The 144,179-nt window shown below is 34.0% G+C and overlaps 5 protein-coding genes across 9 annotated transcripts; 2 read left to right on the forward strand and 3 right to left on the reverse strand.

The window, feature by feature from the left end:
- Positions 1-29,870: 29,870 nt before the first annotated feature.
- Positions 29,871-34,028, forward strand: LOC127840412 (uncharacterized). The gene is made up of 4 exons (XM_052368826.1): positions 29,871-30,023; positions 31,390-31,605; positions 33,379-33,494; positions 33,935-34,028. The coding sequence occupies exons 1-4, from the start codon at positions 29,886-29,888 to the stop codon at positions 34,026-34,028; spliced, it is 564 nt and encodes a 187-aa protein (XP_052224786.1). The 5' UTR covers positions 29,871-29,885.
- A 4,799-nt stretch (positions 34,029-38,827) lies between these two features.
- On the reverse strand, positions 38,828-45,640 carry LOC127843087 (peptidase inhibitor 15-like). The gene is made up of 9 exons (XM_052372904.1): positions 45,452-45,640; positions 44,904-45,049; positions 44,280-44,346; positions 43,374-43,489; positions 42,767-42,858; positions 42,320-42,445; positions 41,664-41,783; positions 40,047-40,058; positions 38,828-39,080 (listed from the first exon to the last, which is right to left on the reverse strand). The coding sequence occupies exons 1-9, from the start codon at positions 45,587-45,589 to the stop codon at positions 39,046-39,048; spliced, it is 852 nt and encodes a 283-aa protein (XP_052228864.1). The 5' UTR covers positions 45,590-45,640; the 3' UTR covers positions 38,828-39,045.
- Positions 45,641-56,474: 10,834 nt separating this feature from the next.
- LOC127840325 (bifunctional endo-1,4-beta-xylanase XylA-like) lies at positions 56,475-72,259 on the reverse strand. Of its 2 annotated transcripts, none has more exons than XM_052368729.1 (4): positions 72,204-72,259; positions 70,636-71,011; positions 56,888-56,932; positions 56,475-56,537 (listed from the first exon to the last, which is right to left on the reverse strand). In XM_052368729.1, exons 2-4 carry the CDS (start codon positions 71,003-71,005, stop codon positions 56,533-56,535), a joined length of 420 nt encoding a protein of 139 aa, XP_052224689.1. In that variant the 5' UTR covers positions 71,006-71,011; positions 72,204-72,259; the 3' UTR covers positions 56,475-56,532. The 2 variants fall into 2 exon arrangements, with proteins under 2 accessions (XP_052224689.1, XP_052224688.1); XM_052368728.1 differs by lacking the exons at positions 56,475-56,537; positions 56,888-56,932 and adding exons at positions 69,482-69,547; positions 69,903-69,947.
- Positions 72,260-80,405: 8,146 nt separating this feature from the next.
- LOC127840413 (bifunctional endo-1,4-beta-xylanase XylA-like) lies at positions 80,406-94,368 on the reverse strand. Its single transcript, XM_052368827.1, has 9 exons — positions 94,257-94,368; positions 92,837-93,374; positions 92,241-92,285; positions 91,519-91,545; positions 83,181-83,254; positions 81,726-82,191; positions 81,078-81,134; positions 80,858-80,884; positions 80,406-80,515 (listed from the first exon to the last, which is right to left on the reverse strand). The coding sequence occupies exons 2-9, from the start codon at positions 93,366-93,368 to the stop codon at positions 80,511-80,513; spliced, it is 1,233 nt and encodes a 410-aa protein (XP_052224787.1). The 5' UTR covers positions 93,369-93,374; positions 94,257-94,368; the 3' UTR covers positions 80,406-80,510.
- Positions 94,369-105,469: 11,101 nt separating this feature from the next.
- LOC127842981 (bifunctional endo-1,4-beta-xylanase XylA-like) lies at positions 105,470-108,741 on the forward strand. Of its 4 annotated transcripts, none has more exons than XM_052372794.1 (6): positions 105,470-105,672; positions 106,180-106,480; positions 107,490-107,519; positions 108,021-108,071; positions 108,213-108,260; positions 108,629-108,741. In XM_052372794.1, the coding sequence occupies exons 2-6, from the start codon at positions 106,183-106,185 to the stop codon at positions 108,631-108,633; spliced, it is 432 nt and encodes a 143-aa protein (XP_052228754.1). In that variant the 5' UTR covers positions 105,470-105,672; positions 106,180-106,182; the 3' UTR covers positions 108,634-108,741. The 4 variants fall into 4 exon arrangements, with proteins under 4 accessions (XP_052228754.1, XP_052228755.1, XP_052228756.1 ...); XM_052372795.1 differs by having other exon boundaries at positions 108,021-108,065; XM_052372796.1 differs by lacking the exon at positions 107,490-107,519.
- Positions 108,742-144,179: the final 35,438 nt, after the last annotated feature.

A 144,179-nucleotide genomic window follows, 5' to 3' on the forward strand; every position in this document is an offset into this window, starting at 1 on the left:
GTCGAGCTATCTCAATCGGACTGGCTCGTTCTTTTACATAGGTCGCCATTGTGAAGAATTTTTTTATGGTATGATAACTTAGACGAGCTGCTTCGCAGCATCGTCAAAAAATCTGTAGACGGAATTAAAAGGACAGTGTCAATGATACAGAATGAAAATTTAGTTCTTTACAAAGAACGTGCAGATTCTATCAAAAAGTTGTTGTCGCCTTCTAAATTAGTTATATACGGTTTATTTACATATCATGCTTCTGTCACTAAAGCCTTACATGTTTATCCCTTCCACTGTAATATAAAAAAGTATGGTAGGAAGGTCGTACAAATTGCATGTCTTCGATATGTTTACTATTCTCATTTTATACGAATATGAATTGCCGAGCAGAAGTCTCCCAACTCTCTATTTAGCACTTTTTATTGAGTTTATTATTCAACGAAAATTAATTATGTAACAAAGACAATCGGATACTTAATGCTAGAAGTGAATCGGTCGGGTAAAGGGAAACAAACTCTTTTTACGACGTTTTTCCCGGCTAGGTCATCTCCCTTGACATAAAAAACAATTCGTCAAGTTTTGGTATTTATAGGATATATTTTTTAAAGTAAATTATACATTTAATATTACAGTTTTAATGTGAGACCGCATTGGAAAAATAGCTTCGCACCCGAGGCAGTGCATCTCGTTTTATAAGTCTTCACAAAACCAATCCGACTGATATAAATTATCATACCGCCATCATTTTCTATGAGTAGTATGCGGTTTGTAGAAACAAATAGAATATTATATCTGCATAAAGATTATTTTACAAAAAAAATTCATCTATGCATTTATGATTTCAGTTTTTAAAGTTGTATTTGCCCAACCCAATACAGGTAACTTTAATATATTTCATATACTTTGCAGCAGCTATATGTTTTGTGGAAACACACATTTACCACTATAAGGTAATAAGTACTTTTAATTGAATTATATAAATACTTACAAGGCGTTATTGCAATTTAATTATCTACTATTTTTGTTTTAATTATGTTGTTTGATTGTATCATTTTAAATAACATTATAGGAGTGAACCCGATGTACATACCAAAATGATGTAACTGTTTGTGTTTATTACAAAACAAAGTGGTAATTTGATCTCTGACTTTTGACTTATAATGGAAACTTATTATATTGTGTTTTGTATGGTCACTCCCGCTGAACTACGTTACAATGAGAGGTGCGCCTGAACGACAACACGATACGGCGTCATAACTACAACGGTTACGGCGTCTTGACGTGTCACTTCTTTATATTGACATTTATAGGCATACACACGCGTTGACAAGGTAAAGTCTTTGTTTAAACTTACACGTAAAAAGGGATATGGCATTTATTTCCATTTAGTAATGTTTCTTAACTCGCTACCTAAGCTATCGAGGCATTTTCTAGCGTGAAATCATAATAAAAGAAAGAAGTTAAAGTTCAAAACATAGAAACTCCAATTAATTCGTTGTTTCAGGCTTTCAGTATCTGTCACGATAATTATTTTCAATGATTTGTATCAAGTTCACTCTTTTACAAACATGTGATGCCCATTAGTATACTATTATTGGTGATTTCAATCAGATTTTGCAAAATAGTTGTAGCATGTCAACTCCGTGTACATGTTACGGTATCTTCTCTTACGACTAAGGCATGTTACGGTGTCTTCTTTACAGCGTTACAGCGCCTGCAGGAAGGCACAATTACAAGCATAGAGATTTCCTTCCTCGATTCAAGCATTTTGGACGAGAGCATTGAGGTCGTGATTGACTTCAACAGCAACGAAGTGCTTACATCGACGCCTATTGTAAAAAAACAGAAGGTAGATCTGTTCGCATGCCCCAGTTGTGCGTATACTACAAACTCTAGGGGCAATCTTTACCGCCATAAGCGTTCCGTCCACCAGAAGAAGAAGGAAGAGTGTCCCACGTGTGGTAAAACTTACGCCTCAGCATACGATCTACGGACTCATGTTAGAGTTGTTCACGGAGAAAACCCATTTTTGTGTGAATCGTGTTGCCAGAGGTTTAATAATCGCGCTGCTTTAAAGAGACATCGTGATGTGAAACATGCCGATGTATGCAAGTTCAATTGTGCAACATGTGGAAAGAAATACTACGAAAGGGAAGCGTACATTGGGCATATGAATAAACACATAGGTTCGAAACCGTATTCATGTAAATGTGGGACATCATTTGGCTACAAGTCGTGCTTAAGGCGACACATGCAGACTTGCCAACAGCAGAGTACCAAAAAGGAACACAAATGCGACACATGTGGGGTAGTACTTAATTCAAGGACTGTACTGCTGGATCATGTACAAGGGAAACACGGAGACAAACTGTATACATGCCCGTGCGGAAAATCGTTCTCGTGGAGGCCTTCCCTGGCACGCCATAAAAAGGCTTGTAAATCCGCCTAAGTAACTATAGGCAAGTGCACTTTCAAGTTTGACCTGTGGTCCTTTAATACTTAAGAGCACTTTCACTGACACTGTTTAAAATGTTTACTTCAATGTAACCATTAGGAACCAAGTGTATGTTTTAAGTTTCATTTATGGGGATATTGGTCAATATCGTGTTTGTTTTTAGATAGTTACCACACTGTTTAGTTAACACATTCAGCCCTGAATATTCCAGCAAATAGTCATACGGCATGAATTGACATTAGCTAAATGTTATAATAATTCACGCAATTTAATACATTTTGGTTTGGCACTAGTCAAATGTTTATTCTTTGGTAACGCATCCTGATTTGGATATACTTTATTTGCAAAAGACGTATCAAGCCGTCAAAAGTGCTGATTGGGTTAATTCATTTTGCTTCATTTAAACTAGCGATGTTGAATCAGGTGATTCATGTGTTTCAAATCGTTTTTATTTAAATCAAGTATCATGGTGTTTCCTTTAATGTGTCCTTCTGACTAATAATATATCGCTACTATTTGTCGTGTTCTGAGAAAACTGGACATAATGCTTGTACGTAAATTGTCATCACAGATTAGCCTGTGCAGTCCGCACAGGCTAATCAGGGACGACAATTTCCGCTTTTATGGAATTTTTCGTTTAAATGATGTCTATTCTTAGAGAAAATCCAGTTAAGGCGGAAAGTGTCGTCCCTGATTAGCCTGTGCGGACTGCACCGGCTAATCTGGGACGACACTTTACGCTTATGCATTATGCCCAGTTTTCTCAGAACACGACTCATATTCTCTATATGTATTAATTTCACCACATATTATCATTCAGCTGTCTGGAATGGCACATTTTTAATTGTTTTTTTTAATTTGATGTTTAAGACAGGGTTTACTGTAATCACTAAAAGCTTAGTTTAAAGGAGATGTGTATTAATGCGCTTTTAAATAAAACAGACGCTTATAGTGAATATTGTCATTTATTTTTATTTTGTAACATCCGCATGCTGCTTTAATTCGCCAAGGTACACCCGCATATTACGTTCGAATACCGAGACGCTAAAGGTCGTATCCAATTAAAGTTACATATTACATACATTTATGTGTTAAAAAGTTCCGAGTATGCTAAAATAAACCAAGTAGGATGTGAGTTACTGCAGTGCGAATCAATTTTAGTCGAACATATGTACAAAAATCTCTCAAATGATAAGTTATTTGCATTATTTTAGACACGCGATAGCTTAATGCAACTCAAAAGTAAAACAAAAAGCTCATGTGGGAGCTTTTTCATAATTTCTCCGCTGCATTGATCTGTCATCTGTCTTCATGGTGCATACCACCAATAAGTGCAATCCTAAAGAGGCTATTGATGTACACTCTAAGAGTAAAAAGTGTCTATATATCAACTCTTCAAACATCTAAATTTCTGAATATCAGGTATGACCCGATTACTTCTGACAAACCCGCGTTTATATCATTTGTAACACACTTCAATATGCTTAACTGTATGTACGATGTCTTACAATTTCTTAACGGGACATATCTAAATAATTTTTTTTAAAGATTTGGTTCAATTATTTTTAGATAAAATAATAGTAAAAATATTTAAATAAAGACTGAATTAATCTTAGAATCGCAAATTCATTCATATTTGTTTATGTTTTGTTTTTAAATAAATCAGTACTACAATATTTTACAAGACTTTGAACATTTGTTAATAGCATTAAACTAAATTGAATGTCGATACTATACCGTAACCTTAAAAATGTTGTAGTAAATGCACTGTAACACTCTCTGTAAGACGCCGTAACATTTTAATTCATCAAAATTTCTCTCGTTACACTTACATGCAGTTAATTTTGAGACATATCTTGATAAGATTGATTCAATATTCTTTCTTGCTTACGTGTGTTTGCATTTTCTTCTGTTTAATGTCAGACTTTGAATTATATTCCAATTATTTTATGAGTTGTCTATACAGGTCTTTAAAACTTCCATTTTATCGATAATATAGCAATAAATTACATGGCAAGCTATGAAAGAGATGCACAGTATCCGTATTTAAATAAACATTGGCTTACACATACAAAAACTATTCAAACTTACCGTAATTTACCATTTATTTTAACAAAATCCCGTATCGTCAACAAACTGTGTAAAGAAACCGTAACCGTTGTAGTTATGAGGCCGTATCGCGTTGTCGTACAGACGCACCTCCCATTGTAACGTAGTTCAGCGGGAGTGATGGTGCTGTGTGTTGTTTTTATTTATCATGTCACTTTCGAATATGGGTATGCGTTGTACACATTATCATTAAATCATTAACTTTGTAAGTTGGGTCTCTGTTCTCATATAATTTGAATGGAAACAACTTTCGCACTGTAGATATCTGATCAATTACGATAACAATATGGGAAATAAGAAATCGTATGTTGACATCGGATTGTTATGTACTATAAACAGGGTTTGCTTCATTATACATGGGTTGATCTTCAATATTCTTGGGCGCTAAGTAAATATTGTATCGTTCATGATTTTTTGCTCTGCTTTACTCCGTTAAAAAACATTGCAAAACGACATCATATTTTAAAATAAATACAATAAATGTTTAAAGTTTATATTAGCGTATAATTCATCTTATATCAGTCTGAACACAAACATGAAAACTATGATGTTGTAATAAGCTGCGTAGTGCGAAAATGGGTTTTATGCCACATATTGTCAACATCCTCCTGCCCACCCGCGCAGTTTGGAAAGAAGCTATATGGCAAGCGGTTCGACGCATAATCCAAAGAAACTAGGTTTCTCATGAGAACCTAGGTTCTCAGAATGAGAACCTAGGTTCTCATGAGGACTATGGTTCCCAAATGAAATCGTGGGTTCTCATGAAAACCTAGGTTATCAGAGAGAACGACGCGAAATGCTTGTCGAGAACCTAGGTTCTTGTGAAAACCTTGGATATCAAACGAGAACTTAAGTTCTCAGAATGAGAACCTAGGTTCTCATGAAAACCTAGTTTCTCATAAGAACCTAAGTTCTAAGTGTCTATGAGAACCTAGGTTCTCATGAAAAACGTAGTTTCTCATGAGAACCTAGGTTCTCTAGCGTAAACCAAGGTTTTCAAATGAGAACATAGGTTCTCATGAGAAACCTGGTTTCTTGGGATTTCATAAACCTAGTTTCTCATGAGAACCTAGGGACTCATGAGAAACCTAGTTTCTTGGGATTATGCGTCGAACCGCTTGCCATAATTAACCTCCAGTTGTCTCCCATTGCTTGGTACACGCTGGCAGCATATGTGTAGAATGATAAGAAATCGACTTGAAACAGTGAATGTTACTCCCAAAGAACATTTTTTGAACAATGTTCAGACAATGCTAAGTAATATTCAACAAAACTTGTAGGAAACTTCTTGAGGAATGAAATTAGTAAAGTAATCGGTCGACATTAGTCTGAACACGTAAATAAAAAAATAAACTGTTTTTATTTAATGCTTTCCGGTGGTTTATAGAGAAATATCAGTGATTTAAAACTGATAATTTCACTGTTTCAAACAGTGAAAATTATCAGTGAGAATTATCGATAATTTTCATTGTTTACTGTGAAATGACGTCATTTTTTTGACGAAATGACGTCATCATCCCAGCAAAATTCGTTAGCTGAACTCTTGAACAATGTATATAAACTGTGAAAAATGCATTAAATAAAAAGAAAATTTGTTGGATTCGGTGGATTATCGATTTTAATTCACTCGTGATCAGAGAAAACAAATATTTTCACTCGTGGCTGCGCCACTCGTGAAAATATTATTTTCTATGATCACTCGTGAATTAAAATCGATAATCCACCGGATCCCACAAATATCCTCTATATGAAATACATCTTTAATGGTAAATATTATTTTGAGACTTAAAATTGAAACAAATTCAGATCAATCGTTACATAATTCATTGTTACAGCATTGAATGAGTTTAAGATATTCAGTTCCCTTGTTCCGGCCTCAAACGACTGTATGGTACAGTCTTCTATTTTAAGTATGTTTGTGATATAGTAAGCAATCATTATGGTATAAATAGAAGTTTAATCACTATTGATAATGTGTAATAATATTTTATTCAATCATAAAATATCGGCCCACACTGCAAGAAAAACTTATGCACTAAAGAATTTGCAAACATATTTCAATAACTTAAGATATCTGCAAAAATAAAGTCCTTAACGGCGTGTTTTCATTCTTGTGTCCAGCCCGTGTGCAATCATATGTGAACTCCATTGATCCTGCGCCCTGAATAATATGTGTCCCGTATTCCAAACGAGCAAGTTTACGCCGTCCGACGCGTAATTCTGGAAACCTATGTTCTCATGAGAACCTATTGGATCCGAATGAAAACCACGGATTTAGTATTAAAGACGCGTATTTCTGAAAACCTAGGTTCTCATGAGAACTATGGGTCCCAAATGAAAACCACGGATATGGCAAGCAGTTCGACGCATGATCCCAGAAAACTACGTTTTTCATCAGAACCTAGGTTCTCATTCTGAGAACATAGGTTCTCATCAGAACCTAGGTTTTCAAATGAGAACCTTGGTTTTCATGAGAAACCTAGTTTCTCATGAGAACCTTGGTGCTCATGAAAACCTAGGTTCTCATTTGGAAACTTGGGTTCTTGAAGCCATGTGAAATCTTCAAGCGAGAACCTAGATGCTCACTCTGAGAACCTAGGTACTCATGAGAAACCTAGTTTCTTGGGATTATGCGTCGAACCGCTTGCCATAAAGCTACCCTGTCCGCTTGACCACGATATCGACCTTGACTTCATAGCGGACAGGGTAGATACTGACCAAATAGAATGAATGCGCAGGCTGGTCTGGAGTTATATTAGCCGTATATGAAATTATAACCTTTTTCGCATGATGCAGCTTTAAAAAAGATGACATTCATTTATGTTTTGAGAAGCCCCAAGGGGCAGCCGAGGAAACAAAAAGAAGGCAACTATACCTAATTCCTGCAATATTGCTCTGTTGTTTTGTTTTAATATTGAACTTACCAAATGTTCAATCGCTATATACTTAATATCGGCATGTGTTGGTGAGTCAGACAGTCACTTGTTCGTGAAATCACATACTTTTGATAGAAAAACAAAACAGTTATTACTGATGAGACTAATAATTTCTTACAAACGAATCGTGTTGATAATTAATTCTTAGGAGAGTCACGGAAAACCAATGTTCATGAAGGGGTACCCTTCGTATTCAATTGTATTTGAAACGTTGAAATAAATATTTTAATGCCAGCTGAGTTCGAAAAAAACAAATGACCGACCTGGTGGCGGGGTAGTTAGCCTTACACTGCTTCATTGAAGCATTGTTTACACTATAGAAGTCAACGTTTTTGTCAAATCACGATTTCACTCGTTCAGAACATTTATTCGAATGATATCGTCGAAGTACTTTACAAATACAAAACTGGTCCAGAAGAGCACAGAAATACAGAGCTTTCATTCAGGGCCATATTATTGCTGACAAAGGCCTACTCACATGTTTAGTAGTCCGCTTGCGAACAAGGTTTATAGTTGGGTTCTGAAAATTGGTCTTCAAAAGTACTGCTGTTCACCAAATCACACAAAAATCGAGGATTGAAGGCAAACTGTTATATCTGTCTAGTACTTTCTTTGAGATACAATAGCTATACACTCAATCCGCATCCGCACCGAGACAGAGTTCGCTGAAGAGTATACTTTACATAACTGTTTTGCATCATGAAAATTGTCCACTTTTTGCTTTGTCATAATCGCGTAATTCAGCTCTCCTTAAAGGTCACATGGGTATGTAAGCCGATAGATGCGTTCGCAAAGACTCAGCGGGACCTGAAAATGAATTCAAAATACACACATACACGCGCGAAGCAGAACAGCTGAGGTTATTAATCAGCAACCATAACCATAATAACAGCCGATTTCTTTTCAGATAAACGGTATCAAAACGGAAAAACCCAATACCAATCTACAAAGTGATCAATAGAACCATTTATTCATTATGTAAAGCAAAGACAAAATAGGAAAAGAACAATGTTTGAGTTGCATATGCTTATACATTCCATTTATGTTTTCATTGTGATAAGTAATACGCTGTAAATTGAAACAAGAAATATCTTTAAAAAAGATATACGGCGTAAATAGTTTAATGAATGAGATCAAGGATAGCGAATGTCTTTTTCTGTGCAGTTCTTAGCTGCATCACACGCTGTACGGGATGTTACGGGGAGTTTTCGCGGCTTATTTTACATTATAACATATTGCTGGTCATAAACCTATAGATACAAAACAGAAAACCAAAAGAAGAATGGAAGTGAAATTTAAACATATGAGTCAACCGGCCACACGAGAAGTATCCGTATTTATAGGCGCGTTCTTCGAACAAACCTGTTTTAGTGGTTTGTCGGGCATTGCTATTTGATTCGATTATTAACAGTATCAATTATCATCGTGCTAATGCTTAAAGTGATATTATGGGCATTTTGCACTGTTGAATTGAGCTGAAAAGAATTAACAGGTCAAAATAGTTAGTTAAATTGTGGTTTTTGATTAATTATCTGCAACTCACCTTGCTACCAGTTGTTTATAAAAATATATTTTATATTCGATATTCTTACGTGACCCACCCAGTCCTGTAAGCTGAAATGATCCGTAAAACAATTTCGTGTCTTTGTGTCGTATGAACAAATCTGCACTATAACTAAATTTAGGTCCAACTCGTAAACGCATGATCAGTTGTCAAACGAAAGTACGGTTGATATTCAAATGCATTATTTTTTTCTTTCTGGTATATTGTTTTAGTATGATGATGCTGCATTAATTAATATAAGTGTATATGAAGTAGAAACATCAAAAATAATCAACGGTTGCGATAGACACCTATAAACTGTTACCTGCTCATAATATCACTTTAGAACATTAAGCAATATGGACGAATAATTATTGTTAAATTTATCAACAATAATATTTATCATTGTATTGTTGAAAACACATTAAGAATCTATTATTTACATACCATAATTATATTGCTGAATATCTTCATTTAACATATTTCTGGTCTAAAGAAAATTCCAGGTCACCTAGTTCACGGATAGCGTCTTCATTATATAACGATTATTTTACTGGCCGCCAACTCCGGTGATGACCTGTATATAAACTCTGAATGTCCGCGAATTGACCCGATATACCTCGCGGGTTGAAATGCAATGCTTTAAAGTGAGGCCTCGCTTCCATTGCTCTTTATACTTTTACATGTTAACATGTTGACAGGAATAAGGAAGTAAGTACTAAATATGAGAACATAGCCTTTTAAGTATAAACGCTCTTGCGCTGGTAATACTCTGAAAATAAAAGGTGTACGCACAAACTGTATTGATGTCGAGAATTGAGTGTAAAACTGTTCTATCTATTAAGCCTTTTCATTCGAGATAAAATTGTTTCATACAGTAAAACAGTGTTACAAAGACGCGGATATGTTTCCAATGTCCTGGTGGTATACTCAAATCAGCCAATGGAATAAATGAAGTGTATTCATTCGTACCTAGCCGCGGGAAATTTTATTGGAATTATATTGGACACTTACAAAGGTCAGGCTAAGGTGAAAAGCTGGCTTATGCAGCTTACGCCGAAAAAACATCGTGACAATTGCAAATAATGTATCCATGTTATCTTCAACTCAACAGAAGAAAACAAAAAGGTTTGTTTTGATAATAATTGGTATTATTGAGTGTGATTTATGTTTTACTGATAATTATATGTAATATTAAAACCAGCTTTACAAACTTAATTCGTCTCATTTGTTTTCCAAGTCAGGATACACATCGAGTTATTTTTTAAAGGTATTTCTTGTTTAAATAGGGCTTCATCTTTGTAATCATATGTTGGATTTGTGTGAATCATGTATACAATTATGAGAGATTGTAAATCAGTGTCATTGTCTTCCTTGATGTTTTTGCAAAATCTCAACACTGTATGCAATTAAAAGAACATCAAATTGATGTTTGCATTGTTTGCGTTGCCGTTCGATTGGCGTACGTTAAAAAAGTCGAACTTCATGTCCTTTGACTGTAATATTACATACCATCAAAGAGTGAACAACTGTAGTGCCTTCAGCGCTTTGATTAAGCACTTCTAACTGTGCTGTCTTTTACTTTTTACAACAAAGGAGACTTCTTACGCACTAAAATTTACACCACACATCTGGCGAGAATATTACGTTACGAACAAAACGTTCTTAATTAGTTTCTTCAAAATAAGTCACATTATTTCGCATAAGTTTTACTTTTCGGAAACAAGCAGATTTCATTGAAAGTGAGCCTTCTTGGCGGACACAACAAAATCTTGCCATGACCAGTTCTGATGATTCTGATCATTAAACAAGGATATGTGGCATGCAGATGTGAAGGTGAGAGAATGCAGCATCACCACCTGAAGCTGAAAATCATCTTCTAAAATTATCCATAGACAAAAGTCAAAGTGCATATTCATTACAGTAAAATCATATAATTTTTTCAAACAAAATAATGTGCACCGTTGGTCATCAAACTGTATTGTATCAAAAGAGAAATTGAAAACAAGTCTGTATAATGGAGTTTGGATCAGAAAACACGCAAGCTTAAGAGACTCGTGATAGTCCCGCAATCGTTGATGATAGTCCCGCAATCGTTGAACAGAAAAGCGATTTTTTGTTAAAAGTTCGCAGCACGATGCACATGCATGGGAAAATGGTGATATATCTATATTTTTTCATAAAATTCACATTATGATCCCCGAATTAGTGATATCTTTGATACTGAGAAGTATCTTCCGGTTATTTATGCAAAGGAACATAAAACAACTGGAAAAGTTATTGATCTTTTTAAATCATTGGTAAATGCTACTGATGAAACTTTTAGCGCCGTTGACCAATCCACCATTTGCTCAGAAACACGATAAAGAGAGACATTTCAAGTATTGAAGCAGCATATGAACTTACAGGTTAAGTTTTGTTCACCAGTTTAAGCCTGTATTGATCCAGTGTGCTTTAAAAAATAATCAGGCTATAAATGGGCAAAAAGTGCACCCCTGGACACAAATGTGTTACGGTTTGAGAAAGAGAAATATTCATGGTCCGGATTTAAAAGCAGCAAATGCAAGGTTTCTGTGATATCCGGTAACAGTACACTAGCATTATGGCTTATTGAGTGAATAATACTAAATTACCATACTACTTGTGCATTGGCCAGATTGTAGGAAGCTATATGATATCAAATGAACCAACACATCTTGAACCTACGTCATCAACAACTTTGTCAGAAACATGTTCAAACTTAATTAAAGATTATATTGATCGAGCGAAACGATATCAGTCTGATGAGTTGTTCCAGATCAACAATTCAGCCAAAGAAAGCATAATTGCACAGCCAAAAAGCGGTGGAGACTAAAAACCAAATAATTAATATCTGTCCAATTACAACGAATATACTCGTTATGATGGAAGTCAGAACTATGATTTGGAACTTTGTTCAAATAATAGCCATACACTTATTAGAGTGTTTACAACACGAAGACTGGCATAATAACCCCTTTGAAGTATTATCTCATATGAAAATTTAAATAAATGCATATAGTATCATTATGACTACACTTCAAAACTGTAACAACATCTCACCTTTTTCACCTCTCCGGTAAGTGGTCAGTGGAACGGATGGGTCTGACAAGTCGACCATTATTAATTGTCTCGTTAGGCGCTTACACATTTGTTGCAGACTTATGATTCTTTGATTCTTTCCTGGTCATTTCCCCCGACCTGTTACAGTGCCAATGCTATTGGTGGACACAAAATACACAGCGTCTTTTTTAAATACCTACAATAAAAGTTGTCACATGGGATATGTCTACTAATGATGGATCTTTTGGGGAAACATTACATATATATCTTAAAACGTCATTTAGGAGTAATAATAGATGAGAGGTCTATAATTTGATGTACACCATTGAGATGGATATTTTAATTACAAATATAATAAACAAAATTAAGGCTGACTGGTGTGGGCTGCCACCTTTTGTACTTTTTGAAGATGATGCACAATGTACGCATGTTCTTGATGCACCTGTTCATCATTTCAATGGAAAAATGCCAGCAGCCGTGCAAACTGCTTTGATATGGAAACAATTTATTTCATTTAGAAACGACTGTTCGTCAAAATGGGTAACCAAACACTTAAAAGACATCTTTATGCCACTAAGATACCAAAATAAATTAATTGTCACCTCGTTCATTAATGTTTTTAAAAAACAGGTGGTGTCCGTGATTTAAACCTAAGTCACAAAAAGACACCGATCACCGTCCGATCAGCGGCCGACGTATTTTTCCTCTCATCGGGCTGGCAAACGGCCGATGATCGCACGGAAACCGGGCCAATTTTTTAGCATCGGGCGGCGTCCGGATTAATTTTAAGTCTCACTTAAAATTTTACCCGACGTCGGGCCCGGGAAGGAATCGAGTTGAGATCGAAACAAGATCGGACGATTAACGCACGGGTATCGCCCGGCGATCACCCGACATCGGATTCATCGAACGTGTATCGGCAAAAGTAAAGGTATTTCCCAGGGGCATATACATCGGCCGGTGACCGTCTGATTGCCGGAATGCCTCCGCACGATGCCCGACGGACGCCGGACGATGCTCTTTATGATACACGTACAATGAATCCGATGTCGGTTGCACGCCGGGCGATAACCGTTCGTTGATCCTCCGATCTTTTTTCGATTTTATCTCGATTCCTTCCCGGGCTCGATGTCGGGTAAAACAAACTGTGATATAAAAAATTAATCCGGACGCCGCCCGATGCTACAAAATGACCCGATGTGCGTGCGATCATCGGCCGGCGCCAGCCCGATGAGCGGAAAAAATGTCGGCCGCTGAACGGAAGGTGATCGGTGTCTATTTGTGACTGAGGTTTTAAACTTTGTCACTCATCGGACGGCGGACGGCTTTGATGTGTTCAGTCTTCCCGATGCCTGGAGATCGAACAAATCGGCCAGCGACCGGATTATTTGTGACTGAGGCATAACAGCGGTGTATTGTAGACTTGAAAAACATTGATCTCAGTATTTCTGCCACATATTCTTGAGGAGCAAAGTGAAAACAGTTTTAATTTCCAACATAACACTTACTTTTTACATTGTTCATACAATTGCACGCCGCAATGTTTTCCTTCGTGCGGTCAACAACTGAAGCGGTATTTGGATGGGTTCGTAATGTGTTTACTGACATTGAAAACGATGTGGTTTAAGCTGTGGTCGGCGGCCGACCGATGACAGGCCGTTGTCACTTTAAAATTCATAATTGGGGGATTGGGCAACCTTTAATATGTTTTTTTTTTGGACAGCAACTGACAAATTTATTTTTTTTCATTGGAAAAGTGCCATTTACTGGTACTGTGTGATGGAGGAAAAATGTCACTGCAGAAATTACTGCAGAATAACTACTTTAGTTATGGCTAGTTAAACATGATTTTGGCAAGTTAATTTTCCAAGCTGGTAGCCCAACTGGGCTAGTACCTAAACGATTTAACGCCAAGACTGATAATTCCCAATATGAAATTTACACGCCTAGAATTTTCCTAATTTCGGTTTTGCGCTCATTTTTCCCAATTGTGTTGGTACTTTTCCTAATTGCACAAAAATTCATTGATAATCTAATATCAATTCTTAAAGCATCTTTTGTGTGTTTTTTTTTGTTGTATTAAAACTGTAAATGAATCAGATTGATATATAACGAGTGTTTTATTTACACAATAAAAGATTTAACATGATTGAACAGTTCAAAGGATTGTAGTTTATTCTAATCAATCGGCCGCCGCTTGACAAAACGAAATTTGCCAGGAGCCTGCACTGGACCTGTATGATACCCTAGCGATAACTCCATATCAGGCATTTCACTTCTGGACGCCTTTTGTCGCAAGGAAGTTGCCTCCGCGGTCGCCGTTTAAATCAAGCATTGTTTAGGAAGTATGAAATCCGATCCGAGAATGAGCCGACGCTTCCCCACCGACGAATTGTTGAACCCCCTTATCCCGGAACAATTGTGAGATGGCTTATGTCTTGCAGGAAAAGTTTTATTTTGCCCGGGTTCAGTAACAAATGACGATGTCCGATGGAGTTGCTTAGCATAACTGCTGCCTAGCGCTTCTGCTGTTGCTGTTGCTACTGCCTATGCTAATGCTGCTGCTGATGATGGTCATTATCATCATCATATTGGTGGTTATACAGTATTTTGAGTCGCGAATAATACATTTTCTCATAACAATTATTAAATAAAATTATGAAACCATGCGCTTGCGGCTTAGTCTGAGCACATTTAACTTGTATTGCATGTCAACAGGTGAGAATCATTGATGTGAATTACAAATCAACAAAAGTGGTTAACCTCATATCCAACATATGTTTACACGCATAATGTTTATTAATGAGTCCAACATTCCACACGTTCATGTAATAAATGTTTGTTGTCGGTGTTTGTTATATCAGGTCATTTTGCTTGATTGTTTGGCCCTAATTACTCGGTTTACTCGGCTTGCGTGAAGCGTGTTCATTGTAATACAAAAAGTCTTTGAAGTTAGAATGTCGTATTTACATATTCTGGCAGCGGCATTTCTTTCATGTGTTGGCGCCGTACTGAATGCAGGTCAGTAATGTTTTATGTTGCTTTTGTTGCCTTTAATTTAAAGAGCTGTTGCTGAATATTGTATGACACGATATTGCGTGTCAAGCGATGCAAAATGTTGCAATATTTATTTTGTAAATTTGAATATATACGATCTGTATTTCTTTGTAGTATGGTTTTTGTGTTTGAAATATAAAGGTTTATTTATTAATTTATTACGCATTTCAATACATATGTGATAACATTGTGCGTATAATACATTGCATAAATTCCAATTTGTATTGTAAAAGATACGTTTATATTGTTTATTTACTTAAGGGTATTCGAACAATATTTAGATTTGCAGACGCCGTGTTTATGCAGAAAAACTAGTTGTGTGGTCTAATCATTAATATATTTATTTGGTTTGTTTAAATGTTAATAGTTGTCTTGTTTGCATCAAAGGATATTTTTGAAACGAGGTCAATATATTTGTGTAGTTATTGTGATCCTTTGGTGTCACGTAACGTTATCAATTTCGACTACAAGGGATCGCGATATAAGACGGACTGAAATCTCGATGCGAAATAGCGACGAGAAGTCATCCACGACAGTAATATCGCTTTCGAATCGTATTCCATTGCCTACGCATCGTATTTTTGTGTTATCGCCTTTAGCTATCTAACGGTCGAAAAAAAAACCGCATCGTTATTTCTTATAACATCGAACATAAATATATATTTTACATTCGCATCAATCTCTTTGAGCATACACAATTACAAATCATGCGGGAACTAGTGTTTTAGTAATGACTTATTAATCATATACAACTTATTCACGCATAACTGTCAAAACACTTATTAATTACAAAAACATGTCGGTAAAAAACTGATCCATCGTAGATAAGCAATCTCAAACTATGCTAAAGCAAAATCTTGACAACTCGATACTTAACCCATTTATGCCTAATGGACTCTCCCATCCTTCTTAATTGGATCAATTTATTTTCAAAATTAGGGATGTCTGGTATATTTATTTCTATATTTAGAATATTTCTTTCAGAAATTCCTCTAAGCAAACAGCGCAGACCCTGATGAGACGCCGCATCATGCGGCGTCTCATCTGGGCCTACGCTGTTTGTCAAGGCCTTTTTTCTAGACGCTAGGCATAAATGGGTTAATGGGCGCAATCTTGTCATGAGTTACCGCAATAAAGGTTTTATGATTCATGATCTCATAATCTTACATAATTAGTCCTCTTAGATAAGCTGGCCTAACTGGAATTACACCATTGTGACATAAGGTCATAAAGCCCAGCTCACACGACGTGGCTCAAATGATTTAAAGACTATCGGATAACCTATTGAATTTAGCCGACGGTAATAAAATGCAGATAATAGCATGAAGTGTACAATTGCTATCATTGTAATAATGTTTAAATCCGTATAAATCCTAAGTGATCAAATATTGAAAATGTTCAGATAATTTCCAGTATCGTCCTATCGATAGACTAGGTCTTCAATTTGTATTTTATTTTCAACGTTATAGTATATATGCTGTCGACATCATTATACTGAATCATGGGAAGAAAAGGATAGTACACAACGTACAGATAAACAATAATGCTTCATCTGAGTGATCAACTATTGAAAATTATCAGACAATTTACAATTTCACCCAATTGATAGACTAGGTCTGTAATTTGTATTTTATTTGCAACATGTTATTGCATATGATCCTGATCCTTTCCGTGCAATATATAGACTTAGTTCTTTTACTTTTTTTACCACAGACGTCTGGCGTGTGTCGGTCACCAGTTCCATCTACGGTATGCCATGGGAGCCGGAACTATCGGACCCCCGGTCGCGTGCATTCCTCAACCATCAGGCGTCATTTTGCAACAAAGTATGACAAGGTCCATGCCTCTCCGTAATGTATCAGCCGATTTAGAAAACATCTATACAATGTTTGTACGAGGCATTCTATACATAGATGGTGACGTCACTACGGTTTGATGGGGCCTGTTTTTGATAATAATTAATTACCATTTTTAACTTCCGTGTTTATTATGGATACCAGCGCCATGCTGGAAATAGTCCGTTTCCCACAATTCTTACCGCGCATTTACACAGGTCAGTAAGACCGGTGTGTACACAATGTTGTACGAGGCATATATGGTCGGCCGACATCTTCAATTTCAGACAGTAAATAAGAACAAATTCACTACATGACAGTCTGCAACGATTCGGACCTGATGAGAAAAATGTGCGCCTGTCATTCCTTTAAGAGGTTTGACGGAGTGTTATATAACATTTTGACATAAACTGCTAATATTATTTCAATGAAGAAAAAGTCGATACAAAATCCTTATTAAATTCCATCAAATCAAAAACCGACACATCGTCTATTAAAAACCGTTACATACTTAATCGACAATTATTTTGTAACCAACTTAACATATTGTGATTGTTTGAGATAGAGTATTTAAATTAGGTTTATGCACTGACGTGTTTTTGTTATAATATTTAATGTAACTTTAGTTCGCTTAGTGTTTAAGTCCATATGCGTTTGCATGATATATAACATGCGAGTTTGCGTAATATTAAGTATGAAAATATGTGTCGCGTTCTTAAACAACTGGGCATAATGCTTGTGCGTAAAGTTTCGTCCCAGATTAGCCTGTGAAATCCACACAGGCTTATCAGGGAAGACGCTTTCCGCTTTTATGGTATTTTTCGTTTAAAGGAAGTCTCTTCCACAGGAAAATCAAGTTAAGGCGGAAAGTGTCGTCCTTGATTAGCCTGTGCGGACTGCACAGGCTAATCTGGGACGACACTTTACGCTCAAGCATTATGCCCAGTTTTCTCAGAACACGACTCATATTTATTGACAAAATATACACAATGTAGATCAAATTAAAATAATATATAATGGTTACATGAGTGATAAACAGCATGCGTGTTAATTTGTCGCTTGAAAATCATATATATATATAAGGATGTATATATCGGTAAAAGTCATATTCTCACTACCAATGGACGATATATGTATGCGTAATGTGTAAATTGATTACACCAGATATAATTTGTCGTCTGATTTAGATGGACCGGATGTTCACCGCGCCGTCTGTGCCTCCAAACATCGCCGGCAGATACAGATTCTGTACCATAGACACATTCCGGTATTTTATAGATGTTACAGTTTTAGTTCTTACGAATTGTTTTCTTTTCACTTTTACATAAAATTACATATTATTGTCATTAATTTCTATTACTAGTGGTAGATCTAATAGAATGTTTGAGTAGAAGTACTAGTCATAATCTAATAATTATCTGCATTGCCATGAAAACATAAATAATGCAGAAGAAGCAATAAAGTCTGTCATAAACTCATCATCATTTTTTAAACATATCATATTCCAAACAATTATCCAATTTACAATGCAGACCGTTTTCGGCTAGTGTGCTGGCGTTTTTATTAATTAATATTTTCTAACCATGACAATAATTATCATATTAATTGCTCTCTTAGAAAACAACTCATTACTTAACACTGACTTAGAGTTTAGCTGACGGCTACTCTGTCATTATTTGTTGGATGACAAGTGTATCGATCAGTGCACTTGTCATCGTAAAACTGTGCTGTACGTAAACATATCAAACACGCATGTTTGTATAGCCTTTTAGCTGGTAATTGTTCTTTGGTTTCAGTCAGAATACATACTTTCATTACACAATTAACTTTATTTATTGGTGTTTTGTTACCTTCGCCAAAGTTAAATATGAAATGCTTCTGTATTTCTTTTCAACATTTGTTAAATGTTTATATATATATATATATATATATATATATATATATATTAAGGTAAAATAAGATAAGCGTCGATAATTATAATCAAAGAATCAAGTCATCGGATCGTCTCTCTTGCTCGTAAATAAATTTATACCGGAGAATGCAAAAAACATGTTATAATGTTAATCTTTCATCCTGAAAATGCTGATTTGAAGTCAGTAAATACTAGTCATTACGTATGTGAATTTTATTTATATTATCATATGAAACGTCCAGTGTTCCATTTATTGGAAAACTAAAAACATAAATTTAATAATTATTTATAAAAAATATATGGATTGTAATTTATCGGAAACATCATTGCGGATGCACGTGATAACCATTTACAGACACGATCCAGAAAACACGCAAAGCCACATCCAATTTACGCATTCCCTGATATTCAGCGGAAAGGACCCACTTCCGAAACAGGAAGTGGATGGCGTGATGACCGCAAACACAGAACTCTACCGCCGCGGTGAAAAACTGTGGAACCTGATTGGCGAAATGTGGCTCATCAACAGGTTAAATTACGCGCAGACGCCCGTGAACCTGGTTGATATGACGATGAGCCTTCCGAAACTAGGTTTTTATAAAATGTTTTATGTCATAACAATGAAGATAATGGTTTGTTGTTGTTGTTGTTGCTGGTAATGATAATAATTGGAGGACACATGATGGTGATGATGATGATGATGATGATGATTAAAATTGCGATCCTCATTATACTGTCAAGTGTTCACAAATGTTGCCCTTCAGTGAAAAAACAATCACTTTAAGTGTATGTTCATTATATTTAAATGACGATATAATTTTCAGAAAACAAGTCTGTGTCCGTGCAGCTGATGGTCCGTCTGGTGGGATTTCCGGCGCTTCCGGGGGTGCAGGACCGAGACTCCTTGACATTTTTGGCCAGTGAGGCAATATTTTGCACATCGGTGAGCTTTTATAATTATGGGGACGTTTTTTGTTGGAAATTTTCTGTCATCTAGAAAGTGGTTCATGTGGTTGCTCGGGGGTAGGTACTTTATATGGCAAACATACCGGTGACATGTTAAAGCGTTCGAGCAGAACACAATCAAAACAACAATATGTGAACAAGAAATGTATATAAAAAAGACTATTGATATTAAAATCAAAAACTCATTTGTTGAAATTACATTGTTGGCTATGAATACAATACACTCGATGCTCAGTTAATTGACTTGTTTATATCGCTGTTATGGAGACTTTTCGGAATCTAAATTTTTACTAATTAAGACAACTTATGGACCAAAAAATACATTTAAACAATCTCAATGCTGTATTATCATGTGTACTTTACTTCAACTGATGCATACCTATGTGCTTCACGCGGATGGCACATGACCAAATTGACTGCAATAAGCTGACAAAACTATACTTGATACATTTATTGGCCTGACACATTTAACAAATAGCATAGTCAACATATAAAAGCGGGATTTAATACAAATATATTTATTGATAATCTGACAAGTGTCCGGTAAATATTTTCTTTTAGTCTTTATAACGCTCAAAATCAACGAAAAAATTTTTTTCGTAAAATAAAGTTAACGCCTAAACATTCAGTGTTCCTTATAGCAAAAGCCACAATTTCCACGCTAAATATGGTATGATTACATAGATTTTTGTAGATACAAAATGCTCGTTTTTATTTATTTGTGAAACAATTAATTCCATTTTAATTTCCCGCGAATATATCTATTCATACGACACACGAACACCATGTTAGTGTTCATGTGTCGTATGAATAGATATCGTTGCGGGAAAACGAACACCATGTTAGTGTTCATGTGTCGTATGAATAGATATAGTTGCGGGAAATTAAAATGGAAAAAACGAGCATTTTTTTATCTACAAACATCTCTTTTACCAGACCACATCTGGCGTTGAAATATCGGCAATTGCCATAAGGAAAACTGTGATTTTTAATTGGATAAGTTTATTTTACGAAATATTGTACGAAATGTTCGTTGATTTTGAGTAGTAATGTTACTTTAACCCATATATGACTAGTGGACTCTTCCATCCTTCTAAATTGGATCAGTCTATTTCCAAAATAAGGGATGGTATATTTATTTCTATATTTAGAATATTTCTTACAGAAATTCCTTCATGCAAACAGCGCAGACCCTGATGAGACGCCGCATCATGCGGCGTCTCATCTGGGTCTACGCTGTTTGCCAAGGCCTTTTTTCTAGACGCTAGGCATAGATGGGTTAATGTTTTCTTAAAACTGGCGAAGTGGATATGGTGTGAGCTAAGAAGTTCGCGGATTCGATCTTTGCTCAAGAATCGTTCTTAAGATCGCTCTATTTTGAGGACACTAAGTACTGGTTCTACCCAAAAAACGTTCGAGATTGTCTTAATAAACATTTCGCTTTCTATACAATCGATCTAAAATCAACTTGCTTATGTTAAAAAGAGGATAATCCTTCTTTTGAAAATTATAAAAATATATTTACATATTAAATACATTTATGATACTGTTACATAAGGTGAAATTCAAATGTGCGTATTTATTTTTTTAAGGCGCCAATCCAGGATGTGTTCCAACGGCTTGGCAACGCCAGTAAAAACACGTGTGGCGTTGATTCCATCAGGTTAACAGTCAATACCATTACAACATTATTTTTTAAGCTAATTAGAGAATTGTATATGTTAAATATTGATTTTTTTTTATATCACAAGATATTGTCAAATGAAAGTATCTGTAAATTTGAACTTCAGTTTTCATTGTCACTTCAAGATATTTTGAAACGTTAGTGCTATGTTTATGCAGCCCTCACGTCACTGATGGAACAACAGAAATGACATTTACTTTGACGTTCCATGACGTAGATACTTCCGTCGGTGATCTCAAACGTCACGTTGTCGGTATCATCTTGGATTCAACCCCGCGCATAGAAAACGAGGCTGGTCCAATATTAAAATTTGGAGCAATGGATGTTGCCGAGAACTCGTTGCGTAGAAACGCCAACGATTCGACGTTGGTTGAAAGTACTGCGAACTCGAAAGTGGTGGTGACAGTGGCAGGTACTTATATACAGCGTACGGATAGTAATCCGGACTTAAAAGGACATATCGGCTTTGAATAAGGAATCTTTTTTTTTCAAAATAAGTTGAACGTTTTTAAAGTATTTATTGAATGGTAGTTTAAATATATTTCTCGTTTTTAACGCAACATAATTAACATATTTTTATAAATATAAAAATTGTAACTTCTATTGCATATTTTTACTGGCGAATTATTCTACGCTTAAATGCGTGTTTGCGAATCACAGTTACCAGTTTATTATTAAACTCAGCACATTAACAATTGCGATATGAGGTATAATAATACAAATACAGATGTACATGGCAGGCTGCGGGTAAACACAAGTGTTATGATTTGTGTCTATCTTTATCATACACATACTTACATACAAAAGCATATGAACATATTAAGATGTATCTAGTGCGATCATACTGCTAACATATAAATATAACAAAACAAGAGCAATAACTTGTTGTGTTCCGGAAGGCTAATTTATTCTGTTAAGGACTGCACTCAAAAACAGCGTGTATGTATTGTTTTCGTTCATTAATTAGGCGTCATACCTTATGCGATTACTGTTCATCTTTATATTTTTGAGCTTTTGAAAAATAAAACAGAGTTATCTACTACCACTAGTACTACTACTACTACTACTACTACTACTACTACTACTACTACTACTACTACTACTACTACTACTACTACTACTACTACTACTACTACTACTACTACTACTACTACTACTACTACTACTACTACTACTACTACAACTACTACTACTACTACTACTACTACTACTACTACTACTACTACTACTACTACTACTACTACAACTACTACTACTACAACTACTACTACTACTACTACTACTACTACTACTACTACTACTACTACAACTACTACTACTACTACTACTACTACTACTACTACTACTACTACTACTACTACTACTACTACTAACTACTACTACTACTACTACTACTACTACTACTACTACTACTACTACTACTACTACTACTACTCCTACTACTACTACTACTACTACTACTACTACTACTACTACTACTACTACTACTACTACTACTCCTACTACTACTACTACTACTACTACTACTTCTACTACTACTACTACTACTACTACTACTACTACTACTTCTACTACTACTACTACTACTACTACTACTACTACTACTACTACTACTTCTACTACTACTACTACTACTACTACTACTACTACTACTACTACTACTACTACTACTACTACTACTACTACTACTACTACTACTACTGCTACTACTACTACTACTACTACTACTACTACTGCTTCTACTACTACTCCTACGACTACTTCTCTTGTATTCTATATTTCATTTTATTTGTTTTCGTACTTCAGAAGATCCCTGTTCCCCGGACAAGCATAAAGTCACACTACCGGATATGAACAATCCCGCGGGGTTCTTTATTTGTTACAAAGGGAGCAGTTTCAAGAGCGCATGTGCACCGCCGGGAACCTTTGACCCTGTCACTCTCGTCTGCGTGTGAAGAAACAAGTGTAATGCTGTCGAAAATATTTTATTAAATGTTAATTATTTATCATGTGTTTTGTCCTTTTTTCATTTATTTGCATAACATTGATTAAATGTCATAAAAAAACATTTATCTATTATAATTATTCTGTAAAGCTTTTAGTGGGGATATATTTCCGTAAAATATATAAGTATGTATCCCCAACAGCGCAACATCAGGCAATATTGAATAGTTCCGAAAATTGCTTATTAAGAATCTTGAAATGCGTCGGATTAACCGACAACAGATTCGTTCAGTAAATGGTTTATTGTTTAAAAGCATGGGTGTAGTTCGTATTAAACTCGGCTGTATCCTCGTTCAAAGTGGATGAGCATCATCACAAGATATTGCACAGCTAGAACATTTCATATCTGTATAATATGCTTCAAGAATAGAAAACAATATACCTTAACTTATACATTATATATGCAATTTATTATGACAACGCTTTGGGCAAAACAATTTTGATTCTCAGTTTTACTTCCGCATGCGGGTAGCCTATCGGGCGCCTAACTGGAAAACCAAACAGTTTTGGTAACATGGAGAATCAAATTATTAAGTGTATAAACTATACCGTTCACTACCACTTTGCCAACAACGCCCATATTTTCCGATAGAACTGATATTCCTAGTTGAATGTACACTCTGGTAGCTTACAAAGTTCCAGTATAAAAGTTTATTCTTCAATCTCCAATATAAGAGTTACTGATCGCAAACTTGATAAGTATCGATTTTAGAAATTAACTCTTTCAAAATCTGTACGTGTATGAACCTTACCTATACAAAAATAAAATGTGTATTTTGAGTTCATCTAGGCTGGAACAGGGACGACACTTTCCACTTAAACTTAATTCTTGCCAAGAAGAGACTTTCTTAAAACGAAAAATATCATAAAAGCGGAAAGGTGTTTGTTTTTGCCTGCCTGGGTTGGTACGATCAGAAATTGATGTGGATGAAACACAAAAAATGTGCATATGAAAGTATTCATACGCTGCTATTCAATTTATGTATACTCGTATGACATGGATGTTTTTATCTTTAACTCAAAATAAATAAAGCATATCATGATGTGGCTTGCAATATGCGTATGTTGTGTGTATTTATTTGTTTCAAGTTATATGCTCATATGAGCCACGTTCTGAGAAAACTGGGCTTAATGCATATGAGTAAAGTGTCGTCCCAAATTAGCCTGTGCGGACTGGAAGACACTTTTCGCCTAAACTTGATTTTCGGTAAGGAGGGATATCCTTGAAACTAAAAATACCATAAAAGCGGAAAGTGTCGTTCCTGATTAGCCTGTGCGGACTGCACAGGCTAATCTGGGACAACACTTTACGCACATGCATTAAGCCCAGTTTTCTCAGAACAAGACACATATCATGTATTATTGTGCGCTGAATTAACTAACTGTGAAACTTCGTAACGCAACTAGATCTATACTTATTTTTTAAAAATCACGTTGAACGTCCTAATATCCTTTATTATACGGTATTCGTCCTGGTCGTTTCATTCGAAGAGCATTTAGTAAACTTTTAAAGTCATATGATGTGTTCTATTGATCTTGAAAGCTCATAGATTATTTTAACAATTAAGTTACTTGCTTGTGATGTTTGTCATTTATACGGGCAAAAGCCCGCGAAGCGGGCGTTGACCGTTCATACATATGGGAATTTAGACATAAAATTACATAGGAATACCACATATGGATACGTCTCAAAAAAATTTGCCACGCGACATATATTTTCGCGATGCTATTTATGACCTTGAACAAATCAAAAACACTTTAACATATGCTAAATCACATGTAAATACATACCTCAGGAAAAGTTATATCAATGACATCATAATTGTGTAGCGAATCGCACTAAATATTCTCGCATTATTTGTTTTTCTTCGCAACCGTTCCAGAATTTAGTCATTACTAAATCATCTCCCCTGAATGCTCTTCTTCAGTGGGTATAAGCCGAAGACTGGTTCACTACATATAGTGACAGTCTTTACCAAACACAATTTAGGTGAACATAACCCGTCTTTAATATATTGCCGAATCTCAGTTTTCTGACAAATTTATTTGCTTTGATCTTTTCGATATCTTATTGCTATTATTATCCTGACAAATCACAAACGCTTGTTAAAAAAATATTTGTTTTAAACATTATAGTTGGCATCTCTATTCTTCCAGTATTCTCGCGGTATTTCAATAACGACACCCTACTGTTTATTTGTCAGAATATGTGACGCATTTTCCATTCGCTCTCAGAAAGCATTCTATACATAGATGGTGACGTCACTTCGTTATTGTCAGTAAGACCGGTGTGTACACAATGTCTCAGAAAGAAGATTTACGTGTGATCATGAGCAATATTCTGGCAAGTTGTCGTTGTTATCCACCAGAAACACATTTATTAACAAAATTTAAAGATATTCCGATCTAACTTTTTAGTCTTTTAGCTTTAATTTTTAACGTATTTACACCTCGTCTGCTCGCACTTTACCAATATCCCGGAAAGGTTACATATCACTATAATAAGTTTAGGCCTAAAACCACAAAATCCGATACCGTTGGATTTTCGTACAACAATCTTACGTAAAAAATCTCCCAGATTCGAAATCAACAAAAAACAAGACATTTATAAATTGTCTGCATTATTGATCAAATTTTAAGATATTTGTTGGTTGTCCGTTTTTAGAAGATGTTCTGTGAAGGCAAGAGCTGGGCATCATACAAGCCATTCTATCCAGCAAAACTGACAGTTTTGGTTTACAGAAATCAACAAAGGAGGGATTCCTGAACTATCAAATTTCCAAGCTATACACACAGTTATTATCTGTGGTGATCTTTATTGGTTCTGTTTGTTTACTTAGATGGAACATGTGTGAACTTATATAGAACTTTGAAAAGTCTATATATGTCTATCTATAAACAAAAATCAGCTATTGTATAATAAGATCAGATGTGCAAACAATGTCAAAGGGTTGTTAAATTAACAATTTGAAGGCAATTATGCTGAAAAAATATGAGAGTTCCCATGCAAATTTTGTCTGTATATCAACAAGTGTCTGCCGATAATTGTCAAACTAGTAATACAAAACTTACCACAAGTATGTAAAAGCACTAAGTACCTGTGATCATTTTTAGTAAGATAGTGTAATTCTAAACAGTAGCAAATAGCTTGTTTAGTAAATGAATAATGCAATTAATATGATTTCCATTCTATTGGGTAATTAATAGGTTGTTACTTGTTAATCCATGATACATGTTTTATGGCTAGTACAAAACCAGCAATGTTAATTTAGTAAAAGGTAATACAAAAACACCACTTTGTAATTTCATATAAGTAAATATTCTTGAAATGTAGGTTGATGACAGTGTATTAGTTTTACTTATTTTGTAACTATTATTTTATGTGCAAATAAATGATGTCAAGTGTTTTGTATCTCCACACAATACCACATACCTTTTTATATATGTACTGTGTTATGTGTTATTTGAATGTTTAAATAAAAAAATATGGATGATATAACATGATGCATTCTAATATTTGCATTCAAATTGTAACTATAGAGCTAAGTGTATGCAGTTTAGACTGTGATTTTAGAATTGCTACAAAATGGCTAGTTTTTTAGTGGCGACAAAATTTAAACTATTCAACAATAGTTTGGGAAAGAAAATTAGAAACCTGCAAGATACCTGTAATTATTAAATATTTTAATTGCGAATCAAGTATGTTGTTATGCTGTTACACATAATTATACATTGATAATAAATAAGAAGACAATTAGTGGTGTTAACATCACATGATTTTGATTATGTTAAATCAGTGTACTGTATGCTAAATGCAACTGCTTTAGCAAGCTGTCAAGTTGAATTGAGACATTTGATGAAACAAACTGTTTCCTGGGTAGGACCAGTACTTAAGTGTCTATATGACATACCATGACGTCAAAAGAGTACAAGACCTGCTAAGTAGAACGAGAAATGTACTTTGACGTACAATTTCCACCGACCCTTGAGTGTTAGCCAATCAGAAGACACCTTACGTCTGTTGCTTTTAGGGATTTTTTAAATTTAACATTATTATTATTATTATTTATACCGAATTATGCGACTATCGACCGCTTACTCATAGATATTGTGCGTATTTATTAAACATTATTATTATTATAATTTATACGAAATTATGCGACTATCGACCGCTAACTCATAGATATTGTGCGTATTTATTGACCTGGCGTGGCGGAATTAACCTCTGACTTATGCTAGTTATGGTTATCACAAAATACGACCAACGGGGAGTTTATAATACATTATTTATCCCATTAATGCTTGGTAACTGGTTACCGTTGGGAATTTCCTACACAGTAATGCGCTGGACGGTCGTGATACTCCGCCCCGCATGATCATTTCATACACACAATATCCTGAATAATTTTAATTTTAAAAGGTAACAATTGAATCTTCTTCAAATTTGTATATAATCTATTTCAATGCATTAAATACTTGAAACTTCTGTGTTGTTTTTTTGCCATTCTGATATTTTGATTCATTTTGTCCTCAACTAAAAAAGAGATTTTAAACATTTATTATGAATAAATCTGAAGGAAAAGCGGCTCAAAAGACTAGTGTTTTGATTGGCTGTTCAGAAAATGTGTACGTAGAACTACAAACATGTATGTCGAAGTACAAATTGTACTTTGACGTACAAATATATACTTCGAAGTGTATTTTAAATTCATGTCGACGTACAATTATTGTACTTCGCCGTACATTTCTCTTTTTAACGTGTAGGTCTTCTTGACTTTCAACCCAAATGGTACGCCAAAGTATGTCTTTAGGGTTATCTAAAGAATGCTCCCACTTAAAGGATCAATACAGAGACCTCCCAGTGACTAAGCCAGTTAGCAGATACCCCATCCACTATACCACAGACACCGAACCAGCTATAAATTCCTGTGGCTAGAAAACAAAAAAAAATATAAGATGCTAGATCTTTAAGCTTGGAACATGTAACTCGTTTTAAGATTGATTTTTTGATGCATTACTCAATTATTGCAACAATTATCATATTTTGAACACAATCATGTCCATATATTTATTAAAAATACATGGTTATCAAAAAAACTTAAAAAGCTTTTGCCCGTAAATTAGGTAGCACCTATAATCATATTATTTTTTTCGCATTCGAAAGCAAAAAATATGCGCGTTCAAGGATTAAACTAAATGTCACGCGAAATGGAATATCATATAATGAATAATTCTGCAGCCTTTAAGAACCAAGAACTTACGTAAGAAATAAATAAAACAACAAAGTAAACCTGCGCTTTATAAAATGTCAAGAAGTTAGCTAAATGTTAATTATAACTTTATACATTGTGATACATTTAGGCCCGAAACTTGAAAGTGGTTTGTGTATTATTGCAAAGATCAACCTTAAGCCGATTTTGGCCAAGCGATGCTGTACACGTTTCATACATATATCAATTGTACGAAATATAAGATACAAGTATTTCAGCATAGTTGAATATTTGTGTGAGCAGGGAAGGCGCATTGAAGTAAGTAGAACTACACTTATTTTAATTTTTAAATAAAATGATTTTTTTTTTCCATTGCAGTTAGATACTTATGTGAATTAAACTAAACTATTTTTTCGTTATTTGTTATAAAATGTCTTAATTAAAAAGGTCTGCAACGTTTATGGAATACTTTTCCCGTATTTGTATTTCCAGCAGTTCTTAGGTTTTTTATTTCCTGCTGCTACATACATGAATCTTGACATTAATTTATAAACTTTCGATGGATGTTCTAATATAGAATTGCAAATACATGAATGTATTATCATCCTACGCATTCGAAATTAGTCAATAACTATGTAAAATCTAAGACATAAAAAGCATGTTGATATTTAATGTTTAACAGGGTAGTATTTTACGTTTACCGCGAAACCTCTGTCAGGCACAAAGTCTTATTTGGCTGGAATCTTGTCAGACAACCCGTAAATCTGTCATTCATGTATGCTTTTAACAAATGAACTTGTCAATTTTTTATAATATAGTGTGTCTGCCAGTGCCATAATGGTTACCAAACACGTTCATTTTTTGTTGTTAGATGTGTCTGACTTTCTGACTGGTTTGGCGAAGAGTATGCCGATAATATTTATTTGAATATCTTTAAAAGTCTTCGCCTGAAGCATTATTGGTAACCTCGAAAGAATCATGACACAGAAAAATGTTAAACACAAGTATTTAATACGTCTATATTATAGATGTAATAATTGAAAACTTCCAGTAGTTAATATACAAATACATATGTACTTTCTTCAGATTATCTTATTAAGAAATGCAATACTCAAGCCTTCTGTTCGTCTGTATGTGCGCGTGCGCACTAGCGAGTGGTTATGCACAGTTCCGCTTCCGGGAATACGTTCTGCAGCGTCACAACGAGTACAGGAAGTCCACGGGATCCAAAAACGATTTGGTATTCTTCTCATAATAACATAATAAGGGCGTTGCTCTGTGAAAAAGGGGTTAAATGCGTGTGCGTAAAGTGTCGTCCCAGATTGGCCGGTGCAGTCCGCACAGGCTAATCAGGGTAAATCTCTCCGCTTGTGTTGTATTAAATATGCGGACTGCACAGGTTTATCAGGGATGACACTCTACGCACATGCAATAAACCCCCTTTCACAAAACATGGCCCAATTATTGTAAAAAAAGGTGTTTGATACTGTAACAAGTGAAGAATCGAATTTGCGATGCGTGGGAATTATACCACAATGTGTTAGACCATTTAGTATATTATAACAAATATCACAAATAAAAGAAGCGTTGTTTGTTTATCGATAACAAACGATATATTTTTTATAATTTTGATTCCGAACTGAATGGAGACATATTTTGTTATTCAAATGAGATCTGTATTTCACTTTTGCTCGGACTTTTAAATTGAAGATTAAAGGATAGTTTAACAACAAAGTTTGTGTTTTTACTTATACAAATAAGCGGGTTCAGGCCAAAATCTTAAGAAAAAATTCTGAATGATGTATCTAGCATCGTAAATTGTAACCGTATGGTGCACACCTGTAGACACTCAAAACCAGTCAATTTAATATTTTAACATGATGAAAAGTGTGTTTCTCTACGAAAACAATTTTAGAAATAAATCAGTTCAACATCGTGTTCATCAAATGCTTGCGAGATAAAATTCTCGGAAAAAATCATCATTTTGTAAATCGGCTCCCCCGATATACTTTGTTTTTATTACTGTTTGAATTATGTTCTCTGCTGCATATGAATCTTTGACGTTAAAGCTATGTAATTCAAATTGAAATTAGACATAGATTTCTACTAGTAAAGTTTCTATAACGCTCAAAATCAACGAAAATTTCGTGAAGTATTTCGTAAAATAAAGTTAACACCTAAACAATCAGTGTTCCTTATAGCAATAGCCACAATTTCAACGCTAGATATGGTATAATTACATAGATTTTTGTAGATATAAAATGCTCGTTTTTATTTATTTGTGACACAATTAATTCCATTTTAATTTCCCGCGAATATCTCTATTCATACGACACACGAACAGCATAGTGTTCATGTGTTTCGTATGAATAGATATCGTTGCGGGAAATTAAAATGGAATTAAATATGCAAAACAATAATAGAAACGAGCAATTTGTATCTACAAAAACATCTATTATATCAGACCACATCTGGCGTTGAAATTTCGTCAATTGCTATAAGGTACACCGATTTTTAATTGGTAAGGTTTATTTTACGAAAATTTGTACGAAAATTTCGTTGAATTGAGTAGTAATGTTACTTTAATAATCCACGGAACGAACTAGATATGGAGCGACCGTATGGCAACTTTTGCAAGCCGCTGGATGTCCTCCTGTAGCTTCGACAACCAACACCCGTCAAGAGGCGTCAACATCGCCTTCTACTCCGACGCCGAGGCAGACGATCAGCGGTACGTGGAGCGCGCCTTCCGGGACTGGACGGAGGAGCGGAACTCGTTCAACTACGGCGATGGGGAGTCCGGAAGTTATTTCGGTCAGAAGGTTGGTTTGGTTAAAAAATCCATTCAATTCTAATTGTGATGAATGCTATATAACCTTATTATGCTTTTATTATTGTTTTACTTGTTGCTTCAATATTATTTCAGTTTAAGTAGATGTGCGTATACACATCGGCGGAAACTAGAATTTCGCAATGACCGTATGGCATGCGTTTCATATTTTGTCCTAATAGATTTATCTACTCCGTAATCTGATAAAGCTCTATAAAACACAAATCTATGGTTGCAAACATAAAATACTCTTTTAAAAATAATTTAAAAATAAACGTCGAAACAACTGTTATTTTTGAATGCAACTAAAATTGGTTGATAACATGGGTCAGCATTCCTTGTGCATGCATATTATATGGGGGGTTTTAAAGACAGGAGGATCCGGATAAACCTATAACCTGATTATGCGCAAATCGCAAATCCGTGTCACAGGACAAATTCGTATGTATCTGTTGTCTATGTGTTGTTAAGCCCGTTTTATTAATTTCACTACATCGACAATAGCCCATCACTGTCCAATACCGGTTTCCTCGTGCACGTTTTGCCACGAATTCGCCAGTTTGAATATGTTACGAACGAGCTAGACGCTGCCATGGTCTTGTGTGATATTCACTGCGTTATAAAATTTTCCAGAGTGACCTGTAACGTTTGTCGCCGAATGTCACAGGGTGAGAAAATTGTGCGGCCAGTCCGGGACTCGAACCCGGAACACATTGCTTTCGCGAGTGCTCTCCCAACTGAGCTTACCGGACCACCACACAACTTCTCCCCTAACGTGACTAAGTTCAGACCGTGACATTCGCATACAAAACAATCGAACGTAAAATTGCGAAATCAAATAAACATATTCCACGTTTCCGAAATTCCTATTCCCTAACAGCATGAACAGCGTCTGCAAGAAATCGATCGGTAGAAAATGTTCTGAAAGGAAGCGGCTTTCTATATTACTATACGATATTTTTTACCGGAATGCTATTTTACTACATGTATACAATATTGTTTACATGTTCACAACCCACCGGTACTCGCACACATACAATGCAGAATCGCCACCGCTAGCTTTACTTACCTACGAATTGTTTATGTAAATAATATTTTGAAAATAGCACGTGTATGCATCTAATAAGTCAAAGATACAATAATGAAATATAAGATTTAAAAAAATGAATTTTATTCGCACTAAAAACTTTCGAATGTAAGAAAATTGTGGAACTGTTTTCACACTCGAAACAGTATTTAGTAAAATTAACTTTCATTCGTACAATCAGATGTTATTTCAAAAAGGAATAATTTATTATCTTGTGATAATGACTTTAAGTGTTGTTTGTTTTTGCGGTTACGGTTTGCGCTACTCGGATGTAGAAATCTGGATAAAGTTACAGCTGGTTTCGAATATGACAATAATATACATACCAATTCACGCTCAAAATTACTGTTATGTTAAAAGAACACTACACTTTTATAATATATGTTTCGTGGTAAATGCATGCATAGCAAACGACTCTTTAGAATTGTGTTCATGAGGATGCGAAAAAGTAGCAAAGGTTAAACAACATTCTTTCTCACTATTTATAAGCTAAAACGTTCGTTATGAGGGGTATAAGGCGCTCATGAAAATATAAGCTTTCCTCTATTCAGAGTTATTAACAACACAACAATATATACATGTATAACGTTAATTCAACATGTTCTCAATGTGTGATATAAAGATTTAGTTCACTGGTTTTCAGTCATCTAATGTAAACATTGTTCTTTCACGTCATAGCTGGGTTGGGGACAGACTCGGCAGATTGGGTGCGCAGTCCGAAGATGCCCTTCTTTCTACGCGTTCGGTCAAGTGTTACGGAACCAGTGGTACGTGAGCTGCTTCTATGATCCAAGGTTAGTGCTATGATGACGTCACCTATAGCATGATGACGTATACTTTCGCTTATGTTTATAATTAAAACATTTATCTTGTTTTGCAATTACTCACGTCCTTTAACACCTTCTTACTGACATGGGGATTTGTTAATCTGTTTTTATGATTCATCGGTGGGTGACACTTAGACGATTGAACATCAATTAGTTCTCAGTAATCTAAGATGCATCGTCTCTTGCACGCATCCACAAATGTCCTCTTGCACGCATCCACAAATGTCCTCTTGCACGCATCCACAAATGTCCTCTTGCAGGCATCCACAAATGTCCTCTTGCACGCATCCACAAATGTCCTTCATATTTAAATCAATCAAAATTATTGAATAACAGGTACATAATAACAAACCCTACCTGCAAACTTTTGTCCCAAAAATCATGTTATTGTTGTTGTTGTTTCCTAGATGGGAAGACAACAGTAACGAAGGAGAGTCAGAAGTAAATGAAACAGAAGTAATCGGTATGGTATTTAGTGTGGAAACACTTATTTTTATATAAAGTACTCATGTTATACGTGTCATTTTAACGTAATACACGTTTCCGTGTGCTTAATATAAACAACAAAAATAGTGTTATACATACATTATGAACAAAATGGCCATTTACAACAACAAAATGCATGTTTTTCGCTGTTCATGTTTTTATTTAAGTATTTTCACACAATGTTGCATACACGTGTGCCTGTACGGTTGCCCTGTTTAATATTTACTTGAATATTTGTTCAGTTACTAGTGAGAACAATCAAGGTTACACACGTGACGAGAAAGAGCTGATTGCACTGCTGCGATCCGAAAATGAGTCTAATAAAGGTAAAATGTCTTCCGGTCAACTATATCAGAGGGGGTAATCACGTGACAAACAAGATGGCGACGTCCATGCCGAGGCAGGTATTTTTCGTCGTTTTATACCCTTTATTACTTGTATTTTTTGTTTCATTCCGCTCACTTTCCAGCCATATTAGAAAGAAAGTTACTGACTTTTATTTCTTAGTAATATTTGCTCTATATCTCGACATTACACGGTGCAAAATTTCTTAGCGGGATGACCTAATTAGGGCTCCACTAAGAAAATTTGCACCGAGTAAAGTCGAGATATATAGCGAATTTAAATACGAAATAAACGCTCATCACCTTTTAACTGATATGGCTGGAAAGTGAGCGTCATTTGGAAAATAAACATAAGTAATAAAGGGTATAAAACGGCGAAAAATAACTGTCTCGGTATGGACGTCGCCATCTTGACTATCACGTGATTACCCCCTCTGTATATGGTATATTAATATTTAGTGAGGATTTTCATTTGAACATAAGATCACTGATGCTTTTTTAGTTGAGTAATCTTTATAGGACCGGCATCAATACAGATTTATTGTCATGTTCCCGATTTGTGCTGCACCTCTCTGTCCGACAGCGTTTCAAAACAAATATATTAACTGCCGAACTATTATTCTAAACTTTAGTTTTGAAATAGTCGATTCAAGAGTTCGTCTCTAGAAATCCAGCTGAAATAAGGGACTGTATGACTGAAGCCTAATAAAAGTAAGCATGCGTGTAATCAGCACTTAATCTCGTTGAATAACATGTACATGGGCAATGTTAATTTAAGCCGTGCTCTGTGAAAAAGGGGTTTAATGCATGTGCGTAAAGTGTCATCCCAGATTAGCCTTTGCCGTCCGCACAGGCTAATCAGGGACGACACTTTCCGTCTAAACTAGATTTTTGCTAAGAAGAGACTTTCTTTGAACAAAAAATATCATAAAAGCGGAAAGTGTCGTCCCTGCGGACTGCACAGGCTAATTTGGGATGACACTACGCACATCCATTAAATCCTCTTTTCACAGAGCACGGCCCATTTAAACATCTTGCCCTCTCTAATCTGGTCATCTGTAAACCAATAGTCTGATCTGAATATCCGCAACGTTTGGAACCCTCGTCTGATCAGAAGATACACACATTGAACGTACATAATAAAAAGCAAGTCCGTACAAATAATTATATTTGAAGTGGTATGTTGTTTTGAAAGAATAATATTACTTTTCAGCCTGGTTTGGACCCTCTGATTATTGTATTTTAAACAAAAAATGTTTTGTTTATTCAATACGAGTCTCTTTTTTTAAACCGAAGCTCTCGTTTTTTCGTGTGACTGAAATGTTAACGACGATACGAAGTAAGCATGGTATTCACTATAGAGACATTCAAAATACGTCTCGTTTTCTTTTTTTAGCCGCATTGTTCGAAATGTCAAATGAACGCACCACAAAGTAAAAACAGTTAATAACATTCTCCGTGCAATCATTACCAAATGAATAGAATGAATGGTTTCCCATCTAGCGGTTCTCAATGAAATGAGTCGTGTTCTGAGAAAACTGGGCATAATGCATGTGCGTAAAGTGTCGTCCCAGATTAGCCTGTGCAGTTCGCACAGGCTAATCAGGGACGACGCTTTTCGCTTTTATGACATTTCTCGTTAAATAAATTCTCTTATTAGCAAAAATCCAATTTAGGCGGAAAGTGTCGTCCCTGATTAGCCCGTGCGGATTTCAAAGGCTAATCTGGGACGACACTTAACGCACATGCATTATGAGCAGTTTTCTACGAATGCGACTCATGTACATTTACATTTTCTTTGTAAGTGTTGATGTCGTCTAAAGAAGTTCATGGCGTTAAGTTAATTCCGTTTTGTTGATAAATTTTCCATATTGTAAAGAGTTAAAACATGACTTGTTTCTGAGATAATTATTGAGATAATTTGAACTGCCCTCGTTGCATTTGTTGATACTTATTTATTGTAGATTGTTATCAATAAAATATGTGATATTTTTAACAAGACTGCACGGATGTCTACCCCGACTGCGGCAGATTTCGAAGCTCGTGCAAGCGCAACACAATGTGGATGCTTGCCAATTGCCGTGACACCTGCGGCTTCTGTGAATAGGAGCGACCACCACGTAGCAACTTCCGGTTTGACGTCGTGAGAGTGCCATCCTGAATAGAGCATGCGTTCATTTTTTTATGTCAAACTCGTGACTAAAATTAAGTTAAAACGGTGGTTTATTCACTAAATAAAGCCTCATAAAGCATATTTTGTTAGTTGGATGTATTCACCTACAAAAGGCATCAATCGTATATCGAACACGTTAACTAGCATCCTAGAAACTTTAATTAAAGTAGTTTATTTACCAGTTTTAAACGAATATTTTCAAAACATACTTTCACCATCTAATTAAGTACACCGACAATACCGGGGTAAACAAGACCTGCTTTCTTAACTCGATTAACATTTTTTGGTGTGTTGGTGTATTTCGTGCAAGCAGTCATTGCATCCTAACGTAATAAACCAGTGGAAACATGCATGGGCATAATCTGTTTTCGTTATCAGTTAAGCCAAATCGATTAGATTCCTTATTTAGCGTAATCGGGCGTGTTTGTAACCGGGCGCTGAATGCAAACATATACCGTTTTGAAAATATAGAAAACATGTTATAAAGTGTATAAATAATATCCTAAACTCCCCATTTGACAAAGCCCATGTTTTCCGACAGTTCACGTATTCGTTATGGATTGCATATCTCTTTTATTGTCTATACGTAATCACTGCAGTTTCTGTTGTGGTATCCTATCCCATCCAGTTGTCGTTCGCTGCTCGCACCAATGAGTTTAGCCGATTTGAATCGAGATTATGCAATTTTGTCAAATATTTATGAATTTATATACAATGTGTAAAAAAAACGTATTATACATATTTTCCAATATAAATTAAAATAAAAGTTAAGAATAACATGTGTCGAAAAATGCAAAATAAGCCAGATATTTAATTCTGACATCGAACATGTCTGTACAGTCGAATTCGCCAGCATGTAAATCATGCATGTACGATGTCAATCTAAATTTAGTTTAACGGTTCATTTAAAATTCCTGCAACGATATATATTCATACGACACACGAACACTAACTCTAATCCTAATAAAAGACGAATGTTTCGGTTATTGTCGGAAAATATGTACGAAATATAGTCGTCACAATCGGCTCGGGACGCTAATTTGTCTTTTCTGCATTTTATGAAATTCGTCTTCAATGTAACAATTTTCTTGCCCATTTTGTGTTATTGTAACATATTTTATCAATATATTTAAATTTAACACGTATAAAAAACGTATAATCTCGCTTTAAAAAAAGAACATGTTTAAGGTTTTATATGAAAGCCGTTCAGCTAGTGCCAAAACCTTCTAGATATTATCATTTTAAATTGGTAGTTTTGTCTTTACTATACATATTTTGAATTACCTGTTTAAGATTAACTTTGAAAATATGTATCCAGTTATTTTAGATTTGTTACAAAATGTGCAATTACGTTTGTGATAATCGCTTAAAGTTGATATCGGATATTGTGTGTGGAAGGGTTCATACGACACACACGCAACTTAAATGGTTTGTTTTGGAAAGCGGTTAAATAGCCCTGGTATAATTCACATAAATTTCAAAATAAAACCCTCTAATCTTCAGACAGACCGATTTCAAGTATCAGTCGTATTGTATCAATATTTCTAAGAAAAGAAACAGTCACAGCATTGGATGCAGATTCCTGCTAACGGATGCAAAATTTCCAGCAGCAGTTTCTGGCGGCAGATACTAACAAGGATGTAGAAAAACAATTTAAGTATCAATTATACAGTTGTCAACCTAATGTTTGTAAAATAGGGTTTTGTGATTGCTTCTAGACTATAACAGAAGCTATGTGCAATAAAACAGGGGCATATTGTAGCCAGAAGTCATTCTTCCAGATATTATTGATATTTATTGAATTTTCCCCGCTTCCATCCATTATGTGCTTTTACAGAAATAGTACATTCACGTAGTAGGGTATGAATGTATGCAGTTTTTATGTCCCCTGCCCACTATAGTGGGGGATATATTGTTTTTGCCCTGTCTGTTGGTGTGTTTGTTTGCCCCAACTTTAACATTTTGCTATAACTTTGGCAATATTGAAGATAGCAACTTCATATTTGGCATACATGTGTACATGTATCTCATGGAGCTGCACATTTTGAGTGGTGAAAGGTCAAGGTCATCCTTCAAGGTCAAATGTCAAATATATAGCTTCAAAGCGGCGCAGAAGAGGACATTGTGTTTCCGACAAACACATATCTTGTTTAAATATGAATATCGAATCGTGTCGAGTAAGAATTATTGCTGAAGTATGTATTTTGCTGAAGCAACCACTTTATATTTGTCGGTATATGATAATTTTTCAATAAACACAAGAAATGCACATGAAATGAAAATCAAATACAGTAAAATTTAAGTCTTTTGGCACAATATGTCGAAAGCAATATTGTCGATGAAGCATTAAAAAGCTTCAACATGAAATGTTCATTAAGGGAATACAAATACGTGATGAAGGATGGTTCACATTCCAGAAATATCTCATGGTCCTGACCACGTGTTCCTTGACATGCGTACTCTATGAGCGTCCCGAGTCACGCTATCTTACCACTAGTCTTCAGTCATGCGGTCGTTAGTAGATGTCACTGTAGTCTTGGAAGTCTTCCCCTGAAACACGTGAACATATGAGTCGCGTTCTGAGAAAACTGGGCATAATGCATGTGCGTAGAGTGTCATCCCTGATTATCCTGTGCAGTCCGCACAGGTTAATCAGGGACGACACTTTCCGCTTGTATGATATTTTCTGTTTAAAAAAAGTATCTTCTTAGCAAAAATCTATTTTAGGCGGAAAGTGTCGTCCTTGATTAGCCTGTGCGGACTGGACAGGCTAATCTGGGACGACACTATTCGCACATGCATTAAACCCCTTTTTCACAGAACACGGCCCATATATGTATGCATGCATTTGAGCCTCAATCGGAGCAAATCTAATTAAATTCATGTGCGTAAAGAGTCGTCCAAGATTAGACTGTGCAGTCCGAACAGACTTGTCAGATACGACACTTTCCGTCTTATCTAAAAGTTCGGTAAGAAGATACTTTCTTTAAAGGAACAATTCCACAAAAGTGGTAGGTGTCGTCCCTGATTAGCCTATGCGGACTACACAAGCTAATTCCATTTTCACAGAGCGAGGCTACTTAGAAATTTGACATGTAATACTAGTATACAGATTCCAATGTCTCCACTAATACCAAAACAAAGAAACTAAATACTTAGGTGTGAAAATTTACACGCTTTTTAACATGTTTGTTTCATCAAAAGTTTCATCACTGCAAAGGTAATAATTTGCGAGTTAAACGCACAAGTCCAAAGGACAGGCAAATCTATACACCAATTCTGTAAGAAGGGTCATATATGCTCGTAGCAATCAGATACAGTGTAACAGCCAACGTATGCAACATTTTACAGAAGTTTTATTTCGAGACAGTGATGCTTCATTTCAAATCCCATCTAAAGCCAACTTGATTATTACATGTACATTAAACACAAAACATTATGTGTTTGCCTGAACTGTATGTGAACTGCATAAGAATATTTAATTCTATTATGTAATCATGTCGTTTAGCTACTCACGTTTGCCGGCATCTGAAATATATAACGAAAATGTTTTTACTTAATAAATAGTCAAAGGCATATCAACATATTAATAAAAAAATACGTTTAATTTGACATCAACCCATCGACATGAACACCGATTCAAATCGAACTGGTTTGGTTTCGTTAGATGCGTTTTACAAAATAAATCCTCATCAGTTGCCTCGCACAATATACAGTTAACTATGTCCAAAGTAAACCAAGTGAAATCAGTGAATCGATCCGTACTGCGACAGGTTGAAACTTAATCATCTAAAAACATTCGATACAATCCAAGTCCTAGAGGTGAGTTTTGATTTCACAGAACGTCAAATCAGCCAGATGATAAACGTATGCCCACACAATGGTATGCATTTAAATTCCTTCCATTAACACGTATCAAACATTAATAAGACTGTAGTTTGTAACAACTATGGTTACAACTTGCACGAAAAACAATCAGGATCCATTTTCTGAAAGCTTAAATGGTCAGATAAGCTTACAGCCTGTTAACTTTAGATATAAATAACAATAATATTACGACAAAGTACGTTATTTAATATTTCATATAGAATCACCATTAAAATAGTACGTGATATTCAAGTTCAAAATTAAAATATGTGATGTTTAATACAAATTAATATTGTTTGTCCTAAGATTATATGATAGCGGAAAATGTATAGGCCGTTGCGGTGTTGAGCAACTGGGCTCTGAACAACAACAACAATTTAAGTGAGCCGCGACATGCGGTAATGGATCGTATGCCATATCCGAACAGTATAGCTCCAGACAAGCTTCGCAATCGCGTAGTCTGACAAGAAACTACGCTGTTCGCTATGAAGTCACGCACGGTTTCGTGGTCTGATTGAAGATAGGGTACTCTTAATTAGAATATGTCGCCGGCCTCGCCAGCAGTAGTGGGTGGAGAATAAATACCAACGGCTGATGCTTATGTGTGTTATTCCCCGAGCAGACAATATACATATAATTGATCTGCAGATATATGTATACACAGCTGCCAAATGTTGAGCACATAGAACTTGCGTCTAGCTATCTGACTGCCGCTGTTTTTTTTAATTGTGGCGCAAATAATTAACAATCACGTGCTCGTGCGCATACACGGTATTCGCATGAACTACAACACTCATGGTGAAACAAAACCAATAAATGTACTACAAATACGATACTTTTACGACTTGACTATGCATAACACAATATAATGGCTTGGTACTTAGAAGGTTTATAACATTGAACTTTAAAAATATATAATTATATTTATTCATCCTATGACAAATATGCGGATGCGCTGGCTAGACTTGAGCTACGCTGTTCGTTTAGTGCATAAACCCTTTTTTGATGACGCGTCTCAAATAACAAAATATTTAGCTCAGGATATATACTAGTAAACGGTGTATTGTGACGACTGATTAATAAGATAAATACGATTTATATGTTTTGGTATCGTATATCTGATACGTTTTGATATATTTGCGATATTCAATAATAGTTGTTAATTTGTTTCTCACGTTATCAAAATATGCGTATAACCTTATCTTGTCATGTGGAATCGTTAAATACCAAACACGTTGTCATACATATGAAAAAATAGTAACTTACCTGTACAAAACCCGCAAGTCTTCATACAGTTGGGCTTCATCCAGGACTTGTTACTTTCACATGTTTTCTTGAACACCTCGCATTTAGGGCTCACATCCTTGCATTCACGCGGAGCGCCACCTTTGCAATTAAAAACTTCTGTTTTATAATACTTTCCTGCACTGTCTGATATTCAATTAATGTATGCGTATGAATAAATAAATGAATACAAGTATTCGTGGCTTTCCTTGTACGACTCGACGCTTGAAATTTTATCATTACTTGCCAATCGTATTTTTAAAAGATTTTAAGCTTGGTTGATCAAAGCTTTATAGAAAGCTCTTTACATCAGGTATTTATTTTGACGTTTTTGTTAAACTGTACACTACACACCCTAGGATAGCGGTTTCGATCTGTGAACAAATGGCAGTACGCATGTGCGTAAAAAGTCTTCAAAGTCCGCATAGAATAAAATTATGGGCAACACTTTTCGCGTAAATGTTGTTTAACGTTTCAATGAAGTCTCTGCTTAGCGACAATCTAGTTTAAGCCGAAAGTGTCGTCCCTGATAAGCATGTGAGAACTTCACAGGCTAATTTGGAACGACACTTTGCGCACATGAATTAAGCCCGGTTTTGGCAGAGCGAGGCTCCAAGTATTAAAGATCACATCCGTACCTTCACAGAGGCCGCAGGCCTGCCTGCAATACTTCACCATGTAGGCCTTGTTGGAGGTGCACGAGCCGCTCGCCTCCCACGAGACGCACTCGGGCTTCTTGTCCTCGCACACTTCCTTGCCCACGCCTGCAAATACGGCGTAATAATGAATATGGCGTAAACTGAGAAGATTGCGTCATATAAGAATAATGCGTAAAATAACAATAATGCGATTTTTTTTATTAAAATAATAATAATGCCTAAAATTCGAATAATGCGTTATATTAAAGCTTGAAATAATGCATACAATAAAGGCGTTAACTGGACTTACAATATTCTGTAAATAACCTGTATGGGTAGTCCATTTTACGTCTCAATTGATAAAATCATATTTGAAGAAAACGGTCATACAAGTTAGTATATTAATAAAAATGTGACGACATGAAAGTGAAAGCTGTTGCAACATACCTGCACATAGTCCATCCTCACATGTCTGGCCCTCAAGGCAGGATGAGCAGGGGGCACCAGTCAGGTACGGGTACTCGGTATTGTCATTTCCTCTACAATCGGACGTCGATAATATACATGAACCCCTTTAAGCCTAGTGGACTCTCCCATCCTTTTAAATTGGATCAATTTATTTCAAAAATTAGGGATGTCTAGTATATTTATTTCTATTTTAGAGTATGTCTTACAGAAATTCCTTTAAGCAAACAGCGCAGACCCTGATGAGACGCCGCATTATGCGGCATCTCATCTGGGTTTACGCTGTTTGACAAGGCCTTTTTTCTATACGCTAGGCATAATTGGGTTAAATTTATACTTAAAATAACATGTTTCGGATTTTTGTGTCTGTTCCCCGTTAAAATCTTTCAGAACAAAACTCAAAATTGCAATAAGTATAGCGTGCGTATTTATAAAAAAGGAATGCTATTATTATAGTAAGCGTTTAATATGTATTTAGCAGCGGTAGATTAACACATGACGTTAACGTGACGAGTAACCGATCGGTTAACTGCGATCGTAGATACAACACACATTACAGAATTTTAGCGTGAACAACTATTATACTCACTTGGGGTCGTACCAGCAACCGAGATACCAGCCGTTCTTAACTGATTTGCCGAACGCGGTCAGTGAGGGACACTTCCTGATGGCACAGCCTACCTCGCGGGTTTGACTCCATACTAGCTGTATACAGCCCCATGCATTATATATATGGTAAATGAAATTCATGAAACGGTGTTAGGTTAGAAACTCTTGTAAACTGCCAAAATTATTTTTACTTAATTCAAGTCAGTAATTGCCTGTAGAATACACAATTAAACATATAGAGCGACATTAAGCATACAATATTAACCTGGGATTATCGCATTGAACGCTGTTTCCATGCACTGTGGGTTTAAACCGGTAATTTGGAAATTAACTGTTTCGTGCTACTTTTTTCTTATTTAATAGTCAGGATATTCACAAATTGAGAAAGGTTTCTAAAACATAATTGAGTAAAAATATACTCTCAAACCGAAGGCAAAATAAAAATAATGAACAGAAACATGAACTAAGACACAACTCTGTCAGTAAAGGTATAATTTTCGATTGATTTTTTTCCGTTAGATTAGCAACAGAAAAGAATAATACATTATTTTAAGGTACACACTTACTTAACGATTAATATGCATCCCATTATAACAAAAACCAAGAAACACCGATCTGGGAGTTCGAATGATTATGAATACAACCTCGAGGTCATTAGTCGTTGGTTTAAATCAATACTCAGACCGAACAAGCATTGCTTGCTAAAAGATGGACAAGGTTATGTTTGCAAGTCATTTAAGAACTTCATTTAACTCTGGTATCATGACTTAAGAAATCATTAGAAAAGGGACTGCGGTTATGCAATGCTATTTGGCAGTTGACAAAGGCAAAATGTGTACTTGGTCAATATAAAAAATATTGCATAAATTTACATGAATATGCGTACCTGAGTATAATGACAGCTCATTCCACACTTCTTGCCTGCGTAGTTGTACGTTTTAATCTCATCGTACCTGAAACACATTACAATACATTTGAAGCCGCGCTCAGTAAAATGGGGGGCAATGCATATTTGTAAAGTGTCGTTCCAAATTAGCCTGTGCAATCCATGCACTCAGGGACGATCCTTTTCGCCTAAACTGAATTTTCTCTAAGGACATAATTCCTTTGAACGAATAAAAAACTGAAAGTGTTCTCCCTGAACAGCTTGAGCGGATTGCACAGGCTTATCTGGGACGACACTTTACGCCCATGCATTAAGTTCCGTTTTCACAGAGAAACGCTATTTTTGAGATGCTTATGCCGATGATCTTCATGACGATGATATTCAGAAATAACAATATTTTAAGCTTTCTTATTCCGTCGTTCATTAAAATTCTCAATATTCACCAAGAATGACACATTCCTGTCGCACATGCTGTCTACATTTGTTGCGTGTTGCCTCATAAACGTGTTCGACTCATATATGCACCACATGCACAGAGATTCTTACGTCATGGGGCGACAAGCATATGTAGCGTAAAACAGGACAAGTAAAAAATGCAAAGGATTTTGAAAAAAAATTACTAACCAGTCCTGCATAGCTTGATTGATGTTTGCGATATCATCGTCTTTCGTGTTGAAAGCGAGGTTCTCACCACGGCCCTTGTTCTGATGCTCGAAGTTGCAACGCGCTATCCAGGCATCGGCCTCCTGGGCCAAAGTATCGCTCCATACCTGACAATGTATTGAAATAGAACGTTCATTTTGATAACGTTTCATTTTTTGCATACACGTGTTTATCATTATCATGTATTTGATATAATTCTCGTCTCCGTACATCTTTCATAACTTCATAAAACTACACATTATACACATTTACATTTATCTATTGTAGCCATTGATCAGTGAACGAAGATATGTGGTAGGCTCGCGTATTGTAAAGATAATTATTTGAACTTTTCAACCACTTCATAAAATGAACCACACAAATATCAACCCTGCATTGTTTAGCTTAATAGTTAAGAGAAAGTCATAGTCATACGGCATTGACCTGGACGATTGGGAGTACAACTTTACAATATGCAGCCCAAGGTACAGTTGACATACAAAAAAAGAAACCTCAACATTGCGATATACCAGTTTATTCATATTAGAGCCCTTCTGCATCTTTCGGAACTCGTTGTGCTTGTTGAGCAGAAGGTCTTTGAACTGATTGGCCGGCTCGCCGAGGACCGCTGCAAGGAGACTCGAACACAGCACCACAGTCAACAACATTGCTCCTCTGCCTAATGCGAATGATGTAGCTAGATTTTGTAAAAGTTTTCGTTGACCTGGAACAAAAGGTTTTGGAGAGGACATGTTTACAAACAATCATCCTTCGCTAATCTCTACTGTTAATTCCCACGGGTATAATGCCTGCGATTAGTAGGTACTCATATAAGAATTTACTATATATCGATCGATAATCTGACGCATGCACTAATCTTTTTTTGCGAAATCATACATCAGATCCCTATTTTAAACTTGCGGACTAAAATTCTGTCCTTAAAGACTATCGCCGCACGAGACTCTTCAGTTAGTTTAGAGACTTTGGATAGTGGACGAAACAGGGGAGCTAGTCGTTTTCTTGACATTTGAGCCGCTATCTGAGAAAATTGTCATCCAAGATTAGCCAATGCAGTCCGATTTCCCCTGTTTTTGATTTTGTTTTGTTTTAAAGACAGATTGTACGATTTGTATATGTGTTAAATTGTAATATATTGATAAAAATACGTTACAATAACACAAAATAGGCAAGAAAAATTATATATTGAAGACGAATTTCATAAAATGCAGCAAATGCGGCGCTCCGAGCCGATTGTGACGAAGATATTTCGTACATATTTTCCTACAATAACCGAAGCATTCGTCTTTCTATTAGGATCGGAGTTAGTGTTCGTGTGTCGTATGAATAGATATCGTTGCAGGAAATTAAAATGATCCGTAAAACTAAATTTAGATAAACATCGTACATGCATGATATACATGCTGGCGAATTCGACTGATCAGACATTTTCGATTTCAGATTTAAATATCTGGCTAATTTCGCATTTTTCGACACATGTTCTTCTTAACTTTTATTTTAATTTATATTGAAATATATGTATAATAATTTTTTATTTACACATTGTATAAAAATTTATAAATATTTGACAAAATCGTGCATACTCTTTTTTAGGAAGTGTGTTATAAATATATATTCAGTGTAGGCGGAAAGTGTTGTCCAACATTGGCTTGTGCGGACTGCACAGACTAATCTGGGACAACAATTTACATGATTGCATTAAGAATAGTTTTCACAGAAAGCGGTCAATTTTATTGACATTATTGTACAGTGCCTAGTACACTGCTCATCGGTTAAATTGAAAATAGTCGGTAACTCTGAGCAGACATGTTATGTTAGATTAAAGGATTGGAGCGCCAGTGCATTACCACCAAAATCACAGCATCTCATTGGTCATTACCGGTACATTGAGAAACAGCTCGTTGTTATTATTAATTTTAACACGGCGAAACACTTACATTTTATTCTGATTAAATAATATTATTGACAGATATTGTGTTTGTAAAAAAGGAAACTGTCTTACGTTATATGATTATGTTAGTTTTATACAGGATCAACTTTTATGATTTGTAAATGTAGCATAATGTTTTTTTAGAGAAACATGCTGTTAAATGCTTGGCATCACACATGTTTTCGATGAATACATTTTAAATATGTACAACAAGATTTAAAATTAACATTACTAGAAAAAACTCATAAACAAATAAAATGCTTATGATTTGAATTAAAAAAACAACAACATCCAATTTCTGTACACAGGACTCTCACAACACTGTTATTACCAAACAAGTGAAAGAAAAACAAGCACGTGAAAAAAAATCACTTACCGGCTGCCTCGATTAAATGCAACGTATAGCCAGGTCTGTAAGAAGTAGCTGTTTTATACTTTGCGACACAGAAAGATATGCCAATGATACCATTTAAAATTCCTAACAGCACGTTCATGGTCTTTGTGTACAAGCCCGAAGCTAATTGTGCCATGTTATTACACCGAAACGAACCCCTAATAATGAGCATTTTTGGTAATTAGTAAGTTAAGTGTCGTTTTGTCAATGCCCTGTACAAAGACCTCAAAACACATAAAAACGTTTTTCCGCTTTGAAAATGATATATTACCATTAGTAGTGTGATTGTTGTTTACCTAGATAAAACGCGTATTATCAAGGGCTTATTATCCGAATTACATAAGTCGTCTAATATGCATGGTAATTATGCTTAGAACTATGATTCGAACCCACGTTAACGTAATTTATACATTAGCCTAATACTTGTATATTTACGATTTAAACATCTACACTATATTACCAACATTAACACTAAATTTTAAACCACCTTATGAATATGAATGATGAATTAAATGTATATCTGACGAACAATCTTTATGTGGAACTAACAATGAAATATTGTGTAATACAATGCAGCTTATACGAACAATTTTACGCCGATACCGACACGTTTAGTCTTTTTTGTTGCAGATTCAAAATTGTGTCAAAGTGTCGTAAGAACCAGTGGTGTCAACGTGTTGTAAGAACCAATCTGCAGAGAATAACGATATTCCCCATGTACGCGAGAAATAGTTTTCACCTGTACAACAGAAAATTATTTGCTATTGAATAAAACTGTGTTTTCGTTTATTTTCTTGTAGCACTTCTTCTGAACTGTTATTATAGTTTGTTGTTTCATATTCATCATCGTTTTATCTGTTTTAGAAGAAAAGTTCTGAGATCTCATATTCGCTACAAATGTGTTATCCCAGTTAAAAATACAAGATAAGTATTGATGCAAAGCATCAAAGGGCATCGGAAATTTCAGTGTAAAAGGCACTCAATGAAGTTACATGGAACGATTTATTTCTACTGTAAATATTAATATATTGGCCGATTATTTTAAACAAAATAGATAAAGATACTGGTATAACCATTATCTATGACTGTGTGTTATAACCCCCAAATAACCATTATCTATGATGTTGTGTTATAACTCCCAAATAACCATTATCTATGATTTTGTGTTGTAACCACAAATATTCCATAGTTCATTTTATTTACATTGGTTTCCTTTTTTTACTGGCATCCGTTAGCAGTTTTCATAAATGGAACAGAACTGTGTAGGTTTTAAAAAATCTGCTTCATCTTGTAAGCATAATTTCATATTTTTCTCAACTTCAAGGGGTTATGATTCTGAACTTATTCTTAAGTTGCTCATTTACGATAGGGGTTGAGTACTCATTGATATGAAAACAATGTAAAAGTTTTAATGTGTTTGCGACCCCCCCACCCTCTTACACATATATTTCATGGGAATAATAAAAGAAAAAAATGGTTACAATATAACAGCATATTTATTTAAACTAAAATGTCTACATTAAAACAAAAAGTTAACATAGAACACAAATAAAATAATTTGATTCTACTGGGGCTCGAACCTTGGACCTCTCACATGTGAAGCCAGCGTGTAACCACTACATTACGGAACCGCTTGAAAAATCACCTTCTAACAAAGATATTAAGGTAGTGGGAGCCTAATGAGTAATTTTCCAGAAACACTCTTCCACATAGTAAATTGTACATCACAAATAATTGCAAAATTTAAAAAACTTTTTACCAGCCGGTTAACTTTTTATACTTGGTTGAATACACCTACCCCTTGACTCGGTTGGGCGTTTTCTATTGGTTTACCCTATATCCAAAATATATAGTTTTTTTTTGTAATGGGATATACATATATTTTGACAATTAAATAAATTGTTTTTTTAGTAGATACAAAATTAATAAGTGTCATTGAAAGAAAATTGTGCCTTTGATGTCCAATAATATATGCACTTATCTGGATATAATGGCAAAAACGACAACAAATGGTTCAGTGACAAGAAACTTTAATTACGTTTTATGTCACTTGTAGCGTGATGAAATGCATATATTGTACAAATTTATTCAACACAACATATTTTCTACACACTGAATGAATTTCAGGAAGTTTTACCGTTCGTATCTCAAGAAATTTGACTTTGAGAATGCTTACCACAATTGATTTTCACGCAATGGATTTAAGTATAAATTTGTATATCACTTCTTTTTTGGGGTTTTCTAGTTGCTTATTAAAAGCTACAGTTATAAACCATGATATGTGAAGAAATTTAGCTTACTTTGAATTAATATTGATATAATAATACATTAACAAGAGCATCGCATAATGGGTGCCACGCTCGGCTGCGAAAGTTTATCAGATTTTTTTTTTACAGGTCACAGTGAACATGACCTTTGACCTAGTGACCCAAAATGGGTGTGGCGTGTAGAACACATCAAGGTGCATGTACATATGAAGATTCAAAGTTGTAGATGGAAGTACTGTGATGTTAGAGGCAAAGTTGAAGTTTTATATTAGAGGTCACAGTGACCTTGACCTTTGACCTTGTGACCAAAAAATGGGTGTGGTGTGTAGAACTCATCAATATGCATGTGCATATGAAGTTTCAAAGTTGTAGGCGGAAGCACTATGATGTTAGAGGCAAAGTTAAAGTTTTATATTAGAGGTCACAGTGACCTTGACCTTTGACCTAGTGACCCGAAAATGGGAGTGGCGTGTAAAACTCATCAAGGTGCATGCACATATGAAGTTTCAAAGTTGTAGGTGGAAGCACTGTGATGTTAGAGGCAAAGTTAAAGTTTTATATTAGAGGTCACAGTGACCTTGACCTTTGACCTAGTGACCCCAAAATAGGTGTGGCATGTAGATCTCATCAATGTGCATGTACATATGAAGTTTCAAAGTTGTAGGTAGAAGCACTATGATGTTAGAGGCAAAGTTAGTTTTATATTAGAGGTCACAGTGACCTTGACCTTTGACTTAGTGACCCCAAAATGGGTGTGGCGTGTAGAACTCATCAAGGTGCATGTACATATGAAGTTTCAAAGTTGAAGGTGGATGCAATGTAATTGTAGAGTCAATGTAAAGGTTTTAACACGACGGCGGACGGCGGACGACGAAAAGGCTATGACAATACATCGGAGTTTTCTCCGAAAATAGCCGAGATAATAGTACAATCTTAAGGTCACCTAAAGTCAAAAGGCAACATATAAATACAGGCGCAATTCACCACAAAATGTCAAAGTTATCCCAATATTACGTAGCATAAAGATGAATAAGTTATCATGTTTCTTTAAACATGTAGCACAATAATAAACAACTTATATTTTAATAAAAACAGCCAGATTAATGACAACTAGATGTACATAATTTAGTATAAGTATAAAGCCATTGCGTGAATTTGACTGGCCGCGTGTCATTTGAAAGTCACATTATCTCGTTCCGTCACTTTTCGTCACTGAAAAACTGACCGATTTTAGGGACCACTTCAGATAAAATATTTTTTGCGTTTGTGACTTTTGGTAGTCCCTCATTGTTTTTAGCAATGAAAGTATCCCTAAAGTCATCCTCTCCGGAACTAGAAAATATGGCTTTCAAATGACACAAGGCCAGTCAATATTCCGCAATGTTTTCAGCTGTTGGTCGCTTTAGAGTTGCTCTATGCAACAGCACGTCTAACAATCTAATGTTCTTTGCCTTTAAGGCTTTTCATGACTTAAACAAACTGAATTATGGATTGCAGTAACAGTAAAGATGTGGGCCCTATTGTCAGTAATTTTACATGTTTTAAGCAAAGATCCCAGTGCTTCAACATCATCAGGAGCACTGTGGGCGTTGCAGGTTGCCTGGAGAACACGTTCACTAGATCTTCCTGTTTGTGTGACTGTCCAGGATACGATTTTTGAAAACCGGCAAAGAGTAAACAAAACTGCTTACACAATTACAAAACGTTTCAAAACAGTGTGTGTTCAGCAATGCACTAATCAAAACCGGAAAATCAAACATGCGCCCATTATGAGCAACAAAAATGGCTCTGGGAAACTTTGCAAGCCACATCATACAATCATGTAGAGAAGTTTTAATTGATACACTATCAACACTTCCACCATTTACACCCATTATGCCATGATCATCAACAGAGATGCCAATCACTTTCTGAGCTTCGGAAGAAATTGGCACTGTTGTCTTCACATATGTCGAGAACTTAAAACCCGTCTTTAAACGCACAGCAGCAATCTGAGTAATATTAGGCATTACTGTACCTCGAACTGAAATGCAAAATTAAATTCACACAATGCTTATTTCATGAATTTTATAATCCCCCTTTAAGTTTCATTCTGACGCCTTATATGATCGCTGGTTATGAGAAAAATCAATTTTCAGCATAACAAGCACATTACATATTGACAAGTCGTTGAACTCAAATTATCGCTTGTAAAAAGAATTCACCATTTATATGAGTAGCTCAGAATTTTAATGTACCTATGATCCTTCATAAGATTTATTACTAAAAGTAATGAATTTATTTGAAAAAATTGTAATATTTGGAATAGCTTTTAATATTTATAATAACAATCACAAAATTTTTAATAATGTGCCTGCCCTGGAGTTCTAACCAAAAATCTTTAAAAAATGTTATTGTACCAAACCATGAACACAGTGCCTTTAATAAAACAATTATTATTAATATGTTTCATGTTCATCTGGAAGAGGAAATAAGAAGACAGTTGATGAGAAAAAATACTAAAATTTAGCACCAGAATAGTCAATAACATTGTATTAAAAGTTAGGTTTTCCACTTACTCCATTTCTTTCTCAAAGCATCAATGGCAGCCTTGTTAGACGACGCAGATGAGATTTTCTTGATGGTCTCCCCAGCACGAGCCTCCATCTTTTTAAGATTTCTATTTGCAATAAGCGTTATGTTTAGAGTGGTTAGGAAGTTATTTACCTTCACCGGCCTGCCCAAACTGACTTTCATTGCTGAAAAGAGAATTGAAAATGATAAGAACATGAAAACGAAATAAGGCCGTTGTTACTTAATAATGACGTCACAATGTATTTTCAAAGAATCCATTCGTATCATCATTACCGGTACATTATTAAATAACATGAATGAGCAATCAATTGGATTTAACAACACAAATGCGAAACTAAATTTGAAAACTGAATATGATAGACACCGGAATGTGCCCTTATATATTACACGATAAACCAATATTCACTGGGAATGACACTTGGAATTTTAAGGGGTCTGAACATGTGTAAGACGTCCAAAGATTAATGGCAATTGTACAATGATTATACATTGATAGAAATGGCAGGTTGAAAAAAGAAGATATGCATACCTGTTCCAAGCTTGGTATTTACGTCAAAGCATGGCATCCCCCTGATCTTGAGATGGTGCTGCTTTCCAAAAGCAACACGGTTGACTTTTCTACAGTCAGGGTTTTCACAAACAACGTACAAATAATCACTGAGGCCATTTTGTAGTTCGCCAACAATGGTATATGTTGTCAAAGGAATGGGGCACATATTACAAAACTGACCGTACTGTAATTTGTTTAGCAAAACCTCCAGCTCAACGAGTTAATCAATCTTTTTCCATCCCCCACCCACTTCTGCTTACTCTTTTCACGCCATTTAGCAAATGCGAATAGCTTTTACGTGAGTCATTTTCACACAAATCGATATCGCAGAGCTCGGTAAATGAATAATTGTTATCGAACACATCGTTGACGATCGGTGTTTGCTTCTTTTTTGATTTTGCAAATCGCTCGCTTTTATTTCGCATTTTCATTTTGCTAAGAAAATGTCAACAACCGTGACGTCATGAACACAAATATTTATGAAACGAATTAATTTAACTTATATTTGTATTGTATGCTATTAAATCTGAAAGAGATAAGCAAATTTAACTCTTAAATAAAAAAAATACAAATTTATTTCGTGTCTTTAGTATAATTTCCGGACTTTACCGTAGATATCGCATATAGCCGAAACGCTGTCCGAATACGGCGATATCGACCGACTATTCCCGATATCACTGGGCACCTACTGCCTTATTAAGTGACTGTAGTGAAACGGTTATCAATAAAACAATAAACCGTGTAATCGCTGTCGTCTTGTAAAATTGAAGAAAATACGCGTTAACCAAAACTCGAACAGCAAAAGTCTGCGCTATTGTTAGAAAAAACACAAAATAAATATATTTTGATTATGTTTTATTTTTATACAAAACCAGAAAAGTTTCGCGTATTTGCCCAGTCCCTGTGATCTTTCCCCTGTGATCAGTTATTAATTAAAACAATTAGCTTTGCATTATTGGCAATAAATCATGTAATAAATGTAATAGGCACAAATGCAGTACTTATTAACACTAATTTTCACAAAAAAATCACCACTATGCAAGATATTCTTAAAACAAAAATATATACATCGATCCGTAAAATAACTTCTCCTACCATAAGCGAAAAAAAAAACGCATTACATACTAGTCTCCGCACTCCAGTGCGACGCCAATAACACTCATTTAAAAACATTGATTGAAGAAAGGATGTATCGTCGTTTTCCGGTCCATAGCGGCCCCCATGTTTCGTTCCGAATAGACTCGATACTGCGTTCGTTATTCTGGGATTTATCGGTATCTACATGTATTATTTAAATATAAATTACAATGAATGTGTAATACAAATCAATAGATAACAACCATGGCAACTGTTTGCATCCATTTTAGTGACATTTTTTTAAATAATGTCGACAAGAACTGTACAATTATCTATTATTATAGAATAGAGAAAACATAAAAACAATTATTAATCTGCTGTATTAAAGCGAGATTATATGATTTTGTCAAATATTTATTCATTTATATAAAATGTTTAAAAAAACTTATTAAACATATATTTCAATATAAATTCAAATCAAAGTTAAGAAGAACATGTGTCGAAAATGCGAAATAAGCCAGATATTTTATATCTCGAAAGTGCCTGTACAGTCGAATTCGCCAGCATGTGAATCATGCATGTACGATGTGACTCTAAATTTAGTTTAACGGTTCATTTTAAAATCCTGGAACGATATCTATTCAAACGGCCCACGAACACTAACTAAAAAGACGAATGCTTCGGTTATTGTAGGAAAACATGATCGAAATATCTTCGTCACAATCGGCTCAGGGCGCTTATTTGTCTTTGCTACATTTTATGAAATTCGTCTTCAATGTATAATTTTTCTTGCCTATTTGGTGTTATTGTAACATATTTTATCAATATATTACAATTTAGCACATATAAAAATCGTATAATCTCGCTTTAACGGTTCATTTTAAATTCCTGCAACAATATCTATTCATACGACACACGAACACTAAATAAAAAGACGAATGCTTCGGTTATTGTAGGAAACTATGCACGAGTATCTTCGTCACAATCGGCTCGGGGCGCTTATTTGTCTTTGCTGCATTTTATGAAATCCGTTTCCAATGTAAAAAATTTCTAGCTCATTTTGTGTTATTGTAACATATTTTATCAATATATTACAATTTAACACAAATAAAAAATCGTATAATCTCGCTTTAAAGAATTTCAGAATAATTTTATTTTACTTTTGTATTTATAATTTTGTGTAAGGTATGCTAATAAAATAGAACATAAAATATCTAATAACATAAGAAATAATATACGTAACAGCTCAAAATGATATACATGTTGTATGTACCAAGAACTTTAACGGAGTGATTATTTTTAAGTATTTGATTCATTTCCAGTTTGTTTAGTCAGATAAGATATAACACATTCCTATCAAGAATGTCGAAAAGATTCCAGTATAATTGGGGAGGCGGAAAACTACAACGGGCGAGGCATGGTCAGGGGTGATAACCCCAAAAAAGGGTTAGGGTAAGGGTTAGGATTAGGGGTCGGGTTAGGGTTAGGGTTGGGTTTAGGCTAACCCAAACCCTAACCCGACCCCTAACATTAACACAAACCCTAACCCTCTAACCCCCCCTTGCGCAATACCATACCATGTCTCGCCCGTTGTAGTTTTCCGCCCCCCATTGTGCATGATTGGCAATATGTTGTTAACACTATTCGATCTGTTTTGAATGCGTTCGCTGATGTCTGCACTGCTGGTAAAGCGCCACTAAATGATGCAAGATACAAACAGTTTTCTTCTGGACCAGGAACGGTTTAAGTGTCACCAGAATGTTACCTTTGAATGGCTGTCAGTCCTCAGAGTCGGGTGAAAGTGTCAAAATGTATATCTTTATTATAGTCCTTTATACTTTTTATTATAAACCTGTATATTTCGAAACAATTTTCAGTAATAAAAATCTCATTTAAACGTCTCTATATATATCCGTATCCATTATTTATGTATCGATATTTTCTTGATCGAAGCTTTGCTTGATCATACTAAGTGCGGGTCATTTGCGAAGTACTAAGTATGACTACGCCTCATAACGGTTTACCTATCAATTTAATGTGAAAAATGTTATTTATTTTAAGACATATCCGGTGGATATATTCCTTAAAATTACGTACGCTTACTCTACAGTTTTGTAGAAAAAATAGAAAACATGTATCGATTGTGCTTCAAATACCAATATACTTCTGTATATTTTCTGGAAAACTGTTTTGAAAACCATGTTATATGTATTGGATGGTAACACAAATGTTTACCATGTCGATTTTTTTTCGCGATGCTTGCCTCCAGTGCGATTTGAACTAACGCCGAAACAGTGTCCCTCATTCATGAAAAATTCTCTTCATTAATGGCTCATTGAGCGATTATACGCATGCGCATTGCGATAGTTCATGTACATTTAATTTATACGTCTGATTTTCCTGCGCCAGCTTAAATATCTCAAGAGACAACTTTTAACTATTATAAGAATAAATATTTTATTTACCGTTTATTATAATGAGACATTTGCGTCAAGCAATCAATTAATACATAATTCGACAATATAATGTTGTTAATGAAAATGCGATACCATATTATTCGGCGATACTAGAGTCGTTCACTGAACCTGATTATGAAACGGAATATTTTCTTATCCAGATTGTTTGAGAAATAATGAAAACACCAACGCAAACTACGACGAAGAGTCAAGAAAGCATGCCACAATATATATTACATTAGTTTATTTTCGAATTAACATAAAAACACTGCTGCAGCAGTAATCGAAGGACGTCAGATCATCGGTCATTGAGGTGTGTGTGGAAGGGGCCCTAGGACTCTAGGTCTACTCTGAAAATTTGATACAAGAAGGAAAAATTAAAAAATGATATCATAACCGAATAAAAAATAAGTCTTAAACACAACGCATGTTTTCAGTTGCAAAATGCAATTAATGTTTAACTATTTTATAATGACTGCTAGCACTAATGCGAGTATTGATGATAAAATATTTGATAAACAGCAAAAAAGTAATTATACACAATAATAAACGATTGAGCTATTACTTTAAAACTAGATAACTATGAATAGTAAAATGAAATAGCTGTGTTCGTAAGCAAAAATGCCTGTTCATCGCACTGAGTTGTTGCAGAAATAAGCGAAGTATGCGTGGTTGCACGCCATTAAATGATTCGACATACTCTTTCCGTTGTAGTAGTAGTTGCGTCCATACCAGTTGTTTTCACCTGGAATGGTAAAACAAAGCTTGGCATACATTTTAAGATGTCCATGCGAGTGGGTATTTTGATTTTTCGCGATTTTCCTCATTTTTTTGTAGTTAAGTGGTATGCATTAACCGTTCAAATGCCGTTACACGCATTGTTGCCAACTTATACGCACGGTTAATTGTTTCAAATATCGGGCTTGTGGATTTAAAATAAAGTTTCAGATCCTGACATCTATAAGCAAACACTTACCAAATTGCAAAAAAAAAACAATACTTATTTGTAAAAATATTTGGTTTGTTCCGTATATTCCGATTAGATAAATTATGAACTATTATAAAATCCATCGCATCACCGGCATGCTTTAACATTTATTGTATTTAAAAACGTTTTTACATAATGTTATTAAACTTTCAAAAACAGAAAAAAACGATGATTAAGCACAAGCCAGTATTCAAGTTTAAACGTTTTAATGATTTTGTTTTTCAAGAATATATACATGATATAAAATGGGTGCATATTTTTACAACTGTACAATAAATAAATTATACAGATATTAAGTTTGGTATATATTTACACGCGTTTATTCAGAATTATAAAAGATGCCTTAAAGATAAAATTGGAAATAGTGATCAATTTTAATCGTTTTATCAATTGCATTTGCATTTTCATGAATGTTATTCAAGTAAAAAGAACGTACACTTGCGCTCTAAGTATATTCTTACCATAGTTTCCGTTCCAGTTATTATTCCAGTTTCCGTACCAGCTATTCCAGTTGTTTCCATTCCAGTTATTCCAGTTGTTTCCATTCCAATTATTCCAGTTCCCCATCCAATTATTCCTGTAGTTTCCATACCAGTTATTCCAGTTGTTTCCGCCCTCGTAATTCCAGTTGTTTCCATACCAGTTGCTCATCCAATTATTTCCGTACCAGCTGTTTCCGTTCCAATTATTCCAGTTGTTGCCCCACCAGTTGCCGTACCCTCCGTTATTCCACTGGTTCCCGTACCAGTAGTCGTTATCGCCTCCGTACCGGAACATGGACCCAGCGGTCGCCATGCCGATCAGGCACATGCAAATCAGCAAACTGTTCATTCTAGTCTGAAGGAAAAAATGAGTAGCGTTCTGAGAAAACTTGGCATAATGCATGTGCGTAAAGTTTCGTCCCAGATTAGTCTGTGCAAACCGCACAGGCTAATCAGGGACGACACATTCCGCCTAAATTGGATTTTTGCTAAGAAGAGACTTCATTAAAACGAAAAATGTTATAAAAGCTGAAAGTGTCGTCCCTGATTAGCCTGTGCGGACTTTACGCACATGCATTATGCCCAAATTTCTCAGAACAAGACTCAAATGCGTTTGTGAATGATTTCCATTTGAATGTTCCTTCCGTTATTAAAGGTAGCGTAACAATTTGTATATTTATTTGAAAATGTGTTTGTTTATTTATACCTTACAGAAATTATGGTCACATCTTTGTCGAAGGAAAATGTTAACACACTTGTTCCGTAAAAGTGTGTCATTTTAAAAATTGTATAGATGTATAATACACTTTTTGGTGACAATTTTTCAGTTACTGAATATACTGTATAATGGAATTCGTGAATATTATTGATGTATGTGCTATCAAAATTGTTTGACATAAATGAAAAAAAGTCATTTCTGTCTTGTTTTATTATTAAATTTGGAATTAACCTAAACTGACCATAAATGAACAAAAAAGTCGACGTTTATAGCGTAAACTTGTATATTTGATACTTAGTAAAATCAACGTATCCATTGTTGTTCTCTATTAAGAATAAACGAATGTATCAATCTAGTATTTTATAATCTTCAGCAATTGACGTTTCGACAGCCGATTGATTGACAGGCTTATTAACCAATCAGATTACAGCATAGATTAGGCCCGTTACTATCCGCCATTTTGTCCGTCAAACTCGCCGTTGTCCGACACATAAGGTTATACGTAATTCTGTGTTTTAAACAAAGAAAATGGTTAAAAGGTGCTGTTATGGCACTTGTAATTCAGACACAAGGTATCCAGAACGGTTAAAAGATGGAATCATGTTTTTTTCCGTTCCCTACACCGGGTACTAATCTTGAAAAATTCAAACGTTGGATTCGTCATTGTGGTCGTCCACACGAACAGCTTAATCTCAACATATTAAGCGATCGCCCGAAAGCAAAACACCTCTACGTTTGTTCTAAGGTCGTTATAATAAGATACTACGCGAAAATAGAAAATGTAAGTTTTGCAACGGACACGTTATAAAAAACGAGTATCACTTTTTACCTGTTTTTCCTCTATATAGAGAAATTAGAAAGGAACATTTAAAACCATTTTTTCAAAGGTGGCCAACGTTAAATAATTTGACATTCTTATGCAGTCGGCTAATAAATAAGACATTATAAACTTTGCTAGATCTATTTTTAATGCTAATGAAATGCGTAATAATAAAGCCAATCAGGTATAATTTTTAATAATATCACATAGAATAAAGCATTTTTATTTCTTTCGGTTTAAGTCTTCCGAATTTAATGTAAGTTAAGAAACTATTTTCAAATGCGCAAGTAATTATCAATAGGGGCCAATAAGTGTAATTTTACACCATATGTGGGCTTTCTACTACCGTAATCCGTTATCAAAACAGATGCCGCAAACCGTGAATGACCCTTTGAAAACCCGGTCTGATTAGCGAGTTTTTTGTACATAAAAATTCTTTCAACTTTTTATATTTTAAATATTGCAGAAGATAGTTTACGAGGAAATAATAATATATAATAATATATTGTGTATGTTACTTTTTTGACGACTTTGACTATGTTTTACGATTATAACAATGCTCATGGGTCATTTTGACCAAACGCATTGTAGATATGTGTTATATCGGATTTCAATAAAAACGTTCTTCGTCTTCTATTATAATAAATTTACTTACCTGTGCCACATTTGCGATGTTGCCATCGGTTGCAAAAATTAACGGCTTTTAATAAAAAAACTGAAACATCTATTACTCAAGGAAAAATATTGTGACTAACGAACAATGCATACTGTATGCGATAATTGGCGATAATTTTGCCGACTTTGATGATAAATTTAACGGCTTTTAAGTAGACTAATAAAAAAGTTTTGACTATTTAATAGATATGATAATTATATTCAGCACCACTATTCAATGATAATAAAAACTATTGTATGGCCTTTCTGGTATACCATGAGGCCTTTTTGGTTCAATTATGCGGCCGATTCGCGTAGCCATTTTTATGACGGACTTCGGCGGAGTGACCCCCCTTGAAATCGGTGGGCGTGGCTTCACTCTCGCTGTCGAAAGGTCAATTATTACTATTAGGAAACTTAGCATTTATGTCACTTTCTAATTGAATATTTTAGATTTTAAATGGTTATTTAGACATCTGTAGAAGAGGACACAATATATGTTATGGCAAAATACATTTACAAAGAAAATTCAGTATTCAGTTGTGCACACTTTGCACTAGTGTATTTACAAATTGCATATTGCATATCGGTTTTAATATATATATATATATATATATATATTATCTTACTCGAGATTTCTGTATACGATCCTAATGCAAAAGACACTATTTAGTATAAACTAACAAGTGGTATGACTTTTGTATCTATTGAGCAGAAAAAAATAACTATTTTGGAAACGGGATGACGTCAAGTCAGTTCATAATGACGTCTTTCAACAACAAAACGTCAAGTGATTTGCCTGACACAGAAACAATAATACATGTAAACGTACAACAAGTTATCGTATACAAGTATAATTGTTGATATAAATGGCAAGCAAGTGTAGCACAAATCATGGAAACTGTCGAAACGAGTGTCTCTTTAATGGTCGAAAGATGTTTCCTACAAAAAACGCAATTGTTTAAGCAGATTGAGGTAACAATGTTATTATTTCAGGTAATAACATAATCTGTTATCACTTACCTTGGACAGGATACACAGGAACACAAAAGTGCTCAACTATTTAGGCTTTGACCGTCTCTGTGCGTTTGTAGCTGCTTATATACCGTTCTGTGCCTTTTGAGATTACTAACTTGGCAATAAAAATGTAAATAAATGTCGCCGTAACATTTGTTTGTATGCTTTTTACATATAACAATAACACATTTGATGGCAACAAAGTTCCTTGGTTAATTAGCGTGTGGTTGTGATTACGATCTGATGTAAGGCTTAAATGACGTTCACTTTTCGGGGTTGGTTTCTTTTATGTCTAATACCCAAGAGCGAAATTGCTTTTGATTTTTTTCTGCGATATAGTACTGCTTTTGTCGACGCTTTTTAAATACTAGAAAAAAGATTAACATTAATACTAAAGAATAGTTAAAAAGACTGTATGCAAATGGCATCAAAAGCAAACAAGAACTTCATCACGATTTAGTTATTTATAAAAGTCTTATTTGTGCAAACAATAAAGCTTACCGCAATAATGATTAAGAAAACTCTCCTTGTTCAAGTAAAAATATGTAGCGAGCTAATACTTCAGAAATGTTATCTATTGTGATGACCAGTTTTAACACAGTGAAATGGGTAAAACGCGTTGTACAGGGGTAGAATACATTGTTAAATACAGTACTACTGTTTTGAGAAATTTATTTTACAGTTATGTTAATATTTAAGTGCATAAAATAATGAGATCCAAAATGCCCTTTTTAAAAATAGAGGCATTATTTGAACAATTTGTGTTAATGACTAAAATGCGATGTTGTTTTTATCATATATTTAATATCTGTGCCTAGAGCTTTGAGAGAAGAAGACGTTTTGGGTTATAAAAGTCTGTATTAAGATCACGACCCCTAAATCGGGGCCAGTTTTAGCACATGGGGATAATTTCAGAAAACATTTTAGAGGACTACTGTATAACGTTTCATACTTGACATTTTCACATGTGGACGATATGGTTTAAGTAGTTATTTTGCTAATGGTGTATTTTGCTAGGCATTATGTTTGAGTTGTCAAACTCGGGCATAACTTTTGTCATTAAAATACAGGGCGACTTTTATCGAGGGACAAGGCTTGCAAATATGAATGTTGTACGCTGAAAAGAGTAAAAGATCACATCGTCACAAGGTTTGTTCGACAGACAGACTACAAGACGTCCATGACGATACCAGTGAAACCCCTTCACTACATACCAGGGATGTAATAAAACTAATTCTCCGTGTAAATAAGAATACATGTAAGAACAAACCGTGTTTTCAAACATTCTTTACTATATTTCTTTACCATCAGATACCTTTTGTTTGTACGTAGAGCAAACATAAACATTAGATTTGTCTTACCTAAATTGTAGCTATATATTGACGTAACAAACACACAAAAAATCGTTGAAAAAAATGCATCGATCAACTACGCAATATATTGCTGATGTTTTGTTCAACGAACCATAACAATGTTTGCTATGTTACTAAATAAAATTCGTACAAACTCGCCCAGAGAGTTGTTTACTTAAATCGGAATTTTGTTTGCTGTGTTCCGACAAATATATGAACGGTTATAATTAAGCAATAAAATAAAAAGAAAAAGCATGAAGACAATTCTTGGACTGGATGTCGGAAAGACGTTTCTAAACAACTTTTATTTGTTTTTGTAGCTTTTTTATTTTTCTCAAGGTGGACATATACACTAAATTATATAAAAATAACTGCTTAAATTGTTTAACTATCAACTAAAAACTAAAATGGTATAATAGTTTACTGCTTTTAACGTAGTTGACTTATTTCCATTTGTATTTATTCATTTAATATATAAACTGTTTCTATACAAAAGAAACGAAAATAGTTCAGTAACAGTGTGAATTATTAGTAATTTAAAAGATACCATGCGTCATCTGTTTTACATGCATTCGCTGAATCCTGTGCTGCTGGTAGAGCTTCATTAAATGCTGCACGAAACAAGGAGTTTGACTCTGGGTCAATATAGGACCGATATCAAATGTTACCAGAATGTTATCTTTGAACAGCTGCCTGTCCTAAGAATCGACTGAATGCTGTCAAAAATATTCATTAACAAAAATTCTTTATACTATTATGTAAACAATTACTACATGTCGAGTTTTAAGTAATATAAACTTTATTCAATGGACTTAATATAACAGTGTCCATTATCAGTATATCAATGTTTTATTGACCAAAGCTACGCTCGTATCGAACCTAATTTTTCTGAATAGAAGATCGTAATACCATGCGGATATTTGTGAATGACGAAGTATGAAAATGCGTTTAAAACAAACGCTTAACCTATAAATTTTAATGAAAAACTGTAATTTACCTTAATGCATATTCGGTGAATATATGAACTAAAATGTGGTACGTTTAATATAAAGTGCCAGATTTTGTCGGACGAAAAGCAAAGTGTATATTCTTTTGGTTCAAACAACCATATGCTTTTTGTACATTTTATTGACTTGTTTGACACCCATCAAGGTGCATGTTGTCAGCCTATGTCACTTCAAAATAGTTTGGTTGCATATTATTGAATCACAAGCAAATGATTACAAACACTACGTCAAGCCTTTTATCGAAAAAAACAACAACAACATGTTGTTGTTGTTTCCTAGATGGTAAGACAACAGTGACGTGGGCGAGTCAGACGTACATGTAAACTAAACCAAAGTCATTGGCATGGTATTGAGTGTAAAAACACTTAGTGTCTCTTAATTTTTTCAAACGATTCTGTGTCCTTAATATAAACAACAAAAGAGAATAGGCATATACTATGTAATAAACGGCCAATTAAAACAAAATGCATTTGTTTGCAGCATTTCATGTTTTTAATTTTACGCTATTAATATTGCTTAAACTTCTGCATTAACGGTTGTCCCGTCTTGATACAAACTTGAATATTGGTTTAGTTGCTAATGAGCACTAAGCTAGATGACAGAAGGGACGGCAACGATTACTTCATCGGTAACGAGAAAGAGATGATTTCTCTACTGCGATCTGGTCACGACTCTAATAACGGTAAAATTTCTTTCGTTTAATTTTATAATACCATCTCCACTGCAAAGGACTTGAATTTGAACATGAGAACACTACGATAACATTTAATTTAAAATAATTGTTATGTTCCGGATGTTTGACGGCCACTTTCTAGCCGACATCTTCTCAAATCAAATATAGATAGATAGATAGATAGATTTATTTCGGTATCATGGTGCAAACACAATTAACAAACATGTTGCATTCATAAAATAATACATAAAAATACAAACATGAGTATTAACCATGTCACGCAACACAGTACCAAGGATAGCATAAAAAAGAGAGCGAACTCTTATTTCCATTGTGGTCCTTGTGGATGGTGGCATGACAAAGAGAGACATAAATTGTTGCTTAATAATATATCACAGATTTAAACTGAGCATTAATAATATTTGAATCGGTGGACATTATTGTAGGAATATCACAGTTAAAAATGAGCACATACAACATGAAGTTAATACATGACTTAATTAATTAAAATATTTATATCAACTAAAAATTTATCATAGATAATTACAACATTAACATCACAAAGTGACTAGTGAAATGTAATTAAAAAGCGGAATGTATTTTTAACAAAATTACACATGATACCGATTACTTAGTAAAAGAATATTATAAAATCTGACTTAAAAAGTGGTTTTTGACGGCAACCTTGAACCTATGGGACTCAGACATACTAGTTATAGAAGGAGGTAACTCATTCCATAGTTTACAACCCACAAACGCAAAGGACTTGATACCGAAACCTTTAACCTTCGGAATAGTGAAAGAACCTTTTTCACGGAACCGTGTATTGTGACCATGTGTTTCCTTAACCGGAATGAAATGCTCACCCATATAATCCGGGGCTGTACCAGCAACAATCTTAAATACTTGAGTCAGAATAATCTGATCGACTCGTTTGGATACTGGGAGCCAAATAAATAGTTTAAATTCCTCATGACCAATGTGTGACCGTGGGTCTAGGTTCAAAATAAACCTTACCAACTTATTTTGAGTTACCTGTAACTTGTTCATCATGATTTTTTCAAACAATAGTACCAAAATGAGCAGGCATAGTCAAAATTACATTGAATAAGCGACATAACCAAAAGTTTCTTAGTATGTTGAGTGAGATATTTACGTTTCCTAAATAAAAATGTTAACCTAGAGTTTGCCTTTTTAATGACTGAAGAAGCCATGGAATCACAAGATAAAGTTTGATACAATGTTACACCAAGATACTTAACAGAAGAGGCTGGCTCAATAACCCGGCCATAACATGATACATTTAGATAAGGATTTAACCGCAGTTTGGGCTTAGAGCCAAAAAGAATGGACTCAGTTTTACCTAAGTGTAATGACAATTTATTGTCAATGAGCCATTTACTAACAACCTCAATTTCCTCATCCAGGGCATTTTCAACATTAGATTTATTTTTACCGGTAACCAAAATGCCAGAATCATCAGCATACAAAAATAGTTTGTTTTTTACAACTGCTGACATGTCATTTACATAGATTAAAAACAGAAGGGGTCCTAAAATTCAGCCCTGAGGAACACCACAAGAAATATTCGAAAAAGAGGAGAACGTTCATGAAACATCAACCAGTTGTTGTCGATCAGAAAGGTACGATCTAAACAACCTTAAAACATCTTTACTGAGACCTAAAGCTTCCATCTTCATTAAAAGTATACCATGGTCTACAGTATCAAAGGCCTTTTGAAGATCCAGAAGAATCATGCCAACAAGATTGCCTTGATCCCTTTGCAATCCAATAAAATCAGAGAGATGAATTAGACATGTATCAGTTGAGTAACCTCGCCTAAAGCCAGACTGGAACTTATACAACAACTTATTTTTACAAAGATATTCCTCAAACTGGTCATACACAACCCTTTCATAGATCTTAGAGATTATACTCAGAATAGACACTGGGCGATAATTACCCACTTCTGTTTTATCACTCTTTTTGTAAAGGGGAATAACCCGGGCTGACTTTAAGTCATCAGGGACAACACCTTGAATTAAACACAAATTTATAACATGAGAAAGGGGACCAGCAATGATTGGAGCGCCATCCCATGACAAAACGAGAGGGTATACCGTCTAAACCAGTGGCCTTTTTTGCACTAAGGTTATTCAGATATTTTAAAACGTTTTTCTCAGAAACAATATTAAAAGAAAAACTATCTGGTAGAACACCTTTAGATGCATAAAAACTATGGACAAACTTTTTACCAAATTTTAAAACAGGTGTAGGTATTTTCTCTACAAGTTTGGAAGCTACATTTACATAGAAATCATTAAAATTTTTAGCAACATTTAATTTATCAAAACATATTTCACTGTCAATTTTGAGACCAATGTTAACACTAGAAGAACTGCTAGCTTTTTAAGAAGGCATTCCTAAATTTTTAAGTGATTTCCATAGAGATTTTGAATCACATTTGTTTTCTTAAAGTACATCAGTAAAATAATTTTTCTTAGCAGCATGAATCATATTTGCAGTACTATATTTCAAGTTTTTGAAATTATCATAATCCACATCAGATTTGTCCTGTTTAAAAAAACGAAAAGCTTTATCTCTTTCGTTGATAGAGTTAAGAATGTCAGAAGTAATCCACGGCTCTGTCCGCTGTTTAATTCTAACCTCCTTAACAGGTGCAATAGTGTCCAATATTGACGAAAATAAACATTAAAATACGTTAAAAGCCGGCAGGATATAAGAGACTATAGTTTTAAAATGTTTGATACTGTACGATTTAAGCTCTAGAAAGGCAGCTCAAATCTGGAATTTAATGATTTAGCATTAATAGAAGTAAAAGCGAATATTTAGAACACAATCTCGTTGAATTACATGTGCATGTGCATTGTGAATATTGGCATCCAACCCAGTCACATCTGATCACAAGCCCTACGTGTAAACCAATAGTGTAATATGGATCTCTACAACAAAATCTAATCCGTAGTTACAAACGACACTTTCCACATATACTTACCAAACAAATCGATATAAATATAGTTGAAATGGTATGTGGTTTTAAAATAGTATATTATGGGTATATTTGCTTTGTACCATTAGGTTTTTGGGATCTATTTCATTCAGCAATTATGCTACAAGGTTTTGTTAATTTTCGACGAGTCTCTCTTTATGTTAACAGAGTCTCTGGTTTTTCACAAAGAGACGAAATGCGTATGATCATTATAATAGAGGCATTTCTGATACATTTCGTGTCTTTTGTTCTCACTGAACAAGAGCTAACACCCTTGTTACAAATGTCGAATAAGCATACAACATAGTAAAAGCAAGTAATAAAATGTCGCATGAAATCCTTAGCAAATTAACCTCATGGACGGTTTACTAACGCTAAAATTATACCCAGTTACATTTCCTGTTTTTAGTTTGGAGACGACTTAAGTAGTTCGTAGCACATTTATTAGTGGCTGTTTTAGGAATCTGTTAACCAAAGTGGGAATCTGCGAGCTGTTACATATACAAGGAAAACTGAAAAAAGGACGGTGAAATAATAGTAATTTTTTCGTTTATGAATAAATAAAAATTATTAAAGTAAACATACCTAACTCGTTTCCCACGCGAAACAATCATATAATTTGAATTTTCCTCGTTGCAGTTATTGATACTTATTTTTTGTAGATTGTTATCAATACAATATGTAACATTTTTGCCAATACTGCACGGATGTCTAACTCAATTGTAGCAGGTTTCAATGGTCGTTCAAGCGCAACATTATGTTGATGCGTGCAAACTGCCTTGACACGCGCGGCTTCTGTGACTAGGAGTGACCACCACGTAACAACTTCCGGTTTGACATCGTGACAATGCCATCCTGAAAAGAGCATGCATTCATTTCTTGATGTCGAACTCGTGTCTAAAGTTGATGTTTATTCGCCTAATTAAGATTCATAAAGCTTAGTTTGTTAGATGGATGTAATTATCCATAAAAGGCATAAATCGTTAATAGGCACGACAACTAGCATCTTTGAAACGTTGATATAAGTTGTTTATTAACGAGTATCGTTCACAAAATAAGTAAGGCTTGAAGCTATTAACGCGAATATTTCCAAGACATAGTATCATATTCTAATACAGTAATTCTTAGACATTTTCGTTGCTACAAGTTTGGCAAGACGTATACGCCACGGACATGATGGTAAATCGACAATTAAAATTTCATATCTGTTTGTTCTCTTCTTAACATAAAGTAAATTTTAGATATGCGACGGTAGTGATCGTTCAATATTGTCATTAGCTTTTTATAGTGATGCTATCAAGTATCAGCGAACCCTACGAACACTCTTGTTTTGGTCAAGAAGTATTCATTTCGTTAAAAACTACTTCACCATATTGAATGATAAAAAGATTCAATTTATTTCCAGTTTTAAAGTGAGATAAGATATAAAGCATTCCTATCAATAATGTCGAAAAGATTCCAATAGTATTGTGCATTATTTGCAATTTGTTGTAAACACTGCGTGATCTGTTTTGAATGCATTCGCTGATGTCTGCACTGCGTCAGTAAATGATGCAAAAACGAGCCTCTGGAACAGTAAAAGAAAACTTAAAATGTTACCAGAATGTTAAATTTGATTGGCAGCCAGTCCTCAGAGTAGAGTGTCAAAAAGTATACCTTAAATAAAGTCCTTTACATATTTTTATTATAAACCCGTACATTTCGAAACAATTTTCAGTTACTAAAATATGATTTAAACGTCTACATAAAACAGTATCCATTATCTTTATATCGATTTTTTCGTGATCGAAGCTTTGCTTGATCATACCAATTGCGGGTTATTTGTGAAGAACTAAGTATCACTACGCCTTTAATGTGAAAACTGTTATTTACTTGAAGACATATCCGGTGGATATTTTCCCTAAAATGAAGTACGTTTACTATACAGTTATGTAGGAAAAATAGCAAACATGTATCAACTGTGCTTGAAATACCAATATACTTCTGTATATTTTCTGGAAAACTGTTTTGAAAAACATGTTATATATATTGGAATGTTGAGATAAAAAATGTTGACAATGTCATTTTTTTTCGCGATGCTCGCCTCCAGTGCGATTTGAACTCACGCCGAAACAGTGGCCCTCGTCGATTAAAAATTCACTTCATTGATGGCTAATTTATCGATAATACGCATGCGCATAGCGATACTTTATGTACATTTCATTTATTACGATTTTACTCATACTTATGATTTTACTGCATCAGCTTAAATGTCTCATGGGACAACTTTTAACTCTTATAAGAATAAATGTGTTATTTACCGTTTTATTAAAACGAAACATGTGCGCCAAGCAATCAATTAATTCGTTTGAAAACATATTTTTTTTAATGAACATACAATACCGTATTATTCGGCGATACTTAAGTCGTTCGCTGAAGCTGATTTTGAAACGGAGTATTTTCTTAACCAGATTGTTCGAGCAATAATGAAAATACAAAAGTCAAATACGATAAAGAGTTAAGAAAGCAGGACGCAATGTATATTGCATTAGTTTATTTTTGAATTAACATAAAAACACTGCTGCAGCAGTAATCGCAGGACGTCGGATCACCGGTCATTGAGGTGTGTGGGGGAGGCGCCATATGGCTCTAGGTCTACTCTGAAAAGTTGATAGAAGAAGAAAACAAACCTCATAATTATAACCGAAAACATAATAAGAAAACTTAAACACAACTCATGTTTTCAGTTGCAAAATGCAATCAATGTTTAACAATTTTATAATAACTGTTAGCACTAATGCGAGTATTGATAATCAAATATTTGATAAAATGCAAAAAAAAATAGTAATTATACACAATAATAAACGATTGTACCATACCTTTAAAACTAGATGACTATGAATAGTAAAATGATATAGCTATGTTCGTAAGTAAAAATGCTTGTACATCGCACTGAGTTCTTTCATTAATAAACGAAGAATGCGAGGTCGCACACCATTAAATGATTCGACTTACTCTTTCCGTTGTTGTAGTAGTTGCGTCCATACCAGTTGTTTTCACCTGGAATGGTATAAACAAAGTTTGGCATACATTTTAAGATGTCCATGCGAGTGGGTATTTTGATTCTTCGCGATTGTCCTCAATTTTTGTAGTTAAGTGGTATGAATTAACCGTTCAAATGCGATAAACACGGTGTTGCCAACTTATACGAACAGTCAATTTTTTCAAATATCGGGCTTGTGGATTTAAAATAAAGTTTCAGATCCTGACATCTATAAGCAAACCTTTACCATATTGCAAAAAAATACTTATTTGTAAAGATATTTGGTTTGTTCCGTATATTATGATTAGATAAATTATTAACTATTATAAAATCCATCGCATCACCGGCATGCTTTAATATTTATTCTATTTTAAAACGTTTCTACATAATGTTATTTAACTTTCAAAAACAGAAAAAAACGATGATTAAGCACATACCAGTATTCAAGTTTAAACGATTTTATTTTTCAAGAATATATACATGATATCAAATGGGCGCATATTTTTATAACTGTACAATAAATAAATTATACAGATATTAATTTTGGTATATATTTACACGCGTATATTCAGAATTATGAAAGATGCCTTAAAGATAAAATTGGAAATAGTGATCAATTTTAATCGTTTTATCAATTGCTTTTGCATTTTCATGAATGCTTTTAAGTAAAAACAACGTACGCTTGCGCTCTAAGTATATTCTTACCATAGTTTCCGTTCCAGTCATTATTCCAGTTCCCGTACCAGCTATTCCAGTTGTTTCCATTCCAGTTATTCCAGTTGTTTCCATTCCAATTATTCCAGTTCCCCATCCAATTATTCCTGTAGTTTCCATACCAGTTATTCCAGTTGTTTCCGCCCTCGTAATTCCAGTTGTTTCCATACCAGTTGCTCATCCAATTATTTCCGTACCAGCTGTTTCCGTTCCAATTATTCCAGTTGTTTCCCCACCAGTTGCCGTACCCTCCGTTATTCCACTGGTTCCCGTACCAGTAGTCGTTATCGCCTCCGTACCGGAACATGGACCCAGCGGTCGCCACGCCGATCAGGCACATGCAAATCAGCAAACTGTTCATTCTAGTCTGCAAGACAAAATGCGTTTGTGAATGATTTTCATTTGAATGTTCTTTCCGTTAGTAAGGGTAGCATAGCAATTTGTATATTCATTTGATTCATTTGAAAATACAATTTGTATATTCATTTGAAAATGTGTTTGTTTATTTATACCTTACAGTTATTATGGTCACATCGTTGTCAAAGGAAAATGTTAACACACTTCTTCCGTAATAGTATGTCATTTTTACAATGGTTTAGATGTATAAGATGACAATTTTTGGTGACATTTTTTCAGTTACTGAATATTCTTTAAAATGGAATTCGTGAATATTATTGATGTCTGTGCTAACAAAAAGGGTTAAAAAATTCGTTCTTTTTCCACTACCCGACTGATTGAAAATATTTTTGACCACATTAACTTTGTTTTAGTATTAAAGTTGATTTTTTCGATTACATTTCCCACAATCAATCACTAAATTTATTTTTGACATAAATGAAAACAAATAATTGATATTTCTATCATGTTTTATCCCTAAAGTTGGAATTACCTTAAACTTACCATTCATGAACAAAAAAAGTCGACGTTAATAACTTAAGCTTGTATATTTGATATTTTGTAAAATCAACGTATCCATTGTTATTCTCTATTAAGAATATACGAATGCATCCATCTAGTATTTTATAATCTTCAGCATATTATTACTATCAGGAAACTTAGCATTTATCTCTCTTTTTAATTGAATATTTTAGATTGTATATAGTTATTTTGACATTTGTAGAAGGGCACACAATGCATGTTTTGGGAAAATACATTTACAAAGGAAATTCAATAGACAGTTGTGCACACTTTCCACTATTATAGTCACAAATTGTGCATCGGTCTTTAAATATGTATATAATCTATTGAGCAGGAAAAAAAACTTTTTTTGAAACGGGATGACGTGAAGTCAGTTCATAATGACGTCTTTCAACAACAAAACGTCAAGTGATTGGCCAGACACAGAATCAATAATACATGTAAACGTACTACAAGTTATCGTATACAAGTATAATTATTGTTATACACGGCAAGCAAGTGTAGCACAAATCATGGAAACTGTCGAAACGAGTGTCTGTTTAATGTTCGAAAGATGTTTCCTACAAAAAACACAATTGTTTAAGCAGATTGAGGTAACAATGTTATTATTTCAGCAAATAACATAATCTGTTATCACTAACCTTGGACAGGATACACAGGGACACAAAAGTGCTCAACTATTAAAGCTTTGACCGTCTCTGTGCGTTTGTAGCTGCTTATATACCGTTCTTTGCCTTTTGAGATTACTTACTTGGCAATACAAATGTAAATAAATGTCGACGTAACATTTCTTTGTGTACTATTTTTCCTTTTATATTAAAGTGCAATAACACATTTGATGGAAAGAAAATTTCTTGGTTAATTAGCGTGGTATTATGGATCCGATCTGATGAAAGGCAAAACGACGTTCACTTTAGCGTTAGGCTCCTTTATTTCTAATACTCAAGAGCGAAATTGCTTTTTTTCTGATAAATAGTAATGCGTTTTGTCGACGCTTTTTAAGTACTAGAAAACATTAACATTAATACTAACGAATAGTTAGAAAGACCGTATGCAAATAGCATCAAAGGCAAACCAGAACTACACCACGATTTAGTTATTTGCAATATTCTGATTAGCGCAAACAGTTTTTGTGTCGCCTGACTATGGTTAGGAGACATATAGGTGTTACTTTTTGGCGGTGTCGGCGAAGGCATCACACTTTTCGAAAAAGGTTCATAACTTCTGTGTCCCTTCAGATATTGCTTTCATATTTGGTATGCATGTGTATCTGGACAACACTTTTCCATGCGCATACAATTTTTTTACCCCTGTGACCTTGACCTTCAACTTGAGGTCAGCTTACAGGTTTCGAAATCTGCGACCGTGATTCGAAAAAGGCTCATAACTTCTGTGTCTCTTCATATATTTTGTCTTCATATTTGGTATGGATGTGTATCTGGTCAACATCTTTCCATGCGCATACAATTGTTAACCTCTGCTACCTTGACCTTGAACTTGAGGTCAGCGTTCAGGTTTCGAAATCTGCGACCGTGATTCGTTAAAGGCTGATAACTACTGTGTCCCTTTCGATATTGCTTTCATATTTGTTATGCGTGTGTATCTGGACAACATCTTTCCAGGCGCATAACATTTTTGACCCCTGCGACCTTGACCTTGAACTTAAGGCCAGCGTTCAGATTTCGAAATGTGCGACCGCAATTCAAAAAAGGCTCATAACTTCTGTGTCCCTTCAAATATTGCTTTCATAATTGGTATGCATGTGTATGTGGACAACATCTTTCCATGCGCATACAATTTTTTACCCCTGTGACCTTGACCTTCAACTTGAGGTCAGCGTTCAGGTTTCGAAATATGCGACCGCAATTCGAAAAAGGCTCATGACTTATGTGTCCCTTCAGATATTGCTTTCATATTTGGTATGCATCTGGACAACACCTTTCCATGCGTATGAAATTTTTGAACTAGGGGTCCATGCTCAGGTTTCGAAATCTGCGACCGCGATTCAAAAAAGCTCATAACGTCTGTGTCCCTTCAGGTATTGCTTTCATATTTAGTACGCATGTGTATCTGGACAAGACCTTTCCATGCGCATACAAGTTTTGACCCTGTGACCTTGACCTTAAACTTAGGGTTCGCGTAAAGATGTCGAAATCTGCGACCGCGACCCCAAAAAAGGTTCATAACTACTATGTCTTGAGCTTCACTTTAAACATTTTTAATAATAATAATAATAAACGATTTTATATTTGTGAACTTTGACAGTTATAAATATGCTGGTGAACTAGAAACGTACTACAGCCACCAAAAACCTGTGTGGATAGCAGTTTAGAATTGAAGAGAATTCACAAATTATAGCACAAATGAGGGTATATTGTGTTTGGTCTGTGTGTTTTTGTCTGTTTGCTATTAGATTTACAATATTCATATAAAATTAGTTTGGTCATTCATTAAAAAACTCTGCTTATTCAATATTTTACTAAATAGGACAAAAAAGGGTAAACGTTTGATTGTAACAACATTAAGAATTAATGTCCCATCCCCGATATAATAGTAAACAAGTAACACAGGTTTGCTACCATCGTTATTAACACTTTCAACGTTTTATGTGAATGACGTTTTAGCTAGTGCTGCAACTTTATATTTATTATCAGTGTGAATCGGATATTTTGCTTTTTAATAGAAAAACAAATAAAATTAACAAAATATATATCTAGTTATTGTAGCTCTAAAATAGTATGTGTTATCATGGTTTGTAAATACTCATACTTACGATAAAGGCTTAAAATTGATATGAGATATTGCAGGTGTTGTTAAAAAAAGAGTACCAGCAGTCATAATTTAGTTAATCTATACTTTATATACGATACTTACAAGTTACAATGTAATGATGATAGATACTGAAATTCTAAATATATACATCCTTCTAATCCATTGCAAAAGTAACTTTTTTCTTTTTTTTTCTGCGTGGTTGGTAAATTTAAAAAAAGTTTATTAAGACTCTAAGCATAGAATGTCTTTTGATGGTTTTATATTAGTTTTTACAATCTTGCCCTCTACAACTCCAACCTTGTTTTACTATAAACGTTTTATATTTATCGCGAAAGGGTGAATTCGCCACTTACGCAACATAAATGTTTGGTTCTTGAAAGCAGGTTCACTATCCCACGTAAAATGTACAGCTACATGCTTAAAAGTAAAAACGTTAGATCGTTGTAAGGTATGCAACGAATCGTATCAGACGGTTTATGACGGGTATAATTATGTTGAAGTTGTCTTTCAATTCGAAGTTGTCCGAATACGAATCATACGGTTTAGACTTTTGGACCGGTTCGTACACCATAATTCCTGCGCATGGATGCACGGTTTGAAGCAGAAGTTTGTATGGGCAGAAAGGATCAAGGATGTAAATTAAAATGTGTGCATCAGCTATACAGTTGTAAGCACACAGTTGATAATATAGTGCGTTGTGATTGCTTCTCGACTTACACTGCGTTTTGCGCAATACAACCGTATGAGTCATGTTGAAGCCATACATCGTTCTTCAATATATGATTGATTTTCATTCAATTGTCAACGCTACCATCCATCAAGCGCTTTTCAAAATAGTACCTTGACGTAGACAGGTTTTGATTGTATGGATGTGTATTCATATTTACCCGTGTCGAGTTAGGACTTAATATGCTTTAGTCTGTATTTTCACTATTTTGCTTAAGCAACAATTAAATATTTCTCGCTTTTTAGCATAAGCATTTGACAAAAACACATAGAAGGCTCATACTACTGCGTGGTTAGTTTATTTAAATAGTAAATACGTACATTTTAATACAATTCTTTTGATACAATATGTTGACATGACGTATTCAAATTATTAAATAGTAAATATCCACAAAGTGAAACCAACAAGACGCTGTGAAAGATTGGTTCACAATATATTAATTGCTCATGGTTATGCCAACGTTTTCCTTGAGATATGAACTCTATGAGCGTCTGCAGCCACGAGATCCTAGTAAGAGTCTTCAGTTGGTTCGTAGTACATGTCCATTTTATCTTCGAAGTCTTGCCCTGAATCACGACAACACATTAGCTTTATACCTGTATGCATGTCTTAAGCATCGCTCTGGGAAATCCTGGCTAAATGCATGTGCGTTCAGTTGTGTCCCAGATTAGCCTGTGTAGTCTGCACAGATTTATCAGGGATGACATATTCTGCCTAAACTGGATATTTTCCAAGGAAAGTGTCGTCCCTTATTCGGCTGTGTGAACAGCACATGCTCATCTGGGACGAAACTTTAAGCGTTTGCATTAACCCTTTTCCACAGAGCGAGGTTCATGAAACAATTTCCATGTAAGATACCGATGTCCATGTCTTCAATAATAATTACCTAAAAGAATGAAACTAAATACTCATGTGCGTAAATTCCCACGCGTTTTAATATTTTTGTTTTATCAAAAGTTTAATCACTTTAACAGCCCTTACGAGTAACGTGCGACACAAAAGTCAGGCAGACGGGAAAATCTTCGTCCTCTTGAAAAGAAGGTGCATACTATTATTTAAACAATAAGATTGAGGGCACTAGTAAAATTTTGTAACATTGTACACAAGATTTATTTTGCGAAAGGTATATTTATTGGCGTCGCACTGAAGTGCGGCGACTCGTATGTAATACCTTTTTTTTTTGCTTATGGGAGGAGAAGTTATTTTACGGATCAATGTATATATTTTTGTTGTCAGAATATCTTGCATAGTGGTGATTGTTTGTGTAAACAAGTGTAAATAAGTACTGCATTTGTGCCAATTACATTTACTACAACATTTATTGCCAATAATGCAAAGCTAATTCTTTTAATTTATAACTGATCACAGGGACTGGGCAATAATAAAGGATCACAGGGACTGGGCAAATACGCGAACCGGTGAGACTTTGTGGTTTTGTATAAAAACAAAACATAATCAAAATATATTTATTTCGTGGTTTTTCTAACAATAGCGCAGACTTTTGCTGTTCGAGTTTTGGTTAACGCGTATTTGCTTCAATTTTACAAGACGACAGCGATTACACTGTTTATTGCTTTATTGATAACCGTTACACTACAGTCACTTATTAATATCTTAGTTAGAAGGTGATTTTTCAAGCGGTTCCGTAGTGTAGTCGTTACACGCTCGCTTCACATGTGATAGGCCCAAGGTTCGAGCCCCAGTAGAATCAAATTATTTTATTTGTGTTCTATGTTAACTTTTTGTTTTGATGTAGACATTTTAGTTTAAATAAATATGCTGTTGTATTGTTACCATTTTTTGTTTTTATTATGCCTTTGAAATATATGTGTGAGAGGGGGGGGGGGGGTTCGTAAACACATTAACACTTTTACAGTGTTTTTATATCACCCCTATCGTAAATAAGCAACGTAAGAATTAGTTCAGAATCATCTCCCCTTGAAGTTGAGAAAAATATGAAATAACGCTTACAAGATGAAACAGATTTTTTAAAACCTACACAGTTCTGTTCCATTAATGAAAACTGCACACGGATGCCAGTAAAAAAAGGAAACAAATGTAGATAAAATGAACTATGAAATATTTGGGGGTTACAACACAAAATTATAGATAATGGTTATTTGGGGGTTATAACATAACATCATAGATAATGGTTATTTGGGGGTTATAACACAAAAACATAGATAATGGTTATACCAGTATCTTTTTCTATTTTGTTAAAAATAATCGGCCAATATATTAATATTTACAGTAGAAAAACAATCGTTCCATGTAGCTTCATTGAGTGCCTTTAACACTGAAATTCCCGACGACCTTTGATTCTTTGATGTATTTGTCGAGATATAACTTCAAATAAGCAATGTTTTCTTCGTGAAATTTCAGCTTATCAACAATATTTGATATGTTTGTAAAATGCTCATTTCAGGCAATCAGAACTCTACTTTGTCCTTAACACACACACACCGTTCACTTAAGTTTTAATTGGCTAATTCAATCATAATTGTCATTATTATATATCATTTTAATTTTTTTCCAAATATGTGCCGTTCTAGTACCATTTCTAACAGCATTGTTGTAATATTCTTTCTTGCTTTTGCGAATTAATGCAGTAGTTTTATTTCGTAACAGTTTATAATTGTCCCAGTCTTCAATTTTGCGGAAGTGATCTCTATCGCGCAAACGTTTAATTACTTCTTTGTTTATCCATTGTGGCATATATATGCTTTGTATTTTCGTTTTCTTGTAAGGGGCGTGCTTTTCTTAAACGCTATTAAACATTCTATATAAAGATTGATGAGACGTATTTGGATCGTGAACAGTTTCAATTAAATTTAGTTGCGAAACCGATAGATCAAATTGGAAATCAGATATCACAAACTTTTGAAAGCATTTATATCCAATATTCGAGTGACAGCCTTGTTTAGAGATTTTATAGTTAATTTTCCTTGTCATGCATACCGGATAGTGGGCGCTTATAAATATTTGTGGGGCATAAGTAATACTTACTCTGTCTATTCGATAAGTATATACATGATCAATTATTGCAGACGATTTGTCTGTAACTCTGGTTGGTGTGTTTATCAAATGGTGATAAAATTTACCGAAGTAATATAAACCCATAATTGGTCAACTGAATTTTTTAGAGAAATTCATATACGTAAGTAATCAACCTATGTAGGAGTTGGAGTATAGCTTTGAAATCTGAGCCCCGTTCTAGGAAAACTGGGCACAATGCACGTGCGTTAAGTGTCACCAAAGATTAGCCTGAGCAGTCCGCGCCGGCTAAACAGGGACGAAACTTACCGCTGTGTAATTTTAACGTAACATTTCATTTAAAGGAAGTCTATCCTAAACAAAAATGGAAGCAGGAAGTGTCGTCATTGATAAACAGTTGCGTACAGCACAGGCTAATCTGGGATGACACTTTACAAAAAAATACATAAAGCCCAGTTTTCCCATGACAATAATAAATAGAACTATGATTCTAACTCAACGTCCACGTATTTGAAGCTAACATTTTCGATTTTAATGTCAATATATTCCAATATTAACATGCATGTTATGTTAAATTAATGCCGCTCTTTACAAGACATTAACCCTCAAATATTGTTGACTTAAAGTAAATAACAAAATGCTCCAACGTATTTTATACAGAGCCACAATTGTGTCTATGTCTCGTATGAACGAATCTGAACAGTTCAATAAGCTTTTTCAAACATTGAATGTGCTTTACATCAGAAAATAATTGCAATTAAATATTACTATGCTTTCGTGTTTTTTTTTTCTTGCTGTACTTGTTTTGAACGTGTATTTCATTTTGTTATTTATCGTCGTTCTGTTTTGAATGAAAAGTAATAAGATCGCGTACACTCTCTTTAAGGTAACATATTTGTTATCCCAGTTAATTGTAAGTCAAATTTAGTAACACTGATTGAAGATAGGATGTATGATCGTTTTCTGGTCCAATGCGAATGTGTGACTTAATAGGCAGGAAAAGAGGGGGGGGGGGACTCTTTACTACCCGACAATCGACGAGACGCGAGCACGGTCGGAATATTATACGATAGGACAATTACAGTATATTTGTGATTGAAATAGTAATTTATGTTGCTGTGAATAGACTCAACACGTGTTTTCGTAATGTTCGTTTTTGACCTGTCTGTATCTTTTATTTGAGTATTAATATTATGTATCGGTTTCTATGGGCTTTGCTACACTTTGTATTGTTGTGTCTATACATAAGAAACAATTATTGTGTAAAACAATACATATTCCATATTTTCATTAAGGCATGTTTCTGGTCGCCATGTTGTATTATTGATGGAATCGTTAATGCGATTCGATCTCACACCTTTGTCAATGCAAAACTTGCTTTGAAAACGATGTATATATTTGTTGTTGCAATATACCACCAGTGTACATTAATGCAAATTCCATACTACAAGCTTCTAATTTCATTAACCAATTATCAAACGATTGAATAATGTATACCCAACTTGGTGATGTTATTTTAACGGGGGATTTTAAATCAAGAATAGGTCAAAGATCGGATCTGGAAGATGATGCAAATCTCGACTTTTATGTTAATATGCCTAGGCCGGATTTACATATTGATATTTTACCGCAATGATTATTGGCGGATATGCAGACGAATACGTTCGGACATAAACTTCTTTTGCTTTGTACAGAAAATAGTATATTTATTGCCTATAGGTGTTAAGAACAAATGCCGCTTTTTGTTGAAACACTATTGTCGCAATCACTGTTGACTATCTGACCGTCGATATACAGATATTTGAGTTAATTCGGAATACATGAATATTACTAAAATACGTGACATTCTTATGTTAAAAAATAATGAATAGTAGCACATGAATTTGCTAATCATAAAAAATGGTTTCTCTGCCAAAATTATATCGTAACTTCAAGTTGTTGTATGATGTATGGCGGACCTATGCTTTCTATCGAGTTGAATACAATGACGTTCACTTGAGCTGACAATGAAACGGAATATAAACGACTTTTGGAGAAATAGTAAAAAACCCTTACACAAACACCACCTAAGACTAAAAGTAACGAAAAAAACCCTTTATAATAGACTATTTCGAATTAGAAAAAGTAAACCAATAAATTTTATTATAAGAAATCGTGCTTGGCTAGTATTTCTCTCCAAAATTGAATCGTAACTTCAATTTGTTGTATGATGCTTACTATGACGGACCTTTGCTTTCTATCTACGTTCATTGGAGCTGACAAGGAAACGGAATATATTCTTAACCAGATTGTTCGAGAAATTGTAAAAGCCTTTGACCTACACTAACTAAAACGAAAACAGGACAAACTATAAAATGCTCTAATTTATTTTCGTTAAACATTAAAACATGGTTCAGCGGTATTCGCATGACGTCGGATCACCGGTCATTGAGGTGTGTATGGCAGGGCTCTCGGTCTACTCTGAAATGGGTGAAAAAGAAGAAAAATAAAGACGAACTCGCATCATTAATGAATGTATAATAAGAAGTTTAAACCCCATAGCTTGTTGTCAGTTGCAAAGGCAAACACTTTTTCACAAATTTATTAGAACTGTTATCTCTAATGTGAGTATTAATGATCAAATCTTTTTTAACAATACAATTTTTTAAACACATTTGCAAACGATTGAGCTATTCATTTAAAAATAATTAACTATAACTCGTCCAACAAAATAGCTGTGTTCGCAAGTACAAATGCTTGTTCGTGGCACTTAAGTTGTTGCATAAATAAACGCAAAATGTTTGGTTAAATAATAGGACTTACTCTTTCCAAAGAAGCGGTTGTAGAACCCTGTAATAAAAGAAAAATAACACTAATGCATTGCGAACATAACAGTGCTTTCAAAAGTCATGGAACGGTTTTGCTCTGTAAAATGTTTGGACGATCAAGAGCTACAATAATTTTGCTACACAATATGTTTAAATGGTCAAGTGCGATACAGATGTGAAAGATACCTTATTACATTGGATATATATTATCATACCGTTGTAGTTCCCGTTCCCGTTGTTGTAGTAGTTCCGTCCATACCAATTGTTTTCACCTGAAATTGCAAACAAAACAGCTTGTTTTAAATCTTACAGGGTGTTCTTTTTTTTGTTAAGTGTTGTTTAAACGTTCAAATGCAATAAACGAGATACCACATGCGTTGTTATGCACACTCATGCGATCGGTGAGTTGTTTCACGTATAGAGCCTCTGGATGTTGATGCAATGTGTTTAGATGCTAACATGTATAAGAAAACATTGAACATACAGCAAAGCTGTGCTTAAAAATAAATATATTTGTTTGTTTGCATTTCCCGATCCAATAACTTGTTTTCTATGAAAAAATCAATTGCATAACCGGCTTACTTTAGCATTTGTTTTTCGATTAAAAAACGTCTTTACATGATCTCATTTAATGTTCTAAATAGATTAACAGTTGATAAAGAACAAACGAGTATACAAGTTTAAAATAGAGAATGGTCTTTTAACAAGAACATTTAAACCATATAACATGTAAGACATAGTCTCTAAACTGGTCAATTAGCTAATTATACAGGTATTAAGTATCGTGTTAAGATAATTATCTCGCACCATTTTAAAACAATTAAATGTTGAAACGAATGAACTTGTGTTAAGTACTTTCTTACCATAGTTTCCGTTCCCGCCATTCCAGTCATTGTTCCAGTTGCCGTACCAGTTATTCCAGTTGTTTCCATTCCAGTTATTCCTGTAGTAACCAGCATCGTTATTCCAATCATTTCCATACCAGTTATTTCTGTTTTCTCCATACCAGTTATTCCTGCTTTCTCCATACCAGTTATTCCTGTTTTCTCCATACCAGTTATTCCTGTTTTCTCCATACCAGTTATTCCAGCTGTTTCCCTCGTTATTCCAGTTGTTTCCATACCAGTTGCCCATCCAATTATTTCCGTACCCGTTGTTGCCATTCCAATTATTCCAGTTGTTTCTCCCCCAGTTGCCGTTCTCTCCATACCATCCGCTATTCCATCGGTTCCCGTACCAGTTGTCATCGCGTTCTTCGTACCGGGAGATGGAACCAGCAGTTGCTACGCCGATCAGGCACGCACATATCAACAAACTGTTCATGCTAGTCTGAAAGACAAAATTTGTTTGTAAACAAGTTTTGTTTCAATGCTCTTTTTTGTAATTAATTGTAGCATTACAATTTGTATATGTATTTGACCATGTGTTTGTTTACTGAGGTCTTACAGCAATTATGGTGACATATTTGTAAACGGAAAATGTTAGCATAATATTTTCATTAACGTTTGTCACTTTATGATGTTTAAAGATGTATAAGATGACTCTTTTTCGGTGACACCTGTTCTCGGTAATGAATGTACTTAAAATTGCAATCCGTGAATATTATTGATTTCTGTTCAATCAAAAAGGGTTATGTAAGTCAGTTCTTGCAACTAGCACGACCGATTGAAACTATTGATAACAGCTTTGAACTTGATTTTGGTATTAAACATGATATATGAATACAATAAATGAACAAAAAGTCGACTTTTATCGCTGACACTTGTATATTTCATAATAAGTGAAAGCAACGAATCCATTGTTGGTCTCCATAAAATATAAACGATTGCTTCAATCAAGTATTCATCATCTGTATCATGTTATTACTAAACGAAACATTGAAGCATTTATCTCAATTTCTTATACAATATTTTAGATTTATTAATGGTAGGCATTTGTAGAAGAAGAAACAGTTTATTTTATAGGAAAACACATTTACAAAGAAAATGGTTTTCAGGAATGCAAATTTTACATTGATGTATTCACAAATTGCAAATTGCATTTCGGTCATGTTATATTTATTTAATCTTACTCGAGATTTCTGTATACGATTCTAAGGGAAAAGTCTGGACAAAAATTCGTATGAACTAACAAGTAGTCTGTCATTTGAAGCTATTAAATAGACATATTAAAATACATTATGGAAACAAAGATGTCATTAAGCCAGTTCACGATGACGTTTTTTAACAACGCAATATCATGTGATCGGTCGGACAAAAAATCAATAAACAATATTCAAGTTAGTATTTCATCAAAAAACATATTATGATATCACTTACCTTGGACAGGATTAACAGGGAAACAATATTACTCAACTGTTCAGGCTCTGACCGGCTCTTTGCAATTGTGGCTCCTTATATACCGTGCTAAGCCTTTTGGGAATATTAACTTGGCGATAAAAATGTTAATATACATGCATGTCGCCGTAACCTTTCTTTGTATTCTTTTTAAACGCGCATAATCCAAAGTGTTTTTTTTTACATTTTTGGGCAAGCAAGATTCTTTGCTAATAATATCATAACATCTTACGCTATTCTGTAAAACAACATGACATTCACTTTCGGGTTTAGTTCCTTTTGTGCATAAGATTAACGAGCAAACTTGTGTTATATTTTTTCTGAGAAATGTTAATGCTTCCTGTTGACAATCTTAATATACTCGATAGAAATATTAACATTATTACTTACGCATACAAACGCATAGTTAAAAGACTGTATAAAATTGCATCAAAAGCAACCCATCACGCTTCTGTTATTTATAATGTGCTGAGTTGCTGAAACAGTTTTTATTTTATGAATACGGAATACAGTTTTCATACATGTACATTTTGCATTTCCTCGTAGCTTACGAATGTGTAGTGAAAATGCCTTACACTGGATGCTGGTCAAATTTAAAGTAAGATTCAATGATCTTTAAACTGACACACAGGGATAAATACAAATTAAGACCAAGGTATATTTCCGACGTCGCAAGTCAAAATGGTGCAAAATAATACTATACATATTGGCTTGATCAATTAAAAAACACACAGGGACATGGTTTAAAAAAACCTTGTACATGTGAAGTATAAGATGTTTTATACAATTCACTACAGTTTTGGAGGAAAAAGGTTTTCACTGTTGATATTATAGCATTGTGTACAGACCGGTCTTCATGACCTGTGTACTAACGCGAAAGGAATTGTGGGTAGCACTTCTTTTACGAGTGAAAAGTGAAAGCGAAAGTAGGTCAGGTAATCGTGCTTTTAATTATCGCTATCAGTCTTAATAGTGATTCAAAAGTCACATTAAAACATAATTAAATAACAATTCTTTAAACAACGTTCCGTTTTAAACACATATAAAAACAATTTTTCTTTCATTACTAACATTTTCATTCCTACGCAGAACTACTTTGGCGGAAGCATTATTCCCCAAACCAGGGGAATGTGTTGCGTCTTAGTATAGAGGTGACAATAACGTAGTGACGTCACCACCTATGTAACGAATGATATTATAGAGTATATAAATAATTATTTTCCAAATGAGTTGCCTCTAACCTTAGATTTGAACAATATATGCGATATTGCTCATCACATATTGTATAATGATGCATACCAAAATATAACACATTTGGACGATATGGTTTTGTAATTATTTTGCAAATAGTGTATCCATAAAAATGATGGTTGAGTTTAAAAACAGGACATTATTTATTTTTAATATAGAACGACAACAATCTATTGTCAAGGCATGCAGGCGTTAGTATTTTAGTCTGACAGGTGTGGGAGATCGTCTCAGTATGAGATTTTGTATTCGGGCAGGCAGACGTCTTTGGCGATTCCGCTTTACCATCTCCATTCACTAATTAACATGAATTTAAGAAACCTTCATCTCCGTTTACATAAGAATGAATGTGAGACCAAAAACAGTTTTAAATGCTCTATAATCTATTTCTTAAATATCAGTTTTCTTCGTTCGTTCGTAGAGGACACAAAAAAACATCATCTCTGTCTGATCTAAACGATTGACAAATATTGACGTACACACACTCAAGGCAATGGATTCGTTTAAAAAGGAAATAATGCGTGAATGACCTACGCATTAAGCTTATGGTTATATACTTTTTTCAACGAAAAACATGTTCATGAGTGTTTGTGTAAACACCCGGCGAAAGGAAAATGGAAAGAGATCTCAGACAGATTTTAAATTTAATAATTCGTGTGTAACGTTTGATAATTCATAACATATAGGTGCGTTACTTAGAGGGAATATTGTAACCTATGACTTTGCTAATGATGAATAATACACAATTGGCAGAAAGGAAGAAATTGTTTTGTTTGGAATATTTCCGTTTATCGTTTTTATGTTTGTTTCGTGTGGTCGACACCTAAAATTAGGTTTTATTTACATATGTCAGAAATGATAATACCATGTACTCATATCTTTTAGTGTATAAGCATAGTATACAGATTTGTTTTTATAATATTTATCATCTTTAAAGTATACAATATATGATATATATGTATATGAATCTAATGAATCTATCTAGAGCCTGTCACAATAGTTATAAACAATACCCCGTCCCTGCATGTCCTAATATGTATCAAATTTATACAAAAAGTTATGCTTTGGCGTTGCAAGTTTTTACCATAAGAGAATGGTTTAAATCAAAAAATTGTTTGTTTACCACTTTACAATTTTATATACCAAATTGTACCTTATTGTTTCAAAGAAAACAGTATAAGATGCATTAAGACGTAAATTATGATTGTTGTGGCCACTTTTTAAATTATATGCATGATTTGATCAAATATTATGTTGCAAGTGTAGGAAGACTCATTTAAGCAAGTGTTTGTCTTCGTTCAGCCAGACGGGCGTCCATGGTGATTCGAGTATCCCCCTTCGTAACGAAGGTACACAATACAATATCTTTCTGTTACACGGCACGTGCTTTTCTTTTTTATTTTCATAGCATCCTTTGATACGAGAAATGTTGTAAGAATTCCAGTTGTGAGTTGTGTTTTTGTGCTTTTAGTGTCAGTGAAAAGTCCTGTCATATGAATATTTGTGTTTACATTTGATTTCAGCGATAAAAATAATCAAATTTATAGCGTATGTTATTGCAAATTGAATGGATTCCGAGAGAAGAAACGGATTTGCAGATTATTTATCTAAGATTGTAGAGAGCGATGACTGTGGTTTTGGTTTGGATGTTTCTGAAATTTTGCAAAGCGAATGGGGCTTTTTAAATGTAGATCGTTTTGCGCCATAGTATAATGCTAAACTTTTCAGTTGATTTAGGTGTCCAACATATGCAGGAATCGATGCATTCACACTTGACTTGAGTTTGGTTTTAGGACTGTGTGTTCCTTCTAGTACTCTAATTCCCAGAGTTTTTAGTAAAATGACAAATGTTTAAACGAAAAACGTCTTGGTTTTTAATTGGAATATGGCTAGTTTTGGCCACATATTTATTGGAATTCTGTCCAGTGCAATGCATTTCCCTACAAATAAAGAGTCGTATACACCATGCAGACATGGTGTTGGCATATTTTGTACAGAAAACCCATGGATTCAGAATGTTTGTTTTTTCATTGAGTTTTAAGGTTTTAATCCTCAAGTGTTATTTACCGATGGGGGGGGGGGGGGGGTAATCTCGATAATGCCAATAACCATATCATGGTAAAGTCGCTTCCCGAAATGACTTATGCTGTTTTAAACCACTCGATTCAAAGGAAGGAGATTACTCGTGCACAAGTATGCGCTGAGGTGTACAGCGGTTATGGCGCGTGCCTCAATATAAGCCGTGCAGTTGTTTGTTAAACACCAGGTGTGGGGACGTGCGTGTAAGCGCGGTACGACGTGTCGGTATTGGCTGTAATATATATTGGAACGTATTTGTTTGTTTTTTTCAGCGAAGCAGCTCGTCTAAGTTATCATAGAATGAACAAATTCTTCACAATCATGGCGACCTTTGTAAAAGACAGAGCCAGTCCGATTGAGTTAGCTGAATTTTCTAAATCGGCATACCTCGCTGATTACCATTGATAAAGGTAAAGGCAGCTTGGTTCCCGCCCTCTTTCAAATTTATTTAAAAGCGTGTACTTATGTTTAACTTTTTATTAGGATGAAAAGGTGGTGTATTTTTGGCTTTGAGTAATAACTTTACCAGTGAAGATATTTTGCCCGCCAAGGTATTTCATGTGCTTTATATTTGCCATCTTTTATTCAAACTGCTCAGTCAATGCTTTTTATAGAATAAAGTGGTATCATGCTTTCTTTGACTTACATTCCCCAATCGGTTCTAAGTTCATTAAAACTGTATTAGAGGCTGCTAAGAGAAACAGAGCAAACCTTCGAAAAGAAAACAAGCAATTTCTGTTTCTGTAAAGTGTATAACTGTGTGTAAAAAAATAAAACAATGTGTACTATCAAAGAACAATGCGTGCACAGTTACTTTCCTATGCTGTATTTTATGAAGAAATGAGCTTTTAATTTGAAGAGATGTGATATTATTATTAACTCAATTTGTACGAGCAATTAAATCTCAGTCGTCCAAGACCGACAGGTATCGGGATGAAGCACAGGTGCCTGTAGCAAGAACAGTTACTGTATTGTACAACGTAGTTCATCTTGAAAGATAATTTGTCTTGGCTGAATACTAACTGATTCAGAATATTTTGTTTTCCTCTCAACTGTCAAAAACAAAAGACGGTTTTAAGATAAGGCGATGTGATACACATTTATCATACACAATTTGTAAAGAAAACTTATTATTGATGCTGTACAACCTTTTGAGCGTGAAGTACAATCTTATGTTTAATATTCATTGAGATCAGGTGGAGCCACGGCGGCAGCTTACTTGGGGATTTAATTGTATCGGACGATGGTCCAAGTGAGTCCGCGAAGGAAGGTAATGTTAAAGATATTGTAGATGACAGGCTTATTGTGTCTACGCGTTTAGGCTTATAACTGTATTTGTAAACATTAAGAAAATTGTGTTTAATATTGTATTGTTTGACAAGAATTTAATGTCTAGTGGCCCGTTATTTTAATTTAGCTTGTATGTGAGTCCAAGCGGCTAGAACCAAAATAACAACAATATCCGATTTTTGTTTGTGTGTTATATAGGCAAAGGAGGGTTGAAAGAGAAATATAATTTTTGGCGTTTGACATTTATTCAATACTACGAAAATTAGATTCTCTTCAGTAAGTATTTGCCGTTTAGGGGCGCTGTAAAAGCACGAGGATATTCGTGAATTGTTGAACAGTGGACAGTTTTTGTCATTCAGCCTTGGGAACTCGCCAAAGGCAGAGGGATACAGAAAAGGGCTTGTCCGTCTGTCACAACTTTTTTTTATAACTCAGAAACTATATAAGATACCAATATGAAACGTATAGGTGTAGATATATCAATGAGGAGAAGTGCCATGAATAAGAACCATAACTCGACACTTTCTTTAATAGGAGTTGTTGCCCTTTGTTTTTTTGTATCATGATTTTGTCAGGGCTATTTCTCAGATACGATGCAAGATTTCAACATGAAATTTCATTGTTGTATTGATATTAATGAGGAGATGTGTCATGGTTAAGAACCATAATCCTTTACTTTCTCAGGTAAGAGTTATTGCCCTGTGTTGCTTTTGTATGATCGAACATTTAAGGGCTATCTCTGTTATGATACATTTCATCATGAAACTTCATGGGTGATTAGAAATCAATGGGAAGACGTGTCATGCACAAGAGCAATAACCCTACACTTTCTTAATTAAGTAATTACCTTTTGTTGTTTTTGTATGATGTAACTTTTTAAGGCTATAACTCAGACAAGCTACAAGATTTCAATATGAAACTTCATGGGTCTGTAGATGTCAATGAGGAGAATTACAATATATATAAATCCTACACTTACATTTTGGCTATTTATTATTTTACCAAGGGATTTTCACCGATCCATGAACAAAGATATTTGGCGGAAGATCTCATTTAAACGAATTTGCTTGTTGTATAGTACTTTGTGAATTTATATAATGAAAATGATATATGGAATTGAATTGTTGATAGATGTATCGAACTTAATTGATATAGAATGATACTGTTTGATGACTTAGGAAAGATAGTATAATATTACGCGCTACTATGTGATGTCTGTTTGACGGAGTGTTGATTTCTGTTATGATGTTAAGTTTAATAATAAACGGACAACCGGTATGTGAGTCCCAGTGGCTAGTACCAAACAACAGATTTTTGTTTGTGTTGTATATTGACAACAAATTGATGTTAGGGAATTCGTATTTTAAAGAAGACAATGCGTCATTTGCTTTACATGCATTCACTGACGTCTGCACAGGTTCAGCTGGTAGAGATTCTCTAAGTGCTGCCCGAAACAAGGAATTTGACGTTGGGACCGATCTGACATGTATAAAATGTTTCCTTTGACCAGCTTCCTCTTCTCAGAGTCGACTGAGGGCTGTAAAAAAATATACATTAACTAAAGTTCTTTATAGTCTTGTGTAAATAATTAATACATTTTGAAACACATTCAGTCATTAAAACTTCATTTTAACTTATTTATTTAACAGTATCCAATTTCTGCTTTTCTACATTTTTCTTCATAAAAGCTACGCTCGTAACCTTATTATTCTGAATATAAAATCATGATACCTTGCGCCTGTCATTTGCGAAATACGAAGCATAAAAATGATTTAAAAACGGTTTATGTAAAAACTATAATTTCCTTTTAGACGTGTATTGTGGATGTATTCACTTAAATGTGGTACGTTTACTATAAAATGCCAGGTTTTGTCGCAAAAAAACCCACAAAAGTACATCGTTTTTGGTGACAAAAAACATTTTATTTTTGTACATTTTCTTGTTTGACACACATCAAGGTGCAATGTCGGCGGCATTTCCACCTCAATATAAACATGCTATAAATAATGAATACACATATTTCCTATTTTCATGATCAGATGTTTCTGGTTATCATGTTATTTTGACGGAATGGCCAAGCAAAAATGTTAGAAAATTTGGACTGTGCTCTGTGAAAAGGGGGTTTGTGAATATGTCATTCCATATAAGCCTGTGCACCCGCACATTCTTATCAAGGACGACAATTTACGCCTAAACTTGATTTTTTCTAAGAAGATACTTTCTTGAAACGACAAATATCATAAACTCAGAAAGTGTCATCCCTGATTAGCTTGTGTTGACTGCTAATCTGCGACGAACTTATTTGTTTTCTATAATCGCTTTCAGTGCGATTCGAACTCTCGACTAAAGACTAGCGTTCAGGGCCCGTATTCACCAACTGATTCTTAGACTTAAGAATAAAGAATAGACTTAGAACCAAGAAAAATGTGTTCAGTGTTTGAATATATACAGGCCTCCACTTGTGATTATGTCATTAACAAAATGCTCTATATGAAGAATAATATAGATAGAGATGTTTACTGCAGAGTTTGGCTCTAAATTAAAGAAATCATTGAATATTCTAATTTCAAGAATTTTCTTTATTCTTAGACTTAAGTCTAAGAATTGTTTGGTGAATACGGGCCCAGGTCTCCAAAGGTTCATTTAGCAATAATACGCATGATACATCATGTACATTTCATTCATACTGATTTCACGTCTACAACTAATGTTACTCAGCAAGCTAAAAATGTCCGTGTGATCACGTTTATTAAAATTAAAAAGATAATTTACCGTTTATTAAAACAACTCGTAAGCGTCAAGAAATCAATTAATACATCCTTTGAAAAAGATATTGTTCTTAATTAGACTATAATATGAGTCGTCGATATGTACTCCTTTAAGATTGCAAAGGATGTGGGCTATATTAGAACCCGTCTTATCAAATAAAGTACGACGAATTAACGTTTTAACGGATTTCGTAGCTTGCAATGAATAGACATTAATGATCAGTATATTTCTAAAATACGGATACCTGCTAAAATTTAAATGACATTTATAGATTTGAGAAAAAAAAACATATGTAAGAAATCGTGCATGACTAGTATTCCTCTGAAAAAAATGAAAGGAAACTTAAATGTTTTGTGTGATGTTTAATAAGACAAGCTTATGCTATCAACCGGGCATAATAAACTGTCGGTCACTAGAGATGCCAATGAAACAATTCATATCCTTGACCACATTGTTTGAGATATATTAATACATTTTGCAAACGCAATGCAAGATAAGTCACGAAAAGAGGACACAGTATATATTGCACTTGTTAATTTTCGCATTGACATAAAAACAACACTGCTGCAGCAGTACACGCAGAACGTCGGTTCGCGGCTCATTTGGAGGTTTTGTGTGGCATGGGTCCTTGGGTTCTAGATCTACTCTGAAAGTCGAAGACAAAGAAGAACAATAAAAACGAAATCGCACCAACGAATGATTCATAAAAAGTGTAAAATCCATATATTGTTTTCCGTTGCAAATGCTAATTTTCACAATTTTCCAAAACTTATTACTAATGCGCGTATTGATGATCAAATAGCTGATTACATTACAAGTATAATTAAGCTATTAGTTTAAAAAGAATTCATTATGACACGTGTTCGTAAGTGCGAATGCTTGCAAGTTATTGCACAAATGAACGCAGTATATGTGGTTAATTGATAGGACTTACTCTTTGAGAAGAAGCGGCTGTAGAATCCTGTAATCAAAGAATTAAACAAATGTATTGCGAATATAACAATGCTTACAATAGTCATGGGACGGTTTTGCTCTGTAAAATGTCTGAACGATCAAGAGCTAGAACAATTATCTGAATGGTCAAGACCGATACACATAAATATGTGAAATATACTATATCACATTCATCCCACTTTTACAGCAAATTAGGTTGCTTAAAGGCCCGTTGATAAACTTTCTGCTATAAAACACGGAACGTGCTACGTTGTTAGGCTTCGTTGTAAACAAATGTATTTCCTTGTATATAACAACTAAATGTTATTTTGATGTTATTAAACTTTTAGATTTGCAATTCAATATGAATACAATTGTAATTTAAAACGCACGACTCTTGGTCACAGAACGATATATTGATTTAAAAAAAAGATTTTTTGATCAGCGGTTATTTTTGGAACGCGGACCTTGGTTACACTACATTCATTATCAAATTACGACAAACACTCAAGAAAACTAATTTTGTTTAAATAAAAAGGTTTACTGAATAAACAGTGGGATAAATAGAATAATAGATAAGTGTTGATTATAAATCAGGTTTATCATGCTCGGCACGAAAACGAAAAAGCACTCGCCGCTCTTTGTTTTCTAAGCCTCGCATGATAAACCTGATCTTTAATCAACACTAACCTATTATTCTCTATTAAGAGTATAGTGTCATACCGTTGCCGTTGTTGTAGTAGTTCCGCCCATACCAGTTGTTGTCACCTGAAATTGTAAAACCACAGCTTGCGTTTTTTTTTAATCCTTAGCGGGTTTCGTTGTTTTTAGTTTAGTATTGTGCATAAAACGTTCAAATGCAAGAAACAAGATACCATATGCGCTGTTATGCATACCAATGTTTCAGATATAGTGCCGTTTAATGTTAATACAATATGTTTAGATAATAACGTGTATAAGCAAACAATGAGCATAGTGCAAAGCTGGTTATTTATAAAGATTTTTGTCTGTTGGCATTTACAAACCCAATAAATAGTTGACTATGATATAATCCATTTTATAAACAGTATTTGTTTTCGATTGAAAAAACGTCTTTGTATGGTTTCAAGTCTCAAAATATATAAACCGCTGATGAAACACAGTTTAAAACGTATATGTTGTTTTTGTAACATACACATCATGTACCATGTAAATATAGTCTTTAAACTGGTCAATGAACTTATTTTATAGAAAATACTTGTTTTGTTAAATTATCATCTGATACCTTTTTAAAATATTAAATATTGAAATAAATGAAATATTGTTAAGCACATTCGTACCAAAGATTCCGTTCCAGCCTTGCCAGTCATTGTTCCAGTTGCCGTACCAGTTATTCCAGTTGCCGTTCCCGTTATTCCTGTAGTAGCCAGCATCGTAATTCCAGTCATTTCCATACCAGTTATTCTTGTTTTCTCCAGACCAGTTATTCCACTTGCCGTACCCGTTATTCCTGTAGTAACCAGCATCGTTAGTCCAGTCATTTCCATACCAATTGTTCCTGTTTTCTCCATACCAGTTATTCCTGTTTTCTCCATACCAGTTATTCCTGTTTTCTCCATACCAGTTATTCCAGTTGTTTCCCTCGTTATTCCAGTTGTTTCCATACCAGTTTTCCATCCAATTATTTCCGTACCAGCTGTTGCCATTCCAATTATTCCAGTTGCTTCTTCCCCAGTTGCCGTTCTCTCCATACCATCCGTTATTCCACCGGTTTCCATACCAGTTGTCATTATCACCGTGTTCTTCGTACCGGAAGATGGAACCAGCGGTTGCCACGCCTATCAGGCACGCGCATATCAACAAACTGTTCATTCTAGTCTGGAAGACAAAATTTGCTTGTTTATAAGTTTAATTAAACTGTTCCTTTTTTTAATTAATGGTATCATTACAATTTCTATATTCATTGAACAATTTGTTTGTTAAGGTCTAACAGCAATTATGGTCACATCTTTGTCAAAGGAAAATGTTAACTTATACAATTATATGATGTATAAGATAAATCTTTTTGTTGACACTTTTTCGGTTATGAATGTAGTTAAAATGGCATTCGTGCATATTATTGATAATACGAAAGTCGGTTTTTTTTTTACTTACACGACCGATTGAACATATTGGTATTTAAAATTGTTTTATGAATAAAATAAATGAACAGAATTCGACGTTGTGACTTAAACTTGTATACTTGGTAATTGATAATTGAAAGAATCCGTAGTTGGTCTTCATACAGAATAAACGAATTCTTCAATCAAGTATTTATAACCTGCAACATGTAATTACCAATTGAAATTTTCTAATTTGCTAATTGAACATTTTTAATTAATTAATGTGAGACATTATAGAAGGAGATACAGTATATGTTATGGGCAAAAACATGTACAAAGAACATGGTATTCAGGAAGGTACACTTAACACTGTTGTATTCACAACTTGCAAATTTCATTATGTATTTAATTTTACTAAAGGTTTCGGTATGCGGACATACGGAAAAAGAACTGGACAAAATATAATATAAACTAACAAGCTGTATAGAGTTTGTATCTATTGAATAGAACAAATAATTATTTTTGAAAAATGCGACGTAAAGTCAGTTCATGATGACGTATTTCAACAACATAATGTCGTATGATTAGTAAAACAAAAAATTAATAACCAATATTAACGTTATTCTTTCAGCAAATAACACATTATGCTACCACTTACCTTAGACAGGATTAACAGGGACGCAACAGCGTACAACTGTTCAGGCTTTGACCGTCTCTTTCCATGTGTGGCTCCTTATATATTGTGCTAAGCCTTTTGAGATTATAAACCTGGCGATAAAAATGTAAATAAACATGTATGTCGCCGTAACATTTCTTTGTATACTATTTGAACAGTGTGTATTCCAGGCATTTTGGCATTTAAGACAGCAAGTTTCGTGGCTAATAAGCGTGTGGTTACGATATGCTTAAAGACAAAGGTCGCTCACTTTCGGGTTTGGTTCCTTTAATGTAGTACATTCAAAAGCAAACTTGCGTTTATTATTATTTCTTAGAAAGGTTAACGCTTCCTGTTGACAATCTTTAAATATCCGAACAAAATATTAACATTATCACTCAGGCACACAATTGCATAGTGAAAAGACTGTAGCCAAATAGCATAAAAAAATCCAGCAATACAGCACGCTACTGTTATTTATAAGTTGCTGAGTTGCGTACACAGTTTTTATATCATGAACACGGAAAACTGTTTTCACGTGTGTACATGTCGTATTGCCTCGTTGCTAACCAATTTGTTGTGAAAATGCCTTAGAAGATGTGCTGGTAGTATTTAAAGTTAGATTCTACGATCGTTCAAGGGACACACAGGGATACATACAAATCAAGATAAAGGTTACCCTCCGACGCCGCAGGTCATAACATGCACTTACTTAATAAGAAATTGGCTTAGTCAATTTTAAAACACAGGAGCATTGTTTAAACCCCTTTGTACAGGCGCAGAATAACATGTTATATACTGAGATAACACTGAGATAACAGTATATAAACGAACATAAAGATGTGAATTATGATGGGTGTGACCACTTTTGAAATTATATGGATGCTTTGAACAAATATTTTGTTTCAAGTTTGGGCAAGTGTTTGTCTTCGTTCAGACAGACGCACGTCCATGGTGATTCGAGTATTCCCATTCGTAACGAAGGTATACAATACAATTTACACGACACGTGCTGTTTTTGTTCAATTTTAGAGCATCCTTTGTACGAGATACGTTGTAAGAAAAACCAGTTGTGAGCTGTCTTTTTTTCTGATTTTGGTGTATGTGAAAAGTCCAGTCCCTTTTTGGTACATTATTTTTCATTTTGAAACTTTCATATAAACTAAATTACAAAAGTAATGTTAAGTATTTAATATATGTTTATTATCAGACCGTTTTGTTGTTCATGTATGATATGCAGTACTGCATAGGCATGTAATATAAATATTTATCAATACAACATAAAATATTAAGTGTCGTGAGTTTCAGCTGCTCTGGATGAAGTAAATACCGTTACGACAGGTCATAGTTGCAAAATCAGCAAAATGAAATTGTTGGATGGCTTCTGTTTGTTTTCTTGCGCAACAGTAAATAGGTTAACATAGTCCGAAACACGTAAACTATATAACAAACAACATGAGGTCATTAGATTCAGGGCTAATAAGCTAAGAGTCTAACAAAAGTATTTGACCGCTGTCTAAAAGACACATAAAACGTTATTTGTGTCTGTAGTCTACATTTCGGTCATTTGTATTCACTAATTAAAAATGAAAAAAAATGTATGTTTAGCATCATAGCGCTAAGTTTAGAACGTGATTCATACGGGTTGTAAGTCGTTGGATATCGAACTTTTGTTGAAGTTGGATATCAATTTTATTTTATATTCTCGATTATATTAGTGGTGTATCTTAATTTTATGATGTATATTATATTTCGAAGTAGCCATTATTAATCATTCGACCAATACCAGAGGGGAAAATCAAGTGATAGTCAAGATGGCGACGTTCATGCCGAGGCAGCTATTGTTTGCCGTTTTATACCGTTTATTATTATATTTTATAATATTAGACGAGAATATGTTGAATGTGTTCGCCCCATACAAGTTGAGCCTTGCCAATAAATCGGAACTCGCCTTTTACAAGAAAAAGGCGGACCATATGGAAAAACACGGGAAAATGTCGGCCAATACGAGATTCGGCAATTCAGAAACCAAGAAAATTTTGCCTTATACGAGAATCTAAAATTTCGACAATTATGGACGCCATTTTGAAGTTGTATGCTTAGTTTTGGTGCAAAAGTTTTATTCTTTAAAAATATCATATTGCAGTTTACCGAAAGGCTCGCGACAATTAGTTGTTTCATACCTTTATTGGCTTTATCAATTTTCACAGTTATTAATTATTATGTGCTGAATATCATTTCCGGCTTCAGCAGATGACACAAAACAGCGACATTTGTAAACACTTGCGATAATTTAACGAAACAGCGAAAAATCATAAACACCCTAAAAATTAAAGCACCACAATGGACGGCGAGGACATGATGCGCCTTTAGGCCTATGACATGTTGACTCTCGAAACTTTAGCTGAAAAAGACGTGAACAAGATGGAACAATAGCTACTTGCGTTCGTTCGTGCGTTTTTAAGAGTGTGGTTCTTTTAATTATGATTTATTTCATTATGAGTGTGCATGTATATATCATTATTGATGTTTTGTTCTTATTGCTCAAGATGTATTTGTTGTAAATTGTATTATGTTAGAAGACCTTGTTGAAAATAAGAAACGAACTATACAAATTGCATGTTATGTACTTTCATATGATGTATTTCTTAACAAGTCTATCTTCTTTAAATAAAGATGTTAGTATTATAAATATTATTAATATTCCAAAACAAAAATAAATCGCTGTTTTTCCCTTTTTAAATGGGGGTAAATTTTGCTCTCTTAAAAGGATGTCGACGTTAAAGTGTTATTACACCTGGTGGTCACAATTGTGACAAGTGCTATGAAAACTAAAAAAATGACTCTGGGACACGTGAAGATGTCAAACATATTATACGATTTGGTTATGAAATTATCATAAATATTTCTTTCTTTAGTTTGTTTTCCTGTTCCTGGAGATATTTTGCCTTGGTCAATTTGCGCTCTTCTACCTGGTCTCACATTACAAATTGTGACAATAGATATTATTATTGGGTAGATTTTGTAAACCCCCTTCCCCACCCTCACCCCTCCCCCCCCCCCCATAAAAACAACAAATTAGGCCAAACATGGTTGTTACCGCTTCTTCGACCGACTTTATTTTCTTGTCGCCGACACAATGTTTTGTACAAAATTAAGACAACAATCTAATTCTTCGAATTTGACCTATTATTTAATGGCATTGTTAGATTGTTAATAAATTTATTTTTTAAAGGAAAGGTGTATGTGAGTATTCTAAACATAATATTTAATTTGTCAAATGTGAATATTTGTGAATATTTTAAAGTCTGTTAATATTTTCATTTTAGCTATTCGTAAACGAGACTGTGTCTGCTGTACAGAACAGTATTGACAGGTATACTTTATTGATAGTTATTTTATTATTCACCAATTCGAATGTGTACTAAAAGGTATTAATGATTCCAGTATTCATAATAATGCTATACTGGTTGGAGAGTAGAGGTCGTGAACTAGTAGTGGTTGTGATTTGTCTATTATAAAGCTAAAAATCCCTTTTTTTGGGATGTGGAGTTTACAAATATCATTTAGCAACCTTTCAATTCTATGTATACAAACCAAAATCGAATCAGTTTGTATTTTTTTATTATTTGTTAGTCTCTATAACGCTCGAAATCAACGAAAATTTCGTAAAGTATTTGTAAAATAAAGTTAACACCTAAACAATCAGTGTTCCTTATAGCAATAGCCACCATTTCAACGATAGATGTGATATGATTACATAGATTTTTGTAGATACAAAATTCTCGTTTTTATGTATTCACAATAAATTCCATGTTTATTTCCTGTGAATATTTCTATTGAAACGTCACATGAACACTAAATGGTACCATGTTACAAAAATAATAAAAACGAGCATTTTGTATCAACAAACATCTATTTTACCAGACCACATCTGGCGTTGAAATTTCGACAATGGCCATAAAGAACAATGATTTTTAATTAAATTTTAATTTTCGTTGATTTTGAGAAGTTATGATACATTAAGGTTTTTGTGATTTGGGGTTTAAAAGGTGTTAAAAAGCTAAAATTTCTACATGAGGGGAATCTTGGAAATGCCAAGGTCACATCAGAAAAATGTAAGGCTTTTTATTTATTAATTCAACAAAGTACAGAAAGCGTGTGACTAGTCCTACATAATGTGAGCGTTTCAAGAATGTCCAATGCATGTGGGGCTCATTATGGGGGAAGATCACGGGCACTACTTGCGTAAATTGCATCAATTAGTGCTACTTAATTGCCCCTTTGGGCGCCTCTTCTACAGACAAACTGTGTGAAGTCATTAGGGAGTATTTGTATCAAAGTACACAGAAGAAGCTCAACTTTACTACAATTAAGTGGGCTTTTTTAAACAGTTGCTACATCATGAGAAATATAGAAAAGCATTACAAAAATCACGACCACTACTCTCCAACCAGTAGTGTCTATAATGAACTGTTCATCAAGACACTTATTCAATAAGGGAAAACGCATACAAAACTGACAGAGAAACCTTGGTGTTTATGTGGACCCCCACAGCCGGCAGAACAACAAAAGTAACATAAGTAAGTTTAAGCGGGTATATACGATTTTGTCAAATATTTATGAATTTATATAAACTGTGTAAAAAACTTAATATATATATATATTTCAATATAAATTAAAATAAAAGTTAAGAAGAACATGTGTCGAAAATGCGGAATAAGCCAGATATATAATTCTGAAATCGAAAATGTCTGTACAGTCGCATTGGCCATCATGTACACCATTAAAGTACGTTGTAAATCTAAATTTATTTGTTTGTTGAAAAATGCTAAATAAGCCAGATATTTAATTCTGAAATTGAAAACGGCTGTACAGCCGAATTCGCCAGCATGTATGCCATACATTTACGTTGTGCATCTAAACTTAGTTTAACGGTTTATTTGAATTCCTGCAACGATATCTATTCATACGACATACGAACACTATCTCGGATCCTTATACAAAGACGAATGCTTCGGTTATTGTAGGAAAATATGAACGTCATTATCGGCTCGGGGCGCTAATTTGTCTTTGCTGCATTTTATGAAATTCGGCTTTAATGTATAATTTTTCTTGCCTATTTTGTGCTATTGTAACATATTTTATCATTATATTACAATTAAACAAATATAAAAAAATCGTATATACCCGCTTTAATAGGAAAGCTTGTTTCGTAGTCAGCCGAAAATAAATTAGTGTCTTCCATGCTGTTTGTTAAAAGAATTTCGAGCATAAAGTCAGTTCAATGGTCTGAAGGCAGGCAGCATCAATCTGAGATGTGACTGCACGACTTAGATGTATATGCTCTGTTAAATTCATATGGGTGGCAAGTGCATATTGCCTGTTTTCATGTTGCACGTATTTTATATTTGTATTAATTTCTTAGGTTCCTTAAAGTTTATGTGAAGTTCAGCATCAAGCGTGACAGTTTGTTTTCGCACCCCAACCGAGTTCTTGAGTCTAAAAGGAAGTACTTAAAAGAGCAGGGAATGGAGAACAAGACTAATCAAGCAGAACCATAAACCAGACAAGATAGAAAAGCTAAGAAGGAAAGGACTCCTTGGATGTGGTAATGTTTTTTTTTTGAAACTGTAAATGAGTATTGCTTTTTATTTCGCTATTTTCTTCAAAACGCTTCATGGCCAATCTAATAATACGCAACTCAATTTAAACTTCTTTTGGTTTTCCAAACCCTTTATTCGAATTTATAATCGACGTAATATAATTAACACGTCGATTTATGTGTGCGTGTGTGTGTGTGTGTGTGTGTGTGTGTGTGTGTGAATTTTCAGTAAATTTCAATTTTATATACAGTTCCTATTTTCATATGGATACATTAATAGCTACAAAATATTTCTTTCAGAAACGCCAAAAACAGTTGCTAACTTGCTATACACTATATGGTTGAACAATGGAAATTTCTTCGGGTAACGAGGTCGTCAAGTTAATCTAAACTTAGGAAAAAGAACACAAACTAGGATCGGGGCAAAGTTATCCGATATCAGAAAAGTTAAGCCGAAGGTTTTTTAAGAGGCCTGACGACCTTGCTGCCCAGTAAAGGTTTACAAAGCCTAGATGGACAATAGATCATCGAAACTCATGTGCCAGGATAGTAGATTTTATTTGCAAAACATAAAATCTCCAAGTTTTGATGTCTGGTACAGCGCAACTGCTGTAGGGACGGACAAATTAGGTAAGATGATGAACATGTTAGCGGAAGAGTGGAAGCTTGAAGGTCGCAAAGTGAATCATTCTCTCAGAAAAAGTTGTGCAAGCACATTAGTGCAAGCAGGGAGACCTCCAACGGAAATTGCACATCTTGCTGGCTGGAAAAATGTACTGACAGTGAATGAGTACTCTATTTCCCCGATTAACTAACAGGAACAGGCATCTGGCATCATTGCCGATGTAGTCCTTGCAAACCCAGGTCCAAATGAGATGGAAACGAATATGACAGTATGAACAAAACAAGGAGAACAAATTGAATTACACCAACCGTCATGCTATTTTGTGCGGTTCAAATATTTGTCGGGGTTAGGTGAATATAAATGTGTATTCTGGTAAACGTAAGAGAGCAGATTATGGACAAAGTTCTCAGGAATCAGATTTAATTGTTAGTTTTGTTTTAAGGTTTGCCTTCAGTTAACAAATATTCAGAAATGTGAATTAAATAATAATAAAGATGATTGACATATCATTAAAGTTTTAAGTTTAATAAAAAAAAGGTAAATGACTTAATCTACCAAAACTAGATTACTTTTAATACTTGTTTAGTTAGATGTAGAATATATCAGGTGCGCTCCTTTAGCGAAATTATACGATTTTGTCAAATATTTATGAATTTATATAAAACGTGTAAACACTTATTATACATATATTTCAATATAAATTAAAATAAAAGTTAAGAAGAACATGTGTCGAAAATGCGAAATAAGCCAGATATATAATTCTGAAATCGAAAATGTCTGTACAGTCGCATTGGCCATCATGTACATCATGAATGTACGTTGTAAATCTTAATTTATTTGTATGGATCATTTTTATTTCCTGCAACGATATCTATTCAAACGACACACGAACTCTAACTCCGATCTTAATAAAAAGGCGAATGCTTCGGTTATTGTAGGAAACTATGTACGAAATATCTTCGTCGCAATCGTCTCGTGCGCTAATTTGTCTTTGCTGCATTTCATAAAATTCGTCTTCAATGTATACTTTTTCTTGCCTGTTGTGTGTTATTGTAACATATTTTTATCAATATATTACAATTTAACACATATAAAAAAGTATAATCTCGCTTTAAAGTTTAGTTACGTTTCAAGCGAGATTATAAGATTTTGTCAAACGTTTGTGAATTTATAAAAAAACAACATCTTATTAAACATATTCTTCAATCTAAATTAAAATAAAAGTTAAACATATTCTTCAATCTAAATTAAAGTAAAAGTTAAGAAGAACATGTGTCGAAAATGCGAAATAAGCCAGATGTTTAATTCTGAAATGTCTGTACAGTAGAATTCGCCAGCATATAAATCATGAATGTACGATGTGAATCTATATTTAGTTGAACGGTTCATTTAAAATTCCGGCAACGATATCTATTCATACGACACACGAACACTAACTCTGATCCTAATAAAAATACAAATGTTTGGGGAAATATGTACGAAATATCTTCGTCACAATCGGCTCAGGGCGCTTATTTGTCTTTGCTGCATTTTATGAAATTCGTCTTCAATGTTTATTTTTTTTTTTGCCTATTTTGTGATATTGCAAAATATTTTTTATCAATATTATTACAATTTAACAGATACGAAAATCGTACAATCTCGCTCTAGTTACCAGAACCAAAATGTTGTCTAAGTGACGAATGCACAAATCTGCACAAACTAATGCTAATTTCAAACAGCATAGAGCAAAGTCACGTAATGTCGACATGTCCGTTATTTTGACATGCTTTGACATTTTTTTTTATCTAATTCAGCCTAGTTCTAGTCACTTTAAGTTTATTTGTGATGACGTCATATATTTCTGACATCAAAATACTTCACCCATCAATTTTGCGTTTGTTTATTCCGTAAGCCAAGGTTAATTATCACGGATTGTTTTGTGTGTTTACGCGATTGTGGCCCTTATACAAAGCTGCAACACACGCAGCAACCAAGGTAAGTCTCTTTTCTTTTTTCCGCTGGAATACGTTGTAATTTGTATTGAAAACGAAAAAAACTAACATGGAAGATCATATTTTTAAACAGTTGGCTGTGACCTTTTTGGCTGCAATTGCAGGGGTGTCGAAGTTAGGATGCCAAAAATCGTTTTGACTGTAAATTCGATATAGCGAATAATATAACTAATAACTTTTTTTCAGTCTGAGTCATGCCTAAGCAAGCAGAAGCATCGAAGTACTGGACTTATTGGCCAAGCAAAGTTGCAGCTGCAGTATCTATGGTGCAGAGCGGGGCTATGTCTCAATGAAAAGCGGCTATTACTTACGGTATACCCCGCACTACACTGAAAGACAAGTTGAGCGGGAAGTCGCCACTTGGATCTAATCCAGGTAAACCTTGCGTATTGACAAAGGCCTATGAGGTAGTTCTGGTTGACTACATGAAAATGATGGCTTCTATTGGATACCCTTTGAAGCGCCATGACCTTACTATTGAGATAATGAAAGTCCTTGACGCAGATGGTGGTAGATCTACCCCATTCAAAGACAATCTTCCTGGTAAACTATAGTACCAAGGTTTTATCAAAAGGCACCCAGATATAACTGAGCGGAAGGCTATGGCATTGGGGCACCAGAGGGCTTTGATTAGTATTGAGATGGTCGAAGGATGGTTTGCTGGACTTAAGACTTACCAACTGGAGGAAGTAGCAGATTGGGAAGCACTTCTAAATGACCCTAGTAGAATATTTAATGTAGACGAAAGAGAATACCCTCTATCTGTGACAAACGGAAAGGTACTTACCAACAAAGGCAAGCATTGACAAAGAAACAGCTCCCCGGCGTCTTCCGAAAGGCAAGGGTAAGAGTCGCCAAGTTGGAAAATGGCTTTTTGAAATGCGGAATATTTCCATTCGACCCCAATAACATAGATATGAAAAAACTTGATCCATCAAAGGCTATAATTCTTGAGGTTGCTGGTGAAATTGAAAGCAGTCCTGCCCAGATGACAGTACAGGTGACACAGAATGATGAAACGGTCAAACCTGCGAGCACTGGTGAGAAAGAGAAAGAGATTCAAGATAGGCATACGCAGGAAAAACCTGAAACGGAAATGAACACAGAACCAATGATGGTTATATAGATAGAAGAGATGGGGGGAAAGAATCTACAAATGTTGGTCCGTCAGACCAAAGACAAGCAACGTATGTCACACAGACACGAGATGAGTCCGTGTCGCGTGCTTTCAATCTACTTAAGGTTCCAGAAGTCATAAGAAAGAAGCCAAACACCATGAAACAGCGGTTACCAAAGTCATTGTCCGGAAAAGAGGCCCTCAAGAAAGAGAAGACAAAAAAAGAATGACGAAGAAGCTAAGAGACAAAGACCACTTTTGAGAAAGGAAATAAGGAAACAAAAGCTCGAAGAAAAAGATAAGAAGAAAGCACTAAGAGAAGAGGCAAAGAAAAGGCGAGAAGAAGAACGGTCACTGAAGGCTGCACTTAAAGAGGCGAAGCGGAAAAGGAGAGAGTCGTCCTCCGAGTCCTCGGAATCTGATATGAACGAGACACCACGACTGGCTGACACATGCGATGACATAGATGAGGAAAGATCTTGTCCCGGTTGTGGGTCTGATGAAGGCGACATAGACGAATGGATAAAGTTTGTGGCATGCCCCCGACGCTGGCATATCACGTGTACCGGGGATGAGGTGTTGTTCGAAATACCAGCCGATCAAATTGTCTACTACCCATTCCACTGTGAATATTGTTTGTAATTTAATCTTGCCAAATGGACATCAACATTTACGCATTAACGCAATTATTTCCTGCTTTGATTGTTCAAATGAATTATTATTGATTGACTGGTTAAGAAAGTTTGATGTCTAATGAATTGATGTACACATCATTGGTTTAAATATATTTAAATGACTGTATTGATGCTATTTAAGAAATAATCCGTGTACGTTATAGTTTGTTGTCGAATAACCCACGGCCGGAAGTTTAGATGCGAATTAATTAAATAACGAGTGTGAAGCACGAGTGATTGAAAACCACGCATCTAAATTCCGGCCGTTAGTTATTCGACAAAAAACTATAACGTACACGAATTATTTCGATTCTAACCCAGTTTTTACTAAAGATGTATACAATGCGTCTTATTTTTCTTGTGTACTATTTTATGTGAAGTTCCGCCCATAAAAATAACTTTCGGCTGTTCTGTCGATCAGATCCGCTTTCATTAAAAAAATACCGGATTATGACGCTGGTGGAAAATGTGTCGGCATGTTTTGTTTAGTCACAGCGCGTTCTTGCAAGTTATAAGCCCCGCCCATAATTATTGCAGAATAACCCATAGACGATTTTCTTCTTTTTTTATATGAAATTTAGCCCGTGCCGCGTCAGAATTAAAAAATTAAAAAATCGAAATAAGGGACACCATGTCGAAATAACGATTTCATACTTCGTTAACGTTTTAAGTAAATACGATACGTATAAAGCATCCATACCTGACAGTCAACACTTAAAAAGCGCGGGATGCAATAAGGTACGTTATTGGTATGTCGAAGTAAGGAGGATACCGATAATACAAATTGGTATACACATTTTAACCTTAAACTGTCGAAATTAGGGTACTTTGCTCTACATGTACTCTGTAAGCTAAGACATTTATAACTACGGATTATGCAGAAATTTGACATTACACAAAACTATACTTTAAATTAGCTTAAAGAGTACTACTTCTTTTATGGTGTATGATCACACAACGTATATTGTGAGCGATAAAAATAACGCACAATATAATGGAAAGAAAACTTCTTATCAACATCTTGTGGAAGAAATAAAAACAAGCAATATAAAGCATATTTTTCTAACATGTTACTCGGCCTTTCCGCAACCTTTAAATGTATTTGAAGAAACGCGAGAAGGTCATAGTTATTTTCCTTTTGAAGATTTGTATTCACAAATACATCACACGTAACAAACACAAACGCATATATAACCGTTTATGTTTGAATACGTACAATAATGAATCGATTGAAGCAATATAAGAACGGCCGTTGTTAGTGCCGACAAAATGTTAATTGTTAATTAATATACACTCACGTTCGAAAGGCTACGCGCTTTTTATTAATGTATATAAGATGGAAGGTTTGCATTGGAGTTACACAAACCAAAATCCGTCATTTCAACTGGTACACATATTTGCAAGGTAAATAGTTTGGGCATTATTATGTATTTCGCTACGTACTGTTGTATGTGAATATGCGTCTGTTTTATCAAATACAACAGAACTGTTAATATTTGTAATATTATCTTTATTAGTTTTTTTAAGCGAGAATATACAATTTTAAATTATACATTCAGTCACTCAAACTTAAAATATAACATGAATACAAAAGTGCAATTTTAAATAAGTTAAATAAGCACTTTTTTATTCAAGTATAAATCAAAAGCTGTTTACGTCAATGAAATTCATAACGAAAAGGTTTACGTCGATATTTGTTTGTAATAGATCTTAAATTTTGATTGCGTTCTGATATCATTTACGCATTTACATTCTTTTCTAATTATTAATCACCGTTTTAGGCAAGGTGTACATTGGTACGCGTACGCAAACTTATTATTGCATGGATTAGCTTTGTCGACCATATATGTAAGATCAATATTGCAACGTGAAGAAACTCTGAAATACGGTATAGAATGCAATTATTTTCAGAAGATGATGCGTATGTTAATGTTCATCTGCGTGATTGGCGTGGCGAACGCCGTTTCCATCGGTCGATACCGAAGGGGTGGTGACAACTGGTACGGGGGCCAGTGGAATGAGGAAGAGAACGGCAACTGGTGGGGAAACAACTGGGAGATGGAAAATAACTGGAATGGGGACAACAGCAATTGGAGAAGGGGAAATAACTGGTATGGGAACAACAAGAACTGGATGAGAGGAAACAACTGGTATGGGAAAGACAACAACTGGAATAGGGGAAGCAACTGGAACAATATGTGGAACGGATATGGTAATATATACGGAACATACTTCACGCATTATGAGAAGCATAATTAATGTCTTAACTTAGACTTGAGAAATTTAAATAATGGATATGTTACTTCTTTCAGAACAATTGCGTAGGCTAAGTGAATAAGTACACGTACTTAAAAAAGCAATAACTGCATTTCATGTCAATAGTTGAAGTAACATAAATACTCGACTTCAACGAATATTTCGCAAAATATTTCGTAAAATAAATTTCGCCCATAAAAAATCAGTGTTCGTTATAGAAATAGCCAAAACTTCATCCTTAGATGCGGTATGTGGCATATATTTCACGATGTTCAAAATGCTCGTTTCATTTTTTGTGGCAAAATTTATTCTATTTTAATTTGCCTTAACGCTACCTATTCATACGACAAACGCATACTAACTTGGTACATGAACATGTGTTGAATATATTTTCATGCACAACAAAAAGAGCATTTTGTATCTTGTTAAATCTATGTTACCAGACTACATCTAGCGTTGAAATTTTTGCGATGGCTATAATGAACATAATTTTTTTATGTGATTCCTTTTTTTCGAAAAATTGTACTAAATTATCGTTGGTTTTGATGGTTTATGGGCTTTTAATTTATTGAATATTCGTCAATCATTTCGTTAGGGAAAACATATTTTGTCACATATGCTCCTAATATCTTAACTCTACGTTTATAGATTCCGTTAAATTTGAACAGGGATCTCGTTTTCTTGACTCTTAACCCATTTATGCTTAGCGTCGAGAAAAAAGCCTTTGCAAACAGCGTAGACCCAGATGAGACGCCGTATGATGCGGCGTCTCATCAGGGCCTGCGCTGTTTGCCTAAAGTAATTTCTGTAAGTAATGTTTTAAATATAGAAATACATATACTAGACATCCCTAATTTTGGAAATAAATTGTTCCAAGTTAGAAGGATGGAATAAATGGCACTAGGCATAAATCGGTTAATCGGGACGTCAAGTCTTCGCACACCATTCTTGTTATTTAATTGTAGGAGAAAACTACAAAAACGGAGCCTATGAACGTAAGCTTCTTTGGTTGTGCTTTTCGTTTACATAAGATCAAAAACAAATCCATTCAGTAGAAAACCATGATAACGTCTTTATTATAAAACATTTTAATTGCATTGATGACAAGTTAATTAATTTATAAATTGATAAGGTGTTTGTAACCAGTTGTAGATCGCGTTGATTGTCTACTTCAAAATAAGCGTACTTTTGAGTTCTTGACAGTATTGAGAACAGTAATCCGCAATTGTTTGTTTACATCATATCTTAAAAAAGTATCTTAATTATTGTATTATTTTGAAGAACAATCTGAAAGCGTCAACAAAAACTAATACTACACTAGCCACGTATGCGTGAATACGAAATAAAAGCAATTGTAATTAGACATGATAATGGCATACAATAAAATGTTATCACTTGAATAAGAAGTTTAAGAGAAAAAAATGTAAACAAACCTCGAGTAAACTTTATGTTTGTTTCGGTCGTGAGCTCATTACTTGTCTCTTCTATCATTTCAGGTGAATACGATCAGGAACGAAACAATTACCAGAACTATGAAAATAGTAAGGGTAAACTTATTAATGATACTTGTATTGTACGGGTTATTTAAATTAAATTAGATGACATAACGGGAGACTGTAATCGCAAACGAAAATTAAGTTTGAATGAATTATATATTTACATTGAATATCGCAAAAACTATTTTACAGAGTACTACAGAGACAAACGCTCCGGTGGAGATGGCGGTTACAAAAAGAGTGAGTAGAGATGTTGATCAAATTGCACGTTTTAACGAGTAAATTATGTGACCAAATCTATTAAAATACGCTAGCAAGTGTATGATTATTTTGTAACCTGATGATTCTTTATACATGCACTGTGATCTTTGTTTATAAAACGTGTGTGTTTGTTCTATTTGAGTAAAGATTGGTGAAATCTCACGAGAATTGTTTGAAAAAAAAAACTGCTATCAGTCACACAATAAATTGTCCGAACCGGACAGCAATTACCTGCCTTAGCATGACCCGCTTGTATAGATGTTTAATTTACATGTTAAATTATGTTTGCCTCACTTACTTCGGTGATAAAGAACTAAATTGCGATATGCATATATTGTTTGTTTCAGAGTAGGACATGAACACTGGTGAACTTCCTGGAAGACCTTGACGGGACCCCTTTGTAGGAACCTCATTCGATTCAATGATATGTTTAGTTAACTAATATATGTTTCGAAATACAGTAACGTATCGTTATTCCTTATCGCGTTTACTAGCGTATTCATTTTAATTTGCACATGGGTTCGCAATAAGTTTTCATGCTCAACACATATCTAGTTTAGTTCAGACTTAATGCGTTGTCAATCGTGCCGATACAATATTCTTGGTTGTTGTTCAATTACTCGCTTATGAACTACACTTTTCATTTGATCGATAGATGACCATATCCTTTTACCTTTACGTGCTTATTCTTTAAGGTTAGTGTGAAAAAAAGATACATGCACATAGTATTTGACACGAATTGTTAGCTCAAAACACTTTACTTTAATTAGGCACTGTAAGTAAAATAGACATTTGTAAGAATTTCTTAGATGCTTGTAATAAAATTAAATCTATTTAATTAACAATGATTGACCGTTGTAATATCATGATTACACTTGTAAAAGAACAAAAATGTGCTAACATGACCAGAAAATGAAACTGTGATGATTAATTGTATCGATGGCATCATAAGGATATCAAATGTGTTCGTTACATTAACATACATTATCTAAAGACGGTGATCTAAAATAGGGGGATTATTAAACCGTATATTTTGTCAATCATACATAAATTACAACGAACCATTTAAGTTTGTGACACCAAATGCACGCAAATTAGATTGTTAACCTATCAATTAAAACCATTAGGTTTCGACTTCGAGAGTGTAAAAAATTGAATTGCAATTAAGTTGTTTAAAGTCTCTTTAACGCTCATAATCGGACTTCCGGTAATGGCGGAGTAGGTTACGAATTTTGAAACAGGGAATAAAAATAAATAATAATGGTGATCTAACGAAATGTTAATGGTGCCTCAACTCAGTAAATCGGTTAAAAAGTGTTAACTAGTTTTCGGTAATAAAATGTCGGATCTATCGGAGAATCAAGGAGATACACGTCAAAAAGACTGATTCAAGCATCAACAAAGAAAGCGCGGGAAACCGTAGTGAAAGCACAAAGGAATGGCTTCGAGTACACCTAAGAGTCCATTTACCGCCACACTGAGTCCAAGAGGCCAAGATGACGCTACACCCCCAATGAGGCGCAGGAATTCGATGGGAAATATTCAAGAACTTGATGCAAAAAACATTTCGGTGAACTTTGGACAACAAAGTAAGTCATTAAACTTGACAGACCTGATACAAGCAACTCTTACAGCACCTGGGTTTGCTGAGGTGGTTGGACCATCACTTGTAAAAGGCTTCCAGCCGGTCTTAAATACCATAATCGACAAAGCTATTCAGCCGCTGATTGATAGATTAAACGGACAATCTAAGGCGATCGAGCATCTCAATTCTGAATTAAAGCAGAAAAACCAACACGTATCCGAAATGGAAAACAAAATATCTGCCCCTGAATTACAAATCCAACAGATGGAACACGAGCACGATAACCCAGGCCAGTATAGCCGACGGAACATTCTGCGATTTCATAACGTCCCATTGAATGGGAAGCCTCAATCCGATACTGACCAAGTCATCATCAAACTTTGTCGTGAGAAACTGGGCCTTCCGAATTTAACTGCAGATAATATTATGTTTATTATGTTTATTAAACAACACATCCAGAAGACCAAAAGCCCAAGTGGACAAAGTAAGAATACAGTGTTTACAACATAAATAATTCATTAATTTACAAAAAAATATGAAAAAGATAAAAAAAAACGTTTCATTGCAGCAATTCATACATGTATAATTAAATATAGGTATACTTATATTAATAACTATTGATAGTATATATGTAATTGAATAGGTCTTATTACATCATTTGTAATGGAGCTTAATTATGACAACAAAATATCAAATAAGCTTATTGTACATATATTGGGTCTTCACATGACAATTGTCATAATAATAACACGTTTTACTAACCCGGCGTAACAAATTTCGTTTCACGTTATGGCACACAGTATTTAACTAAATATCAATTATGCTTTTTTCATGCTTTTATCAATTTCATAAGAATTAGCCCTTGCTTGCTACCTATGCGAAACGAAAATATAGGCAGCTCAAAGGCTCTGCTCATAGTATAACACATTATTTAATTAGACTGATATTATGACAAGGTGTCTGTAGTTAAACAAACACGAGAAACAATGTTTTAACTGGTTGAATTTGATATTAAAAACAAGCATTTTATAAACCTTAAACAGACCACCTACGCAATCAAAAATGTAGATGGTCAAAAGGTCCTGCTCTATGAAAATATAGATGTTACAAGTACAGTATTTAATGTGGCATAATAGTTGTAAATCAGTGCATAACAGTTCTAAAAATGCAGCCATATTGTCGTAGATTACATCTAGGAACAGACACGATACTATAATATAATCATCATTGAAAAGATAATAATGGCAATTGATTAAATACACTCAAATACAGTTTTGACAGTCCATTAAAGGCGACCGTTTAAACACAAAGACAGAAAAAAACACGGTACATATGCGGTACTATCCCAACAATTAATATGCAGTACATAATAAATGCAAATAAAGTTAAAACAAGATATATACCCCACAAAACATTTCAGAATACATCAAATTGATGACACAAATGTATTATGCGTTCGAACCTTAAAAGAGTGAAAAATATATCAGCTTATTTTTTTTATTAATAGTTCATTATTTGATGTTATTAGCTCGATAAATTTGTACATGTTTGGTCGTTGTCTGTAATACAATGGAATATATTTTGATCTCAGTTCCGTATATATTGTACATTCAAGAATAAAATGAAACTCATCTTCGAGTTTATTACAAACAGTACACTTTCTTTGATCTGATGGAATTGGTGTAGGTCTAGCCCATCTGCCTGTCTAGATATTTAATCTATGTGATGACATACGTAATTTTGATAAATTTACTCGAAACTTGTTGACATTACATATATTAAGGTACGGTTGAAATTGAAAAACGGCGATATGTTTATAAAAATTTGCCCTAGTAGAAGTATGAAGTCGCACATTCCAATTCTTCACAAACGTGTCGCTCAATCTTTGTCTTACGACTGATACAAACATATTTTCATTTCCAACATCTTGAAAAAGCCAAGCATCATAAAATCCCAAAGTTCTTAGTAGATCCCTTAATAAAGTGCACCAATTTAGTTTGTTAGGATACTCAATACTATCATTTAATAAAGTCAAAAAACTTTTTTGTTAAATTTATTATCCGATGTTCTCAAAAGTGTTATCCAGTATTTAATTATATTAATATATCTCCTGCATTGATAATTTACACGACCAAGTTCACCATGTACGAAATCATTTTGAGTGCATCTTTTGACACCAAGTATTTGCTTACAATATTGCAAATGAACCCTTTCAATTGATAAACCTTTGACAAAAACCCACAATTCGCTTCCGTAGTTAAGAATTGGTGTTATAAGTTTATCAAAAAGACATAGTTTATGACTAATTGGAATGTCTGTAAATTTGTACAAACATTTTTTCAGTTTAAAGATAGCTTTTAGGGCCTGTCCAGCGAGAGTATGTTCTGCGTCACTAAAGGAACCACCAGTTGTGAATACAATACCAAGATAGTTGAACCGGTAAACAATATCTATGACTTGATTATCATATTTAAGTATAGTTGTTAAGGGACGACGACCTTTTCGAAAAAACATGATTTTAGAATTTTTAGTATTTACCACAAGTTTCCATTTGTGACAATTAGCGTGTAATAGATCCAAGCCGTTTTGTAATTCTTCAGCGGTATTAGCAAAATCGTTAAGATACAATGAAAACAAAAATGGCGATAAACAGTCACCCTGCCTTACACCAAGTAAACATTCAAAGCAGTCGGTCAACGTATTGCCATGTTTAACTTTTGATTTTATGGAGTTATACATTGATTTCATAACATTGAGTATATTTCCACGTATACCCTATTGAATAAATTTATACCATAGATTATCTTTAACATTATAATCAAATGCCTTAGTGAAATCTATAAAAGCACAGTATAATTGTTTACCTTTATTTATTACATGCATAAATAAGCCGTGCAATACAAATAAATTATCGACGGTACTCATTTCCGACCGAAACCCAGCCTGCGCTTCAATGTATACATAATATTATTCGGCCCAGTCAGTTAATCTGTTATTAAGAATTTTCGTAAACAGTTTTCCAAAAGTACTAAGAAGAGAAATACCTCTGTAATTATTTACGTCGTTTAGACTGCCCTTTTTATATAATGGTATAACGTAACCCTAAGACCATGAAGATGGAAAACACCCCAATCTAAAAACTTTATTAAAAAGGGTATGTAAGTACGGCGTAAGAACGTCTTTTCCGTAAATAAAAAAAATAATTCAAATACAAATCAGGTCCTGCGCTTTTACCTGGATGAATTTCTTTAAGAGCTCTTTTTAATTTCGTTCATTGATATTGGCAAATTTAATTCTTCGAACATTATTTTAAATTCATTATTTTCATAGCGCTCAATCAAGTGCAGAACATCTTCATCGGGGGTAAAAAAATGTGCTGTCGGGATTGTTAATGCTCTCAAAATACTGTTTAAACATGTCTAGTGGAAAATTCGATTTATTCAAGCCTGCTACATTTTTTTAGCATTTTCCAATAAAGTTTTGCATTGTTAAATCTTGCATCTAATAACTTGTTAGTTTTATTGCGACCGTATTCAAATTTTGATTTTCTTATACATGTTCTAAATTGCGTTCTTGCATCAATAAAATTACGTTTATTTTCTTTGGTTTTATTGTTTCTAAAAATATTCAAGTGTCTGTAAAAATTAATTCTCTTCTCTGCACACTCGGCAGTAAACCACCTTTTATCAATCTTTGAAGAAAAATATTCCTGACCCTGAGACCTATGTTGCCGTTTAAATAAAGGGGAGAGTACGTCATCAAAAATATCGCCAAAATGCGTTTGCATACATCAATATCATTTGCACTGCAACAATAATCTACACTATCCACCCACACATTCAGTTTATCAATAAATATTTCTGAGTTTAACATTTCAGTATAAGACGTTTTATTTTCACTATTCCAGGCATATGTATACGCTTGATGCGTTGTACTAGCATGTGTTTCGCTATGTGTATTTTTACCGTTAAAAGAAAAAGAGAAATCAATTAAACAATGATCAGATAAAATATTTGATTCATGCACACACAACGTATCAATATATTGAAATAAATTTGAGGAAGCTAATACATAGTCAACAATGCTCGAGCCAGTTCTACCAATAAAGGTATATTTACCTTCCATATCCCCATTTACGCTCCCGTTCAAAATACGCAATCCCGTTTGTTTACACAAATCTAATAAATACACTCCGTTACTATTTAAACGCCCTTTGTCATGAGAACAACGTACCTTGCATTCATCAAAAATATAATCATCAGATAGAAAATCAATATTTTTAGAGTTAGCATTTTGAACAAAATCTGGCAGATCGGATGTGCGCGCATTCATGTCGCCACAAACAATTAAATTTAAACCGCTATCATTTTTGGAGTCAATATCAATAATAAACTCTAATAATCGGTCAAATTTGTGACAATCGAGTAAAGCTTACCGAGAACTTCCCTCCGGTACAGCATAACAAAGACATATATATAAATCATTGTTTAGACTAACTTTTGACGCCTCAAGTTTAACACAAATTATATCATCTTGTGACTGAAAAACTAAAGTATTTTGACTTACATATTTATTTCGTATATAAACAATAATACCCCCTGACGCTCGTTTACTAGTTTTCAAGTTTTCAGTTCTGTTAAGCTCGTAATGCTCAAATCCCTCATAAGTAAGATCCGTTAACTCATGTGCCCATGTCTCAGTCAACAAAATAACATCGTGACATTGAAAAATACTAACAAGTTCATGTGATTGAAGTTTGTTCAATCTGCGCGTAGAAAGTCCCTGAATGTTCAATAATGCGCAGCGCAGTTTGGCCTTCTCAGCGCAGTCCTACTTAATAACACTACTCGGCTGACCTTGCCCTTGTGCACCGCCCACGCCAACCTCGTCTTCATGTGTTGTTGAATTACACACTGGAGCAGTGTTTATTGTAGAAGCCGTTAATCCTTGCTGTCTATTTAGAGAACATTCACGGCTTTTACTACCTTGACGAGTGTAAGGCTTTGCAGACTGTCATCGTTTCTCGGCTCTTGTCAATGTCAATGGAAGTGGATCACGTGAACGTCCCCGTGCAGGTGTTTTCGCGATCAAGTTTATGTTTGGGTTGTTCGCACGCAACTGACTTGATCAACGTTTCATCGCTTGGGTTGGTTATAGATGTGCATTTTGGCTGTTCATTATTCATTTTCAGAGTAGCCGTGGTTAAGCATGTACTTTGTTCAGCTGTAAAATATTCAGACTTTAGCGGTGGAAGACCGTTGATAAGTGAGGGGGACTTTTGCGATACTTCATGTGTACTCAGCACGGGGTTTTGCGAGAGAGTAACTTGAAGTTCCATCGTTTCGACGTGCTGTTGTGATTGACGGTAGATGCCTTCACTACTCATGTGTACTGGCCTTGGCAGGGTTTGCGTGTTGGTGATGTCTCCCTGATTGTGACCGTTACGTTGTTGCTGTTGCTGATGAGTCGTCAGTTCAGGTCTTGAACCACCGTTACAACCAATCTGCGGTAGTTTAATTGTTCCAATATTGTTTACTTTTGCCAATCTTTTTGCCCCGATATATTTTCCCCATTCTGGCATTTTATCCTGTATAACAGTTCCTTCTTGTATTAATTTTGCTGGGTACACTATGTGAACTTTCGACTTTGGATTTTGTTGTTTAAGAGTTTTGTATTTTGGCCACAAACGACTTCGGGCTTCTTGAATTTTACGTGGAAAGTCATAATCAACTGAGAAACTAGTATTGCGCAATCGCCGCACATTGCCCTTAATCAGTTCAACAGTACCGTAATCACAAAAATTTGCGATAATTGGTCTGTTTTTGTTTGCATTGCTCATGTTTCTTCGTCCGAGTCGGTGAGCTCTAGCGATGTATATCTGGCGCGAGTCAATATCTAGGTTGTTCCTTAAAAAGTCGACAAGAAGCTGATTGCAATTTCCACCATAATTTTCAACAAAGCCTCGAAATATAAGATTATTTCGCCTCGATCTTGCTTCAATTTCAAGTGATTTGTAAGCTAGAGTTTTCAAAAAATCCGAATGAGAATTTGTTATTGATTCAACCTGATTGATTTTTTCATTCACGGACACCATTGAATTTTGCAGACAAAGTATGTTTTGACTACAATCAACTTGATCGCTCCGTGTTGAATAGTTTCTTATTGTTGTAAATAATATCAATTAATCTGAAAATATAATTTATTTTCCATGGCATATAAGTAAAAACCAATAATATAAGTAATATAACATCATTAATATCACCGTGTAAATATAATAAGAAATAAAAACAACGAATAAAATTAAACTATTTGTTGCATGTTTGTGTATTATAATTATAATATTTTAGACTTTAACACACTCAATTAAGTGTTTAAATAGACTATAAATAAATAAAAATAAATGTAAATAGAATAAAAACGAAGAACAAATATGCACTATTTATTGCATGTGTGTGTAATATAATAAGAATATTGTAGACTTACAAATTTCAATAAGTGTATAAATATTTACTATAAACTATATATAGAATACGAAATAAAAACAACGAATAAAATTAAACTCATTGTTGCATGTTTGTGTATTATAATAATAATATTTTAGACTTTAATACACTCCATTAAATGTTTAAATAGACTTTAAATAAATATAAATAAATGTAAATAGAATAAAAACAAAGAACATATAATATATACTACTTAAATATTGACTATTAAAACTATTGATAAATATATAAATATGTATTATGTAAAAGTAGTATATAAAATATACTACTCAAATATGAAGTAGTGTAACTATTAATAAATAAGTATATAAATTTGAATTTGTATAATAAAAAGTAAGATCAAATAAATAAAAAATAATAAAATTATATAATTATGAACTTGCATAACATTTAATAATTATTATTTATATCAACGTTTTGAATAGTTTCTTATTGATGTAAATAATATCAATTAATCTGAAAATATAATTTATTTTCCATGGCATATAAGTAAAAACCAATAATATAAGTAATACAACATCATTCATATCACCGTGTAAATATAATAAAAACAAAGAACAAATATACACTATTTGTTGCATGTTTGTGTAATATAATAAGAATATTGTAGACTTACACATTCCAATAAGTGCATAAGTATTAACTATAAAAAAATATATATATATGTTAACTTCCAGAACAATGTTTAAATGTCGAGACGTTTGTAAATTATTGTTAACATTTAGCATAATAATTACTTGTTGAAATGTGTTTACAATAATGCTGTTAATTAGTACATAATTAATGGGTATATCAAGTATTTAACCACACCTACCTAGTTTAAACATCTTTTTGTCGTACAAGTTATTCCCATAATCCTTTGTTGTCTATTGGTAATTTATGTAAATCATTTTTATTACACATATAAGCAAATCATTTAGATAATACTCGTTCCAGAAGCACAGGCACACAAGCACTATATTGTGTACAACTCGCGAATAACATCCAGCCCTTATCCAGCCATACGTACTTGTGTTCCGTATTGAATACTTATGTTATCATCCAAATGACTTTGTATATATTACATGTGTTTATATATACTGTGAAAAGTGTCATTATAGCTATAACACATATATTGCATAAATGTAACGTTCGTATTTGCCAACACTTCACTATTCTACTCCAGTTTGTAGCATTGTTTACGTCGAATCAAGTACATTTCTACATCTCTGGTCTTCGTAAATTGCACATCGTACTGTTACATGTTGTGTATATAAAGTCAACACATTCGAGCACTATTTCAACGGCTAGTGATGCATACACAGTGTTCCTTACTCACATGTGGATCTCATGGTTATAGCATTATCGTCATCATAGCGAATGTCACGCCTAGCACGAGAATCTTGCACATTGCCAAAATATTTAATATACGATAACATCAATTCGCATTTACCGTCAAAATATCGTAAAACAAAGCCAATTTAGTGAAGCTGGCTAAATGTTATGCTCTTGTTAATTATTTATTCCAGAAAGGTTATATATTACATCAAGCTACTATAACAACAAAAGCACATCAATGACTGAATGTTTAAAAAGTGGGATCTCTATCCCTTTCGAACGGTGATTGAAAGATTCTGTCCTCTCCTGAATTGAATGCGTTTTTCCTACTTTACCGTGCTGTAATTGGGCATACCTAAAGCAGAAAACTGTATACACAAATTTGCCCATTATCTGTTTCGTCTCGATAGAAAAGATGCACGTGGGTTATTTTTGCAACATAACGGTAATCATAAAACGAATAGACAGTGAACAACATGTTATTATCGTGTATTCGTAGAGATAAATGAGCTCGAGTAAGAGTGTGTTTTCTGTTGACATATAGGTAAACTGGTAGTTAAAAATAGAAGGTTGTGTACATTACACTTTGCATTATTGATTGCTCTATCTTGCCCATAAATAACCGTAACTTGCTTTATACAATCACTTTGTTTGTTGTTGTTTTTTTGTTGGTTTTTAAAGAGTCGATGTTCTCCTTTTTCCAGTTGCATGTTACCTTTCTATGTGAATCATTATTCACCATAGAATCAAAGTTAAATCATAATTTCAATGGTACTCTGTTAATACAATTATAACTGAAGGGTTTACTAAACATATGTGTTCTCTTTTCAAAATATTTTGTTTGTAATTGTATTTTCCTGTCTAAACATTTTGTTTGCAATTGTATTTCCCTGTCACAACATATTTTCTTGTAATTGTATTACTTTGTTTGTATGCTGTTTTGTTTGTTTGTATGTTTTTTTTGTTATTGTGCTTATTTTATATCAAAATTTATAGGCATGGGATGATTTGTGTTCAGTAAACATTCTCTTACCAAATGGCTAGTGATTTGAATATTGTTTCCTTAAACTGCAGAGGATAAAATGGGAAATTTAAGAGGCTAAATGTTTTTACTTACTTAAAAGAATTAAACGCAAATAAATATTGTATGCATGATACCCATTTCACCCTTGATATGTACAGTACTATTTATTCAGAATGGGGATCTGATTGTTTTTTTAAGCTATGACTCATCTAACTCTAGGGGAACAGCTATTTTTATATCAAATAGCACAGACTATAAAATACACAACTCGGTTAGCACTTGACATTTCTGTGAATGGATATCGCTTTACAATGCTTACTTTATATGGACCAAATACAGACTCACCTTCCTTTTTTACTGATATTTTTTAAGTTATTGATAGACTTGAAAATGAGGCTTTTATTATATATGGCGATTTTAATTAAGTTATAGATCCTGAATTAGATTACTTTAATTATAAAAAGATTAATAACCCTAAAGCTCGAAATATAGTGTTAGAATCAATTAGATGCTATTATCTCTTAGATCCCTTTCGACAACAAAATCAATCAAGAAAAAGATTTACTTGGCGTAGAGCAAACCCAATACAACAGGCTAGGCTGGATCTATTTTTAACCACTTCAGATTTCTTGCAGCACCTTAAATCAACGGACGTTGTGCCGAGTCTCCAATCTGACCACTCAATAATTACTTTAAATTTAACGTTCAGCAATTGTTCTCATAAACCTGGTCTTTGGAAACACAATAACTCTCTGCTGTCAGACATTGTGTATGTACAGAAAATCAACACAAAAATTGATGAAATTAAAATTCAATATGCTCTACCCATTTACAATTATCAAAATATAATGGAAATTCCTGACAGTGAATTACAGTTTACAATATGTGATCAACTTTTTTTAGAAACTCTGCTGATGGAATTAATGGCAAATCAATTTCATATGGGTCTTATGTAAAACAGCAATCAAAACTTACAGAAAGTAAACTATTAACACGAATTAAAGAGTTAGAAGAAAACTTTTCAGATGAGACTAAAGAGAAATCAGAAAATTTAAAATCTGAAATAAATAATATTAAGAGCGCACATTTAAAAGGGATCATGATAAGATCCAAATTTCAGTGGACCTTGCAGGGTGAAAAAGCCATCTAAATATTTCTGCAGTCTAGAAAAAAATAATGCAATATCCAAAACAATATATAAATTAAAAAATGAAGATGGTAGTGAGAATTACGGATCAAACATGTGTCCTAAGTACTTAAGCATCTTATTATAAGTCTCTTTATAAGCAAAAAATGAATGCAGTGGTGAAGACTTTAATAACTATGTTAAAGGATTAAATTGTCCAAAATCAAACCAGAACGAGTCCATTTCAATAGAAGGTTTTATAACTATAGAAGAAGCTTCAACCGTGTTTAAAATATGTCAAATAATAAAAGCCCGGGCAGTTTTGGCTTCAATGCAGATTTTAATAAAATGTTTTGGAAAATAATCGGTACTTTTGTTGTCAGATCCTTAAATGAAGCTTTTAATTGTGGAAATTTTATTATTACACAAACTCAGGGGCTTATAACCTGCATTCCAAAGGGTGATAAATCCAAACTTTTGATACAAAATTGGCGCCCAGTTACTCTTTTAAATACTATTTATAAAATTGCCTCTGGGGTAATAGCTAACAGACTGAAAATATTCGTGGACAAGTTAATTCACAACGACCAGACTGGTTTCATGAAAGGGAGGTACATTGGGGAAAATACCAGGTTAATTTAAGATATTATGCATTATACTGAGGAAAATGAGATCCCTGGATTGCTCCTCCTAATTGACTTTGAAAAGGCGTTTGATTCATTGTCATGGTCCTTTGTGCAAAATACACTCTCCTTTTTTAATTTCGGTCCAGACATAAAACGTTGGTTTCATATTTTATATAAAGATTCTAAATCAGCTGTGTCTCAATGTGGTTACATATTCGATTTTTTTCCCATTGAAAGAGGCTGCAGACAGGGAGATCCCCTCTCATGTTATATTTTCATCCTCTGCGCTGAAGTTTTGTCGCTTATATTGAGAGATACCAAGAATATAAAAGGTTTAAACATTAATGGAACTGAACACAAATTGTCTCAGTTTGCAGACGATACTACAGTTTTATTAGACGGTACTGAACACTCCTTATATGAAACTCTCATTGTTATTCAGGATTTTTCATTTATATCAGGTCTTAATTTAAACTTTGATAAAACAAACGTTGTATGAATTGGCAAGCACAAATATAGTTGTCATACCTTAAAAACTAAATGGAAACTAAATTGGATGCAACACAGCTTAAAATGCTGGGAATACATATACATGTTAACCTTTCAAATATGATTAAATTAAACTATGATGAAAAAATTGTCAAAACGGAAAATATTCTGAAAAACTGGAAAAGAAGATTTGTAACACCAATTGGAAAGATTGTAATTGTAGAAACACTTATTGTGTCCTTATTCAATCACTTGTTCATATCATAGCCTAACCCACCTGATACCATTCTTAACTCTATAAAGTCTTCTTTTCTGAGTTTTATTTGGGATGGGCATAGTAAAATAAAGATCTCAACAATGGTTAAAGAATATAGTGGAGGAAGTTTAAAAATGATCAATCTGGATGCATTTATTCCAGCATTGAAACTAACATGGTTACAAAAAATTTAATCCTTTAGGGGAAATTGGATAGAAATCACAAACATTTATTTTGATACATATAAATTCTTAAATTGCAGTTATTATTATGCTTTCAATATAGCTAACAGAATTTCAAACCCTTTTGGGGTAGATGTTTTAAACAGCTTCTCACTTTATTGTGGTAAATTAGAATTAAACACAGACGAAATTTTGTATTATCCACTTTTTTACAATCCAAATATATTGATAGGAAATAAAAGTTGGTTCCTAGCTGGACTTCATTGTATGGGTGATATATTCAAAAATGGAACCTTTATCTCTTGTGATGACCTTAATAAAATGTACAATTTGAACATAAATTTCATTCATAATATAGGGGTGACAAGAGCGATATATACTTTTTTGAAAAAAAATGTCGTATATCTTGTCCTACCCTACACATTATCAAACCCTTTTTACCACCATTATTTCAACTTGTACTGAAACAAGAATCATGTGAAAAACGAATATACACCATTCTAAATCAAAATAATGAGCATCCAACTGTTAAACAAAACTGGTGTTCAAAACGCAATACCATAATTTATGAAAAAGAATGGAACTTCTTTTTTGAACTACCCTTTTTAATAACCAATAATGTAAAGGTTCAGTGGTTCACAGGTTACTTGGAACAAACAGTCTTTTGAGTAAAATGAAAATTACTGATGATCCATTATGTTCTTTTTGTAAGCAAAGTGAGGAAAATTTAGAACATTTATTCTGGTGGTATCACATATCTAAGACAATTATTGATGAAATATTACCAGAACAATATTTTCCTTTTATTAACATGACAATCCTACTACTTGGATATTCAATTAAGTCTGCTACAGCCATAAATAATGTTAAAGGGATCTTTTCACGCTTTGGTAAATTGACAAAATTGAAAAAAGTTGTTTCAGATTCGCAAATTTTCGTTTTAGTTATGATATTTGTGAGGAAACAGTAATACTGAACATTTACCATGGTCTAATATAGCCATTATATGCATCTTTTGACGATTTTAAAACCTAAAAATTATAAAGCGTTGCAACGCGAAACGATTGAATAATTTGGAGAGTTCTGTTTTTGTCGTTAAATATTGTGAAACTACGAAGATTGCTTATATAAGGTATAAAATACGTGCAATATGTGTACTCGGCGAAATAGCTCAGTAGGCTAAAGCGTTTTTACTTCAGGACTCTGGCAGGACTCCAGGGGTCACTGGTTCGAAACCTGGTCCGGGCTATGTTCTTTTCCTTTTTTTAATTTTATTCTTGATTTTTTACTGGCGCTTTTACGATCCAATGTTTACATTTATCGATATAAAGCATTTAATGAATAAGTTAAAAAATGCCAAAATCTGTGAAAAGGCCCCTTTAAGCTATACATGTACAAGTGTAAAATGAATAAATATATTCCAAGCATAATAGGAGCAAAGAAATACATTAAGTATGAATATGATAACTTGAGAAAAAATATCAATTTCAAAAAATAATTTTCAATCCTTCGACAGTGAATGGAAAATATTAAATGATATTGTCTCACGAACTTGGAATTGAAATTTGATGATTGTTGTAGTTTTTGGTCTCACGAATGTTGAATTAATATTTGATGATTGTTGTAGTTTTTTGTACTTTATACACACACTAACTAAAGCGTACATAAAATTAAATGTATCCGTTCTAAAAGATAGCGATACACACATATTAATATGTCCTTATGCACTTCTCATCTGTTATTTAAATGTACACATTCTACTCTGTCTATACTTACTTGATGTTTTTTTTCCATTCTTTACATATTTTGTATATGTATTTTCAACACAAAACTACTACACGTAATTGTAATCTTTACTAGATACTTTACTAACCTTTACGCTTAGTCATCGATGAATACTATTACGAATAACATACGATATTTGTTTGATGCATTACATGTATTTTTATGCCTTTTTCTTATGTCTGATTGCAAAACAATATTGTTACTATTCATATTGCATGTAGATGCAATAATCACGAAATAAAATGTGTTGAAAAAAAACAACAACTAAACAATCAGTGCTCCTTATAGCAATAGCCACAATTTTAACGCTAGATGTGGTATGATTACATAGATTTTTGTTGATACAAAACGCTCGTTTTTATTTATTTGTGACCACAATAAATTCCATGTTAATTTCCTGCGAATATATCTTTTGATACGACACACGAACACTAAAATGGTACCATGTAAAGATATTAGATACCTAGATATTAGCAACTATATTAGCAGCTGAACTATATAAATATTAACTATAACTATATGCATATTTAATTTAACATGGAGATTCTATCCAATAATTCATATAAAAGCATCATTTGTAAGTTACAGTATGTCATTTCAATATTATTCTCCTATAATTATTTAGCAAACATACTTACATTGAAGACAACACGAATTACTTTAGAATTTAGCACTACATAAGATGTTCATACATGACACAAACCAAATCACATTATCTTGAAGGTACACTTGCTAATTAAAAGGGGTATTTGCGATTTCAATGCATAGGTCCTGACGTGTGATTTAATCCTTAGTGGCACTGGCGGATTAGTATATGCCTAAGTTGCCTGTGAATACCAAACATTTGCAATAAACATATCAACGAAGTATAACTCCATATAAAAATATATAAATAATCGCGATGTCCTTTATTTAATGCAAGTGGATAATGGCCATACATACTGATCAACACATAATAATATAACATACACGCACACACTTATGAATAACGTTTATTGATTTATTAAATAAAAAGTTTTGCATACACACGATTTACTTTTTTAACACAAGTATTTTGCTTTCATAGAGCTTAACTGAACGCGTCCGCTGTGATCAATGTGTACACTTGTGTTGGGACCATGGCAAAATGAATAATCGCCTGCTCCTCACTAGCCATCAAAGTGTCCGGCCCCATGACGACGACCGCCATCATCGATTCACTCTTTATCATAACATTACACTAATTCATTTTGTATAACTTCGTGGTCCGTTCGAAAGTAGCGCCTTTTTGCATTAGTATTGTTTTTCTCTTCTGGTATAAAAGCAATTTAGAACACCCATGCGTTTTTCTTTAGTTATTATCTGCATCCTATGTGTCTGCAACATTTCAGCGCATTTAATTTGGTATAACGTGTTGAGTGCGTTTATTGAAGTACGTGGCTTTTGTCACAATTTCACTTCCAAAAGTCTGTTATATAAGGATGCATGCCTTTTGACAAACTTGACTGTCAAATTAGTCAGAAGACGGTTAATTTTTTACTGCAATAATTGGAAGATGACAACTTTATCTTAAAAATCATTCCGGTCTTGCAATTTGCTCTGACATTTTGCCGTTTCATAATTGGACCATTTGGGAATTGAAATTAGTATAATGATACATCTAAGCTCTTAAGATTTGGCAATCTCTTGCACGCACGTCTCCTGTCAAATTACGTCTGCCACAGAACCATTATTTTGGAGATGCCCTGGGCTAGATCAATGGAATAATATCACAAACTTTAAAGGGATCTTTTCACGTTTTGGTGAATTGACAAAATTGAAAAGAAGTTGTTTCAGATATGCAAATGTTCGTTTTAGTTATGATATTTGTGAGGAAACAGTAATACTGAACATTTACCAGGGTCTAATATAGCCATTATATGCATCTTTTGACGATTTAAAAACCTCAAAATTATAAAGCGTTGCAACGCGAAACGATTGAATAATTTGGAGAGTTCTGTTGTTGTCGTTTAATTTTGTGAAACTACGAAAATTGCTTATATAAAGTATAAAATACGCCTCTCATACATACTTGGCAGGATGGCCGAGCGGTCTAATTGGTTTTTATTCCAGGACTCCGGGGGTCACTGGTTCGATCCCTGCTGTGGGCTACTTTTTTTCTTTTTTTAAATTTTATTCTTGATTTTTTACTGGAGCTTTTTAGATCCAATGTTTACCTTTATCAATATAAAGCATGTAATGACGAACTTCAAAACATGCCAAAATCTGTGAAAGGGCTCCTTTAATATCCACAGAGCATTATTACATTTCGTTGCAGCATGAACATTGGCAGATGAGCATTTAGATTGAGCTTTATTACTCGTTGACAACTGCGAACTGAATGGCTGGTTGAACGAAAAGCGTGCAGCTTGTATATGTTGCGAAAGATAATCTGACATTGATATTCAGTAAATTTACAAATCAATGTAGATGATCAAAAATGTTTAGCCACACATGATGATTGTGTATTTCACTAAGAATATGAAACCCGTCTTACGCAATGTCATTGCTATATTTGTGTTATTGGGAGTATAGCATGCAGACGGGTTACATGCATTAATTTATGTTCTATAAATTATTCCCAACGTTATTTGTGTAAGTATAATATCGTGGGGGCGTACTATAGTTATTTATCAGAATGATTTACTTACCAACGATGATTACAAGTGCGTTATCTATGCTGCTGTAACATAATTAGAACTGGATATTTTGTCTGATAAAGCTTTTATGCGAATGGTCTCCATCATGGTCGAGCACTATATGTGTGTTTCATGAAATGAAACGTATATAAATGACGCATTTTTGCTTTACCAACAATTTACATAATAGCTAGGTATCGGATGTTAGAGTATTGTTCTTATTAGCCTAAATGTTACTGTGGGTATGACATTTTTTTCATAGATTTTTTTATTTCAATTCTGTGTGCATCATTTCATTATTATTAGTTCATTTTTAAATGAATTGTCTTACACATTGCCAACTGAAACAAACTGTCTGATACGTTAAGATTGTTTGATGTATGCGCTTAATTTAGCCGAGTCAGGTGACAAATGGGTTAAGTATATATGCGCTAAGCGTAACTCAAAACCAGCGAATGCAATGTCAAAAGCCCATGAGACCGCAAAATCATGTAAGTCAGTCTGATGGAGCAGTCTGACCAGTAGCTACCATGTCCGCATATGGCATAAGCCCATTTTCGCACGACTGTATTCCTATATCAGACATCTATAATGCAATTTATATCGAAGTATGTCATTCTTTCTCTGACCAATAACAACTGTTCTTTGATTTTACGAAATATGAACAACGTAGACAAATGATTCGGGCCTGTACTCAGAACCGATATTATAACAATATCGGTAGAACAATGCATAACAATTAAACTAGATTCCTGCTTACTCCAACCATTTATATTATAAACGCGTTTGTTCACTTACACTCAGGAATGATTAGAGAAAGTAAGTTTCCGATATCTGTACTGTGCAAATTTTAAAGCATAGGCACATTCATAAACAGTCGTTGGTGTTCATTACAGTTTTGATGCTAGAGAATCATGATTCAGCAAAAAAGAGCTCTCCATTTTACAAATTTTTCTACTGATAAAAGACCCGCGTAAATAAAAAACTAGTAACTTGCTTATGATGATTTTTTCTACGTTTTTCATGAACGAATAACTCAGTATTTGCACATATAACTCTCTCATAGTTGAGCGGTATTCTTTGATAATAATACTTCACACGACTCTCCAGATTTTTTCTGTATTCACTTTGAACAAAATCATCCTGTTTTGCTGTGATAATCTGATTTATTTGATATCATGCTTGTTATTTAATTTCATATTAAAATTACGACAAATCAGAGTTTATCTACATGCTGAATAAAATGAGTTGTTTGTATTATAAAAAAAACACAAATGCATCAACGACCGCTTCTCGTTGACCGACAACATGTTTATGCATGTGATGAAAACCTCCGGCTAGCTTTATATCAAGCCGAACACGTATAGATGTCGAATGCATAAGCGTGTCGTCCTTATCAGTAAACGTGTGCGAGACTTAATTGACAAATTATGTTCTAATCTCAAAGACTCTAATTGAAACACAACCGACGAAATTTAAAAAGATAGTTTTGTACAATTGTATATTTAATTGATGTGTGTCATACTTATGGAGAAAATAAAAAGATGTTAAACAATTTAAAAATCATAACGCATTTGCCTGATAACAGTTGTTTAGTTGCAAAAGGCAATATGAGATAACTTGGTTTTCATATCGTGACAAAATGTATGTTGATATGGTTGTTACTTCAATGAATCTTATTCTGTCTGTGTCCATTAACTATGGTGCTAGCGAAATTGTCGGTGCATTATCAAATGTATTTCAAAATCGAGTAAAAAAAGAAAACTCGTCGAGGAAGGGCACGAACTCATTAGTGTTTTCCTGAAAACAAAATTTGTCACCGATAACACCACTTTTAACCCAAATCTTTCGAATTGTGTATTAAATCTACTGTCCTTTATACGTATAGACTATTCAGTTACTCGCTTGTTAATTTGCATGTAAACCATTAAGAAACTGAAATGCCTGAAAGCGTGACATACACAATTAAATCAAACGATTTATTTATACGTTTATGCTGTTCCTTTCCTGCCGCTTTTATCATCCAATACTGAGTATAACAACAAATATATTACATGACTTTAAATAAGACCTATTCATAAAATCTGCATATGTATTTGTAATTTTGCATTAAATAGTATATCATGTTATCATATCTGTGAAGAACGTGTTTAAAGAAAACGCACTAAAACTGCAATGAGGTCACTATCGCGGTTAGCATCTCTTACACGACCTCAAGTTTAAGTTATTTTTAAGAGTGTTTTTAAATTGTGCTTTTTTATTTAACGATATGGCGGTCTCTGAGCTGCCTCTTAACGCTCTCGTATTTTACAACATAAGTTAAGATAATTGTTCCAGATGAAGGCTCCAAAAGAGTAACTGCATTACGCAATTACTCTGGAATCGCTAGCGCGCAATTAACGTCTCCCGAAATCTTCATAGTTGTCACGTTTCAGTCTTTAGAAGCTGCAAAGAATGGAACTAACTTGTGTCATGTGGATTAAATACATTTAAGATGTTTCATACACACTTTTTGTTTGAACATATTTTGTAGGGCATATCGCTGCATCGATAGCTATATAGATAGATAGACTATAGATAGATTTTCCGTATAATGAAACAACATGATAAATCATATCTACGTACATGATAAAACAGTAAAACTATAAACATGTATGAGAAATGAAACCATGTCAATAACATTATACCAAGGATTGCACAAAAAAGAGAACATAATCTCTTATTTCCATAGTGGTCCTTGGATATTGATATAATATAAAATATAATATTACTGTGTATACTGACACATTAAAAACCTATCCGTTAATCGTTTTAAAGATTTCCGATACCAACGAAACTATTTCATTGAAATTATATTTGTAGACTTTGATATATATTAAGTAACGTTTGTGCACTCATGTTTTCATTTTCTGTCAGCATATCTTAATTCGATAAAATCGTTTTAGACCCACGTTTAATCTGGGACTAATTCTGTGATATTGATGAGTTATGGCTAGCTAATAAACCATTGATTACCCGAATGATTTTAATTGACCGTTTAAAGGCGGTGATCACAGTTTTAATATATATATATATTATATAGTTCTGTAATAAAAAAGTAGGTAAAACACTAATTTCTCCTTTGTTTTTTGCGCTTATTTGTTTGTTCTATTTATACAACATAAACAGTGACAAACAAGACCTCATATCATGTAAACTTGAACTAAGGAATTTTACCGATGCAATCGGCCACAGTAAATCTCCGGAATTTTCCATTAAAGAACACAACCAATAGGTACACATGTCATGACTTAATTGTCTATTATCGCATGTGGCTGATATGAAACAGTTTGACACAATAGAAAAACACATACTAAACACATTTGGTAAATAAATAATACAAACTCCATTCACCGCTTAGGCTAATGCAAAGCAGAGCATAGGGTATTTAATCGGTTCTAAAAAAAACAACAATGCTCACCCTACACCCATAGCTATTCACTTTAATTAACAATTAACAATTGATAAAACGAATAACGAAGACAGACACAAAACATTATTATGAGACACCTCGAGCCTCTTAGCTGTTTCTTGTTCTGTAAATTTAGACATTTCTACTCTTGTAATTTGAATAATACCATTTTCTCAGTGTTTTGCCACTAATTTGTTTATCGTTTAATCTTCTAAAAAATGTATCTCGTGTTTCCGCGTCTGTTCATTACTGCCTCTAGAAAATTGTAATAATCGCACTTTGCTGTTTCATGTTGTCTTCTTGTTCGAACAATTATAACAGATATAAACAATTCATAAACAAGGGGTGATTCACTCGCTGATTAACAAACCCGTTGACACGTTCAATTTCTGTATTTATCTCAATACTTAAACATTTTGTATTCATGTTAATTGCTATTGTTTAAATACATATTTATTTTTCGTAGCAATACACTAGTTAGTGATTGTACATGCATCGCAATATCTCGTGCATGAAATTCTTTTGTCGCACATGCGACACTGATCAATTTGCCTAATGTGTTGAAATCAAACTTAAATCATGTGAATTTAGATTAAGAGAACCTTTTGTTACTTGCTGAAAAAAGTATTAGTTCTAGAAGAATACAATGTAGATCAAATATCACTGTACATGTTTTGAAAAGGGCACCCCAATATACTAGCATTTGTATATCTGTAACGAACTGTCCCCAGGACCCTATTCCCAAACGTGGGTACATGAGTTGTACTAGAAGTAAAATCGTACATTGGCAAGAACAAATCAATATTCGCATATGCACACGTGAATTTCGTACTTATTTTTTTTTAATTCTAATTTTAATTGAAAAGCACGATTTATGATGACTAAAGTAACAAAACGTCAGTAATCATTTAAGAATGCTTTGTTTGAAAACGTGCCAATATTATGAGTTATTGTCGTCGATTCATATTGCCAAATACTTTGCACATTTTATACATTTGATATTCATACGTGAACTTTGAAACACAAACACGAACCGCAGGCCAAGCATGTATGCTTGAAAAAAAGACTCAATTATTGGTTAATTGAAAACCAACTATCATTTCGAAACAAAGTAACTTCCCATCTTCATTGTTCGAACAGAATGCGTATTGTTTAGCAGATCGAGTTGTGAGTAAAATTTGTTCTTCATTTGTTAATATTGATGTCAATTACGAAGAAGCTTAATTGCATACTGTTATTGATCATGGCAGTACCTATGATACCAATACCATTGACCCACGCCGAGAGTCAAATACAGAAAGTGAGTGAGGATTCATAAGATAGTGCATTGCGTGCTCTGGGCAGAGTCGGGAGAATGTTTTGGTCGTGATATTGTATCTGCTGATTGATAAACCTGGGAATAAACTGACGTTTAACAGTTTAACAGTGAACGTTGTGAACCGTGAAATTTTGGATTTGTTGGTTTCATCCGGGTGAGTATTGGTAAAGTCAAATTCATGTTGGACGATATGATAACGGCACTAGTTGTATACATATATTCGTATTTGATAAAAAATGTTTGCAATTTATATAAAATGTGTGCATGATACAATGGCTTTCTTAACATTGACCACAACGTAAAATATAATTTCAAGTACGTTCAAACATAATTTACATGAAACATCTTAACTGTTAAGATATTTAATAAAAATTTATCAAACAAATCAGTGTATCTAAACACATCGAGATCGTGTTTTTTTCCTCTCGATTAATCGACATTGCAAATCATTTTTCTCTAACATAACTAACTATTGTATAATGTGCATCATGTCGAAAGAGATATTTATACTGTTAACCTACTCACTCTAGGATAAGAATCTTCATATATAATAGAAATGTCGTAAGAAAGTAATATCGCTAAGTGTTTCTCATCTCTATACTGAGGAAGACTGACATAAGCGTCCTCTATAATTTCGGAGAATATTTGGAAAGAGGCTGAATAATTCAATACTTTTTTGACGAAGCTGCGAAGAAGCTCGTCTAAGTAATCATACCATGTAACAATTCTTCACCATGGCGACCTACGTAAAAGACCGAGCCAGTCCGATTGAGATAGCTCGATTTTTCTATTCGGCATACCTCGCTGATTATCATTGATAAAGGCTTAGGAAGCTCAGCTGTAAATAGGACAACATAATTTTATTCTGGGAAAAAAAGATTTACTAATAGTTTGAAAACGTTAATTTTAAATCAGTTATATTCAATCCATTATATGTTAATAGATCAATGAAACAACTATGCATTTTCTATATTGTGTTTGACATTTGCCGTGATTCAGTAAATAAATTGCGAATTAAAACGTGTATAATTAACTTTCAACGCGATCATGAGTGTACAGAAAACGAATTATTTCGAACCTGCCATTTGTAAACGTTGTAGCGACTATGGTATATAAACAGCAAAATAGCCAAATGGCATTTGTGAATCTCGCTCTTATGCATGCTTTCTCATTTTGCATATTTAATAAACTTTTCAAACAAAAATAACAAGGCCACATCAGTGCATCTACTATGTTTGATAATGCATTCGTTTATTGGATATTGTTTGCTGTTTTAATCACATATTATGTAATATCGCGGCGATTTAGTTAACCTTACCATGTGTTCATGGGCAAACTCACGTATTCAAGTGCTCTTACGACTATGTTCTCATACCCACTTTCGGAAATCATCATTAAATTATTGCCGTACTTAACGAACAAACATGCCTTAGGTTATTGAATTAGAGATAAACAATAATCAAAAGAGAAACATTATATGTTCATGCACGTGTGCATGTGAAATAACGTCCGTACACATAGCATCATTAACTTAGGAAAGGAAACAATGAAATATAAAGTTTGGTATGATATACATGTGAAATTAAAGAGCATTGTGTAATAAAAGAGCATGTCAAGTTTTGAATTTATTTGCTGAAACGTAATGTTATAACCCACAAACGTTTTACTGTAACAGAACTTTTTTTTAAGATAAGTGGTACAGAAAATAAACGTCGAATATCTTTTTAACGGTATTTCTTGTTATATTTGATCGAGAATGTAACCCGCCCCCCTGTTCCGCTGAATGGATCAAGTTCCCCACGGGTACTACTTCCCCATACTCCCATTTTTTTTCGTACCCTACATTTTTTCGTACCCAATTTTTTCACACCATTTTTTTTCGTATCCAAATTTTTCCTCGTATCCACATTTTTTTCCGTACCCAATTTTTTTTCCTACTAAAATTTGTTTTCATAACAAAATCTTTTTTCGTACCAAATTTTTTTTGACATAATTTTTATACCAAAAAATTTCGTACCCATTTTTTTTCCTACCCCAAATTTTCGTACCCACATACACAATTGTGGTTATGTAGATAAACTTAAACAGATGCTTTTATATCAATCCTCTTCAAAAGCATCGTCACACCATTACTGTCAGTACTTTAATTGCTATAAAGAAATCAGAGAAATGGTTTTATTTTATTTGGAGTCTTTTTCTCGGAGGAGCGCCTACAGAATCTTCAGTCAGGAGGGGCCTCATGGCATAAACAGACTTTATTTAGATGATGCCAGTTCCATATTAATATATTGGCTTTAATAAAATAACCTTAACCTTTGAATCTATAGAGAAATACTATAATGTTATTTATTAGTTGAATTCATATTGGCTTTGGTTTTGAGCTGAATACAGCCGTATTGACCCGAGGCATGCCAGGCCGAAGGACAATACGGCTGTCTGAAGCTCAATAACAAAGCCAATATGAATTCAACTGATTTATGACATATTTACTAATAAACTTTATAATATTATTATATTTATAATATTATATTTTTAAATGAAATTGAATATTGTTGCAAGAGGAAACAAGTTTTTCATGCATTCAATTTCAGAAGAATAATTATTATTTCATTAATATAGTAATATGAAGATGATATTACTGATAAAGCATAGACAAAATAGCATTTAAACTTAGAAATTCACGAAATATGCTTTCCAGACATTACATGATGCAGGAACACAATTTGACAGGTCGCGAAATTATGCAAAATTTACATTAATAACATTCCAGCCACACTGGATGCACAGTCGTTGTTTGTAATGCAACTCAGAAAGAAAATAAGGATTGAAAACTTACTTATTGGCATTAGGAATTGCATTTGTAATGTATAAATCCTTCATGATTTCGTAATAGATTTTCTTTAGACGCTTGATTGTCGCATCATGCGGCGTCTCATCTGGGTCTACGCTGTTTGCCAAAGCCTTTTTTCTAGACGCTAGACATAAATAGGTTAACTGAATATAATTTGCAGTTTCAATACTGTATTGCTGAGTTTAGTTAAGCGGTTATTCAACTCAATATATTAAGCGGACCTTTGCACAGGTTTGTTCATGTATTGAAGTTTTTCATTAAATGCTTTATATTAATAAATTTAATCATCGGATCTAAAAGCTCAAGTAAAAAAAAAGAATAGTATAAAAGAAAGAAAAAAGTAATCCTAAACCGGGCACTAACCACTGACCCCTGGAGTAAAGGTCTATCGCCTAGACCATTCCGCCATCCGTTTTCATACACTGAGTGATTTATTTTATTGTTTATATAAGCAGTCCTCGTAGTGTCACAAAATATAACGGCAACAACAGAACTCTCCAAATTTTATTTTATTCAATCGTTTCGCGTTGCAACACTTAAAAAAAAATCAGGCTTTTAAATCGTCAAAAGATGCATATAATGGATATTTTAGAGCATGCTAAATGTTCAGTATTACTTTATCCTTACAAATATGATAACTCCAACGGAAATTTGCGAATCAAAAACTTTTTTGTTTTAATTTTGTCAATTTACCAAAAGGTGAAAAGGGCACTTTAAAATAGATCAGGATGCTTTCCCATTTAATAAGTGATAACTAACACACAACCAGTTTCGAATGTGAGCATATCGTTATTAATATATATTTCTCATTTAATGTTTAGAGACATGTATGTCCAATATTGTAAATTAAATTGACACGTGAATGTCGTCTTTAGAAAAGTTTTAATTGCAAACAACATTGTAGGTGACTAAATAAACTGAAATAAACTGAATGCAGGAGCACATATTGAATGGCTGTGCTAAGGATCGTATATTCGTTTGTTTGTTTGTTTTAATATTTAAATCAGTTTAAATTCTTGTGTCTGTATCGCAACTTCAAGCGGGATTAAACTTAATTTTGGCAAGTTTTCTATTAATTAAGCAGAGCGTCGGAACATATAAACGCTACAAAATATTCTCAGCATTATTTTAGGTGTAATTAACGACGTATGATTTCTTTCCAAAATCGAATTACTTAATTCCTAGACTTCTGTTCCAGTCGATATGATTACCTGCAGATTACGATACCGGGCAAATGGGTCATTAGCCTACCTGCTGTTTACCGTGATTATGACGAACACAATCAGCCATTCTGAAATTACGACTCATCAACCGATGGCGTCACTGTCATCAACTATTATTCAAAATAACGTGTCGTCACGTGCCTTAGAAAACACAACAGGAGCGGGCATAAGGTATGGAATAATTCATATTTTCCTCTCTGATTTTTGTCTAGACTGTATGTAAAGAAGATGTTTGCATATGTTATACATGTTTGTGCTTGTGTCCTTCGATGAAGTAGTGTATCAATAGCTTCTGAAATAGTCATTATTCTGTTAACGGTGTTCATGTTCACTTTAATGTTACTATGTTTGTATGAGTGACATTTTAATTATAATTTTGAAAATGTTCATCATAGGTAATGAGACTAGTCCAGATTTGAAACGTCACTTGATGTATTCTATTAGAAATCGGAACACATTATTTGATAATTTTATATAAAAAACATTTTATAATTGTGTGCGCTGTTCATTGATAAAAATAAATGTTGTTGTTCAGACAGAAAACCCTGGACAGGCTACTTGATGAATATGGCCCACGGATACCACCAAATTATGAAGAAGGTAAGAATTACATAAACCGTCCATATAGCATATATTTGTGTTTATTTCTGACCAATTGACTCTCAATAATTTGTAACTTAATTCCACAACTATTCAATGCTCCTCATTCAATACAAAAGGCTTTAATGCTGGTATTTTAATCAAAGTTGATATACCTTTAGAGCGGTCTGCTTACAAATAATATAGTTTTTGTTTAGTAAGGACCTTTTGCAGTGGTACGATGTTCGTGACCAACATATCTGGACGATATCTGTTAAATGAACAATTGCGAACAATTTTCCTTTCAAATGTTAACATCAACAAGAAAATTTATATAAATTATTATTATTAAATGAAACTAAACATGGCATTGAGCACCTAATCGCCACCACGTTAAATTATTTAATACACAAGCCAATTTGAATACACATGGAAATTAATCAATGTGTTAAATAGTTCGTTCTGTAGATATTTATAACCAAGTAAGACCAACAAAGGGAATCACGTGTTTCTCTGAAATTGGTTATGTTCCTCGTGTATGGTCAATGCGAGACTAACTTCAAAACTACCAATATCAGCACGAACTGGGGTAAAGTTTTACCCGCTTTCACCATTGTCTTGGAGATTTCCTTTCTTAATTATGAATCTTGAGACTATTTCTCCATTTTAAATAACACTCGTATGTAAATTTGTAAAACATGACGCAACTTTTTAATCATACAAGCATACAAACGCAAATTTCTTTAAAGACACTTATGGAAACTTCGTCACCTTAATTCTGAAACCCATGCACTAATCTGATGAAGTGCCTTCAAGGTCGGGGATTGTCCTTATTCACCAAAGTTATAGACAATTATCAAATGTAATGAGTTTTATACATTGATATTTTCTGAAATGTTAATCCGTATTATAAGGGTCCTAGCTTAAACAATATTGTTTTCGGCCCTAAATATGGTTTCACATTCACTTACTAAACCTTAAAAGTTATGCTTTATGCGCTGACATTTCACAGATCAGATCCTGAAGAGACAATTATTTTAAAATGGTATTTATTGTGTGTATCACTCTTGGTGACTCGAATGTATTTGGATAATATATGCAGGGCTAAACTACCAACAAAGACCTTATGAAAGCATGAATAAAATATGAAACATAAGCTTTAACGGAAGGTGAAAATTGCACCCGCCATGCCGCGTTTAAACAGATGAAGCAATTGTACAAGCGTGTATCTTGATTTGTGATGTCAAAACCTCGACGCTGAGTAATACATTATCTCATACAGTGAGCCAGCGGAAAATCCATTAAACGTTATAAACATATATGACATAAAGTTGCATGATCATGTATCAGCAATTTAGAAAACAATTTGGCCTATACTATCCATGATTGGAAAATTATGCCTATTACTAAAGAATGATTCTCTTTTCGGTTATAAAAGCCGCTAGCGATTACAGGGGCAGTTTTATGGTATTTTCATGGCATATGCGTGTCGGCAACAGTTTGGTGAATTCCAACGGAGACGTATTTGGAGGCGATAACTTTGGAATAGGGCTTTAATAAACAAATTCAGTCGATGATTTTATTACGGAATCAAATGAAAATCGGATTAACTGGCTCTGACCCTTGTCTAGTGGTAAAACGCTGTCTGGAATATAAGCCTATGTGTTGTTGCTACATAGTGCGCCAAGTTTTAACGGACGACTTTTAATCCATTTATGCCTAGTTGACTCTCCCATCCTTCTAAATTGGATCAATTTATTTAAAATTAGGGATGTCGTGTATATTTATTTCGATATTTAGAATATTTCATTAAGAAATTCCTTGAAGCAAACAGCACAGACCCTGATGAGACGCCGCATGATGCGGCGTCTCATCTGGGTCTACGCTGTTTGCCAAGGCCTTTTTTCTAGACGCTATGCATAAATGGGTTTATATAGGACTTTAAACACAAAAGCCTTTGAAACATAACAACCTAAAAACAAGATAATAAATTATACTTATCAACAGTATTAAGTTGAATACAATACCGATTCTTCACAAATTTTAACAAATCACATTTATCAGATAAAATTGGTTTTCTGGAATCAAATAAAAAAAACGCACATTACGTCTTTACCATTTTAATATGAAGCGTGAGAAGATACATGATAATCGAAATAAAAAGAAACAAACATAATAGAAAAAAAAACTTTTATCGTAAGTCAAGCAAATTGGTCTTTATTAAAATTCATTATTTCTTTAAACATGTTTTTTTGATTGTTTGTCAATTTAAATATAAACATTTCTTTTGCATCTTTTAATTTAAAGAAAAAATAAACCAATACAATTATGTAGCTTTTACCGCTGAATGTTTTTAAAAATCGTGAATTTGAGGGATATCTGCTACAAACACCAATAAAGTTACTCATATATCATTAAAATAACATGGCCACTAAGCTGTGATTCTCCTGCCACTGTTTAGACACTGGTTCGTTACCCGTTAACCGTTGCCCAGTGTAGATCATGATTATGAACATAATGATACGTAACACCAGTGTTATCAGCAAGAAAAACAAAGTGACAGAACAATGCCCATTTGATGATGATTGTCAGAAATTAGGTTGCAACGGTAAAATTAATCATTATATTCTTAAATAATCTACAGTCAACTACAATTCAATGTATTAACTATTTAATTGCACATTTTAATATTTTGTTATGCATTTAATTTCATCTCACTTTGATGAAAATGTCAAATTTTATTGGAGTTTTTAAAATGAATTTTAAATGATTTCTGCACGACGCAGCAGTGTCCTGGCCAAACACCTTACATCTTCCGATTAATAAATTCATGCGAATTGTTAAATTAACTACATAATTATTGAATGTTACGACTTCAAAATAAGGGAAAATGGACTCTGTGCAATAGGACTAGGATTGCTTAATGTATGGGCGATCCATGTTCTACTAAATGGATCTTTACAATCGCAAAAGTCATGTCGACATGTAAGCATATCGATTAACTGAGGCATTTAATGGCATGTAATGAACCCTGACAATTTTATAGTCATAATTCTGTGATCAGTCGAACCGCTCTTAAAATATTTAAATTTTGCGGAATATTCAAGATCAAAAATGGCATTTGTGGATGCTACAAAGTGATTTATTCTTTGATAAGTCCGAAGCTTTTAAAATATTTATGGTAGAGGTAAAATTTATGATGCAAATCGGATTTGTGGAATCTAGAGACCAACCGATTTGGTACGCGTCATTTTGTGATCCGTCGGAACGAGTTTAAAATATTCACAGTTGGCGGAACAAATTGGGCCTCTGGGTGCTACAAAGATTTAGTTCGGACAATATAACGAGTGTACGTTTCTTGAATAGTGTTTCTCCTTTTGCATAATTAAGTTTTGTTGAAATCAATGACACGCGTTTATGAAACTTTCTTGCTGAAACTTATTTTTAAAGAACCCTTCAAAACAATAGCCCAATTTACTTGAAGGTATTAATTGCTTGGGTTCAGTACAAGTCATGGGTGTTCTTGTGTTTTTTAAATCATTTTAGAGAGCCGAATGCAGGTAAATAAATAATACTGAAAACAGTCCGTCTTAATTGAAAAGAAAGCAACATTCTTTAACGCAATCTTGTCTGATGTGTGTTGAAAGTATGAATGAGATCATATTCATAAATGTGTGTGAGTGTCGAGCCTATCAGGAGGCAAAAACTGCGTAATACTGTACAGTTCTGAGGCTACGTATGCGTTTGATACCTGAATTGATACATTTGTCGGCTGCTAATTGGTGCGTGGGGGTACCTTACGATTTAACATTTGTGAGTAATCTATAACAGCTGATTAGTGTATACATATGGGTCGCGTTCTGAGAAAACTGGACTTAATGCATGTGCGTAAAGTGTCGTCTCAGATTAGCCTGTGCAGTCCGCACCGGCTAATCAGGGACAACACTTTCCGCCTAAATTGGATTTTTGCTAAGAAGAGACTTCATTCTAACGAAAAATGTCATTAAAGTGGAAAGTGTCGATACTGATTAGCCTGAGCGGACTGCACAGGCTAATCTGGGATGACACTTTACGCACAAGCATTAAGCCCAGTTTTCTCAGAACGCGACTCATATTATTCCTAAATGCCAATTGTACCATGCTTTCGAGCGTAAAGTCAGCAGCAGCTCATGTGGAAACACTTTATACAAACGCTGGAAGGTAGACGTAGAAAAAGATTTTGCTTTCTGTTTTTTTATAATACAATACGTATACAACTACAATTACTTATTTGTGCAAGGAGCGCGTAATTCACACTCGTTTATGTTTAACATTTAGACGTTGTAAAACGATCTTTGTGCATCAAAAGCGTGGTTTTCTTTTAAGAATAAATTGCCTAATATACAGTATTGTCACACCCCACAATATATTAAATAATATTGTTTGCAATATTTATCCATGATAAATAATAATATGAAATTTTAGCTTAAATAAAGGATTGATACACAACAACAAGATGTTGTACTGTCCATGGATATACTAGGTATACGTTTTTTTTATAATTTCCTTTCAACAACAATACTTTCGCAATTTGGAAAAACAGCACTCATCTAGTAAAACAAAACCTTATATTATAAACAATAACGGTCAAAATATATATGATCAAAATGAAATTTTAGTAGAAGCTACCACATACTATAAGACTTTATACTCAAAAGGTGAAATAAAAGACAATGATAACACTATTTTTGATGAACTTTATTTGATACACGGCGCAAAATTGAATAACGATGAGGCTCAAGTATTAGAGGGCATATTGACAATGGAAGAAATCTCGACTAACCTGAAAAATATGAAACATTTTAAAAGTCCTGGTTCAGATGGCTTTACAACAGAATTTTTTAAAGTTTTCTGGAAAGACCTTAAGTATTTCATTTAAAGGAGTCTTAATTATGCTTTTATTTCTGGAACTATGTCAATCACTCAAAAACAAGGTATTATCACCTGTATACCTAAAGAAAATAAGCCAAGACACTCCTTTAACAATCTTAGACCATTAACATTCTAAAATGTTGTATACAAAATAGCTTCAGGCACAATTGCAAACAGGCTTAAAACAGTACTTGACAAATAAATTTCCAACGATCAGACAGGATTTATACAAGGAAGATATTTCGGTGAAAATACAAGACTATTGTATGATATCCTAAAATATACAGAAGATAACAAAATCCCGGGACTTTTATTAACGTTAGACTTTGAAAAGGCACTCGACTCATTGGCATTCAATTTGATCGAAAAAACTCTAATTTATTTTAATTTTGGTCCAATGTTCAAAAAATGGATATCTCTTTTTTATACAACTCTATGTCAGCCATTCAGATCAATGGATTCCTGTCAGAATCATTCAAAATTGAAAAAGGCTGCCGTCAGGGCGATCCGATCAGTTCTTACATTTTTAAACTATGTGCAGAAATATTGGCAATCAAAATACGAAACTCAAAACAAATTAAAGGAACAACAATTGAAAACATTGAATATAAAATTTCCCAATTTGCAGACGACACATCACTTCTATTAGACGGTTCTGAAATTTCTCTTAATACTGCACTTGACCTACTGCATACCCTTGCCCTGGAATCTGAAATAAAAATTAACTATGACAAAACAAAAACTCATGTGGATAGGTTCCAAGAAATATAGTACACACTCAATAAAAACTAAAAACTTAATACAAACTTATGTAGGGTTCAACCAATTTCAAAGTACTAGGTATCATATTTCATGTCGACCTAGAGAAAATTATTGATTAAAATTGTTCTAGCAAATTGAAAATGTTACAAAATATCATAAATTTTTGGAAAAGGAGAAATATCTCACCATTGTGGAAGATAACTGTAGTTAAATCCATGTTACTCCCCCTTTTTACTCCTTTATTTATTTCTCTTCCTAGCCCATGATTACATGTATTAAATCAAATACACAATTGGTTTTACAACTTTATTTGGGACGGTCCTTTAAAAATCAAACACAATGTTCTTGTCAAACCTTATGAAGAAGGAGGGCTCAATATAATAGATATATACTCATTTGAAAAAAGTATGAAACTAACATGGATAAAGAAACTTGCACTATGTACGGGTAAATGCTTTGTATTAGTCTATTCATTGTTTGATGTTAAAAAAATGTTCAATATGGGAAATGCATATGTGCAAAAAATTGTTAAAAGATTAAGTAACAAATTTTGAACATATGTTCCTAATTGTTATAGCATATATGTTAATAAATTTAAGGTTTGTACTTTTGATGATGTATTAAACATGCCATTATTTTACAACGACAACTTCAAAATTGGTCTTAATTGCATTTACGAAAAGAGCATGTATAACAGAGGAATTAGACTTGTAAGAGACATATTATGTACCTCTGGAGGGTTCAAGACCAAGTGCTAAATTTTTTATTCTATGAAGGAGTGAAAAGAACTGCATCAGATTTCATTAAAAAGTCAAGTTTTGCTTCTGTTAACAAGCCAAACACCACTGGAGTATTTATCTCTTCCTATCTGAATGTGATTGTTTTAAAGCAAAATCATACTAAATCAATATATAGCACATATACATTTAATAATGAAAAACCTACATGTCAAAATAAATGGAATGAAATATCTAATAATAATGATTGGAAGTTTACACATAACTTTGTTTTTAAAAACTCCAGAGATACATATATGCAATGGCTTCAAACTAGAACTGTACACATAATCCTGTGTACAAAACCTCTGTTATATAAAATGAAAATTGTGAACGACAATCTATGTACTTTATGTAAAAAACATGAGGAAACCTTCACTCATCTTTTCTTGGAATGTGAACACATTCAACCTATTATCAACTATATAAAACATTCACTGATTCTAAACAACATCAATTTGCCCAACATTTCTTGCCAAGATATGCTCCTTGGAATTTGTTCTGAAAATATGACCCCCATTAATATTTTATATCTTAAAATATAAAGGTTTGTCTTTATTTGTTAAAATCATAGTAAAATCCCAACAATACCAGGGCTAAAAAGGAGTTTACAACTTGCATGGGAAATTCAAAAGCACACCATTTGCCAAGACTCGGAATTTCCAAATTGGTCAGTTGTAAGATCATTAATACAATGATCCCATAACTAAAATATGTACTTGCTTTACATTGATGTGCACTGAAATGAATATTTCAACTATACACTGTGGTCTTGATTTCACATATTTCTTGTATTTTTTTTGCTTTTACAAAGATTTTCATTTACTATGTATACATGCATACATTGTACACTGCTTATTAACTTGCATCCTGCCTTTAAACTTGCAAACCATTCAGCTATTTACTAACACAACTGTATTTAATTGCTACTGACACATAATGTTTGTAAGGTATGGAGTAGGATGGCCTCGACCTACACATACCTATTGACGAGGTAAATAAAGTTTATTTAAAAACAAAAATCCTTTCAACAACAGTTTTCATAGATGCCATGTTTATTTCAGACTTTCCGGTTCCAGTTCAGGTGCAGCTCCATATCACCAACATTGACAGTATCAGTGAATCCAACATGGTGAGTCGAGACATTCATTTTTTCATGGTAGGTTGCATCACACAATTCATTGAAAGCATCAGCGAGTCCAACATTTCGATTCGTTGTCGCGATTCCTTGAAATATTCTGATTTGTAAGACGTATCTGTAAGCCCAACAAATGCCTCAATGAGCCTTTATATATTGTGGCTTATGTCTTAACATCTAGATTTACAGTAACATAAAACCATAGAAAGGTCAACATGAAAAATAAATGCATCGTATGAACCGTATTATATTTAGCTTTCGTTTAAGATTATGTTTTGACGTTCAGATTTAACATATGAAGGATTTAAATAGCCAAAAATGTCAATCAATAGCTCGGTTCACTATATGAGTTTAATATCTCGTGTCTTAACGATGTATTGATGGGTGAGACATGCATTTTAACGTTATGACGATACAATATAAATGTTATACATTGCAAACAAAATATGCATGTTCACTGATAATTTTTTTTTTTCGTTGACTATTTCTAAGAGTATGCTCATTCGGGAATTGTGATTACTCATGAAATCCGTTTACATATGACAATAATCTAGTAGCTTCAGACACATTTAAGTGCCATAGGAAAAAGAGAGAGCATTATAACTTCAATCTTTCGGACCACTCTGTTCATTAATAATGAATGTGTCTTTCGTGTGGGAAGTACACATTCTGTCCTCTGGAGTATTTGATAAGGATTGTTTATGTATCCAGTGATCGCACTGGGTGCTAAAACATAAATGAGTGTATATATGTATCACGAATACGTAACCAAGACAAATCCCTGATTTATGCGAATAACTATGGGTGTTTTATACACTAAGGAAACATAGGAAAATGAAAAACATAGACATTATCTGGCGAGGAATGCAATCCATAGACGGCAATTTAGAATTTAAGCTATTTTATAATGTATTAAACAAATACGAATACAATCGGAACGATTGTGAAATAATATTTCCAACGTAATTAGTAAACGTGTAAATGCGAATTCTTGCTGTTTTCACATTGTTGCTTTTTACTAAAGAATTTTACTGTTGGTATTCATCATTTGATTCTCTTCTTCACTTCTCTTCGGTTGGGCGATAGAATGACAAAAATCACTTAACATGTTAAAGTATTTGTTCTCAGATTTTAGACATGACAATTACAAACACTTTTCAACACCCATTCAAACAATGAAAGACCACCTTCAATCAGGGGGTAAAAATACCACTTATGTTCGTTTGAACTTGATTAAATGATAAATCTTTACAAATTCGAAACGATTGCATAGTTAAGAGTGTTTATGTTGTTATCTCCACGCTTTTAAAGCGTGGGTATATTGTTTCGGTCACCATTT

Source organism: Dreissena polymorpha, chromosome 8, assembly GCF_020536995.1.
Source record: "Dreissena polymorpha isolate Duluth1 chromosome 8, UMN_Dpol_1.0, whole genome shotgun sequence".
Lineage (NCBI taxonomy): Eukaryota > Metazoa > Mollusca > Bivalvia > Myida > Dreissenidae > Dreissena > Dreissena polymorpha.

Bases quoted from the DNA above. Each gene is read 5' to 3' on its own strand.
- LOC127840325 (XM_052368729.1), bottom strand. From the start codon at position 71,005: ATGAACAGTTTGCTGATTTGCATGTGCCTGATCGGCGTGGCGACCGCT. The intron at 56,933-70,635 runs GTAAGAATATAC...TTACCATTCCAG, and splicing joins TGACTGGAACGGAAACTATG to GTGAAAACAACTGGTATGGA.
- LOC127840413 (XM_052368827.1), bottom strand. From the start codon at position 93,368: ATGAACAGTTTGTTGATATGCGCGTGCCTGATAGGCGTGGCAACCGCT. The intron at 91,546-92,240 runs GTATGACACTAT...CTTTGATTACAG, and splicing joins CTACTACAACAACGGCAACG to GATTCTACAGCCGCTTCTTC. The intron at 81,135-81,725 runs GTAAGAAAGTAC...TTGCAATTTCAG, and splicing joins TGGCGGGAACGGAAACTATG to GTGAAAACAATTGGTATGGA.
- LOC127843087 (XM_052372904.1), bottom strand. From the start codon at position 45,589: ATGTTGTTGACTGTGGTGCTGTGTTCGAGTCTCCTTGCAGCGGTCCTC. The intron at 42,859-43,373 runs GTGAGTATAATA...GTCCGATTGTAG, and splicing joins GGTTGCTGGTACGACCCCAA to AGGAAATGACAATACCGAGT. The intron at 41,784-42,319 runs GTACGGATGTGA...TTAATTGCAAAG, and splicing joins GGCCTGCGGCCTCTGTGAAG to GTGGCGCTCCGCGTGAATGC.
- LOC127840412 (XM_052368826.1), top strand. From the start codon at position 29,886: ATGCAATACTCAAGCCTTCTGTTCGTCTGTATGTGCGCGTGCGCACTA. The intron at 30,024-31,389 runs GTATTCTTCTCA...GGAACGAACTAG, and splicing joins CGGGATCCAAAAACGATTTG to ATATGGAGCGACCGTATGGC. The intron at 31,606-33,378 runs GTTGGTTTGGTT...TTCACGTCATAG, and splicing joins GAAGTTATTTCGGTCAGAAG to CTGGGTTGGGGACAGACTCG.
- LOC127842981 (XM_052372794.1), top strand. From the start codon at position 106,183: ATGATGCGTATGTTAATGTTCATCTGCGTGATTGGCGTGGCGAACGCC. The intron at 106,481-107,489 runs GTAATATATACG...ATTTAATTGTAG, and splicing joins CAATATGTGGAACGGATATG to GAGAAAACTACAAAAACGGA. The intron at 108,072-108,212 runs GTAAACTTATTA...ACTATTTTACAG, and splicing joins GAACTATGAAAATAGTAAGG to AGTACTACAGAGACAAACGC.